Here is a 144,179-nt window from a genome sequence, read left to right as displayed (position 1 = left end):
CCGTTGGAAAAAAACTCGGAAAAAACCCAACCAGGTAATCAGCCCAAGCGGGGACCGAACCCACGCCCGAGCGCCTTAACCGACTGAGCCACGCCGGTGGCTTTAATTGTCGTTATTGAGTATAATTATTTACCACTGCCACCGGGTATTTACCCATTTACAGTGTAAATAAATACATATTTCTTCTTGTAACACGTTTACACTCAGATATATTAGTATGCATTATCTTTACTCAAGAATAGTACGAATATTTTGTTGATCCATAATTTTTCATTTATAATTAAATTATATAATACGAATATACTATAAATCATTGGTTGAGAAGAAACTGCCTACGGAAGGATGCACTGGAAGGAATGGTGAACGGCAGAAGAGTTCGGGGCAAAAAATTATTAGATAATAGATGACATTAAGATATATGGATCATATGCGGAGACTAAGAGGAAGGCAGAAATTAGGAAAGACCGGATAATGCTGGGTTTGCAGTGAAAGGTCTGCCCTTGGGCAGAACACTATGAATGAATGAATTCAGTTCAGTATTTGAGTGTAGATGTTTTTTAACCAGAAATCTGGGTTCTTTATAAATCAGCCGACTTCGTTTCCGGTTGTTATTATTTCAATACCTTTGCCTTGTTAACTACTACCGGTATTCAAAGTGTTTAAGTGTTCGAAAAATGTATCTGCAAAGAAGTCCAGTCTAAGAAGTCAAAGCTCAATAGAAAATATGTTCCCGATGTCTCGTCTCGCAGGTACCAGTGCATTAGAAGATGGGTGGTATCCATGGTTGTAAATAAAATGATCGTTGTTTTCGATTTACAGAGATTTGTATTTTTTTCGAATAGGGCTAAGTACCGGTCGGTAGTGGGTTGGAGGTCGCGAACGATGTTTCGCCCAAAAAATGGGCCGTGCCATCAAAACGTTTTGGAACCACTGCCTTACTGTAGGTTACAGTTTACCTTTTTGCGACTTTGCTAAACATTTCTACTACCAGGATTGTAGAATAACCAAGATCTTTCTCAAGGGCGGTTTTAAATTTATGCTGCACGTTTTCTGAAATTAGTTCTGAAGAAGTTCTGTTAATATTTTCAGATACTTCCGTTACACGTTCCAGAGAATCTGGCATTGAAATATTTGTTGATTCCAGATGACTTCAAAACATTTATGTAAATTATATTTTGTTAAGAGCTGGTCGACTTGGCAGATCTCGATTTGTATGTCTTTAATGAAGTTTCTGAAATGAGGAATTGAAGATTTTGTCATTGAAAAAAATTAAGATTATGTAGCAGAAAATGCTTCTTCACCCTCTCTGTTTGCTGAAAAATTAACATTTGTTCGGATCGAATTTCTTTACTTTTAGAGGACAGAACTAAACTTCTTTCAATCATTTATTATCATATTACCTTGCTCTCTTAAATTGACAGAGTATATTGAGAATTAAATCAATGGCTCTCCCAAAACACGCTATGAAATGTTTCATATAAAACATTTCTATCTCAAAAAGGAAGCAAAAACGAGCAACATTGTATATTTCTTGCCTTATCATTGAAGGTGGTCGTATTGAGCACATGCTTTAACATAACTTTCTCTTCATCCAGTGCATATCGGATATTTTGCTACCCCAGAACATCTCTACTGACGAGACGTAATAAAACCTCATAAATTTCGGAAACGACTGGTTTTCGGACCTATGTTCATTAGGACTTTTGCCTTGCTTTATTATCCTCTACTTACCTCTGCAGTTTGTACCTATAATTATGAAACATCCTGTATATTGTGACACTGTTATGACGACGTCAACTGTGGGGCTGTTTAAATATAATTTCCGTATATTTCTCTATTCTGTTATTCAATAATTTAATGAGAAAATATTTTTTAGTTCCTTCCTGATGACGTCATTTCTCTTTTTGTCCATTAGCCTATTCGCCACTACAGGCCGCAGAAATTTCAGTTCTGCTACCTGATTCGTTTACAATTATTTTTTTTTAGTAAACAGGTTTTGCAACCGTAGTAACAACGTAGGAACGACCATCACTTTGTAAAACTTCAATAGGGGGAATCTTTTCGTTTTGCCTTTAATATTATAATAATTATGCCATACGTATTTTGAAACTTGGGAATTTTCTTTTCTAAATTGAATCGGTGAGATCCAAAAGGAAAATATTCCATATTGCACAATTCTGAAAAAAAAAAATTTGGAGGAGAATTGGTATATATTAGAGAAAAAGTCACTATTGGTGGTTTGTAGAACTATTTGAAGTTAATAATATTTTACCCATTCCCATAACAGAATGCTTATTGTTATCTCATAATCAAAACCCAAATTGCATGGAATGTTTTTCTTTTGTATCTCATCGACTTTCATAATAATAATAATAATAATAATAATAATAATAATAATAATAATAATAATAATAATAACAATAATAATACATACTTTCTTACTGTCTTTTATGGAACCCGGAGGTTCATTGCCGCCCTCACATAAGCCCGCCATTGGTCCCTATAATGAGCAAGATTAATCCAGTCTCTACCATCATATCCCACCTCCCTCAAATCCATTTTAATATTATCTTCCCATCTACGTCTCGGCCTCCCCAAAGGTCTTTTTCCCTCCGGCCTCCCAACTAACACTCCATATGCATTTCTGGATTCGCGCATACTTGCTACATGCCCTACCCATCTCAAACGTCTGAATTTAATGTTCCTAATTATGTCAGGTGAAGAATACAATGCGTGCAGTTCTGTGTTGTGTAACTTTGTCCATTCTCCTGTAACTTCATCCCTCTTAGCCCCAAATATTTTCCTAAGAACCTTATTCTCAAACACCCTTAATTTCTGTTCCTCTCTCAAAGTGAGAGTCCAAGTTTCACAACCATACAGAACAACCGGTAATATAACTCTTTTATAAATTCCAAGTTTCAGATTTTTTGACAGCAGACTAGATGACAAAAGCTTCTCAACCGAATAATAACACGCATTTCCCATATTAATTTATTCTGCGTTTAATTTCCTCCCGAGTGTCATTTATATTTGTTACTGTTGCTCCAAGATATTTGATTTTTTTTCACCTCTTCGAAGGACAAATCTCCAATAATAATAATAATAATAATAATAATAATAATAATAATAATAATAAATACATTACATTGTCAATTTTACAACAGCATAGTTACAATATTTACTATATGTCATGGGTTAAGCCGAAGTTGCGCAACCTGACAGGTGTTCAACAAGCAATTCCATGAACTATAATGTGATTTTTAAATTTAAATTTGAATTTTGATATTGTCCGACAGTCTTTGACATGGGCAGGGAGAGAGTTCCAGAGTCGTGGAATGGATACGCTGAAAGATGAGTAGAAGGAGCTTGTGTTAAGGAACAAAGTGACTATCTCAGTTTGAAATGGCCAAAAAGTGGAATGTGTTCTTTTCGCATTTCACCGATTCAATTGTAGTTGAGATTAGAACCTATAATGCAGCCTAAATAGTTAAAAAATATTAACTTTCTCTGTTATCTTTTTATTTAAAGCAGTCTTTCCGCTTATTGGCTGTTTTCTACAAAAAGCTATTAATTATTTTTCAAAATGCAATTATCCTTTATATAACATATCTTCCGATCCTGATAATAGGATATGGTCATCTGCTTACAATGGCATGTGTGTCTTTATTTACACTGCAAGTGGGCAAGCACACAATACAAACAATACACAATAAAATTACAATACTGACTGCCTCCGTGGTCTGTTGGTCAGCATGCTGGCTTCCAGATCAGGAGGTCCCGGGTTCGATTCCCGGACTCGGCTCTCGGTGAATTTTTCTTGAAGAAGAGGAATTCCCTGGGTGTCTAGAGTCTGGAAATTTGTATGAATGTGAGTGTGCCGGGTTAATATTAATTAACCAATCATCACAAATGAAGGGTACACGGAAAAACGAACAATGTCACAATGCTATTAAGGATGATGTCATTATATAATTCACTGTATTACGAAAAACTTTATTGTTATTTTTACCAAAAGTGGTAAAGGAGAATTAAAACCACGAATACACTCATCATTTCCTTCAGTTCAAGTAGAAACATCAATAAATTTTGCAGTAATATATTGAAATAGATCACTATCTCACCCTTAATGGAAATGTGACATTGTTCGTCGTGTACCCTAATATAAAAATACATCAGGACTGTCGCTGAGCAGTAACCTGAACACACGTTTCAACGTCACATTGTTGACAAGTAACTCCATGTGTTAGCACAACCATAAAGCATATAATAGATGCTATAGAGTTACCAACAACGAAAAAAAAATACATAATACAATTATACAATACACAACATAATTCTACAATACACAATACAATTATATACACAATACAATTTTACACAATAATTACAATTAATAATAATACATAATACAATCTAATTAATAAGTGAACCTAATTTTACAATACAACCTACATATGTATAGGCCCCTACATAAGTTTCAATAGTCTTTCACTTTACTCTCATCTCACTCACTGTAGTGGCACTATGACGCATTTCACTGACACTTTAGGAGACATTTCACTGACACTCTATAACACATTTCACTGACACTATAGAATACATTTCATTGACACTATAAATTATCACTGATCGAAACTATTCACTGCACTGTAAAACTATAACATCACTGACTCACATTGATAGCTTAAAATTTACTTACTTACTTACTTACTTACAAATGGCTTTTAAGGAACCCGAAGGTTCATTGCCGCCCTCACATAAGCCCGCCAGCGGTCCCTATCCTGTGCAAGATTAATCCAGTCTCTATCATCATACCCCACCTCCCTCAAATCCATTTTAATATTATCCTCCCATCTACGTCTCGGCCTCCCTAAAGGTCTTTTTCCCTCCGGTCTCCCAACTAACACTCTATATGCATTTCTGGATTCGCCCATACGTGCTACATGCCCTGCCCATCTCAAACGTCTGGATTTAATGTTCCTAATTATGTCAGGTGAAGAATACAATGCGTGCAGTTCTGTGTTGTGTAACTTTCTCCATTCTCCTGTAACTTCATCCCGCTTAGCCCCAAATATTTTCCTTAGCACCTTATTCTCAAACACCCTGAACCTATGTTCCTCTCTCAGAGTGAGAGTCCAAGTTTCACAACCATACAGAAGAACCGGTAATATAACTGTTTTATAAATTCTAACTTTCAGATTTTTCAACAGCAGACTGGATGATAAGAGCTTCTCAACCGAATAATAACACGCATTTCCCATATTTATTCTGCGTTTAATTTCCTCCCGAGTGTCATTTATATTTGTTACTGTTGCTCCAAGATATTTGAATTGTTCCACCTCTTCGAAGGATAAATCTCCAATTTTTACATTTCCATTTCGTACAATATTCTGGTCACGAGACATAATCATATACTTTGTCTTTTCGGGATTTACTTTCAAACCGATCGCTCTACTTGCTTCAAGTAAAATTTGATAGCTTAAAATACAAAAATATATAATTAATTCATAGATAGAGTTTGAAGACTGATGTTTCACTTTCACTTGTCTTCGCTGTAACATTATTCTTGCGACATATGCCACCCTTGCCGTCGAATCTGCGTACAAAGCCTGGCAACAGAACCCACAAGCCAGTACGATGGAAGCACTTAGTATTATTGGATGGCTACTATATGACGTCACGGGTGTATTTAGCGCACTGTTACGACTGGATGGCTTTAGATAATACACAGCGACCCCTGCGTGTGCCGGGCAGGTAGATGATAGATATAGTATGCTGTACTCAAGTCGGAACTGTCCCCTCCTGTAATCGCTTTACCTGGTTTGTATCCAATTGCCGTGCAGAATGGAGCGGAGAACAATCCAAGGGATGCTGTAGTTACAGAACAGATGTGGTTGTCTGACAGAAACTCATTTAGTACAGATTTTTATATATACCTACCTCCTTTACGCGATACCCCATGAACTACGTTAAGACGTACTGATCTGACACACGAACTTGCAAACAGAGATATGAGATGACATTAACGTAGGAAAATATACACATACACGTAGGAAAACTAGAATTTGACGTAGGAAAACTAGAATAACATCATTGTATAGAGCACATCTAGGTCAGAAAGCATGGGTAGACATAACGGCTCGGTTAGAAAAACCAGCGTACTATGGTAGGAAATAACATGATTTTAAAATCAAATGTAGGAAACAGAAAACGGATGTAGGTAAATTCTCATTTTTAAATAGAACTATAAATGATTGGAATGACCTACCTGCAGCGGTCTTTGAGGGCTGTCCTTCCTTAAGGAGATTCAAGAATAACTTAAAAAGTTGTGTATAAAGTGCAAATTAAAATTAAGGTGACATGTAACATTTAATTTTTTAAGGTGACATGCATTTATTTAGCCTGACGAGTTACTTCCTTGGTTTGAATTGTAAATTATTTAAAAATAGCGTGTAAGAGGGCCTTAGACTAGAAATGTTTAGCTTAAATGTAGTTCTGTTTATAAGTATGCATAAGGGTGTAATTATTTGACTTATTTGAACTGTTGTATCAGTGAAGCGAGGTGAGTCAGTGAAGTTATGGTTTTACAGTGCAGTGAATAGTTCCGATCAGTGATAATTTATAGCGTCAATGAAATGTGTTCTATAGTGTCAGTGAAATGTGTCCTAAAGTGTCAGTGAAAGGCGTCATAGTGCCACTACAGTGAGTGAGATGAGAGTAAAGTGAAAGACTATTGAAACTTATGTAGGGCCTATACATATGTAGGTTCTATTCTAAATTAGGTTATTTTATGTTTTATTATTAATTGTAATTATTGTGTTAAATTTTTATTGTGTATTCTTATTGTATTGTGCATATAATTGTATTGTGTATTGTATAATTTTATTGTGTATTGTTTATATTGTGTATACGACTGCCACCGGGTGCTTGCACACTTGCAGTGTAAATAATCAATCCCTAGCGTGAAGAATGAGGTAAACTGAGTTCCTGATAAAAATTGTGCATAGGTAAACTGAGTCCTTGCCAAAAATGATGTATGGGTAAACTCAGTCACGGGTAATTTCGTCACGACAAAATCGTACAATTAGTACAACTAGTAGTTGGTTGGTATTGTTGAACATTTTGTCTAGTGTTGTGGGATTTAATCGATTAATCGATGAATTTCTGTTGTAAGATAATCGATCAAAAATATTTAATCGAATAATCGAGTCGATTAAAATTAATCAGTTGTAGTTGATATTAATTATTATTTTGTTAATATGAACTCATACTAAAAATTCCGACAATATCGCTCTCTCGGAAATTGCTTACTTAAAAGCACAATAGTACTGTTATTTTCTAACTGTAAACCAGGTAGCGTAGGAAAAATCTTTGCACAAACACTTCAGAAAGAGTTGGAGATATGAGGACAGTGACCTAGTCTACCTCTATTAAAAGTTGAAACACAATGCGAAACCCTTATTACGTTTTATGGTTTTCCAAGAAAACTTGCACCTTGTTGTCAGCTCATCTTCCTAGCATACGAAATACATACTTTTCTGGGATTCGTCCCCCTCATTCCTTATAAAATAGCCATGTCTACTCTGTGTGCAAGTGAGAGCGTAACTATCTTCTTCTCTTTCTAAAATCTGGTAATTCGATTACAATAGAGGCCAGTCTTCTGTTTCAACCGCTGTACTTTTGCAGGTACTTGCAGTTTCTGTACTGAGTTTATATATCAAGGTTGTGTGTTTAGAGTGATAAAGAAAAAAATCAGTTTTCTGTGGTCTGTGAAAAGTGTAAACTCCATTATGTCATATGAGAAATGAGAGGTAAATTCGACACATATTGACAAATTAAATTATAAGCCTCATAATAAATATGTAAGTAATTAAAAAAGTTGTTTTGTAGTATAACAATACAATATATACATATATACAACATTTAACACTTATGCTTATCACCGAAATCAATTTAAATTTAACAATAATTGTATATTACAGTATATTAAAACATTTTTTCAACTGGATTAAAACTCGTTTAATATATCGATTAATCGATTAAATTCAAATAGTTAATCGATTAAATATTTCGATCGGTCGACAGCACTAATTTTGTCACATTTTATGGTTAAAACACTTTGTGTATAAACATTTTCCCACTTTACTTTAAGACCGTTTTGGAAACTGTCAAACTCTAAACATTATCTTAAGTTATAGAAAGGAACTTTAAAGAAACTGATTTGATTAATTGTAATCATGTGACATCTTAATTCGCTGTGTCATTTCTTTCCCTTTAAACCCCTTCATTCTCTTCGATTGCTGTTTTATTTGTAATCCTCCTTGCCAACAGTTTTACCTTCTACAAAGGTCTATTCACTCATTTTATAAATTGCTTTATTTTAAAATAATGCAATTTAATGTACTTTTAGGAAGTTGCAACTCGACTAAATCAAAGTGTTACTAATTTTACTCTTTTATCTTTTTCTTGTCTTTAATTTTGATTTTTTTAGTGTTGTATCATCTCATCTATTAAAAAGACAAATGGTATTTTACCTCGCTCTCTTACTTTATTTTTTATCAGTTTCATAATCCAATGTATACTGCAACTTAGATTCAAGCACCCTACTTCGTATCCCAGTCGATCCACAGGACTTGGAGCGTCTTCAAACTTCTTGATTGTGAAAGCTCTCGCAGGATTTCACTTTGAAGATGGTTTCAGATATCACATTGACATCAACAGCTAATGCAAAACTTAAACACTAGACTGGTAAAGGATCTTCGTTGCTTAAAGCAACAGAAACAAGGTATCATAACGTATTACAGCAACAATTGGGATCCGTCTCGTTTTATATTATTGAAGTACCATTTCAGTTACTATGAAAACCTTTTCGGAAGAATAATATATTTTCCCCCCCACCCCCAATGCGACCAGATTGTCATTTAACATTTCTGGTCTCTCCAGGCAGTGACTTATTTGTAACCCACTTCTGAGGTTGAGGTGCCTGGAAGGCGAAGTTACGCTGCCCCGATGATATGATGATAGGATGATTATGAAGCGCCAGGAGAGGTCTTAAACCTAAGCCTAACCCAATTTCCAGACTATGGACGAACGCAGGAACTTTCCCCTTTAATGAAAAATGTCTGCGTTGTGACTGGGAATCGAACCCGGGACCTCATGAATTGTAGTCAGAAGCTCTGATCACTACCCCATGAGTCTGCTCTGGAAGAATAATACGTGGTACAGTCATTAAGTTCTGACACTGACGCCTGAAGGGTAGGCACCCACAAGAATCTGGATGTCTCAGAAGATGCCGCGTGATACGGCGTACACTTAAACAGATCGACATCCTCCCTCAATATAGTCGCCGTTGGCCGCTATGCACGTCTGCCAACGTTGGTGTAGCTGCTGGAAGCACCGCTGAAAGATGTTGGCAGGAAGATGCCGTACGGCTTCTCTTGTGGCAGTCATGACCTTTTCGGCCGCATAAAAATTACGCCCTCCTAGGATTGATTTCATTAGGGGAAAGAGAAAAAAATCGCATGGTGCGAGATCAGGTGAGTACGGAGGGTGTGGCAAAACAGCGACCTGTTGCCTTGCAAGTTCCTCTTGGACAAGGATGGAGCGATGTGCAGGGGCGTTGTCGTGTAGCAACAGCCAATTCTTCCTATGCCAAAGCTCAGGACGCTTACGACGAATTGAATTGCTTAAACGGCCAAGAATCTCTTTGTAGAGGATCTTGTCTACAGTTGCACCTTGTGGGATGAATTCTATGTGAACAATTCCATTTGAATAAAAAAAAAACTGTTAAAGCATCATCTTGCCTTTTGACCTGTCTTGTTGCGGATTTTTCTGTCGTGGAAATAATGGCGTTTTCCAGGTGGCGGATTGTCGCTTCAGTTACGGAAACACCATGTTTCGTCTCCAGTTATGATCGGTTATAGCAGTTTCGCCTAATTTCTGACAGAACGTGACGTTTGCCCGTTGCTCAAACTGCAACATACTCGAGTTCCGACGCGCGCATTCAAATCACCGTCACAACAAAGACCGTAGTTCTGCTTACAGTGCATGCACTCAACTGTCTCTTGTTGGATCGAGAGACTAACTGACAAGGTATCATACCATGGCGCCACCTATGCGCTATAGTGCACCACAACGCCACTATGCGCTCAGTATTAGAACTTAATGACTGTACCACGTATAAATATATTATTATTATTATTATTATTATTATTATTATTATTATTATTAATAAATTTTTTGTTTGTTATGTTTTACAGTATAGAAGCTAGATCTCATAGACTTTAATGTCTTTTTAATTAATTATTTGACAGGAAAGAGTATTTTTTTTATTTGAGTTCCGTCAAAGGGAGTAACATTGGCCCATTAAGGGTAACTTTCCCCCAAAAAAGAGAAGATATATATTAATTTTTATATCTTCCACAAAACGTGCTATGTCTTCGTAGTTTAAATTGTACTATGTAAATAGCAACTTCATACAGTAAAACAGTTTAACCAGGTTCTTTCAGAACTTACCTATAGGCAGGAGCACTATTTTAAGTGAATCACGTGTTTGGTAGTGTGAAAAATATTCTGGAAACTTTTATATGGTGAAACGGTATTTTAAACAGCAAGAATTTGGCATATAGGCCTACCAAAAAAGTTGGTAAATATGATTTACAAAGTAATTTAAAGTTGAAATTTAATACATTATTTGCCATATTGATTATGTTTTGAAAAATAAGAAAGACTGAAGATATAGATGTATTATAGATTTATTTTATTAATTTGTCCTACAGAATAATATCTGTGATATTGATAATTAATATTTGAGGAGAAAAATTCGCTGCGGTGCCGGGGATCGAGCCCGGGTCCTTGGTTCTACGTACCAAGCGTTCTGACCACTGAGCTACGCCGAATTCAATCCACAGCACCGGACCGAACCCTCCTCCTTCAATGCTTCCCTTTGTGGCCTGACTCCAAGTTAGGCATATGTGTTGACGTATATGTGCAATGTCAACTGCCATTATACTAGGAGCGCACTCAGCTGAGTGACTTGTTTGGCCGGGATTCCGCAGTACGTGCACAGTAATCTGTACAAATATATGCACTATGCGAGTATTATAGATTTATTTTATTAATTTGTCCTACAGAATAATATCTGTAATATTGACAATTACTATTTGAGGAGAAAAATTCGCTCCGACGCCGGGGATCGAACCCGGGTCCTTGGTTCTGCGTACCAAGCGCTCTGACCACTGAGCTACCACAAAGGGAAACATTGAAGGAGGAGGGTTCGGTCCGGTGCTGTGGATTGAATTCGGCGTAGCTCAGTGGTCAGAGCGCTTGGTACGTAGAACCAAGGACCCGGTTTCGATCCCCGGCGCCGGAGCGAATTTTTCTCCTCAAATATTAATTGACATATAGATGTGCGAGAAACTAGAACATATGCAATTAGTCACAGGAGAAATGAAACCAATGCTTAGATGACCTCAGGAATGGTGTGAAAACACAGAGGGCAGCTACATGTTATGGTTTTCCACATAGTACTTAAAAAAAAAAAATTCAAAGACAACCTCAATGTAAAACCAGGTCGGCCAACAATGTTCACAAATGAAGAGGATGTATTTGCAAAACATTTCGAAAAGATGGCAGAATTTGGATTTTCAATGGGCGAACAAGATCTACGAATGACAATAAATAGCTTTCTTGACAAAACAGGACGTACAGTGACTAATTTCTAAAATAATATGCCTGGTTGCAACGTCGTCCTAACCTGACATTCAGATTATGGAGCAATATTAAAGGAATCCTGCAACTAAAAAATTTTCAATGAATATACTAATACTAGTGGCTTGGGCAGCAAATGCTGCTGCAAACTAAGTTCGTTAGACGTTCAAATAAAATTTTTCAGGTTTATTTTCAATTAAGAATACTTGACATTTTGATAGTTATTTGCATCCATAATAATGAAACATACTCCCTCTGAATGGATTTTTTAGGCCACATACTTTTTTTTAACCTATCCACCTTTAGTTTTGAGTTTCAACGCGGGAACGCTAGTATCAATGTCAGGACGATAGCAATATCTGTTTCAGGTCATTGTGGATTGTAGACGAAAGTTTAAAAAAATGTGAGGTTTGCTAAGTTTTCGAACAATAGCATTTTCCTGTATGTAGAACTTGAAATATAGAGCGTAAAATCATTTTATCCTACTAAGAGATCATGCTGAAATGATCTGGAGACTACAAAATTTTCTAGGCCTTATATTTTATTAGTAAGTAATACCTTTTGGTTTTTTTCTTAGGAACTGTATTTTTTGTGCTCTCAAGAGCCAATACTGAAGACAATGACACATATCAATATCTACACTACACCGCCATTAAGTATATGAAAAAGACCCAACCCCACTTGATTAAGAACTATAAAAATATTTGATTTTTTAAAACAATATTATTATCTTACGTAAGTTTTGTAGTTATATATAGCCGCCACTCTGTAAATTATAGAAATGAAGATCTAAATTAAGATATTCTCTACATTTACTTACATAACCTCAAAACGTTTCACTTTCATGTCATCAATATAGGATTAATATTATTTATAATTAATGGAAAATAGACGCATCATGACATTAACCATAATAATATGTAATTTCTAAAATGGTAATAATGTCATCAAACCACCTCAAGTTTCGTAGATTTGAATATCCAATACACAGTTGTACTCACAAAATTATACACTGCAGAATGAGACCTCTAAATTATTTTTAATAACAAATTGAATTTGAGCTCTAAATATGTCGGCAATCTTGCCTTCGTGTAATAGCCTATTGTTTATTGTAGTGTGTGTTTTGTTTTGTTCTGAAATTCAATCAAGTCGGCCGTGATTCAATAAAATTAGTTCTCAAAACTGACAACAGATGGATTTTGGAAAATAGGAAAATTATGTAGGAAAATTGACATATCACAGAAAACTACTATTTTTCCGAAAAACATTGAATGCCAGGCATGAAAATGAGGGGTCACTTATTAAAATCCATTCAGCCGTTTTCCCGTAATTTCCATTACCAGTTCAAATTATATATATATATATATATATATATATATATATATAATATATAATATAAAATACATAATTTCCAGTATATGGCCTTCAATTTGTATTTTTTTTTCTAATTAAATTGTGTTTAATTAAATTGTCATGTATCATTTGAGTGCACTTCATCATATCAGTTGGGTAAACCAGCACTCGTTTTGGGGTTACAGTGGCCCAAGATGATCTTAAATATAGGGGAGACTGTTGTACCTTTAAACACTTTTCACATTTTATTTTTTTTTAATTTCGGGAAATGAAAATTTTTAAATGAAAAAATGCTTGAAATAATCATTGAAAATTTCTTTACAACTTCCTGTATGTGTTTTCCTGTTTTACAGATCTATTAAGGATGGAAAAAATAAAATGAAGGGATATGTAATGTGTTGGAAGGTACAACAGGTCCATGTACCTTGGAACATACCCTCTTGTAAGTTGAAACACAAGAAATATATGTGGGAATGTAGCTGTAAAAACTGACAATCATATTTAAAATGTATTTGCCATCATAAACCAGAGCAGATTTATCTGATTCAGATTTTATTTCCTGGAGGAGCAATAACTGCTTGAACAGCTTTCTTCAAGGCATCTGGATCAATTGAGGGTGTCTTAACTCCAGACTTACTTCGTGACATAATCTTAAAATAAAAGAAAAACAAAAACCGATAGTATCGTGTACTTTGGAACATGTTCCATGTTACAATATGTTTTGTGTTCAAAGGTACAAGAGGGTGCACTTTTAAACAAATATGGCTCCCAAAACTAGAGATTCGAATAAATCATGACAATTAAAATATGTTATTACTCACCAGATGAGAGGGAACACACCATACTTGAAAGATATTAACAAATACAATCTGGTTTTGTGTTAGAAAACATATATCAATGAACGAAATGTTTACTTTTGGTACTAAAAAATTTCTTTTGTCCACTCAACTCATACTTTGCAATAAATCAAACTGAAACTACGACCAGAGCTACTTAGCGGCTTTCTCTATAATCTACTTCAGTTTGAGTCCTCTAGGTGGTAGCAAAAATTAAAAAACAAAAAATGTTCAAAGGTACACTATGCTAAAGGTACTACAGTCTCCCCTAGTGTAGACCTATTATGCAACTTCGAGAGTTGGAGCAAAGTTACCCCATGTCGAGGTAACGTTGGCCCTACATTAAAACAATTGTGAACTCAGATAAATATAAAGCAACACGTTTTCAATGCTTTAATTAACAAATACCTCAATTACAGAAGTTTACTTTTAGCATGATAAAAAAATTGAGGCAATATGACCTCAGCTGACGGTTCTAATTTATACACTTGAGCTTTGTAATGTCTGATTTCTAGGCGCGTACATTGCAGGTAAGTTGCTGGATAGATGCGTGGAAGAAATTATTGTTCCAGCATAGCAAATTGCACACATGAAGCGTCCAGCAATAAGCTGTACTAGTTTATCTGTGAAATGGCTGCCGCAGGTAGGCATATTATACAATTTGGAAACTTCATCTCTCATATCGGTCGTTCATTTTCCAAGTGCCGTTAGCGGTCTACAGAACAAACTGTGAGTTCAGTGGCAAACTGAGTTTGACGTATACAGAGAGAGTGTGAGACACGTCCTGTGTGTTCTAGAAAGATTACTAAACTATGTTAGTACGTTTGAATTAAAATTCGTATATAAATTAGATGATTTAAAGCACATGCATGGGTCATTCAATAATTAGTGGCAACAATGTTTGTAAGTGGCGCTCTCAGCGCTAAATGATGCAAGCTGATAACAGTGAGAAAGAAGAGCATCTGATGTGTGTTATCTGTGAGTTTGAAGACAATAATCTCATATATAAGATATTTGTAGTGAGTTTAATTTGTAGACTTTTATCTGTAGTGCACTAAAATGTTCAGCTAATACGAACAAAGATGCTTCATTAAAATTCAGATTGCAAGAGGCAAGAATGCTCGACAATGCCATACAGCATTACTGGAGGCTTGTGGTAGAGAGACTTCACCATACCGTACAGTGGCTAGGTGGGCGCATGCATTTCGCAACGGGAGGGAAAATGTTCATAAAAAACGTGGCGCTGTCAGAACGAAATCGGCAAGCAATGACGTGCATGTGAACGCTGTAAGAGCACTGCTGGAAGAACACCGTTGTTGGACTTGTATTGAACTACCAAGGGAAATTGGAATTGCTCCTGGTACGATTCTTCACATACTTAAGAAGAAGTTAAAGATGAGGAAAATCTGCGCTCGGTAGATTTCACACAATCTTAAAGAGGAAAACATGTGGCAGAGAATAGAAACAGCGAGATTGCACTTAGAACGCTATGGACGTGAAGGCGAGCGTTTCTTTCGATGTATCATAACTTCAGATGAAACCTAGGCTCGATCTACGAACCAAAATTGAAGAGACAATCAAATGAGTTTCGGCACAATCATTCTCCACGGCCAAAAAAGTATCGGCAAGAACATGTTCATTGTTGCTCATGAATTTTGTTGGTGTCCTTGTCCCTCATTCAGTTCCTTGCGGGAAATCATGTGAATGAATCATTTTACAGTTACTTCTTGCATAGAATTCAGTTCCATGACAAGTCACTCGCTTCCCTAGCACACTCACTCAAATAATAGTGGCCGCACATAAGCTGTGTACTCCTTTGTGTAGCGTACGAATTCACCTCTGCCTGTATTTTTGCCGCGGACTGTCCAGGATAGCTCATTACAACACGCTGTCTTTGTTCTTCGTCACAGAAGTAGGCCGGTGGATCATACAATCACCGTCGGCAATTGATTTCCGTTCGATTGTTGATGGATGCCCAGACGTCCAATTTGGACGATCCTTCCTGCTCATTAGCAGCTCCTGTTATCCTGCAACCACTGTCTCCGCTTTGCAGGCCTTATTATGGTCGCAATCAACATTTACATATCAAAAGTTCATACAGTGTCATCGCCGGTCACTTGTTTTCTGTGTAGTAACCCTCATTTGCATCTCTGACGTGAGGTTTAGTGACAATATGAGTTGCTACCGGCCCGGATGGGGGAAAGGGTATGACAAAAAGCGAAGTACTACAGTATCTATCTATCTATCTATCTATCTATCTATCTATCTATCTATCTATCTATCTATCTATCTATCTATCTATCTATCTATCTATCTATCTATCTATCTATCTATCTATCTATCTATCTATCTATCTATCTATCTATCTATCTATCTATCTATCTATCTATCTATCTATCTATCTATCTATCTATCTATCTATCTATCTATCTATCTATCTATCTATCTATCTATCTATCTATCTATCTATCTATCTATCTATCTATCTATCTATCTATCTATCTATCTATCTATCTATCTATCTATCTATCTATCTATCTATCTATCTATCTATCTATCTATCTATCTATCTATCTATCTATCTATCTATCTATCTATCTATCTATCTATCTATCTATCTATCTATCTATCTATCTATCTATCTATCTATCTATCTATCTATCTATCTATCTATCTATCTATCTATCTATCTATCTATCTATCTATCTATCTATCTATCTATCTATCTATCTATCTATCTATCTATCTATCTACCTACCTACCTATCTATCTACCTACCTACCTACCTACCTACCTACCTACCTATATCTATCTATCTATCTATCTATCTATCTATCTATCTATCTATCTATCTATCTATCTATCTATCTATCTATCTATCTATCTATCTATCTATCTATCTATCTATCTATCTATCTATCTATCTATCTATCTATCTATCTATCTATCTATCTATCTATCTATCTATCTATCTATCTATCTATCTATCTATCTATCTATCTATCTATCTATCTATCTATCTATCTATCTATCTATCTATCTATCTATCTATCTATCTATATCTATCTATCTATCTATCTATCTATCTATCTATCTATCTATCTATCTATCTATCTATCTATCTATCTATCTATCTATCTATCTATCTATCTATCTATCTATCTATCTATCTATCTATCTATCTATCTATCTATCTACCTATCTATCTATCTATCTACCTACCTACCTACCTGTTTGTCTGTCTGTCTGTCTGCCAACCCACCTACCCACCCACCCACCCACCCACTTATCTACCTACATACCTACCTCTCTCTCTCTCTCTCTCTCTCTCCGTCTGCCTAGCTGTCAGAAGTATCATGTCTTTAATTGGCTAGTGTTCTGAAACTAAAAATGTGTTGTTAATTGCTTTGTACAGATTTTGTTTTTCAATTTTTAACAAAAAATTACGTCATTCTTACGCACTTGTCACAAAAATTGTTACAAATCATACGACTTTAGGAACTTGATTCTTTTCAGTTTAATTATGCATGTTATGTTGGCTACCGTCTTGAAGAATTTACAAGAGTGGCGTGATTTGTAACAATTGGTGTGATAAATGCGTAATAAAATGTAATTTTGTAGTTAAAAATCGAAAAAAAAAAAATCTGTATGAAGAAACCGTAGAATTCACAACACATTTTTAGCTTTAGAATACTAGCTAATTAAAGAAATGATACTCCTGAATAGTTCTGTAGTGCTGGGGAAAAGAGGCATAATTAAAAAGTGTTAATTTTACAGGAGAAGGAAAAAACTGTCTTCACACTGGTTTACGTCGATTTGATTTTCTTCTGTATTAATTATTGTAATGGGAGAAATACTTGTGTCTCTTTTCCTAAGCGAGCAGATGTTCCTTAAGTTGTCAATAAACTAATCAAAAATTTTGTGGAAACTGACTTATGCCACTTTTCCAAAGCATTGCATAGTTCATTCTTTATCTGTAATATTCTTTTACCCTTAAAACTAAATAATATTGGTATTTTACAAACGACTTCAAATTAGTGTAATTCTGAAAATATTGAGATTAGGACAAATGTTTATATGACTTTTTTGTTCAGAATGTCTTCGGAAATAAGCTCCGTAAGGAACGGTAAATCCTCGTGAATCAAGCTGTATACAGAGTGTTTCCGAGGTGGTCTTACAAAATTTCAGGGATGATGGCGAAGGGCGCATGTATCAATTTGAGATAAGGAACCCTGGTCCGGAAATGACCTAGTCGAAAGTTACAAGCAAAAATAGTTGTGTGGAAATGAAATAATTTTATTCTTCTGTACACCTTATTTATGTGTATTTATCTGTACATCTTACACATACTGTATTCATCTGATTTGTTTACGTTGTCTACTTACAGTATTCCATTCAGTGCGCTGTCTGAGGGGTGGGGACAGGAAACTACACTAAAGCAATGCAGATAGCGTAATGTGTAACGGACATGGTCGGTCCTGATATGCACGTCTGTAGACAGCAGTGTATGTGCACAAGTTGCAGTGTCCAGTCGATCAGTCCTAGTGAAATGCAGGAGTACACGAGAGCGGGATAAGCAGACCTGATTTTCGAATACGGATGAGCCAATGCGAACAGTAGACAAGCTCACAAATTGTATCGGGACAAGTACCCACGTAGGAGACACCCGGCCCATACCATCTTTCCACGACTGTTCCAAAAGTTATGGGAAGGAGGGCACATGGTGCCAAATTACAATTCCATTTGCACAGAACTATTTTTGCTTATAACTTTCGACTCAGTCATTCCCGGACCATGGTTCCTTATCTCAAATTGATATATGTGCCCTTCGCCATCATCCCTGAAAGTTTGTAACACCACCTCGGAAACATCCTGTATAACTCACAACGATGAACCGATGAACAATGTGGTGTTGTGTAGTACGGAAATCAATTTCTCCTCCTGGATTCATTCGTAGAGATCTGGTGACCGTTAATTATCGGTCTCATTCGGTCATTTCTAGTCTAGGTTAATTTTCGATGCTGAATAACATTTTGAGTTGAAAGCGTGGCTAAACAAAATATTCCTTCTAGGCACTTATCTAAACCAGTGATGTCAAAGCAAGCGCATTTTTCTCGCCTTGACGTCGTGCGCGGGCATTAAGCGCTAGGTATGCTAGGAGGAATAAGCAGCCTGTTGGATTAAGAAGACAGTGGTGCACAAACTTCAAACGGAACGTGAAATTTTATGTCGTTATTTTTATATGGCTTCTTTATGTTTGTTATTTTCTATATTGTCTGTAAAAAAAAGTACTAACACCTATTTCTTAGCCTAATATTGCAATTGTGTTTTGAACGTTAATAACATAATAAAGAGTAAAGAAGGAATATTCACACAAATTCCATAATAACTACAACTATACTGTACTAAGTCAATTAAACACATCATTCATAAAGAAAGTGTTATTCCAAAGAAAGACACTGAATATGACATGATAAGTTGAAATTGATATTAATGGTATCTTTAGCCTTATAAAAGTAATAAAAACAATTTTATAGTACAAAGCAAAGTTGCCTAGGTATATGTTTTAACTGTAACTAATATTACATAATAAAACTCTTATCGCATTATGCTTTTAGGTGATATTGGTGCGCAACTTTCTATTATCAGAATATTAAATTATCTCGAAATCTGCTGAAGCTATAGAACTGACGTTTTACCAACACATAGGCACATATCTTTTGTTTGTGATGTAACAGTATTTGCTTTGTTAATTCATTTCCTTACAAACATTTTCCATGCGAATATTTTCAAACATTTTAATACACTATCTCCAGTAATACGTATTTACGATATATTAAATTTACGAAAACATTGTTTCAGTACCTGTAAGACTACTAAATAAACATATGTGAAAATTTCACTTTTCTGTAAAAAAAAAAGTTGAGAAAATATTCCTTTTGAATAAAAAAGCAACCTTGTGAAAAATGAGCATTAAAACTAAAACTTACATTCATATAATGCACTTATACTTCTCAGATAAATCTAGAAGTTAACATGGATACAGTTTTAATAACTTCTCTTGCCTTTATCTATTGAATCAGTGCTGGCCATCCCTGTATATAGCTCGACCAAGCGGCATATACTACCTCTTTCGTCTGTCTCTTTCCTTTCCGCTGTAAAGCGCTCAGGCTCTCCTGGGCTCTAAAGCGCGCGCTTGCTCCTATGGGCATCAGTTGACATCATTGTGTAAACAAACTTTTGTGCATCCATTCTTTTATCTCCATTCATTCTTCATTTTTCATTGATTCGTTAATTTCTCCTTGCCTCTGTTACGTATGAGAGGCCAGGAAAAACCGCACTGGCTGTACAATTCATTAAGATTCCGTCCCACTTTTGCACGATATCAACACCGCTCTAAACCCTAAGCAGCGCACACTAATCATAATCCCAACCAGAGCATCTGGGAACAATGATAACCTGAGAGCGCGCTGCTCCCTTAATCCGTTTCTTCCTCTACACGTCGTATTGGAGATGATGGAACTAAGCTGTAGGCATGTACCAGTCTAATGAAGATTAACGTGTAATTAGGCAGAGAGGAATGGTCGAGCTGAATATCACTGCTATTGGCTGGATGGATTCTACCAACATAGACAATATTACACTTTAGTGGATTCAATTTTAACCTCAGAATGAGCCACGTACTCATCCCTTCCCTCCGACCCAACACTATAATTCTACACCCACCCTATCTCGTGTTCCATCCCATTCAACCCCTTGTCAAGGGAATCCCTTGTCATCTGAATACTCCGATGGCAAAGTTATGATTGCTTCACCGTTGATCAATACTCCAATTACTGCAGTTATTAGACCTGGACGTGACGATATTATAAGGCGTTTTTTGTTCTCCCATGTAAGTAGATTGAAATGACATGAAACCTGCTTGTAATTCCTTATTAAGTACTTTAAAATGCCACATGTTGTACTTTAGGGCGAGGGGAAAATTGTATTGTGATAATGAGATTATATTGGAATTAAATTGGTAGGAGGACCTAAATTGTTTGGATTCTACTCTCTTCTATCCGGCAGAATAGGCTAGAGGTTTTCGTTTTCCACTGACTTCTAAAGTAGTCAGAAACGTGGCAGAGCTCCTGTAACAGTTTTAGTGCAACTTCAGAAAACTTCCATACACTGCGCGGGATTCGAAGTCACGATCATGGTTTTCGTGAGACGTTAAAGTTGTGCGACAATTAGAATAACATTTTGAATCTTGCGTACACTACTTTTAACACTTGAATTTAAGTAATTGATTAACTAGCGGACTTACTCATGTTAATTATGTCAGTTTGTGCGGCTTACAGCTGTTTCGGTGCTTCATCACACCATCCTCAGAGTCTACTAGAACAATAACAATACGAAATATACAAACACACTAAAAACCAAAAGCTCAACACATTAGAACAATACGAAATATAAAAACACACTAAAACACCAAAAACTCAACACACTAGAACAATACGAAATGTACAAACACACTAAAAACCAAAACTCAACACACTAGAACAATACGAAATATACAAACACACTAAAACACCAAAAACTCAACACACTAGAACAATACGAAATGTACAAACACACTAAAAACCAAAACTCAACACACTAGAACAATACGAAATATAAAAACACACTAAAACACCAAAAACTCAACACACTAGAACAATACGAAATATACAAACACACTAAAAACCAAAAACTCAACACACTAGAACAATACGAAATATAAAAACACACTAAAACACCAAAAACTCAACACACTAGAACAATACGAAATATAAAAACACACTAAAAACCAAAAACTCAACACACTAGAACAATACGAAATATACAAACACACTAAAACACCAAAAACTCAACACACTAGAACAATACGAAATATACAAACACACTAAAAACCAAAAACTCAACACACTAGAAAAATACGAAATATACAAACACACTAAAAACCAAAGACTCAACACACTAGAACAATACGAAATATACAAACACACTAAAACACCAAAAACTCAACACACTAGAACAATACGAAATATACAAACACACTAAAACACCAAAAACTCAACACACTAGAACAATACGAAATATACATACATACTAAAACACCAAAAACTCAACACACTAGAACAATACGAAATATACAAACACACTAAAACACCAAAAACTCAACACACTAGAACAATACGAAATATACAAACACACTATAAACCAAAGACTCAACACACTAGAACAATACGAAATATACAAACACACTAAAACACCAAAAACTCAACACACTAGAACAATACGAAATATACAAACACACTAAAACACCAAAAACTCAACACACTAGAACAATACGAAATATACAAACACACTAAAACACCAAAAACTCAACACACTAGAACAATACGAAATATACAAACACACTAAAACACCAAAAACTCAACACACTAGAACAATACGAAATATACAAACACACTAAAAAGCAAAAACTAAACACACTAGAACAATACGAAATATAAAAACACACTAAAACACCAAAAACTCAACACACTAGAACAATACGAAATACACAAACACACTAAAACACCAAAAACTCAACACACTAGAACAATACGAAATATACAAACACACTAAAAACCAAAAACTCAACACACTAGAACAATACGAAATATACAAACACACTAAAAACCAAAAACTCAACACACTAGAACAATACGAAATATACAAACACACTAAAAACCAAAAACTCAACACACTAGAACAATACGAAATATACAAACACACTAAAAACCAAAAACTCAACACACTAGAACAATACGAAATATACAAACACACTAAAAACCAAAAACTCAACACACTAGAACAATACGAAATATACAAACACACTAAAAACCAAAAACTCAACACACTAGAACAATACGAAATATACAAACACACTAAAAACCAAAAACTCAACACACTAGAACAATAAGAAATATACAAACACACTAAAACACCAAAAACTCAACACACTAGAACAATACGAAATATACAAACACACTAAAACACCAAAAACTCAACACACTAGAAAAATACGAAATATACAAACACACTAAAACATCAAAAACTCAACACACTAGAACAATACGAAATATACAAACATACTAAAATACCAAAACCTCAACACACTAGAACAATACGAAATATACAAACATACTAAAACACCAAAAACGCAACACACTAGAACAATACGAAATGTACAAACACAATAAAACACCAAAAACGCAACACACTAGAACAATACCAAATATACAAACACACTAAAACACACCCCGATCAAATTCTCAACACACAGATCAATTTCAGCACACACACACTATTTGACTCCACCTTTCAACAATCAAACGCACCCACATAACAGGCAGAAAAGTTCGAGATGACGCCGAGATCTAGTAGGCTCTGAGGATGGTGTGAAGAAGCACCGAAACAGCTGTAAACCGCACAAACTTACATAATTAACACGAGTAAGTTCGCTAGTTAATCAATTACTCAAAATAACAGATAATCTACTACAAGATATTGTTTCCTGCACCATAAATATTATAATATCTGCCGAAGGATAGATCCTCGTTAATTGATCGAGCAGTAGATCAGTAGATCTTTTATAGCTAGGCTGTAACTAGGGACCGTACTAGATTTTTCGACAGCAGACGGGATGATAAAAGCTTCTCAACCGTATAATAACAGGCATTTCCCATATTTATTCTGTGTTTAATTTCCTCCCGAATATCATTTATACTTGATAATATTGCTCCAAGATATTTGAACTTCTCCATCTCTTCAAAAGATAAATTTCCAATTTTTATATTTCCATTTCGAACAATATTCTCGTCACGAGACATAATCACATACTTCGTCTTTTCGGGATTTACTTCCAAACCTATCTCTGTACTTGCTTCCAGTAAAATTCCAGCGTTTTCCCTAATCGTTTGTTGATTTTCTCCTAACATATTCACGTCATCCGCATAGACAAGCAGCTGATGTAACCCTTTCAATTCCAAACCCTCTCTGTTATCCTGGACTTTGCTAATGGCATACTCTAGAACAAAGTTAAAAAGTAAAGGTGATAGTGCATGTCCTTGCTTTAGCCCACAGTGAATTGGAAACCATCTGACAGAAACTGACCTATAATATAGGAACTACGTACATCTGCAACTGCCTGCGGGAAGAAAACCGTTCCGGTGAATATCACTGTTTTGAAGGCCATAACTCGGAAACCAAGTATTTCCGGAGATATGTAATAATGAACTTTTTGTAGCTTATCTACATATAGGAAATATTTCAAATTATTCCCTCTATTTTTAAACACCCTGTATATGGGCTTCTAACCTCAAGAATTAAATTTGGAAATATTCTGTAGCCTGTGTATGACGGAATAAAAAAATATGCAAGGGTTGTATTTTGATAAATGCAAAAAAGACATGTTTTTTATTACTCATTATTTTGACTCAATCATGATTCTTTATTCATCTTAATTAACCATAGAGATAGTCCACACCTGTTGAGTAACGGTTAGCGGGTCTGGCCGCGAAACCAGGTGACCCGGGTTCGATTCCCAGTCGGGATAAGTTACCTGGTTGAGGTTTTTTCCGGGGTTTTCCCTCAACCCAATATATGAGCATATGCTGGGTAACTTTCGGTGTTGGGTCCCGGACTCATTTCACCGGCATTATCACCATCTCATTCAGACGCTAAATAACCTAGATGTTGATAAAGCGTCGTAAAATAACCATAGATATTTCTAAAAACCTTTCTTAAAAAAACTCGGAGTTGTGATAGGTATCTTAATGTAGCCGTAATTGAAGCTTTACAAAACCTAAGTTTGACTTGTTATGTCAGAAATCTAGGCTTCAATATTCACTCATTCCACCTAGCTGTTTATTTGCTACATAAATATGTATTAACATCATAATTATGTTAATGAGAGGAATGTGGACCAAGATACGACAAAAGTTCACAAAAAAGTTAAAAGTTGTGAGGTTAATAATAATAATAATAATAATAATAATAATAATAATAATAAGGTGCCCCCCATTGAGGTTAGCCCTTACGGACTCAGTATGTCCTCAAAAATATTATTATACAAATGTAAACATAGATATTAAACTTTAAAGGAGGGAAACAAAGAAAAGGGCCAAGACAAATTGCTATTAATGTGGTACCATGTGATTAATTAGGATTTGGCATTTTTTTTGACACAATTATCACAATGTCATCCCTCAGAGATGTTGGCAGAGCAAACTGCCGTCGAAATTCTTCGAAAAAAGCTGGTATAGTACCTCGAGCACCTATGAGCAAGCCGAATACCTCAACGTGAATTAAGGCATATTTCAGCTTGAAATAGTTGACTGTAGGCTCATAGATCGACTTCTTCTCAAGGTGGACCTCGGCTGACTGATGACATTCTACTTCAAAACGTATCGTGGGGTCCACAATGATGCCCTGTTTAGTGTCAGCATTGTACGCTAAAATATCTACCCGTCTCGTTCACCAATTTTCAGCTAGACAGGAGATTTCTTCTTCTACTATCCAGCCCTTATTTCTTAATACTTAAACACCATCAGTCTTACTAATAAACCGTGTATAGTTTTTATACGAGACTTATGCAGAGTTGAGACAGAAAACGTTACTAATAAACCTTGAATAATCTATGGACGTATAAACAGGCTGTAACTATACAATGGGAATTGCTTTGCAGTAGTTATATACTCGAAACCCCTTGTTTAAGCGTTGTATATAGAGAAAAAATGGCCGCCCCTCTAACAGCTGTTCGTATCGACTGTCATTTTATGATGATGGTTGCCTAGTAACCAAAGAAGAACAAACCAAAGAGCTCAGAATAATTAGAATAATATTACTGTAGCTTGTACTCTTTGACCAAAATATAGTATGGTAATCGATTAGAGCCAGTTGTACTATCGATACTTAACACGCCACACTAGAGCGCTCTACCGGATGAAATAGAGAGCCTCAGATATTCTATTATCTTTCGTAACGGAGTAATGACGAAACTATGACGTAGCTGTGTAACATTTATACTGTTATACACGACGTATGTAGTGATTATTAGTAAGGAATTTACATACGACGTATAAATGAGCTACTCTTTATATAAGTATAAGACAGTTAAACGTCTGTATATAGAGTTTTTATTAGTAAGACCGCATAAATTTAACAACCTTCTGGTATTTGATGTACAGTTCTTTCAGTAAAAACCGTGAACTCTCATTGAGAGGACAACTCTTTCATTTTTCTCATTAGATATTTGGACGCAAATTCTAATTCGCTTGATATATAACGACATGTAATTTCTTAAAATGTTTGTATGTGCGTGGTACACTACTTGGTTTCTCTTTATGAGGTGGCGAAAGAACTACCGCTACGAGTCGCAGTACAAAGTGCCTCTCCTGCACTGAGAGGAATAAAAAGAAAGATCTTTCGTTTTACTTTTATTAAGTTCTGTCTTGGTACAACATCCAGCAAGCCAGCGGGCAACGATATTGCAGTTTCAGGTGGAGGAAAATAAAAGCAATATGAAAATCCAGCAGCCATTGAGGAGTTTGTCATCGGCAGAGACGATGGTCTGATGCCAGAGTAAACAGAGATACAGGGTGTCTAACTAAATCGTACCCAAAAGACATCCTACAGCCTATTATTTAACTAAGACAGTGGACAAAAGTGTGATGTTCTGTGCAGAGGAACAAGTGTATGTTCTTCACAGGAACATTATTTTATTAATTCGATGCATAAGAACAGGGACATTACTTTATTTTTACTTCAGTTTTTATTGTACCTGAGTTTTTTAATGTCCTTCACTCCCACCCCCTCTACTAGTAAACTTCCAACCGTTCTATACACAGAACCAAGCTTATACAGTCAAAGTCGCCTTACGGTCATAGTAAACACACAATACTGAGTTAGTATAGTACGTTCCAGAAATATATTCGCGTTTCCCGGTGACGAAAGAGATTTCAATATTGAACCATATTTTCGCACAGGTACTGTCGTCCGTTTGCCTACGTCGCATCTCAGTTTCTCCCACCCGCTTCTGCTCGCCCCTCTGTAAAGGCTACTGGCTGAGCTGTCTTAGCTCTTTCCTGAAAGCATTAATTTCTGTTAGGAATTGGACGTCTACGTAGTATTATACAATTGTTTAAAATAACTTAAATAAAAGGGCCTCGTTAAATAATTAACTGTCATGTGATTTCCCTCCTTTCTACGACCCTGCGACAAAACCACTTGGGTCTTGGACGGAAAGTAGATAGCATAGTAATTTCATCTTTTGGGATCGAGCAGAAGTGAAGATTGAATTTACAGTAGGTAAGGTACTCTTTTATAGAGTAGGTACAGAATTATTTCAACATGAGTTACTAGTACGAAGAACGAAACTGGTAATTGGGATTAGGTACAATAGTCTATAGTGCGATAATATGCACATTAGAACTGAAGCCTCTATCGAAATGAACGGCCACCATTTTCAAAAATGTGTTTAAATATCCATATTATGATTATTTTTCAATTTAACTTCTTTCTCTATATTGTACGCTGTGTTGTAGACAGTATAATATACACTGCATAATGAATACGTCCACATGGACAGCTCAGTTCGTGAGTAAAAACACTTATTGTTAATACTGTACTGTATTTTGATTAAACAAAAACCTAATGAAAATGATCAAACTCAAAAGCGCAATATTTCCTAGTTTACGTAAATGGATGAACAACTTTTCTTCCCTCCTATATCTAGTAAAGTGATTTGTTTGTATATTATGTCAATATCATCGAACTCCAGTCGAGGAAGGAGGTAACAAACGGCGTTGATCCAGAGGTATAGGCAAGTTAATATTAAAAATGTTAGTAAAAATAAAATGATGTCCCTGTATATGTTACAAATGAGCCCTACAGCAACTTAATGTCTGTTCGTCTGTCATATGAAGCATTGTTTTTTTTTACAAAACCTGTTAAGTAGGTATCTTCGTCCAACGATATTTCTTTGTGTATTGTTTTAACGTTAATAAACTTCTAAACTTGATATCATAAGTCATTTTGACTGCCTCCGTGATCTGTTGGTCAGTATGATGGCTTCCAGATCTGGAGGTCCCGGGTCCGATTCCCGGACTCGCTCTCGGTGAATTTTTCTTGAAGGAGAAAAATTATCTGGGTGTTTAGAGTCTGTAAATTTGTATGATTGTGAGTGTGTCGGGTTAATATTAATTAGCCAATCTTCAAGAAATATAAAATTCAATATATCAGGACTGTCGCTGTTCAGTAACCTGAACACAAGTTTCAATCTCACATTGTTGACAAGTAACTCCATTAGTTAACACAACCATAAACCACTAATAGATCCTATAGAGTTAAGAACTGAGATAAAAAGTAATTTGTTGACAAGTTAGGCCCTCCGGACGTCACCGAAATTCATCGCAAGAATTAAATATCAGTTTTAGCAGGGATTTGTACCCGACCAGAGACCTGAAAATCTCAATTAGCCTACCCTCCCCTTCAATGTTTTGGTAATAGACGATAATGAAGAAAGAAATACAACCGGTTAAACATTAGCAGTCTTACTAATAAACCGTGTATAGTTTTTATATTAGACTAATGCAGAATTGAGACAGAAAACTTTACTAATAAACCATGCAGAAGCGATGGACCTATAAACAGCCTATAACTATACAATGGGAATTGCTTTGCTGTAGTTATATACACGAAACCCCTTGTTTAAGCATTGTATATAGAGAAAAAATGGCCGCCCCTCTAACAGCTGTTCCTATCGACTGTCATTTTATGATGATGGTTGCCTAGTGACCAAAGAAGAACAAACCAAAGAGCACAGAATAATTAGAATAATATTACTGTAGCTTGTACTCTTTGACAAAAATATAGTATGGTAATCGATTAGAGCCAGTTGTACTATCGATACTTAACACGCCACACTAGAGCACTCTACCGGATGCAGTAGAGAATCTCAGACATTCTATTATCTTTCATAACGAAGTAATGACGAAACTATGACGTAGCTGTGTAACAGTTGTACTGTTATACGCAAGGTATTTAGTGATTATTAGTAAGGAATTTACACACGACGTATAAATGAGCTACTCATTGTATAAGTATAAGACAGTTAAACGTCTGTATATAGAGTTTTTATTAGTAAGACCGTTAAACTAGGAACTGTTTATTAACAGAATAAACGACGACTAATGCTTACGAAATTAGACACTGTTGACCAACATAACTTACAACTGAATCTTATTTCAGAGTGAGAATAACTTAAGTAGTATTATAATTTATATGCTGCAGAAAATAAAAAAATGAAGCTGTTAATTTTGCATTTGAAAATAAAGTAATTTATCCAATAACTATGGAAGAACTTAAGCTATAATCAAAAGTAATGAAAACAAAAAAAAAAAATCCTTTGAATCAGACAGCCATAATAATAAATTATTTAAATATACACCATTAAGTTTGCTTAACAATTTTCTCTAGTTCCTAAATATGTCCTGGACTTAGCACACATTCCTGACAAATGAATATTGGTGTTGTCCCTATATATAGAAAACAATATGGACGAACCTATGCATTATCCTATTAAATACGTAATATAATTATATATCAAAATTATCAGTAGACATGTGACCACAATATTAGGAACTCTCTTATTTTCAGAACATTGTGTATAGTTTTTTGCATTGATTGCATATTAACTACACTTCATATAATTGAAGAAAACATAGCAAATATAATATTCCTATATTTATGACGTTTGTATTATATTTTAAAAGCCATTTCACATTTCCAGTATAGGGCAGCTAAATTTGTTAAAGGTAAAAGAGAAGATGGAAACGATACGATAAAAGAACTTAAATCGGAAACTTTGAAAACCAGACGTAGGAAAACTAGAATAACATCATTGTATAGAGCACATGTAGGTCAGAAAGCATGGGTAGACATAACGGCTCGGTTAGAAAAGCCAACGTACTATGGTAGGAACGATCACGATTTCAAAATCAAATGTAGGAAACAGAAAACGGATGTAGGTAAATTCTCAGTTTTAGATAGAACTATAAATGATTGGAATGACCTACCTGCAGCGGTCTTTGAGGGCTGTCCTTCCTTAAGGAGATTCAAGGATAATTTAAAAAGTTGTGTATAAAGTGCAAATTAAAATTAAGGTGACATTTAACATTTAATTTTTTAAGGTGACATGTATTTATTTAGCCTGACGAGTTACTTCCTTGGTTTGAATTGTAAATTATTTAAAAATAGCGTGTAAGAGGGCCTTAGACTAGAAATGTTTAGTTTAAATGTAGTTCTGTTTATAAGTACAGTACGCATAAGGGTGTAATTATTTGACTTATTTGAACTGTTGTATCAGTGAAGCGAGGTGAGTCAGTGGAGTTATGGTTTTACAGTGCAGTGAATAGTTCCGATCAGTGATAATTTATAGCGTCAATAAAATGTGTTCTATAGTGTCAGTGAAATGTGTCATAGTGCCACTACAGTGAGTGAGATGAGAGTAAAGTGAAAGACTATTGAAACTTATGTAGGGCCTATACATATTTATGTAGGGTGTATTGTAAAATTAGGTATTTTATTTATGTTTTATTATTATTGCGTTAAATTATATTGTGTGTTCTTATTGTATTGTGTATAAAATTGTATTGTGTATTGTAAATTTATTGTATATTTCTTATCATTTTATTGTGTATTGTTTACATTTTGTATACCACTGCCACCGGGTGCTTGCCCACTTGCAGTGTATATAAATACATACATACATACATACATACATACATACATACATACATACATACATACATACATATTAGATGAACAAAGTCTAGTGATAACCAGTCAGTAGGTGTGCATTCATTAAAGATAAACAATATCATCCGTTATATCTATTAACCCTTAAATTCACAATGTATCTTATAGGATGGAACAGATTAATAGGCTATAATGCCATAATTTTAATAGAACAATAAAAAAAATTGTAGGAAAATTAAATTTAACCGAAATTTCACAACACTATAATATTGTACAAGTTATCTTCCAAGATTTTATTTTATAATTATTGATAATCAGTTGTGCTTAATTATTACATTTTATTTTTAATACAATACTCATATTTAATTAATTATATTTTTATTTGCTATTAATTTCAGGATCCTCGTGGTCATCCTTAATTAAGGCGGGACGATTTATTTCTCTGTAAAATATGGATATTGCTATAGTTGTTTTCTTTACAGTCCGACACGGTTTAATAAACTAGTGTGAGGAATGAAGTTTTGCCAATTTAAGGGTTAAGGGATTTATAGATAGATATTCAGTTGCCTTTTAGTTATTGAATTAGCCACGAATGTGAACTGTGTAGTCCTAATACAGGTCAATATGTGGGTTTTGGAATGAGTGACAACTTAAATAACACGAGGTATAAGATATCTACTATGTTTGATTACTTATATCTAGACCAGCGAATAGGGATTATAAAGAATGAACACTGAGCGAATTTTCCTGTGTTTTGTTTCTCTGTGCGCCAGCGTTTAGTTCCACTTTAAAGCGCTAGAGGTTAGTGTAATCGAGCAACGCTAAGATAATAATTGAGAATAGAGTTGAGACACAGGATCCAAACATCGCCTACCTTATTGCATAATCCAGTAACGCTTTGCTTCAAATAAATTCAAGTTAACAGCTTTTCCTTATTTCTCAGTGACAAACTAGTTGCAATAATACTATTTTATATTTCAGACATAATAAATTATATTATAAAATAATATCATACATTATAAAATTAAGTATCGAATTCGTTTAATATTTGTATATAATATAATATAGGTATATGGTTTTACTTCTCTTAAGAGTTTTGTTTTTCCATTTTCAGCGCTATCAAATCATTACATATTTTAATTGTTGTTGGGGTCAACGTCTCAACTCTCATTATAAAGGAACTCTAGAGTCTAGACATTACAGTTAGTGACGGATTTATTGTTTTATGGATCCAATTTATTTTATTTGAGTACATAATGTACCTAGATGTATTAATTATATGTGTTATATTTCCGCTGTGTCGACTGCTAGCTGGTGTGATGTCAGCGCCAACTCTAGGGAGAAAGCAGAATCTGACGCTCTAGCTGGCTTGAAGGCCATTGAAATCGGTCCGGCTACATCAAAGGTACCGACGCGAAGTGTCCATTCTTTATAATCCCTATTCGCTGTCTAGACGATGTTGTTAGAAGATGGCAAATAATAAATTGTAGACAAATTTAATTTGAAACATACTTCTAAGCACATTCTTTTATTCCAGACGATCGAGTCATTTTCTCGGACTTTGCAGAAAATTTACAGAGAGTAAGTAATGTTCTATCTGAATAAAAGAGCCAAAGAATAAAATTGCTATTTAAAAATGAAAACTCTACCATTTGATTTTAAAGGAACACCACCTTGGAGCAAAAACTATATAGGGCAGTATAATACCAGATCAGGTTTATAGTTCCTGTTATTTATGTTGTCATGTTACTTACGACCGACAAAAGGATCAAGAAACAGTACTCTGAATTCCTGTAGCTACTTGCAACGATGGAATGTACGTACTGAGGAATGTAATAAAAGAGACAACATTGAAATTCTACAAAATAATGGTCATTCTCTTATTACTGTTTGCATCAGAAAACTGGATACTGACAAAGCTATGTCGCAGCAGAATGTATATGGACGAAATGAAATTTAAATTGGCAGCTCCTAGTTCAAAAGATCGTGAAAGGAATTCTGACACCAGCTCAAAGCTACTAGTATAGAGTGTAACTGAAATACTGGCACATACAGACAATTGAATAACCATGTATCTATTGCGAATAGAAACAAACCGAATTCCACTACAAACATATATATATATATATATATATATATATATATATATATATATATTTGAACTGGTAATGGAAATTGCGGGAAAACGGCTGACCGGATTTTAATGAATGACCCGTCATTTTGAAGCTTGACATCCAAGGATTTTCAGAAAAATAGTAACATTCAGCGAAGCGATCATTTTCTTACATAATTTTCCTATTTTCCAAAATTCATCTTTCGTGAGTTTTCAGAACTAATTGCATATCAGAATAAAACAAAACACACTACAATAAACAATAGGCTATTACACGAAGGCCATGACCTGCAGGATTGCTGACATATTTAGAGTTCAAATTCAATTGGTTATTAAAAACTTCAAGACTTACTAAAAGAACTTACAGGTCTGATTCTGCGATGTGTAATTTTCTTAGTACAGCTGTGTATTGGATACTAAAATCTACAAAACGTGAGGTGGTTTGATGACATTATTAGCATTAGAAATGAAGTATATAGTTAATGCCATGATGTTACTATTTTTCATTAATTATACATATTAATGTTATATTGATGATATGGGAGTGAAACGTTTTGGGGTTATGTAAGAAGACGTAGAGAATATTTTATATTATATATATATATATATATATATATATATATATATATATATATAAACAAAACTTGCGTAAGATAATATTGTTATTAAAAATCAAATATTGTTATAGTTATTAATAAAATGGGGTTGGGTCTTTTTCATATATTTAATGGCGGTGTTGTGTAGATACTTATATACGTCATTCTCTTCAGTATTGGCTCGAGAAGGCGCAAAAATTACAGTTCCTAAGGAAACGCCAAAAGGTATTACCTACTGATAAAATAAGAGGCCTACAAAATTTTGTAGTCTCCAGACCATTTCAGCAAGATCTCTTAACATGAAAAATGATTTTATCCTCTACATGCAGCAGCTATACCAAGATGCTATGTCTATTGTTCGAAATCATAGCAAACCTGATATTTTTTTTAACTTTCACCTACAATCCACAATAGATTTTGCTTTACTCCCACATGAAAATCCCACTGATCGTCCTGACATTGTTACTTGGGTGTTCGCGTTGAAACTCAAAAACTGAAGGTGGATAGGTTCAAGAAAAGGTATTTAGCATAAAAAAACCATTCAGAGGTTTCACTATTATGAAGCAAATAACTTGCAAAATGTATGGTATTCTTCATTGAAAATAAATCTGGACAATTTTTATTTGAACTCCTTATGGACTTAGTTTGCAGCATTTGCTGCACAAGCCACTAGTACATTTATATTATTGACAGAAGATATACAGAACAGATACAGGAAAACCTAGAGATGGCCAGATTGCCTAATTGAAGAAGTACGAGGGTGTTTTGAAAAGTTCATTCATTCATAGTGTTCTGCCCAAAGGCAGGTCTTCCACTGCAAACCCAGCTTTTTCCAATCACTCCTATTTCCTGTCTTCCTCTTTGTCTCCGCATATGATCCATATATCTTAATGTCGTCTATCATCTAATTCATGTTCGCAGTATTTCTTGTGAAAGATAAATGCGGTAGCTTCCCGTTGCTTTCCGCACACCATTCTCTCTTTCGCATCTTAAAAGATCCCAGGGGGCCCCAGCGTGGAGGTGGGGAGAGTAGATTTGACTAATCAGGCTCTCCGGACTTCATTGAAATTCCCCAAAGGTTAAATATCAGTTCTATTAAGGTTTTTGACCCGATCAGAGACCGGGAAATCCCAATTAGCCTTTGCTCCCTTTTGAAAAATAATGCCTCCTAATTTTTTGTGTTATTGTTAACAAATTTCGTATATCAGTTATAATACATTTTACTCAGTTAACTTTCCTGCTTCTCTAACCTCTGCCGTTAGAGAGCTCTGAATTAATTACGAAAATTTTGTACATGATAAGACTAGTTTCACTGTCTTTGATCATCCTCCATATAGTCCCGATCTGGCGTCATCACATTTTTATTTGTTCCCAAAACTTAAAGAACACTTGAGAAGATTGAACCTTGATTCTGGCGATGCAGTGCAGACACATGGTTTCACTATCTTTGGTCGTCCTCCATACAGTCTCGATCTGGCGTCATCAGATTTTCATCGTTCCCAAAACTTAAAGAACACTTGAGAGAATTGAATCTTGAATCTGACGATGTAGTGCAGACACTTGGTTTCACTGTCTTTGATCATCCTCCATACAGTCTCGATCTGGCGTCATTAGATTTTCATCGTTCCCAAAACTTAAAGAACACTTGAGAGGATTGAATCTTGAATCTGACGATGCAGTGCAGACACTTGGTTTCACTGTCTTTGATCATTCTCCACACAGTCTTGATCTGGTGCCATCAAATTTTCATCTGTTCCCAAAACTTAAAGAACACTTGAAAGAACCGTTCCTTGATTCTGATGATGCAGTGCAGACAGAATTGAGGCTGTGATTCTGTCGCTAAAGTGAAATATTCTATAGTGACGGTGTCTCCTGTTGGGAGATGACTATGTGGAGAAATAATTATACAGGGTGATTCAAAACCTCTCCAACAAACTCTGAAGGGTGATAGATCTAACAATAAGGAACCTTTTTTGTTAAACAACCTATGTCTTTTGATGCGATCGTTTCGAAGTTACCGTTGAAAATGTTTTTGCGCGTTCGTACGTCAATCTATATTGAGATATTTGTAAGAGACGTGAAGGTTGTTGTTGTTTGTTTACGTTTAATGTTCAATACCTTTTTCCTTTCAGTTCAGTCTAATCATCAATTGAGAATGGATGTCTACACTTTTCCCGAGTTAAGGCTGGTTCACAACAGACCGGGAACGGAAACGACAACGAGAACGAGAACGGAAATAATGTTAAAATAAATTTATTTAAATGTAAGCATTCACAATAGTTAATTGTGAATGCTCACAATATATTTTAACAATATTTCCGTTCTCGTTCTCGTTGTCGTTTCCGTTCCCGGTTTATTGTGAATCAGCCTTTAGCCGACATGGTAATGTGTTATGGGGAGCTCGCGGAAACGGAAGAAGAGCTCTCCACATGTACCAACAACAGTTTCAAAACAGAAATCACCCTCACCACACAATGTTTGCTCGACTTTATCAGCGCCTTCTCGACGATGGATCTCTTCGCCCGGCACATTGGTGGAACACCGCGTAGACATCCGTTCTCAATTGATGATTACACTGAACTGAAAGCAAAGGTATTCAACATTAAACGTAAGCAAACAACAACAACACTTCTCGTCTCTTACAAACATCTCAACAAACAGGGGTGCACACATTCGCATACATTGACGTACCCTCGCGCAAAAAACATTTTCAACGGTAACTTCGAAACGACGCGTCAAAAGACATAGGTTGTTAGATCTATCACCCCTCAGAGTTTGTCGCAGAGGTTTTGAATCACCCTGTATACAGTACATATCGACATAAAGTTGTAGGAAATTACCACGTTTTGTTTTACTCAAATAACTACAGCCATTTTAAAACAAAAAGTTAGGAGACAAAACGTTTCAAAACAATCTCGTATATCAGTATGTGGTTTATTTTTAGATCCTGAATCTACTACTGAAATAGTGATCATATTTAAGGTACACTTCGTATATTCAGAAACTGTTTTTAAGTTATTGTTTAATATAGGCAATTATTATACCCTAAAGTAGATGTTAATAAATTATTGTCCACACCTGTGGAGTAACGGTCAGCGCGTCTGGCCGCAAAACCAGGTGGCCTGGGTTCGATTCCCGGTCGGGGCAAGTTACCCGGTTGAGGTTTTTTCCGAGGTTTTCCCTCAATCCAATACGAGCAAATGTTGGGTAACTTTCGGTGCTGGACCCCGGACTCATTTCACCGGCATTATCACCTTCATGTCATTCAGACGCTAAATAACCTAGATGTTGATACAGCGTCGTAAAATAACCAAATAAAAAATATAAAAAAATAATTTATGAATCATCATATTTAAACGTCAGAAGGAAATGAATAAAATCTTCAAAAATAATTAAAATCGCTTTTTGCATTACATACATAATTTCTTGAAGTCACAATTAAATTTCCTACATTTACAGGACTCGCTATAGCACTCATTTCAATCTCTAAGTCAAAACTTACATAATTTCCCTTCCATTCTACAATCGCTTTCAGATGGGACTTTTTAGAGAGATATATGCAGATCTCATTAAACAGTCTTCATTTCGCTGTAACACTATAGAGAATTAAATTAAAAATAAACGCACTCATAAAAAGAAAATAATTGCAAATGAAGCAAGAATCCATATTTTTTGCGTTGGGAAGTGTGGCACGACGCTTTAATTAAAATTACCATTACCAACACAATACTGGTGACCCAGTTGCTGTAGGGCTCGGATTGACTGTAGAACAGACAGTCCTTATATTTCCTTTTACAGACGATTAATCATAACAGTCCGTATTTCATGTACTGTACGTAGCATTTATGTCACAGACAACTCTAGCCTCATCTATGCAGTGTTTCATATTTGATAGGGCAGTGAATAATATCTATCCGCACGAGTTTATACATACAAATCTATGAGAGGAGTAATAAACATCAGAAAAATTAGGACCTAATTACGCCAGCGAGAGTACAACGCATGGTGCAACTTACCTCAAAAGGGAAAAGACGTTATTCTGTACGGTGAATTCACTCCCTCTAACAAATGGATAACTAAGCCCGATGGAATGACTAGCGGCGAATGGAAGGAGGCTATCAAGATGACTGTCAACGTAAGCGCTGTAAGAGCCATACCCGGCAGGACAACCACTGCAGGCGATGCCTCAGTGAGATAGAAACCCTTGGACATGTCCTGGGAGCCTGCCCTTATGGCGAAAAATTGCGTATACATAGGCACCATGCAATTAGAACTAAACCGGCCGATGCCCTTAGAAAACTAAAATACACCGTCTATGAAGAAGTCCACGGAACTGCCGACAATGGCAGTAACAGACGAATTGGCATAATCGCCATTAGCGAATCCCTGTCTCAGGGTATGATAATCGACCCCACCATCAGGTTTGAAACGTATCAAAACAGCCCGAAGACGTACATGAGGAGAAACGAGCAATCTACGTTTCAACCATCCCGTATTATAAAGATAAATACCAACTTCGCGATATCAGTGTTACGGGATTGATGTTTGGAGCAAGAGGAACGATACCTAACTTCTCTTCTCAATTTATTCTGTAAGACCCTAGGACTGCACAAATCGTTTCTGAATGAACTGCCCCTCCTCATAATTAGAGAGTCAGCCAAACTTTTACGGAACCACCTATATGGACTCTAATTCAGTACTGAAAAAACTGACGCACCATTATCATTTTTTTTCGTCTTCTTATTAGATTTCATTGCTTCTTTACTTGTAACATCTATTTGATCTTATATTGTTTTGTATGCTTTGTCTAATGGCATCCTCTAATTTGAAGATGCTCTAGTAAATAAATAAATAAATGAATGAATGAATGAAGGAAGGAAGAAAGGAAGGAAGAAAGGAAGAAAGGAAGAAAGGAAGAAAGAAAGGAAGGAAGAAAGGAAGAAAGGAAGAAAGGAAGGGAGAAAGGGAGAAAGGGAGAAAGGGAGAAAGGGAGAAAGGGAGAAAGGGAGAAATAAATAGAGAAATAGATAGAGAAATAGAGAAAGAAATAGAGAAATAGAGAAAGAAATAGAGAAATAGAGAAAGAAATAGAGAAATAGAGAAAGAAATAGAGAAATAAATAGAGAAATAGAGAAATAAATAGAGAAATAAATATTTATATATTTTTTCAAGTGTTAAGTTTCAGATAGAAATATACAGAGCGAATCCTAAGTAATGCCTGTATTTCAAGGGGTTATTCTGTGAGATATTTCAAACAAAAAAAAGTTTAATACAGTTTTGCTCGTTAACGCTTCCTTTTCGAGATAAAAATTGTTTCATGTGCAACATTACATAGCGTGTTATGGTAAAGCCATCGAATGTTTTCCCATTATGCTCAGTCAATTTAAGGGAAAGTGTATTATGATAATAAATTATTAAAAGAATTTCAGTTTTGTCCTTTAAATATGCAAAAATTTTATTCGAACAAATGTAACATTAATAAACGCCAAGTCGTCCCTGCAGGTCTTGCACAGCCAAACAAGTGAGCAGCGAGGTAAAAGACATGTAGTCACCAGATCCGCCATTCATGTATTTCACCATAAAATCTGCACCATAAACCGGTTCCACCAGCCTAATCAAGACTGTATTTGCATACAGTGTAAGCAGTAACGCTACCATCTAGCAGTCGCTTTCAGGAATGTTTGTCCAAACATTTTCGTCCAATACATTTCGTCCAAATTTCTATGACCAACACATTTAAGTCCAGTGGAATAAATCCATAGCATTTTCATCCAAGAGTAAATTTCGTCCAGAAACTTTTTAGTCCACAAAAAGTTAGTCCAATACACATATTGTCTAATCGTGATTGATTTTGGATATTCAGATACTAGAAGCACATTTTAAACAGATGCCAACAATAATGTAGAAGTCAATAGTGGACAGGTGATGCTAGGAAAGTGCATGTATTAGTTTTATTTAAAATTATCAAGTATAGATCCCAAAGTAATTAATTCAAAAAGGAAAAACCACCGCTCATAAAAGACTGCTACTGTTATCAACACCACTCTTAGGCCTATAATAAGAATCGAACCAGGATATATTGGCGATGTGAGAATCGGAAAACCTGTAATGAAACTACAAAGCAACTCGCAGAATCCCGAAGATGGAAATTACAGAAGGAAATTACACTTTCTAAGAAATAGATGCAATGAATGCATGATCTTTGTTCTTTGAAATAACTCAAATATCATTTTTTATTTCAATGATTCTTTTCTTGTAATAAAATAAACACAGCTATGAAAATTTCAAGTAAATAAATTTGGACTAAATCAGGTTAGGACAAAATATATACTGGACGAAATTTCACAGATACTAAAATGACATTGACGAAAGATTTGTGGACAAAATTTGATGTAGGACAAACATATAACTGGACAAACGTAAAATTAGGACCAAATTACGAATGGACGAAAACGTAATGGTCTAATATTCTGCTAACCTAGCAGTTCACACCTGTGAAGTAACGGCTAGCGCGTCTGGCCGCGAAACCAGGTGGCCCGGGTTCGAATCCGGTCGGGGCAAGTTACTTGGTTGAGGTTTTTCCGGGGTTTTCCCTCAACCCAATATGAGCAAATGCTGGGTAACTTTCGGTGTTGGACTCCGGACTCATTTCACCGGCATTATCACCTTCGTTTCATTCAGACGCTAAATAACCTGAGATGCTGGTACAGCGTCGTAAAATAACCAAAAAAAGTAAGCAAGAAAACATACTCTTTCACAAATTTTAGGAAACACCTCCCAATATAACGATGAGATATCGTAAATAACTAAATGAGCGAGACACCGTTATTGTTAATCTGTATTATTATTATTATTATTATTATTATTATTATTATTATTACTACTATTACTATTATATCAATAAATAAATAAATTATTATTATCATTATTATCCTTATCCTTATTATTATTATTATTATTATTATTATTATTATTATTATTATTACTATTACTATTATTATTATTATTATTATTATTATTATTAATAGATACTCGCTCACAGCACCATATCACACTCTCCATTCCTAAACACAGAACATCCTTCTACTCTTCATCTTTCACGGTTTCTGCAGCTCACCTCTGGAACTTTCTACCACAACATGTCAGACACTGTCGGACATTGTCTAGTTTCAAAAATAAATTAAAATTGCACATTTTCAATTCAGATTCCTTTCAGTTATAAGCTCTTTTCTCTGCGATAGTTTTGTAAAAAAATATAGGCTATATATATTTCTTTCCTTTCTTTCCCCTTTTTGTTCTCCTTATCAGCCGATGAATTTATTATCATAGCCTTTTTATTGTAAATTTTATTTAATATTCGTATTTCTTTTTTATTATTATTTTATTACATTGCATTTTGTTATATTCTACCTTACGTTTTCCATATTAACCATTTGTACTAAATGAGTTGCTTTTACTATATTCCAACGTATTTTACTTTCTTTTTTCTATTATTGTATTATTTTGATGTTTTTTTTTAATAATCTATTGATCGATCAGCGCATTTCGCGCTATACAGATCATTTCTAAATAAAATATAAATACAATACATGACACTGAATTGAGGGCAGCCTAGATTGGACTCCTCAATGAACAAAAATAATTGTTAATAAATAATTATTTACATAGGTTGGTGTGATGATAAATTTTGATTATAATATGAGGTCCGTTGGAAGTCGGCTCTTGATTCTGGTGGGAAATGTGGACTTCCTTCCGAGAGAGTAGTGGATGGCGCCTGGAACATTTTCTAGGTTGTTATAGAACTTCTTAGCGTGTGAATGAATACACTGTTTGATTGTGTCAATACCAGTTTCTCTGTGTAGTTCGCTGTTACGGACAAACCAAGGAGAATTGAGTGAAATTCGTAGGACTTTATTTTGAAATGACTGGATGTGTTTAATTTCACTTATTGCAGCTCCTCCCCAGACAGGACAGGCGTAAAGCAGTAGAGGTCGTAATAGAGATGTGTAAAGTAGCATGCGATTTTGTAGCTTTAGAGATTATTTCTTGTTGAGGAGCGGATATAATTTACCGAGTCTTGAGTAGCCCAATTTAAGTTTGTTGTTGATGTGATGTTTCCATGATGTATGTATGTAAGTAAGTAAGTATGTATGTATGTATGTATGTATGTATATATGTATGTATGTATGTATGTACGAGGCGCATCCAGAAAGTAAGTTTCCCGATTTTTTTCCCTTGAAAGTAAACGTAATTAGCCGTGTCAATTGCGCATGCGTAACAGATCTATGACGTATCAATCATGTGCCAGCCAGACAGGTCCCGCCTGGTGCCAGTAGCGTGGGAGCAGTGATCCGAAATGGAAGCTCTTATTCCTTCTCCCGCCGCCTGCGAGGTTCGGTCGGTGATAAAGTTCTTTAATGCACAACACAAAATGCAACGTTTAGGAGCAGAACTGGCATTTCTGCAACGGTATCACGATGACGGCGACAAGTTCCTCGAGAAGATCGTCACGGGCGATGAGATTTGGATTTCGCACTTCACCCCGGAAACCAAGCACCAGTCAATGCATTGGCGGCATAGTGGATCTCCGGTCAGGACGAAATTCAAACAGACGCTGTCGGTACGGAAAGTGATGTGCACGATGTTCTGGGACAGGAAGGGCATTCTGCTCATTGACTTCCTTCCAAGAGGTGAAACAGTGAACGCTGACCGTTACAGTGAAACACTGCGAAATTGCGACGTGCCATTCAAAACAAGAGGCGTGGAATGCTTACTGCAGGTGTTGTGCTCCTCCATGACAATGCTCGTCCACATACGGCTCGGCGCACAGCAGCTGTTTTGACGGAATTTGGCTGGGAGTTGTTTGATCAGCCACCCTACAGTCCTGATCTTGCTCCCAGCGATTTTCACGTTTTCTTGCACCTCAAGAAATTCCTGTCCTCCGGTGAGCGTTTTGGCAACGACGAAGAGCTGAAGACGTCTGTCACACGCTGGTTCCATTCACAGGCGACAGAGTTCTGCGACAGAGCGATACAAAAGTTCATTCCACGATACGACAAGTGTCTCAATTCTGATGGTGGCTATGTTGAAAAATAACTGAAACATTGCTGTACCTGTTGCCAATAAATGTTTTCCTGAAAGTGTGTGTTCTTTTTTTTAAAAAAATAGGGAAACTTACTTTCTGGATGCGCCTCGTATGTATGTATGTATGTATGTATTCACACTGCAGTGGGTATATACCCGGTGGCAGTGGTAACTAATTACACTCAATAATGACAATAATAAACTTATTAATTAAAAATACATTTAATAATAGTACTAATAATTAATACTAACAATAATTAATAATAACAACAACAACAACAACAACAACAGGGAATATACTAAATTAAATGAAACGATCACTTAAAATAACATTTGAAATAAATCTAATTTTTATCTTAAAACTAAGATCGAACTAAAACCCACGAGTGTGATATGTTCATATCTGCACAAGTACCTTTCAAATTACACTCATTTCGCTGTCAACTCACTCACTGCAATGGAACTACGGCACATTTCACTGATTCTATCCTGATTTCACTAACACTTCAAAAACATTTCACTGTTCAAATACTTTGCACTGCCACTATAAACTATAAAGCTTCACTGACAGGAACACGTTTCACTTACACAGCACACTTCACTGACACAACATAATTCTTCACTGATACAACACATCAATAACAACATATCATTTACACCCTTTAAATGCTGTGTATAATTACCCTCTATTAGTGAAATCCTTAAGCCTATTTTTAAATACATTTTTGGTTGTTGGTAAAGCCTTTAGTAAGTCTGCAGGTAAAGCATTCCAGTCCCTGATAGTACGATTGAGAAAAGAAAACTTTCCAGTGACCGTCCTCTGCGACGACGATCTAAGTGCGTTTAGTGTCGATTTTATTATGTTATTATTATTATTATTATTATTATTATTATTATTATTATTATTATTCTTTTGTAATATGTTAGTATTCTGTTCTTTAACTTTTTGTTAAATTTTAATTGCTTGTATACTTTGTGACCTGGTAGAGTGTAAGAGAAGGCCCTATGGCCTTAACTCTGCCAGTATAAATAAAGAATTATTGTTATTATTATTATTATTATTATTATTATTATTGTTACTACTACTATTATTATAGTAGGTACATGCCATTGTGATTTCACTCTCTTTGGTGATATCTAATATTAGTTGGTAGCACTGAAGAGATGATGGCCAAATTAGCCTTTTAGGAACTACTCCTACGTGATTCTCAATATAGAACTGAGCCAGCGTCACTCTGAATTACTTGGTCGAATTAAAAGGCAGCTCGCTGTACGTCACGTGGAGGCGAATCGACAGTGTTACAGAATAATATGATTAATAAAGAAATAATAATGGAATGACGACATTACTCCGTCTAAAGCTACACCAATACCGTATTCATCCATCATCAGTTACACTTGGAATCCATAGGAATTAATGTCGGATTTTAAACTCGAAAAACCGTCTCATACCATTTCGACTAACGAAGGATGAATTATATATGTCGGACATCGGTAATCAACTGGCGCACGAAGATGATGATGATGATGATGATGATGATGATGATGATGATAATAACAATAATAATAATTCTTTATTTATACTGGCAGAGTTAAGGCCATAGGGCCTTCTCTTACACTCTACCAGGTCACAAAGTAACAAAGCAATTAAAATTTAACAAAAAGTTAAAGAACACAATACTAACATATTACAAATAATAATAATAATAATAATAATAATAATAATAATAATAATAATAATAACAATAATAATTCTTTATTTATACTGCCAGAGTTAAGGCCATAGGGCCCTCTCTTACACTCTACCAGGTTGCAAAGTAGGCCATTACAAGCAGTTAAAATTTAACAAAAAGTTAAAGAACAGAATTCTAACATATTACAAATAATAATAATAATAATAATAATAATAATAATAATAATAATAATAATAACAATAATAATTCTTTATTTATACTGCCAGAGTTAAGGCCATAGGGCCCTCTCTTACACTCTACCAGGTTGCAAAGTATACAAGCAATTAAAATTTAACCAAAAGTTAAAGAACAGAATTCTGACATATTACAAATAATAATAATAATAATAATAATAATAATAATAATAATAATAATAATAATAATAATAATAATAGTAATAACAATAATAATAATTCTTTATTTATACTGGCAGAGTTAAGGCCATAGGGCCTTCTCTTACACTCTACCAGGTTACAAAGTATACAAGCAATTAAAATTTAACAAAAAGTTAAATAACAGAATACTAACATATTACAAATAATAATAATAATAATAATAATAATAATAATAATAATAATAATAATAATAATAATAATAGCATAAGAAAATCGACACTAGCAACATGAAAATAATACCATAATAGAAAAAAAGAAAGTAAAATACATTGGAATATAGTGAAAGCAATTCATTTTGTACAAATGCTTAATATGGAAAAACGTAAGGAAAAATATATTAAAATGGAATATAATAAAATAATAATAAAAACGAAAAGAAATACGAACATTAAATAAAATCCACAATAAAAAGGCTATGATAATTAGGGTTAGGCTTATATAAGAAACTGCAATGAACGAATAGTTTCCAGCTCCTGCAATGAGAACTGAATTTTGAACCAATGTTTTCTGTAATGCGTATAGGCCTAGCTTCACTACGATAGCACAGTCAATCTCTTAAATTAAAAATGGTTTGTGATTCATCCTCTTGAAGCTTCTGTACGCGGGTTCGTGCCCCCTGCATCCGACATGTTCGAGTTTAATTCCAACTGTAGTAACAAAGGATGAAACGGACCTCAACATAATGAAAGTCTCCCCATTTTATAGCAAAAAAAGGATAGAGAGAAGATTGCATTTCTAGGTTGCCCGGCAACAAGTTGAGGGATGGAGATATCTCTTATTGCTTACTTGTTGTTTGTTGTTGTTGTTGTCGTGGATTTGCTAAACCTAAATTAGTTACAGTAGAAGGCTTAAAGAAAGTAAGGGTTATTTGCTTTTTTACGTAACCAGCAAGTCTCACAAAATAAAGGACTTTTATTCTCTGAAGTAATCAAGACTGTTCGAATCATACAGCGGTATACGATATTCTTTTACTAGCAATAACTATTTCATCATCGTCAACATTTATATTATTATTTGCTATCAAGGAATACATTCTTTGACAAACTTTTATTATTTCTTTCTTAGGAATAAATTTGAATTTATTATTATTATTATTATTATTATTATTATTATTATTATTATTATTGTCCCATATTATGAGCTGCTTGTCTATGCGGATGACGTGAATATGTTAGGAGAAAATCCACAAACGATTAGGAAAAATACGGGAATTTTACTTGCAGGAAGTAAAGACTTAGGTTTGGAAGTAAATCCCGAAAAGACAAACTATAGGATTATGTCTCGTGACGAGAATATTGTAAGAAATGGAAATATAAAAATTGGAAATTTATCTTTTTAGAGGTGGAGAAGTTCAAATATCTTGGAGCAACAGTAACAAATATAAATGATACTCGGGAGGAAATTAAACACAGAATAAATATGGGAAATGCCTGTTATTATTCAGTTGAAAAACTTTTATCATTCAGTCTGCTGTCAAAAAATGTGAAAGTTATAATTTATAAAACAGTTATATTACCGGTTGTTCTTTATGGTTGTGAAACTTGGATTCTCACTTTGAGAGAGGAACATAGATTAAGGGTGTTTGAGAATAAGGTGCTTAGGAAAAGTATTTTGGACTAAGAGGGATGAAGTTACAGGAGAATGGAGAAAGTTACACAACGCAGAACTGCACGCATTGTATTCTTCACCTGACATAATTAGGAACATTAAATCCAGACGTTTGAGATGGGCAGGGCATGCAGCACGTATGGGCGAATCCAGAAATGCATATAGAGTGTTAGTTGGGAGGCCGGAGGGAAAAGACCTTTAGGGAGGTCGAGACGTAGATGGGAAGATAATATTGAAATGGATTTGAGGGAGGTGGGATATGATGGTAGAGACTGGATTAATCTTGCTCAGGATAGGGACCAATGGCGGGCTTATGTGAGGACGGCAATAAATCTCCGGGTTCCTTAAAAGCCAGTATGTAAGTAAGTAAGTAAATAAGTAAGTAATAGAGAGACTACTACACCAGCTAGACGTACCAGATAACTTTATTTTATTCTTGAGAAATACAGTGTATCTCTGTAAATTCACTTTTTTTTTTTCGTAGCTTACAGCAAATAAAAGTTGCTTTGTAGAGTTGGGTTCGATCTGGGGACTTAGAAATGCGAGTCAGGTGCTCCTATCTCTAAACTACCCACGCTCTCAATTTCTTGTAAAATAAGGGAGACACAATAATGAAATCCTGCGAGGTGGTTGTCGTACCACCTCTTCTTCAGATCAGAAGTAATATCGTAGTAGAATAGAAACGAATGAAATGAGATTTCTCAGGACTGACAAGAAATGAAGATGTTGCAGTGTACATACAGACACATCGCAATGCAACAACGTTAAATATTTAAGTGCTTTCAAACATTAAAACAGAGTTATTACGAAGGGAACGAAATGATGATCAAATTTTATTCTTCTTTACTTCGATTGTAAAAGAGATGGTTCGCTTAGTTCATAAAGTGTAAAAGACAAAGAATTTTGCTTTGTAGTTTTATTTTCCTTTCATTTCAGTTTTTAATATGAATCCTTTGAGATTTAGAATTATAACCTTCACAGACATACCAGTCTGACCTATGAATCGTGTTTTCTCTTCAGGTTGATTCAAGTCTTTTCATTTCTTGGAAGTTATTTCTCTTAGATCTTCTCTTAGATTAGTATGTCATTACTAGGTCTTGTGAAATAGTATTATGCGTTACAAGAGTTCGTGTATCGTACATTATTTTGTGCGAAGATCGTTTATTACATACCTGAAAGACGAATTTCTAATTAGTTGCAAATGAAATCTCAATGTTAGTTTCTGTTTAATGACGGCCACTTCGGAAAACCAAAATATCTTTCTTCAACATTGTTGCTATAAAATGTTTTCTGTGTTTACTATACTCCAGCAGGCCGTGATATACGTCTGTCTCCCCCCCCCCCCAGTCTATAAATGCGAACTTAAAACAAACGGTAAGGTTATGTAATGATTTATTTTACATTTTAATATTTTAACAATTTTATTTATATAACATATTGCAGTAATAACATCCGCATCTGGAATCTTGTTGATTTTTTCACGGCTTCCTTAATGTTACTTGTATCAGGAATGCAATAAGTTTCGTGGAGTAGTAGACTTTACTTAATTTTTGCAAATATTTAAAAACAATAATTAACATTGCAATTTAGGTGAAATTGCAGTGGTAAGTTTCCAATTTGTAATTATTACTATGTTAAACGTCTCTGGGTTATTTTACGACGCTGTATCAACATCTATGTTATTTAGCGTCTGAATGATATGAAGGTGATAATGCCGGTGAAATGAGTCCGGGGTCCAGCACCGAAAGTTACCCAGCATTTGCTCATATTGGGTTGAGGGAAAACCCCGGAAAAACCTCAACCAGGTAACTTGCCCCGACCGGGATTCGAACCCGGGCTACCTGGTTTCGCAGCCAGACGCGCTGACCGTTACTCCACAGGTGTGGACTTATTACTATGTTAAACGTCTCTAAAAATAATATGTTAAAAGCCTAAAGCAGTAAAATGAATGTCGCGCTTAAGCGGTAAGAAGAGGGAAATTGTTATATGTGTTACGTTGGGAATACTGAATGTGGTATTTCACACTTACCGCGTATTGGTTCTGTGCGGAAAACAAGCAAATACGCACGATCTCGCACAAAATATTTTGCTATAAAACATTTGTCTTTGAAGTTGCTAGGCGACGGACGATTTATTTATATAAAATGCTACTGTTTTTTTAAAATACATTTCAAGAAGTACAGGGTGTTCACATGAAACCTTTACAACTTCAGATGTGAATAACAAATTATTGAGACACGATAGCAATAAAAATATCATTATTTTTGTAATGTGCCTTAATAGCAAAAGAACGTTGTTTACCCTTCCAAAGATCCATTATAAACAAATGCTATCGAATGAATAATATGTTATTGCATGTAACAACAAAGCCGAAAAGACACGAATCTGAAAATCACCCGCTTCACTGGTTCACTTTGGTATATTATTATAATACCTATAAAAGAAAATTAAATTTCACTTATCATTCTTGGTATTTTCTCTCTGGGTCAGTGTTGCCAGTTCAGTGGTTTTCCGCTTGATCTAACGTTTTTTAGTGCTAGTTTTGTGGGTAAAATTTATGAAATGTGTATTTTTCATATAGGGATTTACATCGAAAATATAGCTATACTAGTGGCTTGTGCAGCAAATGCTGCAAACTGTTCATTAGATGTTGAAATAAACATTTTTCTTTTTTTTTTTTTCAATGAAGAATACCAGACATTTTGAAAGTTATTTGCTTCTATAATAATGAAAGATACTCTCTCTCGAGCCAATACTGAAGACAACCATGCATATAAATATCTACACCACACCGCCATTAAATATATGAAAAAGACCCAACCCCACATGATTAATAACTATAAAAATATTTGATTTTTAATAATATTATTATCTTACGTAAGTTTTATAGCTTTCAGTAACATATACTATATATAATATGTAGCCGCCACTCAGTAAAATATAGAAATCAAAATCTAATTTAAGTTAATCTCTACATCTACTTGTATAACCCCAAAACGTTTCACTTTCATATCATCTATAGCATTAATATGTATAATTAATGAAAAATAGTCACATCATGGCATTAACTACAATAATATTTCATTTCTAATGGTAATAATGTCATCAAACCACCTCACGTTTTGTAGCTTTTAATATCCAATACACAGCTATACTCAGAAAATTACATAGCACAGAATCGATCCTGTAAATTATTTTTAGTAAGTTAAGTTTTTAATAATCAATTTAATTTAAGCTCTAAATATGTCACCATTCTTGCAGATCATGGCCTTCGTGTAATATTGTTTACTGTAGTGTGTGTTTTGTTTTATTCTGAAATGCAATTAGCTAGTTCCCAAAACTGACGGCAGATGGAAAATAGGAAGATTATGTTGAAAAATTGAGATTTCACTGACAACTACTATTTTTCTGAAAAGCTTTGAGGTCCAAGCTTCAAAATGAGGGGTCATTTATTGAAATCCGTCCAGCCGTTTTCCCGTAATTTCCTTTACCAGTTCAAATCTATACTAATAATAAATCTGAAGCCAAAATTTTTCTGGTAATTTTCGATTTTCCAAAAAATAATTGGTGTTAACATGTATAATTAACCATCCTGAAACCGAAAATCGCATTTTTGAAATTTTTGTTTCTATGTCTGTCTGTCTGTATGTTTGTTACCTTTTCACGCGATAATGGCTGAACCGATTTATATGAAAAGTGGTATATAAATTAAGTTCGTTGTAACTTAGATTTTAGGCTATATGGCTTTCAAAATACTTTATTTAAAAGGGGGGTTATAAGGGGCCTGAATTAAATAAATCGGAATATCTCGCTTATTATTGATTTTTGTGAAAAATGGTACATAACAAAAGTTTCTTTAAAAATGATGTCCGATAAGTTTTATTCTTTACGAAAGTTTGATAGGACTGATATTTAATGAGATAAATGAGTTTTCAAATCATAATAACGCCATCTAAGACGGTGCAATGAATTAAGAACAAATCACTTCGTCTATAAGGGGCCTTGGACAAAAACAATCGAAAGCTATTAAACATAGCCTACAGAGAATGTTTCTGTGTTTGCATGAAGTAATATCAGAAGCTAAATTAACCGATTTGTATAATTAATTATTATTTCACCATTGGAAAGTGTAGTTTCTCTAGATGGACATAATGCTATAATGTTATTACAGTAACGTCTGAGTAAATCGAGGACAGGTAAGATTAAAATAGCTTCTTATGCACAGAAAATTTGATAAGCTATTTTATACATTCGTTTTCTGTATTTCTTAAAATAATATTTATGTATACGCATTTTAATCTCAGAGAATTAACGAACAACGAGAGTGTATTGATTTAGTATGCAGTAATAGTACGTTAGCTTAGCAATCCATTATTTTATAATTCAAATTTTAACTATGCTCAATTGAATCGTGTTAAAATACATAAAATATATATGCAATAAATGCAATGCAAAAAAAAATTGGGTAATAAGCGAAGCAGATTATCTCGCGCTGTTGTAAAAGTTGTTCCCTGGATCAAACATCGTATTTTAATTATGTAATTACTTTATATTTATTTCTAACAGGTGCAGCGGAGCGCACGGGTACGGCTAGTGATATTATTTTTTAATTTTAATTTAATAATTTTAATAATAATTTATTTAATCTGACAGGATTAAGGCCATAAGGCCTTCTCTTCCATCCTACCAGATAGCGAATATAAATACAAAACGAAATACAAACACTGATGAAAATGATACAAATTAAGTTAAAGCCCTATAGAGGGTCAACAGAGTCAAAAGTACATTATAGAGCTCTCTTCGAGCTAATACAACAAAGAGAAAGAAAACAGAGATAGCAATGATGATATTGATAACTGACAATAATAATAATAATAATAATAATAATAATAATAGTAGTAGTAGTAGTAGCAGGAGCAGGAGCAGTAGGAGCAGGAGCAGTAGGAGTAGGAGTAGGAGCAGTAGGAGCAGGAGCAGTAGGAGTAGGAGTAGGAGCAGGAGGAGTAGGAGTAGGAGTAGGAGTAGGAGCAGTTGGAGTAGGAGTAGGAGCAGTAGCAGTAGGAGTAGGAGTAGGAGCAGTAGGAGTAGGAGTAGGAGCAGGAGGAGTAGGAGTAGGAGCAGTAGCAGTAGGAGTAGGAGTAGGAGCAGGAGGAGTAGGAGTAGGAGTAGGAGTAGGAGCAGTAGGAGTAGGAGTAGGAGCAGTAGCAGTAGGAGCAGGAGGAGTAGGAGTAGGAGTAGGAGTAGCAGTAGGAGTAGGAGCAGTAGCAGTAGGAGTAGGAGTAGGAGCAGTAGGAGTAGGAGTAGTAGCAATAGGAGTAGGAGTAGTAGCAGTAGGAATAGTAGCAGTAGCAGTAGGAGTAGTAGCAGTAGCAGTAGGAGTAGTAGCAGTAGCAGTAGGAGTAGTAGCAGTAGGAGTACTAGTAGTAGCAGTAGGAGTAGTAGCAGTAGGAGTACTAGTAGTAGCAGTAGGAGTAGTAGCAGTAGCAGTAGGAGTAGTAGCAGTAGGAGTACTAGTAGTAGCAGTAGGAGTAGTAGTAGTAGCAGTAGGAGTAGCAGTAGCAGCAGCAATAATAATAAAAATAATAAATACATTACATATTAATTTTCAATTTTACAACAGCATAGTTAAAATATTTACTATATGTCATGGGTTAAGCCGAAGTTGCGCAACCTGACAGGTGTTCAACAAGCAATTCCACGAACTAGAATGTGATTTTTTAATTTAAATTTGAATTTTGATATTGTCCGGCAGTCTCTGACATGGTCAGGGAGAGAATTCCAGAGGCGTGGAATAGATATGCTGAAAGATGATGAGTAGAACGATGTTCTGTGCAGAGGAATAGAGAGAAGGTACATGTTCCGGGTTCGAGGTAGTGAAAGGTAAACAAAACGAGATGCTAGGTAAGAGGGTGTGGAGGTGTGGATGATTTTAAATAGTAATAAGAAGAGTTGAAGAATCTTCTTTATATAGATATTTAGCCGTTTTTGCACTGTATCTCATCGGGTTTTTGAGAATCGAATTGCAAACACTGCTCTGGATCTTCTTTAATCTTCTTCACAGCGCATATTTTCCTGACATTTAATTCCTGGCTTTTTGCAGATAAAAATGAATCGATAGACATTAGAATGACGTTTTGAGCCCATTTGTAACTGGCTGTACATGATGACGTGTTCTCTATTGTCAGGTTTGTAGCTGCATTATCGAGATTGTCATCTCGTGATATGATGGTGTCAGTTTTACAGTCATTCCTCTCGCAAATAATAGGATGCATATTTTGATTTCTGGTCGTTGCGTTATGAATCAGTTTGTGGAATTCAGTGGAATTGCTTGCCAATTACAGTGATGGTTTCGTATGGGAGTACTGAATAATTACCAGCTCACAAATCAAAATACACTTCTATTAGTGCCCTTGGTTTTCGGGATGTTCTCGATGAATTATACAAACACTGTGGGGGATGTTTTTTACTCTTGCGTTACATCGATGCGTTTATTCATACAAACGGTTCCAGTAATTGACTTGGTCAGCAGAAGACAGTACAAAACCATATACACCGTGTTCCGCTTATAAGTATAATAAAAGAAATAGTTATAATTTCATAACAATGCATGCAAATGGGTTAAGATTGGTACCATTGTAAAGAGGAAATTGGGAAGTTTTAATCCATTGTTGTTACTTATTTTTAGAAGACTCACGCATGCGCAGATCATTAAATAAGAGAATTCGTATCGTATCTTTAGTCAGTCAGCATGTGGACGCCACAGCAGAAAGCCTTTTGTGTGCTGTCATTAGCAGAACATAGATCCATAATTCGTGTACAGCGCTTGTTTCGCCGTCAGTACAATCTTAGACCGAGGGAAGCTGTACCGACGTACGTCTCAATAATGAAATGGGATAGGCAGCTCAGAGAAACAGGAAGTTTGTTGTCTAATGCAGGTAAACATTCCAAGCGTAAAGTGTCTGCAGTGACTGTCTTTTCAGCAAAGAAATAGGGACCAATGATTCTGTCACGCATGATCCCACACCAAACATTCCATTTAGGGGAATCCCGTTGGTGTTCAATTACGACACTTGGATTTTCCGACCCCCAGATGCGACAATTGTGCCGGTTTACTGCAAACACGTACCTGGATATGTTGCAACTGTATGCTGTGCCACAACTCCCAGATGGAGCAATTTTCCAGCAAGATGGGGCTCCACCACACTTTGCCAACATGGTTCACACATTCTTAGACGAACAATTCCCTGCAAGATGGATCGGAAGAGGATCACCGTACATCACATGGCCTGCCAGATCACCAGATCTAACACCACCTGATTTTTTCCTGTGGGGGTTTGTTAAGGACCAGGTCTACAGGACGCCAGTACGTGATTTGGCAGACTTACAAGAAAGAATTTATGCTGCTGTCAACAATGTTACACCACAGATGCTTCATAACACTTGGGTCGAGGTTGAATACCGGTTGGATATTTCCCGTGCCACCAATGGAAGCCATGTTGAGGTTTATGGAACATAAGGTAACAAAAATTCCCAGTTTTCATTCTTTGTAGCAGTTGGTTTCAACTATATACTTGTATTAATTCAGAAGTTATAGCTATTTCTTTTGTTATACTTATAAGCGGAACACTCTTATTAGTTTAATTTGTGTTGTTGCTGAGGTAATTGAAAGTTTGAGAGTATCTGGCTCAATGGATCTGTGAATCCAAACATCTTTTTATATTGCATGAAGCAATATTCATTTCGATTGTTACAGGGAGTGTAATATTTATGTTATTTATTTTGTAGTTTAGCTCTTCACAGTGTTAAAATTCTACTACTTGTTGCTGCCAATTCAGTGCAACCGAATTAGTTGCCTAGCAAGGGGACGAAAATTTACCTTTCGTCCATACCATATGAAGTTACTCTCAAGACATACAAGAAATTGCATCTTCTTATTGTATCACACATACGAGGATCATACTGAAAGTCATGTTATTATTCGGTTGAGAAGCTTGAACTCTCACTTTGAGAGAGGAACATAGGTCAAGGATGTTTGAGAATAAGGTGCTTAGGAAAATATTTGGGGCTAAGAGGGATGAAGTTACAGGAGAATGCAGAAAGTTACACAACACAGAACTGCACGCATTGTATTCTTCACATGACATAATTAGGAACATTAAATCCAGACCTTTGAGATGGGCAGGGCATGTAGCACGCATGGGCGAATCCAGAAATGCATATAGAGTGTTAGTTGGGATGCCGGAGGGAAAAATACCTTTGGAGAGGCCGAGAGGTAGATGGGAAGATAATGTTAAAATGGATTTGAGGGAGGTGGGATATGATGATAGAGACTGGATTAATCTTGCTCAGGATAGGGACCAATGGCGTGCTTATGTGAGGGCGGCAATGAACCTCCGGGTTCCTTAAAAGCCAGTAAGTATCTTCAATTTAGTTCGTTTAACGTATATAAGCATATCGTATTTTTAATTTTCCCTTTAGAATTCTAAATATTTTAAAATTTTGTATTTATAACGTGACATAGGCATCATTATTGTGTGCTCGAGGTTGCGGGTTCGATCCCGGCCCAGGTCGATGGCATTTAAGTGTGCTTAAATGCGACAGGCTCATGTCAGGAATTTACTGGCATGTAAAAGAACTCCTGCGGAACAATAATAATAATAATAATAATAATAATAATAATAATAATTCATCACCATCATTATTATTTTTTGTGTTCTGTAGAATATTGTATTGAAATGGAAGAGTAGAAATGTCTTTATCTTTTCAGTTTACTTACTTACAAATAGCTTTTAAGGAACCCGGAGGTTCATTGCCGCCCTCACATAAGCCCACCATCGGTCCCTATCATGTGCAAGATTGATCCAGTCTCTATCATCATATCCTACGTCCCTCAAATGCATTTTAATATTATCTACGTCTCGGCCTCCCCAAAGGTATGTTTCCTTCTGGTCTCCCAACTAACACTCTATATGAATTTCTGGATTATCTTTTCAGTTTAGCTTGAAATAAGCATATCTTGGCTGCGGTTTCTGAACATTTAATTAAAATTAGGTTTTGGAGTTTATTTTAAATTTTTCAAGATTGTATTTAACGTGAAATGAGCAGTATTCATTCTTCGCTCTGTAACACAGTTTAAACACAGAAATTAAATGGTATATTATCTATATTTTTCTTACCAGTTTAAAAACAATGTACTTGGCAATGACGTTCAACTTCCCTGTTCATAACAAAGCCAGGTGAAGGGGTTGTTCAGAGTAACACATCCTTGTGTGCACTCCCTGCTGATTACACAACGTTGCACGATCCTGTAATTCATGTATTTTAAAATGCACATTTTTGTGGAAAACTATTAAAAATACAGCAAAATTTTATTTGACTTCTTGTTGCACTTTACTAAAGGAATCAACCACCAGAATTAATGACATTACTTACGGATCACCCTGTATATACGGTACGGAGTTTTGAAGGATACGCTTAGTAATTTAAGAAGTCATATGATGGGGACTTCAACCATGTAATAAGACCTGCTTCATTTCAGAGAATGACTTGGAAAGAGGCAAACTTCATGGATGAAGTACTCAGTGTTCCAGGACATTGCTTGCTAGCAATGGACCGTGTTTATGGCTTAACAGCTCGTTCTACCTGGGCATACCAGCTAACATACTACCTACATGTATGAATATGGATATGACCTGAAAAGAAACTAACTTAAAAACAAAACAGACGCAGTGCGAGCTGTGGAAAGTACCTGGTGTCGGTTATGTGCGGTTTTTTAATGTTTGTTGGCTGTGTTACGAAGTTTTAGTGGCCATATTATGACCTACCTCGAGATACGCTGGGAGATATCCAAGACCAAAAAGGAAATGAAATTATAGCAGATAAAAATTCGTGTTTCTTTTATCAAAAAGTGTAGATAGGAGCATAATGTACATTTTTTTACATTAAAAAGTAAATTTCTGAAATCTGTGTTCATCGTGCAACGCAATTTGTGTTGCTCTTACTGCCCTTCCTGGAGCAATCTGAGTCCAGATAATATGTCCGATTTAAATGAATAAAAGACTGGTATTAGTAGTCATTTTGTATAAAGTTACGAACATTAAAATTGAGTGCGAAGAGACTAGTCTCCTAGAAAATTGCTTATACCAGCATGTACTGTCTGTATTAATAGAAACAAATGGAAAATTATTGTTTTATCCAACGATGACTAATTTTCTTTTCCTATTCCCCAACATTGTAACACTTCGAAATCATTTCTACAATTTTATTCTCCCTTTATTTCTTTCTTCTTATTATTTTCATTCACTTCACGGATTAGAATTAATGCCTGTTCCAACTTCACAGTTATAACACTTTTCTTCTCGTCTTTCTTCCCATCATTCTTGCCTTTTTTCTCACATATGCCCTTCTGTCTCTTCTTTTCTCTCATTTTATTTTATTTCTTCTCTTTAGCCTTTCTTTCTTTCTTTCTTTCTTTCTTTCTTTCTTTCTTTCTTTAACTCTTATATTTAATGTTCATCTTATTTCTTCTCCTTTTTTATTATCCAATTTAATAAACCCTATTTCACCCTGAGGTATATTAGGGTTATAGTTGACATCAAAGTACATATTTTACAACCAATAAACAATAGTAAAGTTATAATATAAAATAGTGGCCACAATTACAATTCACATGAATTATGTAGAAGAATGCACCTTAATGAAAGAATGGATCCTGTTAAAGATTAATGAGATGTTTGAGGAATAATCAATGGAAAAGACATACATACATAATAATAATAATAATAATAATAATAATAATAATAATAATAATAATAATAATAATAATAATAATGTTTTATTTTCGCTGGCAGAGTTAAGGCCATAAGGCCTTCTCTTCCACTCAACCAGCCTTAATCAATACAATACATAAATTTAAATTACAAATATTTACTCTACACTTAAAAGGTTCTCCAGCAATACTCTTCACTACACATTCATTTAAATTTAGATAAATCTATAAGGTAAAGTAGTAACTTAATTTATGAGCTAATTTAATTCAATGAATTATAATTAATTTAATATTTGAAATAGCTAGTAAAATGATGAAAATTTAATTTAATATAACCTTACTAGGACTATGTTACAGGGAGAATACATATATTTCTATTTCTATAATGAGAATATTAATGTAATTGCCATTAGAGGTTTTGTAAATCTATTTAGAGAAATTAATGATAATAATAATAAGAATGGACAGATGTTAGTTTCATTATAAGTAACACATATTAATCAGCAATTCATCTGTTAAGTAAGAATTTATGTAATTTTGACCTAAATGAAGTTATTGTCCAACAACCCCTTATATCACTCGGAAGCGAGTTCCATACATACATACATACAATGGCTTTTAAGGAACCCGAAGGTTCATTGTCGCCCTCACATAAGCCCGCCATCGGTCCCTATCCTGTGCAAGATTAATCCAGTCCCTATCATCATATCCCACCTCCCTCAAATCCATTTTAATATTATCCTCCCGTCTACGTCTTGGCCTCCCCAAAGGTCTTTTTCCCTCCGGTCTCCCAACTAACACTCTATATGCATTCCTGGATTCACCCATACGTGCTACATGCCCTGCCCATCGCAAACGTCTGGATTTAATGTTCCTAATTATGTCAGGTGAAGAATACAATGCATGCAGTTCTGCGTTGTGTAACTTTCTCCATACAAGATATACAAGAATGTCTAACCGTTTCAGGGTAAATACACGACCTAAAAAGATAATCAATAGTAGATTAATATAACAAAGTTTGACTTTCACTTTCAAATTAATACTTAATTCATGAACAATGGAACAGTTAAGAGTAATAAAGGGATATTACAAGCAATGATTTACGGTCACAAGTTACATACGTGATTCAGGAACACTTACAATAATTAAAATAATAACACAAGTATTGACTTACAACTAACGAATAACGAAATTCTTGAAGGGCAATATATAATAGTAGGGGCAATAGAAAAGATTTAAACACAAATGTAAACAGTAAAGGAATAGTAGAAATTAAAGCAATAGGTAAGAACAAAGAGATACTAATAACAATACATTGACTGTAGTTACAGATTAAACACATTATTTTAAAAACAAACACGCAAAGGATCAATAGCTATTTTCAGGCATTATATACATTGACCATGACTTTAATTCACATCTTCTTGACGTTACTTCGTATATTATTTTGTGTTTCAATCTATTTCAATTTATTTTTCACTGTAACAACAAAAATATGTTTCATAAAGCCTCAAGGCATTTCTCTATATTTACTGTATCACGGTACTCTTTGTCAATGACACCTGTAATAATTATAGGAAGAAATATATATATATATATATATATATATATATATATATATATATAAAAATAAAATAGCTATGAAACACATTATTTTAGAAGCAATAAATAGGTATACTAAGAGATGACTTAAAATTTACGAATTAAATACATTATTTAGTAACAACAATTTCTTCTCCTTTCTACTTTTCTCTGCCTTCCTTTTTGTTTTCCTACCACTTCTCATTACTTCCTGGGCACGTATATCTGTACTCTCAATGTTTGTGTCTGCATATTTGCTTAAGCTTGGTTACTTCTCCTCTTCTTGCATTCTTTACACTATACTCTTGCTTCCTTTCAATTTAGTGGGTGAATTCCGTGTTAACGACCCCGTTTACGTTGGGGAGAAAGGAAGACTATCGTCCTCAGGGGATGTCAGAGGGATGGTTGTATTGTAGACAGTAAGCTAAGTAGATATTTCTACATTGGAGTCTCACGCCGCTAGGGTCCACAAGATCACAGATCAAGATAGGCTGTTATTAAATGTTTGTGTGAGATGCAAATACCTCATGAGTTTGATGTAGTAATTAATAGTTACTAGGCAACCAATGAAGAAAATAAACTGTCTTCCGGATTTCACACAAAAGAAACTCGTTCATAATACCAAGAAGTAAGATATCTGAAGTCATTTGTAAATTGTACTGTTTAAATGGATAGAAGTAGATTACCCGCGTGGTCTAGCGGTAGCGTGCAGCAGTCATGCTTTCATGTCTGTGTTCATTACCACTTAGATTGACTACCTGCCAGGTTGAATTTTTACGAGATTTTTCTTAACTGTAATTCGAATATCAAATAATCTCATGGCGGGTCCCATTACTCAGTGCTATACGAGATCAGTCCTGTGGTCAGTTTTCAGGTGGAGTTGTGACTACGAATTTTCTGGGATATGGTTGATTTCCACCTACAGATATCAAAGGTAGTGATGGAAATAACATTTTCCTTCCCATTTTGCAGTTTTAGAATTGTCCGTAACTAAGTTATGTATATTACTTTCAGAACTGTAGTTTTAAGCATCAAATGTATATTTAAAGTAATATTCAAACTTATTCCGTAAAATACAAATATACAGGGTGTTTAAAAATAATTTAATATTTTAATATTTCGAGAGTGGTGGTATTCATCAAAACAAGACAAGAAAGTCTAATAAACACGAGTCCTAAAATTAATATCTTCTGAGATGAATAAGTTACTTGTTTATCAACGTCATAGGAGATGATAAATGTGATTTCCATTCATTGTGACGCATCCTTCTGTCCTACGTCTTAGGGAATCACACTTGTTAGACTTTTGTTTACTGCATTTCCGATACGATACTATATAGAGTGATTCACGAGGATTTACCGTCGCTTACGATGCTTATTTCCGAAGACATTCTGAGCAAAAAATGTCATAAAACATGTATCCTAATCTCAATATTTTCATAATTACACTAATATGAAGTTGTTAGTAAAATAACATTATTCTTGAGTTTTAGGGTCAAAAAATATTACAGATAAAGAATGAATTATCCAGGAGTATCATTTCTTTAATTAGATAGTATTCTGAAGCTAGAAATGTGTTGTGAATTCCAAACTTGCTTCGTACAGATTTTTTTTTTCGATTTTTAACTACAAAATTACTTTTTTCTTACGCATTTATCAAAAATGAAACAGAGAGAAAGACAGTCTGTTAGCTTTCCCAATAACAGGACTGCCTCATTGGACAAAGCATAACAAACACACAGAGTGAAAACAAAAACAGACCACAAAAGAGAAATGTGGGGAACGAACAAAAAAAGAGGACATTAAGTACAGATAATAGCGTACACATAACAGGCCTAAACATAGTAAACAAATAGATTAGACGTTCAAACAAAAGTTCTTCCTTCTTAGGAAACAAAGCACAGGTGTTTTTTTTTTAAATGGCAAGTGATCCTCTTATAGCGGCAAGGGAAACATCACGAATGAAGTCGTTGTTCAGCTGGAACTTCTTGCAGACACTGGCAAAGAGGCGAGGTATTGTGCCCCTAGCGCCAACCATTAGCCCAACAACTTCAATGGAGATGAGGTGATATTTCTCCAAATAGAATGGAACTGTGGGCTCATAAATTCTGCATTTTTATGCGTGGACTTCAGCGGGCTGTTGTTCCTGTGCCTAGAACCTGACTGTCGGGTCGATAATGTAGGCGGATGTAAAGCCTGGTGGAATGGCAAGCATGTCAATTCGCCGACAGGATCCCTCTTGAGAGATGCCATGGTCTTCTTCGTGCACAGTAAGACCTTTCTTCCTCAAGGCTTCGGCAATCGTGGACCTGATTCTGTGATGTCTAGAGTTCCGCAGTGTCTCGCTGAAAGGACAGGCACCCAAAACGTGGCCAAGAGTTTCAATCTCACTGACGCAACGACGACAGTGGTTTCCATCACGGGACCTTCCTGGTATAGCACGCAGCGGACAAACATTAGCTGTCATTTTAAGAGCTTGTCTCCATTCACTGCTAGTGAGGCGATCAGGTTGTCGGATCCATTTATTGGCGGGAGTGAACTCCTTATAGAGGACGAAGCCATTCCCTTTCACACCACTCTTTTAAATTCTTTAAGACTGTACATTGAGATGTATAATTTAACTGTAAAGAATCAAGTTCCTATAGTCGTATGATTTGTAACAATATATATGAGATCAGTGGCGAGTTTTGTGTAGAATTTAAACTTTCAAATAATAATGGAAGGAAAAAAAAAAAATAAAACAAGTAAAAAGTGAGAGAAATAGAGGAAAACATAAACTTAAGAATTACGGAGAGGAAAAGAACGAATTAAATCCCGTCCCTCTAGGAGGAAGACAGATTTTCACTTCTGTGATGACGGAGATAGAACCCGTACCCACAGCGTCTGCATTCGCAAACTGTACCGTCATTCAAAGCTGATGGCTCTGTATTTCTATCAAGCTTATAACTACTGAAATATTCAGTAGAAGATTATGTCACAGCTCGCCGAGTACATCTGTGTTATAATTGATACTATCGCTTAACAGCTCAAGTGACCATTATTCCACGCCTTTACGACCGACGCTGCAGAAGTCTTGTCATCGTACGGGTGCGACCATTGTTCTGTCTACCCCAGTGACCTACAGGCGTTAATTTTCAATAAAACACAACACAAAACCTTGTGAAATATATATATACTATAATTTGGTTTAGAGTTCGCAGGAAGGATATAAAAATACATAGAGAATGGATGCGGCACTGGAGATAGAGACCGTGTTCTGAATTTATTACATTTCTTCAGAAAGCATAGGTAGACATAACGGCTCGGTTAGAAAAGCCAACGTACTATGGTAGGAACAATCATGTTTTTAAAATCAAATGTAGGAAACAGAAAATGGATGTAGGTAAATTCTCATTTTTAAATAGAACTATAAATGATTGGAATGACCTACCTGCAGCGGTCTTTGAGGGCTGTCCTTCCTTAAGGAGATTCAAGAATAATTTAAAAAGTTGTATATAAAGTGAAAATTAAAATTAAGGTGACATTCAACATTTAAATTTTTAAGGTGACATGTATTTATCTAGGCTGACGAGTTTACTTCCTTGGTTTGAATTGTAAATTATTTAAAACTAGCGTGTAAGAGGGCCTTAGACTAGAAATGTTTAGCTTAAATGTAGTTTTGTTTATAAGTATGCATAAGGATATAATTATTTGACTTATTTGAACTGTTGTATCAGTGAAGCGAGGTGAGTCAGTGAAGTTATGGTTTTACAGTGCAGTGAATAGTTCCGATCAGTGAAAATTTATAGCGTCAATGAAATGTGTTCTATAGTGTCAGTGAAATGAGCTACAGAGTGTCAGTGAAACATGTGCTAAAGTGTCAGTGAAATGCGTCATAGTGCCACTACAGGGAATGAGATGAGAGTAAAGTGAAAGACAATTGAAACTTATGTAGGACCTATAGATAATTATGTAGATTGTATTGTAAAATTAGGTATTTTAGTTTATGTTTTATTATTATTGTGTTAAATTGTATTGTGTATTATTATTGTCTTGTGTGTAAAATTGTATATGTGTTGTAAAACTGTATTGTGTATTGTAAATTTTATTGTGTATTGGTTATCATTTTATTGTGTATTGTTAATATCGTATATACCACTGCCACCAGGTGTTTGCCCACTTGCAGTGTAATATATATATATATATATATATATATATATATATATATATATATATATATATATATATAATGGCTTTATATAACCTGGCAGAGTTAAGGCCGTAAGGCCTTCTCTTACACTCAACCAGGATTAAAACTTGCTTACATATTAAGAATAATAATAATAATAATAATAATAATAATAATAATAATAATAATAATAATAATAATAATAATAATAATAATAATGTTTTATTTTCGCTGGCAGAGTTAAGGCCATAAGGCCTTCTCTTCCACTCAACCAGCCTTAATCAATACAATACATATTTATATTTAAAATATTTACACTACACTTAAAAGGTTCTCCAACAATATTCTTCAGTTTTAACGACTACTAGACTACATATTTATTTAAATTTGGATAAACCTATAAGGTGAAGTAGTAACTTAATTTATGAGCTAATTTAATTCAATCAATTATAATTAATTTAATATTTGAGATAGCTAGTTGAGATAGCTGCATAGTTGAACATAAAACTGGATCGGAATTAAGTAATTACATATTGATACAATTTAGGTATATATTGAGATCAAAAAAGGTAGTTACATGAAATTTACCTCATAAAATAAATATAAACATAGTGGAATACATATTAATATTGTTAGAATCAAATACAAATCACATAAAAACAGAAGCCGATAATTCAAAAAAAAAAAAAAAAAAAGATGTACACATTAAAAATAAAAATAAACACATTAGTATACATATTAGTAATATATTACAATTAAGTAGGATTTACATAATTAAACCAGAAACCGACAATTGAATAGAATGTACACAAAAAATAGATTAATAATAAAAAACAACACAGTGGGATACATATTGTCGTTAAGTGATAAACAAACACGATTTAGATAATAAAAATAACAATATACATATATATATATATATATATATATATATATATATATATGTATATATATATATATATATCTTCTGATGATGATGGTGATGTGTTCTGCATATGTGGAAATGTTTTGTAGTTTTGTTATGGCTGTGATTTGTTCTTTGTAACGTGTTTGAAATGATCTGCCTGTCTGTCCTATGTAGAAATTGTTGCAGGTGTTGAATTTGAGTTTGTATACGCCTGTGTGGTTGTATTTGTTTGTTTGTGTTGTTCCACACTTCCACATATGCAGAACACAGTATCACAAATGCTAACCACACCTACAGAGACATAAACACAGACATGGAAATTCTACATATTCAACCAAAAAGCCAAAAACTAAACACACTAGAACAATACGAAATATATAGACACACAAAAACACATCCAAATGAAATTTTCAACACACAACTCAATTTCAGAACACACACACTCTTTGATTCCACATTACACTACACAAACACACCCCACAGAAAACATAAAAAAGGCGCCAAGAACGGCACCAACCAGTTCTGAAGATGGCCATAACAGGCTGAAACATGTTAACCAGGTACAGTAAAATTTAACACGAGAAAGACCTATAATACATATTCTGTGAAAAAGGTTTAATGTAATTTTTATCGTTTTTGTTGCCTTGTCGACATAAAAATTGTTTTATATGAAACATTTTATACCGTGATTTGGGAAAGCCATTGAATTAATTCCCAATATGCTCAGTCAGTTTAAGAGAGCAGTGTATTATGATAGTAAATGATTGAAAGAATTTCAGTTTTGTCCTTTAAATGTGCAGAATTTGATCCGAACAAATGTAACTTTTCGTTTTGCAAAGGAATTTCACAAAGTTCGGGAACATAACAATAAGCTGTAATGTTTTTTTGGATAGATGATGAAGAAATTTAATCTGTACGATACACATAAAACAAACAATTAGAAATTACGTGACACATTTATAACATTTTTTTTCTTACGAGAAACTTTCATCACATATCCTTTATCTGATCCTAAATGTTACAAAACCACTGAATAAATCATAGCCAGAGTTACGGGCCAAGATTATACAACTCAATTTTGATAATAAATTCTGACCTAGGTTATTTTGAGTTTAATAAATTTAAGAAATAAATTAAGCAAATTATTTAGTCCCCTTTTCCTTTTTTTCTTTTTCTCAATTTCAATATACTATTTAAGCTTATTCATTCTAACTCATATTCCGTTCTTGACTTGATTCTCTATTTTTATCTATAGTAATATCACGAGATGTCTGAGATTCCCCGATAAATCCACGAGCGAACGAGTGCATTTATCTGTAGTAATCTCAGACCTCGAGTGACATTTATTAGGACTATTTCGTGAATAAAATAAAAATTTAAATAATATATCCCTAAAATTTGATCACAAAATGTTAATAATTGTATATTAACGAATACTTAACTTATTCAGACATTGTGAAGTTGAAATACTCGTAGATGAATATCGATTATTGCAATAAAGAAATTCGATGTTATTATTAGACATCGGATTTTTAGGCACTAAAAATTGCAGTTTTAGGCGCCTAAAATAAGCTCAAAATTTGTAAAATTAGGCTCTATTTTAATGAAAATAGGCATTTTAGGCACTTCAAGGTATCATACTTATTTCTTTCACTGAAATTTTTAGTTATACACTAAAATACGCACAAAAAAGTATGTTTAAACATTAAAAAAGAATACTATATTATATTTATAAACAGAGCTGCATAAATTTAATATATTGAAACTAATGAAATAATGATTATTGATATCAAGATTACTCATTTTAAGTTATTGAAATTCAGTTCCATGCTCAGACTTTATTATAATTATCTGCACAGTACACCACCAGAATTTTTTCTAAATTCTCCACAGTTAACCTTTGCCTTTTGTCACTGAGAATCATTTTGAAAGCAGAAAAACTTCTTTCAACCGAAACTGATGTGAGAGGCGCAAATTTTAAATTAGGTACAATAGAAACATCAATACTTACTGGAACATTTACACTTTCCCCCGATATCACTCTTGATACTTTTTCCAACAATGAAAATCCTACATTCTTATTTAATACGTTGTCCCACTTATTTTTAACTTTTTTCCCAGTTTCGCTCAAAGCAGAATGTATGTTCACTTGAGCTTCCTTTACTATTGCTATTTGGCTACAAAGAGATTGTTTTTCACGTTCTAATTGTTCAATGCTTGCAGGTATGAAAGAAAAGTTTGATGTTATGTAGGCAATATCGTTTTTCACTCGTGAGTCATTCAGACAATCTTTCACTGCTTTCACACACGCTGCACTATCAGTTTCAGGTAATTTATCAATAACTGTGACCACTTCTTTAAAATACTTAGAATAATACACCACTGACTGAATACAGGTTCCCCATCGTGTAACAACCGGCTGAGGTGTGAGTGGGATATCTGGAAAGTTCTCTCTGAATATTGAAATCCTGGATGGGGCTTTACAAAAACATTTTTTTTTGTGTTAGAAATAAACGAATTGACAAGAGGAAATTCATTCCGGATTGTTTCAGAAACCCTGTGAAGGCCATGTGCTAGACAGGTTACATGCGTGAGGTTAGGATAAAATGTTTTAAGAAGTGGAGCTGCAGCAACCATGTATGAGGCAGCATCAGTACAAAACAACAGAACTTTAGAATCGTCTATATTACCTGAGTATAAAGACTGTAGGCCTTTATTTACAAAATAAGCAATGGCTTGGCTATTCACTTTCGAAAGTTCCTTAACACATACGAGGTGTGGAATCGAAGGTCCATCAGGACTAAGTTTTCCTACTACCATATTTGCTATATACCTATTCATAGGATCTGAGGTTTCATCCACAGAGACCCATATGTAAGAATCACCTATATCCTCCCGAATGGAAGCTAAAGTTTCATTGTATATTCTGTCTAAGTAATTTTTTCTTAGGGTCGACTCAGATGGGATATTTTGTTTGCAGTATTTTTGTAAAAACTGTCTTAAAACCGGATATTCAATTGCATTCCAGGGAATGTTAGCAGCAACAAACGCTCTGGTTAAATCAGCATAGAAATTGCTGCTGAGATTGGATGAAGTAGGCTGTGTTAGTAAAGTTTGTTGCAGTTGATTTTTCTGCTGAGCTTTAGCCTTATGAGCCGCTCCTTGCACATGCTGCTTTAGGTGGCACTTCTTTTCTTGCGAAATCTAAAAATGTAAAGTAAACTGAATTAAAATAAAATCCTAATTGTTGTATTGCCATATTTCTATCACAAAGTTAGTGGGTTCGAACAATCAAAATTTTAATGACCTGCGAATACTTTAACTATCGGAATTTAAAAGGTTAAAGTGTAGTGGTCTTAAAAAGAATTATACCTCAGGATAGCTCAGTCAATGTATAAATATTATAGGCCTACTCATTAAAATTAATAGAATTTATATATTTCAACTATTGTTACATACCTGCTTGCTACAAATCTTGCAGAATATTATTTTTCCATCATAAGTGAATTCTGAATATTCTGTGAGCCATTGCCGGATCAATGTAGATTTTGCACTTATATTTTTCGGTATTATCGCGTTAAACTTCACAGGAAAACGTCCTACCGCTCAAAACTTCTCAACACAAATAAGGTGAGGGAAAGAGCAACTGTTAACGAGCATTCAAATGAACCGTTGTTATTGAGATTCAATTGGACAAAAATACAAAGTTCCACTTATTGTTGCATTTCCTGGTAGTGTTAACACTAGGAGGGCCATTCTTTTAAATATTTTGTATCGGTTTACCCTACTAATTCGCAGTTTTACGACTTTTCATAAATATTTCAAAAACACTCTTTCTCCAAAAATTGTGATTTTATGACACTCTGAAGGGCAATACAGCTAATCGGTTTCAGACCGAAAACAGTCATTTTTATAGTATAGTATATCTCTGAATCGGTAGCAGCACATGTTGTAATTGTTGCCTGCTTCAAAACTAAGGTTGGTTCTTTGTCGGCATTTATGCCTCCAAACATGTTAAATTCGGTGAAATCTATTGCGAGTATCGTGAGATTCAAAACATTTTGTTTCCTTTATCAATGGTTTCATGGCCGGTGTGAAGCAAACTTTCCACTTTTTAAATGCCTTAAATTTCGCAGTGAATGCATGTATAAATTATAAAAAGTAAGAGTAAAATGCGAAACTTTACAGTGAGTTAGGCATTTTTAGGCGAATATTAACAAATTAGGCTCTAATAACCGTTTTAGGGCATTTTAGGGCACTATAAAACTCTTTGAATACCTTTCAATTTCCATGAAACACAAATATTAATAATTATTTTCACTTTTCTCCTAAAGAAACAAAATAGGCATTTGCCCTAGAATCCGATGTCTGGTTATTATTCAGTAATGCCAATTGCGAAAACCGAAATACAGGTTTAACATTGTTAATTACATGTACCGCACTTTTCTCTTATTATTATAACAAATACATTTTCATTATCTGCTGAAATCATAATTTAATTTAACTGTAACAGTGGGGACAGCTATATACCAAAGCTTATGTATTCACAGCGAGACATGTTGCTACACAGTGAAGCCATCTCTGTATAGATAGGCCTAATTAAAACACGAATTCTATTACGCCATACGAAAGGCAGTTTGATCAAAGACATTACTATGCAAGGTCATTGGGTTTGATATGTGATGATGTTACATAAATTTCAACCTCTATTAATTGTTTAATTTCAATACAAATGTTATAGGCTACAATTTTATAGGTTACGTTAGGCCTACTTGTGGAAGCAGCACCAATGTCAGCTGTGCCTTGTTTCGACCGTTACTTACAATGAGTGCTAAACGAAAGCATTTTTTATAGCTCGACAAACGCATTCTCGCTGTAGTGTGTAACGGAACTAAAGCTGCATCTACACAGTTCAATATTCCAATCGCGTATGCGTGCAATCTGGGAAGAATAGAATCAAGTTTAAAAGGTACGTTTAATTAAGATGCATAAGGATTTTGTGTCTAAAATGGTGCGCCGTTTTGAACGTGGTCTTCACTGCGTAAATATATTAATTAATATTAAATATCAATCTTGCATTCATTGCTTTAAAGTTGAAAGAAAAGTTTAACCGTGTAGTTGCATCTTAATGTATTCATGATCATCAATTTACGGGGAAACAGTTGGCGACAACGACTAAAAAAAGAACGACCATGCGATAAATTGATAGCGATAAATCTAGCTGCAGAAGTTATCGCAAAGTCTGACTGTGATTGGTTGGAATTCAAATTTTCATTACACTTCATTGGTCGAAAATGGAATGACGTCATGTAAACGAAATAGTCTAGGAAATCTCAGACCTCTAGTGACATTTATTAGGACTATTTCGTGAATAAAATAAACATGTAAAAAATATATCTCTCAAAGTCGCTTATAAATTGTTAATAATTGTATACTTATGAATACTTAACCTATTTAGACATTGTGAAGTTGAAATAGATGAATAACGATTACTGCAATAAAGAAATTGAATGTTATTCAGTAATGCCAATTGAGAAAAGCGAAATATAGGTTTAAAAATGTTAATGACATGTACTGCACTTTTCTCTTGTTATTATACCAAATACATTTTCATTATCTGCTGAAATAATAATTTAATTGAAACATTTTATAATATAATTACAAATAACCTGATTAATACATTAATTAAATGAACAATTGTTATGAAGTAGTGTCATTTTCTTTAGATACAATGGACATGGAATTAGAAGATGAAGATGTAGATGTGGAAGTAGGATTTCGCACTTTATTTAGTACAATGGATTCATGCTCATCGATTTACGGGGAAATAATTGGCGACATTGACTAAACAAAAGAACAACCATGCGATAAATTGATAGTGATAAATTGAGCTGCAAAAATTATTGCAATGTATGACTTTGATTGGTTGGATGTCAAAATTTCATTACATTTCATTGGTCGAAAATGAAATAATGTCGCATGAACGAAATAGTCTTCGTAATTATCCCTGTTTTTTAATAATTCTATTGGTTTATTACTTTTATTGAATTTTCGTTATGTTCTTTAGTGCAAAATAGTTGTTTCTGGGAACCGCCCCAGGACACGAGCTTGCTCAAACGGGTATGCTATGTAAATAATATGTATTTATTTTATATTTTATGTAGGAATGAATAATAAATAAATTATAAAATTCAGTCATTCTTCCTTTATGCGTGTAGTTTGCAATTAGGCTTATGTCTATGTTCAATTATTTTTGCTTTTAATTACAAAACAGGTCTACGTAGTGTTTTTTTCTTAGCTATTAATTCATTTGTTTGTCCACAAGTTTGTATACTGGATTTATATCGAAAAAAATTGTTCTGCATTTAATTCTCTTTCTTCTTTTGTCTTCAGTTAAAATTCCGAATTGAAAAGTGTACGACATTATTGCCGTACTGTATGCAATACAATTTCAGTATTTATAGACCCCTTCAATGTCGGAGACCGATTTTCCAGGTAGTACTCGTATTTTAAGAGGAGAGGATGGTATTTTTTTTAACTTTTTTCATATTTGGTGTAAAATATTAATGTTTTGTATGTAAAGAGCTCATAGCTGTGGAAACTCAACCAAATAAAAATATTTTGAACAAGAAAATTATTTGGGGGCCCAAATTTGAAAGAAAATATACGCAATGCAGGATTATACTAAAACCAATATATCTAAACCGTTTTTAAAGATAGTTTCAAACAGTTTTTTGCAATGTACTTGCAAAAGCATGTTCTACAAATTGTCTGTAACAGAATTTTGATATTAGTCCCTACGTTTGTAAAATAAACAATTAAAATTTAATAACAGTTTTCTGATTTCCTTTCTTGCAAACAAACGGACGTATTTTTAAAATGAAATCAATTAACAAAATTCTGTTACAGAGAAAAGTTTCCTAATAGTCTAAGGAATATGTGTTCTAAATTTCATGCATGTATCTTTAATAGTTCAGAAATTATATCCATTTTTGTCTGGCAATGTAGCAAGAAAAATGAAGTTACTGGAAACCGATAAAAGCGGGCGTGTGATTTAAAAATCCATAGCGCAGGAAGTTTAAAAATGACGTCTCAACATCCGATAAGGGCACAAATACCCACAAAATGTTATGCAATGCATTCCACACATATCAAAGTGTATTTTAAAGATTTTTTTTTTAATTTAATTTACCGGTACCGGAAACAACAATAAAAGTGGGCGAGTGATTTAAAAATCCATAACGCAGAAAGTTTAAAAATGGCGACTCAACATCCGATAAGGGCACAAATACCCACAAAATGTTATGCTATGCATTCCACACATATCACAGAGTATTTTAAAGATTTTTTTTTTAATTTACTCTATTTTTCACCAAAAAATACCATCCTCTCCCCTTAAAATAGTAGAATGTCAGTTTTATTAAGAAATCACAGCTGCTATATAATATAAGATCAGTTAGGCCCTACAAGTTGTACGTATACCCTCATTGCTTATACTCATTCGATCGTTACATAGCGACAGTATGACGTCGGTTCCTTTATAGTGTTCATTTGTTTATGAAACAAAGTCGTGAGCCAATGCATTAAAAATTTGTTGCTGCCAGTCCTGTAATTGAGCCCGCAAGTCATGGATCGCCAGGCTGTTAACGAAGTTTTAATGGACGGATCGCGTGAAATTCCTTATACGAAATTTTGACACCGGCAACACTTTGATGAAAATAGGAAGAGCCACGAAAACACAGCGAAGTGTACAGATCGAAGGAAGCGAGCTCACGCCAGGGAACTCCAAAGACTGAGCTGCAGTTGCTCTTCGTGAGAGCAATTCACTGAAGTCTGCAGACATGTAAATTACTTAATTATATTTCAACAGTTTTTATATATTTATTAACATTACAATTGGGTATACACTCGGTGCCAGTTACATATTTTATACAATAATAACATTATAATAATTGCAGTAATAAATTTACAATAATTATTGTGATAAAATCAATAAAATAAACGTAAATTTAAATCCAACTATGAATAAATAGATGCAATAAACCTAGGACTATAAATAAGAACTATGCTATAATAACGCCTACAATAAGCAAAAATAAACCTAACTTATAAGTACTTCTATTAAACCCAACTATTACCAAGTTAAGTAATTACAAGTCACCTTAATTAATTACATATCAACTTAATTGCATATCAACAATTAATTACATGTAAACTTAATTACATATCAACAATTAATTACATGTAAACTTAATTACATATCAACAATTAATTACATATAAACTTAATTACATGTCAACAATTAATTACATATAAACTTAATTACATATCAACAATTAATTACATATAAACTTAATTACATATCAACAATTAATTACATATAAACTTAATTAATTACATGACACAACTTAGATAATTACACTGCACTTACAATTAAATTTTCAGTCTTATCTTCTCAACCTTTCCTTAAATGTATTGATTTTGAGAGGACCAGCCTGAAAGATTGCCGCAGGTAAGCTGTTCCAGTCTACTGTTGTGCGGTTAACAAAGGAAAATTTTGCCACGTCCGTTCTTTGTTTTCTACATTTAAACTTCCTAATATGATTAGCCCTGCCTAAGTATGATGGTGTTGCTAATCTAGTTTTGATGTCGGTCCATGCTTTGTGTCCCATTTGTGCCTTAAACAATGCGGTCAGTCTGGTTTTATATCTATATATGTATCTGTAGTATCAGGAAATGAAACTAAAATATATTATGGACTTCAAGAAAATCCATTGAAATTTGTGGATTTTGTCTCCAGTTGAAGGCCTTGTTACACAAAACAATAAATAACAGTGATTAAAAAAATAAATAAATAATAGCAAGATAACTGAAGAGAATCAGTAAATGGAAAGTACTCGAGTAATAATTAATTAGTGCTATGGGAGTAAGTAAAAATAATGAAAAGCCAGCGATTTGGATTCTACGTTTCGGAAATTAGAAACAACTCGAACATAAGCAAGCAAAATATCCTAAAATGAGTTAGTGAAACAAGTAATAAGAAATTATTACACATAAATAACTGTTATATAAACAACTCCGTAAGAGCTACAATATTTTCTAGTATAGTACATACAAGCCATTCGTTATTTCATCAAAGCAATTGCATGAATGCGCCGTGGTTTATAGTAAGACCCTTATGGTGGGGTTAAATGAACTAGATAACAACGCCATAGCTATATTCACTATGTACAGCCTATCCAAAAGAAAAACTATCTTTGATACAAAACCTGACCTAAGTGCTCAGGACGAAAGGGAAGAAATGGCTATTTACTTTCAATGTTTTGTTGGGTATAGAAGCTGTTATTTCACAATTAATACAAAAACGTGGCCTATCCTTATTCTTCCTTTAAATAATATAAACTGCCTCGTATTCAGCGTATTCCGAATCTCACCGGTCCGGTGGCATCAATGACGTCACGTTGCAGCGAAATAAGGAACAAAACTGCTGGAAGGATCGATGCTGTCATGGCGACTGTACAAGTTGTTGTCTGTGCTACGCTAGCAAAATTTTTGCGAAATTTTCTTACTCCCATCTCGTTCAAAGAAAAGATAGCATAAACAATTTATTTCTTGAACCAGTAGTAATAACTGGTCCGTTGACATGTTCGCTCATAAGCCATTAACATATTGTTTTTACGTTGTGCTCATTACAAATAATGCAGCAGAACACACCGCCATGACACAACAATGCACGATGTTATTCGTTTGCTAATTCCCGCCCTATACAAGAACCAATCAGATTCACTGTTGGCGGCTGATGGAGACTGCCACCACCTCTGCAAGCTGATGAAACCGGTGCGACACCGGTGGAGCATCAGTGACGTCATCGGTGGAATTCGGAACACCGTGATGCCATCGGATTGCTCACCGGTGAGATTCGGAATACGCTCATTATAATTTGAAATTGTTCATAAAAGCTATCTGTACTATTGACAAACGAAAGTTTGTTGTGGCAACTTGGCAACTAGCCGAGATATTTTATTTAATATATTGTGTCAATTTTTATTTGCATGTAGGGCTCCATATCGCGAACAGGGGCGTGTGAATGTCAAAATTCATTTTAAATCAGTAAGTTGCAAATCAGTTGTAAGTTTCAATGGTTGTGAAACTTGGACTCTCACTTTGAGAGAGGAACATAGGTTAAGGGTGTTTGAGAATAAGGTGCTTAGGAAAATATTTGGGGCTAAGAGGGATGAAGTTACAGGAGAATGGAGAAAGTTACACAACACAGAACTGCACGCATTGTATTCTCCACCTGACATAATTAGGAACATTAAATCCAGACGTTTGAGATGGGCAGGACATGTAGCACGTATGGGCGAATCCATAAATGCATATAGAGTGTTAGTTGGGAGGCCGGAGGGAAAAAGACCTTTAGGGAGGCCGAGACGTAGATGGGAAGATAATATTAAAATGGATTTGAGGGAGGTGGGATATGATGATAGAGAATGGATTAATCTTGCTCAGGATAGGGACCAATGGCGGGCTTATGTGAGGGCGGCAATGAACCTCTGCGTTCCTTAAAAGCCAATAAGTAAGTAAGTAAGTAAGTTACAACATAGCAGATGGAAGTAGAGTTAGTCGAACACGTATGTGGGGTATATTTATGTTAAGAGTGTGTCTTTTTTTTTTTTCTTTTTTTCTTGTTAGGAGGCAGGGAGGGAACATCCCATGCACTGCGACCTGAGGTCTATTGTACACCCTCTGTATGGAATGAGTTGCTTGCCCACCGATCCTCTACGCGCACCGATCTAACCACTTGACCACCTTAACGACCGATCCTTACAGCCAACACAGTCCATGTACCACTCCTACATCGAAAACCCTCCAAGGCTCCCTTAACGGTCCGAGGTGGAAGTCCTTCCCCGAGAAGGTCTGCCCCGGGTTCCGTTGCAGAAGCTATCCATCACCGCATGAATACAGTCCACGGAGGCCGGTCGAGAGAGCCAGCAGCTTCGGAGGGCCGCCTGTAGAGCGATCTGAAAATCAGTAGAAGTAACGGGATGATGAATGAAAGGATGATAGGGGAGGAAAGGAAGTGGCGAAGTTCCAATCGCCTGATAAAGTTACCTGATATTCATCCACAGGAGTGAGGGGGAAAAACCCCGATAAACCTCACTCAGGCAACACGTCCCGACCGGGAATCGAACCCGGAGTTAGACACAGCGGTGGACAAGAGCGTGTTTTACGTTGGATGGAAGGTTTTTCCAATGGAACAAATAATATTTGAAGTACGAGGCGCATCCAGAAAGTAAGTTTCCCGATTTTTTCCCCTTGAAAGTAAACGTAATTAGCCGTGTCAATTGCGCATGCGTAACAGATCTATGACGTATCAATCATGTGCCAGCCGGACAGGTCCCGCCTGGTGCCAGTAGCGTGGCAGCAGTGGTCAGAAATGGAAGCTCTTATTCCTTCTCCCGCCGCCTGCGAGGTTCGGTCGGTGATAAAGTTCTTTAATGCACAAAGTATTGCGCCAATTGAAATTCATCGGCAGCTCTGTCAGGTCTATGGGCCGAACATCATGAGTAAGCAGATGGTGCGTCGCTGGTGTAGGCAGTTTTCCGAAGGTCGTCAAAGTGTCCATGATGAAGAGCGCAGTGGGCGACCGTCCCTCATCAATGATGGATCGTGTTGAGCTGGTGCGGCAGTGCATCATGGAGAACCGTCGCTTCACGATTACGGAGCTGAGCAGCCATTTTCCGCAGATATCGCGATCCTTGTTGCATGAGATTGTCACTAAGCACCTGCTGTTCAAAAAAGTGTGTGCCAGGTGGGTGCCGAAAAACCTGACACCCGAACACAAAATGCAACGTTTAGGAGCAGCACTGACATTTCTGCAACGGTATCACGATGACGGCGACGAGTTCCTCGACAGGATCGTCACGGGCGATGAGACTTGGATTTCGCACTTCACCCCGGAAACCAAGCAGCAGGACGAAATTCAAACAGACGCTGTCGGTACGGAAAGTGATATGCACGGTGTTCTGGGACAGGAAGGGCATTCTGCTCATTGACTTCCTTCCAAGAGATGAAACAGTGAACGCTGACCGTTACTGTGAAACACTGCGAAAATTGCGACGTGCCATTCAAAACAAGAGGCGTGGAATGCTTACTGCAGGTGTTGTGCTCCTCCATGACAATGCTCGTCCACATACGGCTCGGCGCACAGCAGCTGTTTTGACGGAATTTGGCTGGGAGTTGTTTGATCAACCACCCTACAGTCCTGATCTTGCTCCCAGCGATTTTCACGATTTCTTGCACCTCAAGAAATTCCTGTCCTCCGGTGAGCGTTTTGGCAACGACGAAGAGCTGAAGACGTCTGTCACACGCTGGTTCCATTCACAGGCGGCAGAGTTCTACGACAGACGGATACAAAAGTTGATGCCACGATACGACAAGTGTCTCAATTCTGATGGTGGCTATGTTGAAGAATAGCTGAAACACTGCTGTACCTGTTGCCAATAAATGTTTTCCTGAAAGTGTGTGTTCTTTTAAAAAAATAGGAAAACTTACTTTCTGGATGCGCCTCGTACTACTTCTGCACATTGAAGGAACGCTTGTGAAGAGGCTTATCTTCGGATTTGAGTTTTATCTGTTATCTTGCTATTTCAACGCTTATCAAATAATGTTACCTAAATACATATAATTTTCTATTAGACCTATGCTACTAATTTCTGTTAGAGTAAACAAGATTAAAATAGTTTTAAGTCTGATAGAAGTAACAGGGCATACACATTAAACTAAAGCCATTTTATGTGGGTGTTTTATGGTGGCCATAGCAACTAAGAAGGTCTAGTTTAATGAGTCTATTCCACACTGGCCACAGCGTCTGCGAGCAGATGGGAAGGAGCAGAAATGGGAATGGAATGGGAGAATGCTAAGACTAGCTGAAGAAGCTATGAAAACTCCTCTCTGCCGAAGTAACTTGCTATTTACTTGCTAAAGATCTCCGAACTTCAGCCTTCTACAATTAAAGTCTTTATTCTTTAATTGAGGAGTAATCTATGGATAATAGGAGATGATATAAGCAAGTTTGAGACTCGAGATGTGGGATTCTGTTGGAGGAAATGTCTTTTATCTTGAAATTAAATAAAGGGAAGTTAATTCAGTACTCTTACTTGAAGCTGAGCTTTTCTGAGCTTCATAACATCTTTAAAAGTTGGTTTAGTTTTCAAAAGGGACAGATGAACTCAGTGAGTTGGCTATTTTACTGTTTTTCACCAAAGGGAACAGGCGTTAAAATCATAGGTAGATTTTATTAAATGTGTGGTGGATAATTAGTTGTGGAACAGGTTTTGTCTATTAACGTCTGTTACCCTGCAAGAAACTTACTGTCATGTATCATTATGATGTACCGAAGTACATATGATATTTCCGTGCAGATATTCTGCGTCATCATATGATGAAAGATGAGTTGAACGGAGAAAAATTCTCTTCGGCACCGGGATTTGAACCCGGGTTTTCAGCTCTAAGTGCTGACGCTCTATCCACTAAGCCACACCGGATTCCCATCCCGATGTCGGATCGAATCCTCTCCGTCTTAAGACGGCGCTTATTCCGTCGGATCCCGGCCACTTAGTCACTCATAACAAGTGCACCTCTTCACATGTATGGACATTGTGCCACTGCCATTTATCTATGACGCAGTGCATGAGGATAGGCCACTAGATGGAACCCAAGAGGTGGAACTTAAACTGAGAGGATTCGGAATATGTATAGTAAGACTTTCCTGTGTTAAATTTCAACGTACCTCGTTTACATGTTTCGACCTATTTATAGGTCATCTTCAGAACTGGTCATTGTTGGTCTTGGCGCCACTTGTTCTGTTTCCTGTGAGGGTGTGTTCCTGTGGTATAGTGTAGAGTCAAAGAGTCTGTGTGTTTTTAAGTTGAGTTGTGTGTTGAGAATTTCGTTGGGGTGTGTGTTCGTGTGTCTGTATATTTCATATTGTTCTAATGTGTTGAGTTTCTGGCTTTTTGGTTGGATGTGCAGTATTTCCATGTCTGTGTTGATGTCTCTGTGGGTGTGGTTAGCATTTGTGATGTGTTCTGCATATGTGGAGGTGTTTTGTAATTTTGTTATGGCTGTGATGTGTTCTTTGTAACGTGTTTGAAATGGTCTGCCTGTCTGTCCTATGTAGATTTTTTATTTTTTTTTATTTGGGTTATTTTACGACGCTGTATCAACATCTAGGTTATTTAGCGTCTGAATAATATGAAGGTGATAACGCCGGTGAAATGAGTCCGGGGTCCAGCACCGAAAGTTACCCAGCATTTGCTCGTATTGAGTTGAGGGAAAACCCCGGAAAAAACCTCAACCAGGTAACTTGCCCCGACCGAGATTCGAACCCGGGCCACCTGGTTTCGCGGCCAGACGCGCTGACCGTTACTCTACAGGTGTGGACTCCTATGTAGAAGTTGTTCCAGGTGTTACATTTGAGTTTGTATACAACTGTGTGGTTGTATTTGTTTGTTTGTGTTGTTGAAATGTTTTTGTAGAGTGTTATTTGTTCTGTATGCGATGTTGTAATTTAATTTCTTGAATGAAGTTGCAGTCTTGTGTGTGTTTTTGTTTTCGTATGTTAGTGTGATGTATTTTTTGTGTTCTTGTGTTTGTGTTATATTCTTCTGTTTTTTATGATTATGTTTTGTCTTACGTATTATGTTGTCTATTATTTTAGGGTTGTATCCGTTTTCTTGTGCTATGTATTTGATTGTGTTTAGCTCTTCGTTGTAATCCTGTTGGTTCATTGGTATGTTGAGTAGTCTGTGTACCATTGTTCGGAATGCAGCTTGTTTGTGTTGTGTGTATGGTTGGATGTGTTGTGTATGTGTGTTGTTGTTGTTGTGGGTTTTCTGTATACTTTGAATGTGTGTTTGTTGTCTACTTTTGTTATTGTGATGTCTAGAAAATTTGAGAGGATTCGATCCGATATCGGGATGGGAATCCGGTGTGGCTTAGTGGATAGAGCATCAGCACGTACAGCTGAAAACCCGGGTTCAAATCTCGGTGGCGGAGAGAATTTTTCTCCGTTACTGTCATAGTCTAAGTTTAGCTTTCATTAAAAGGAAAGAGTACTGTCATCGTTTTTATAAAACTTTACTATGACTTCTTATAGACATTCCTTAGTAATATCAACCCCATTACAGGCCAGATCGGCCCAGTACGGATGTCAGTCCTAAATGTCCATCTCCTTTACCCACAAGACAATACAATGCTCCTGGTAATCATTTCTGGTAGACGCTTGGTAGACCCCAGAGCCAAAGTGCTACTAGAAGGGTTAGATCAATGGAGAAAATCATCACTTTGTTGGGAATCGAATCTGCGGCGTTAGACATTATATGCGTCCGCTATTGATACATTCTAGCATTCTTTTAACAGGAACAGAAATAAAGTTAAACTCTTCAATTTCATAATGCATATGTACTCCTCTCTTTTATGGCAGAATGCAGCTTAGGAATATAAAATAAATGGCTCGTTCGTTATTTCAAACTACTTTACTTAAGTTTGGAAATATTTTATGCCATATAGTAATTACATATGCTTTTCTGCAAATATTTTCAAATTTCATGTTTGAATTATAGTCTTCTTAGTCGCAGGTTAATTACTGTGGTGTATATTCGCTATCTGATATTATGATCTGATGCCATCTACGAATAAAAAAATTTCTGTGTACTCTTAGTGTTCCATTCTTTCTTAATGTTTGGAATGCTTTGTCAGTCAGGGAACCTCCTAATGGAAGAAGCTGAAAGCTTATTAAAGTTTTCTAAATAAGCGAATGTCCCGCGCCGTGGCGTCGTGGTCTAAGGCATCCTGCCTAGGACTCGCGTTACGGAATGCGCGCTGGTTCGAGTCCTCGTGGGAGAAGAAATTTTCTCATGAAATTTCGGCCAGCGTATGGGACCGGTGCCCACCCAGCATCGTGATGCACTTGGGAAGCTACGATAGGTAGCGAAATCCGGTTGCGAATCCCAGCTATAACGGCTGGGAGGATCATCGTGGTAACCACACGATACCTCCATTCTGGTTGGATAATCGTCCACCTATGCTTCGGCATGTGGGCGTGAGGCCAGCAGCCGGCTGGTCGGTCTAGGCCCTTCACGGGCTGTAGCGCCACGGAATATTATTATTATAAATAAGCGAATAATAGTACATTATGCAACAAGCCTATAATGGTAGTAATTAACCCAGATAAGACTGTCGTCCTATATATAGGACACCGGACGTTTCACACAAATATGTTAATAACAATGACTATGACAGACTAAATATAAGAAAAAAAAATGGAAGCAATTTATAACACATAAGGATTATGGTATCATGATTGCCGACTATGAAAATCTTACACAGCAATGTTAAAAAAATAAAACGTTCCGTCCTATATATAGGACGTCAGTCTTATCTGGGTTAAGACGCGATATGTTTCTTTATAAAACGAGCGCAAGCGAGTTTCATAATTTTCATACGAGCGTCTTAATTACCGTTATAGGCAAGTTTCATACGACTTTTTATGCTCGACCGTATTTCTAACTTGAAATTATTCATAACTATTCATGTTATTCTTATCTGACTGAGGAGCGGAACTGACCTTGTGCAATATCTCGTAAATTGTGAGATGTGCGCATACACAAAGTATTTATTTTTTCCCAGAAAGAAATGTCATTGACCTTGATATAATCTAGAGAGTAAAATAAACATTAATTTTGATATAACCTTGAAATTGATTTAGACATTGAAAAACGAGATGACAAATTGAATTTATTTGAATATTATTTACAATTAACCCTAAATATTATAGTAACAGAACATAACCTTCTGCGACAGTATTGGATTTCCAACCTCCGTGACGTTTCGCTAGTTGTCTTTCGATTGCATATCCGAGAATAATCGATACTTGCGCTTTCATATTGCTACAATGGTGTTTTCTGATTGGTGGAACACCTGAACTTTAACCCGTAAGCACACGCGCTGGGGTAAAAAATACCCAGGCGTTATTTTATTTGTTGGCAACAATGTCCATCAAATTTAAATTCATCCCGCGTTTTCACTATCTTTCTTTCAGATCTTTGTGCATTGTTGTACGTATGATTGAGTTAGTTTTCTTGTGGCTGCACATGTTTACACGTGTTTATATAAAGACCGGGTAAGAAATACCCCGCGCGTGTGCTTAGGAAGAAGTAGTAGCGAATAATTTTGATAGTGTTCCATTTGTATTTTACATCTCAAAATGGACTTAGAGTCTAGACAAAGTCGTCAAATAGTAGGCTGGCTGGATGAAGAGGACAAACAAGAAATTATTCAAGGTGAATCGGAAGATGAAGATGATCATATTTCGAAAAGTGAACATAATACTGATACAGAACAGGAACAGGAAGCAGAGAGTAGTGATGACGACTGTGACGACAACGCTCCACTATCTCAGTTTACTACTTACAAAGGTAAAGACGGGACTTCTTTGGGGAAGAATGTACCACCTCGAAATGTTAAGACCAGAGCGTGCAATGTAGTTACTCACCTTCCCGGCTGTAAGGGACAAGCTCGCCAAGCAAAGTTACCACTAGAAACCTGGTCGTGTCTAATAGATGATAACATCATAGATGATATTGTCAAGTACACAAATATTTACATCAGATCTATCCAGAACAACTTCGTTCGCGAACGACATGCTTTGATAACTGATCAGACTGAGATAAAAGCACTTTTTGGTCTGTTATATTTTGCTGGTGCACTGAGGTCAGCTAAAGTCAACGCTAAAGATTTGTGGACAACTGATGGAACAGGAATTCCTTTGTTTCGAGCAACAAAGGGAATAAACAGATTCTTCTTTCTTTTGCGGACCAATCATCCGCCGATCATTTCTGAAGGAACTGGCTCATGGATTGGTGAAAAATCATTTGGCTCATCGGTTGACATTGAAGAATTGCCTTTGGAAATCAGATCCACTATTCGAAGAATGAATGGTGTGTAGGAACTAACCCAACCAACACAGAAACGAATGAATATTGCCTCAAGTCGATGTGAGGTATGTCCTAGGAAGAAGGATCGTAAAACTACTACTTCATGCCATAGGTGCAACAAGATGGTTTGTAAGGTACATTCGGTGCCTATTTGTGAGGAATGTGCTGATACCGGAAGTGGCGATAGTGAGTGAGTGGATGAGTGACGCCTATAAATACTTTTTCTTTTATTTTTACATTTGTGTTAGCACTGAGATAAAAATTATAATATTGTGGTGTTTTTCTGTGGAAGACTTTCACTCAAAGTTAGTATTCATATAGTTAATTGTTAAATTAAAAAAAGTATTCAAATTACTTAAAATGTTCCTAACAATTATAAAATTATAGCATTTCAGTATTAATTATGTTTTGTTCTTAATAGCACTTTATTTATTTTGGGGTAAAAAATACCCAACGCGTGTGCTACCGCTATAAAATAATGTGCGTGTGCTGGCGGGTTAATGAATAGGTGTACTTTAATGAGGTCCATTAAAGGGCTGCTACCAGGTGTGTAATTACTACATTTCGGCATGGTCGAGCATAAAATATATTATTATTACAATAGTAACAGTACCACTGAGACGATGAAAACTCACACAGATTATAATACAAATATATGAAAATATAATTATTGAAAGGTACATAGAATAAGAAATAATAATAATAATAATAATAATAATAATAGTAATAATGATAATAATATAACTTGGACTCTCACTTTGAGAGAGGAACAGAGATTGAGGGTGTTTGAGAATAAGGTTCTTAGGAAAATATTTGGGGCTAAGAGGGATGAAGTTACAGGAGAATGGAGAAAGTTACGCAACGCAGAGCTGCACGCATTGTATTCTTCACCTGACATAATTAGGAACATTAAATCCAGACGTTTGAGATGGGCAGGGCATGTAGCACGTATGGGCGAATCCAGAAATGCATATAGAGTGTTAGTTGGGAGGTCGGAGGGAAATAGTCCTTTGGGGGGTGCCGAGACGTAGATGGGAGGATAATATTAAAATGGATTTGAGGGAGGTGGGATATGATGTAGAGACTGGATTAATCTTGCTCAGGATAGGGACCGATTGCGGGCTTATGTGAGGGCGCAATGAACCTCAGGGTTCCTTAAAAGCCAGTAAGTAAGTAATAATAATATATAATATATAATAATCACTCTAGCACCCTCAGAAAGAGTAAGTTACATACTCGTGCTCAAGGGGCATTCCACATAATTTTAAGACATTTTATTAAATGACAGAATAAAAATTAAAAAAAGAAAAAGTAAAACACATATAGGTATCACAATAATTATTGGAACTTTAAATTTTCTCTCTGAACAGTATTTTTATATATATTTTTTAAAATAAGGATCTTTAGTAAAATGTATGTTTGGAAATTTAGCTATTATCTTGTTATGAAGCCTTGGACCGAAGTTGCTACTATGATTATAAGCTACAGTTGTAGTACATTTAGATTCTGCCAAACATAGTTTTCTGATCTTTTGGTTTTATGTGAATACAAATTAAATATATCGGTTTTATGTACAAAATTCAATAAGACAGTGTTATAAATTTTAAAGATATTAGATACTCTAAATTCTGAAGGATAATCAAGACATTTATTAAGACATTTTTATTATTATTTTCTATAGCAGATTTATTGGCATGAGAAAGGTACTATAAGCACTACCCCATCCTATAATACCGTATTGTACTATAGCTTGTGCTTATGCTAGGTAAGTCAGTCGTAAAGTATAGAGAGTCAAGTAATTTCGTAGGATAAGAAAATAGTGAATAATTTTTCTTAATCTGTTGCACAGAAAAAGAAGATGTTTATCCCACGTAAGTGTTGATCTATTATTATTGCGAGACATTTGAGGAGTCAAATTCAGATTATTAGAATAGCAATTGGATGTGTGAATTTTTAAATACAAGAGCGAATCAGGAGATTTCTTACGAACAGATTTTAAAGAAAATTGTATAACCGTAGTTTTAGAATGATTTAAGACAATTAGGTTGGAATCAAACCAATTTTTAATAAATTGTTAATAAATAAGAAATAAAAGTAGCCTAATTCGCTAAATATATCCTAACTTTTAAGATAGATATGAAGCCAGGACACTTTCAATCTTTGCAGCATGTAAGATAATTCAATTCTATACTCTTCTGTTTCACGTTAAGAAAGCTAGAACTCGACCCTCTACTTATATTTCGCCCCATCTGTTGAAAGCAATGAAGTTATTGTTTTTACTTCCTCTTTGCCTGACTTCTATACACCTATATTTTCGTGCTCTCGTAGTTTTTAAGTGTTGTTTATTGCTGTTCTGCTTTTTTGCTTCTTTTGTCTTTTTTTCTTTTTTTTTCAAGCTACCAGCGATATCCTAGGATAAATCCCACAATCTTTCCTTTTGTTACGACGGGTACATTACGTTCATAAAGAAACATCTGACGGTTGCGAATGTGAATCTCTTTTATTGTTGTGTTTCTCCCATTGAACGCTAGGTGGATGTTGTTCACTTGGTTGCATTCCATAAGCTCGAATTTGTTCTCTTGTATTGGCTTACTTAGTCCCTATCCATAATGTCCGTTCTCTTTTTTTGTTATGGACTAAAATTTAGTGTTAATGCATTTAGTTTTCAATTATGAAGCATATTTGCTTTCCGTGTAAACGATTGTTATTTGTTTCTTTGGTTAATTTTGTGTTTATTTTTCTCTTTCAAAATTACTTGATGAATTTACACTATTTAAAAAAGTGTAGACTATAATTATTATAGCCTATAAGTGTGAGCCATTAGATTTTATTTTACTTTTGCAGGGATAGCAGAAAGGAAAACAAGAAAAAGTCTTGTTTATTAATATTCGTCAACGAACATTTCTCTCGTAAGTCTATATACATCCGTAACAATAACATTTTATACAAAGATGTATAACTCTCACTGATAATATTTTGATATCTTACTAGGAATTTCACCGAGATCACCTATCAGGTCTACTATTGGAATTTATATTATTTTTCTTTGTGCTACATACATTCAACTAGAAATGGGCGATAGTCACTTACGATAGTATCGATAATACAGGGACATCATTTTATTTTTACTTCAATTTTTATTGTACCTGAGTTTTTGAATGTACTTCACTCCCACCCCTTCTACTAAGGAAGTTCCAACTCCACACAGAACCAAGACCGCAGATAGTAAGCAGTACGTTCCAGAAATATGTTCGCGTTTTCCAGTGACGAAAGAGCTTTCAATATTGAATCATATTTTCGCACAGGTACTGTCCGTTTGCCTACGTCGCATCCCGATTTCCCCCACCTGCTTCTGCTCGCCCCTCTGTAAAAGCTGGGCTGTCTTAGCTCTTTTCTGAAAACATTAATTTCTCTTAGGAATTGGACGTTTACGTAATATTATACAGCTGTTTAATTTAACTTAAATAAAAGGGCCTCGTTAAGTAATTAACTGTCACGTGATTTCCTCCTTTTCTACAATCCTGCGGCATAACCACTTGGACGGACAGTAGATAGCATGTCTGAGTAATTTTATATTTTCGGGTCGGGCAGAAGTGAAGATTGAATTCACAGTATGTAGAGTAGGTACAGAATTATTTCAACATGAGTTACTAGTACGAAGGACGGAACTGGCAATTGGAATTAGATGCAATAGTCTATAGTGCGATAATATGCACAAAAGAACTGAAGCCTGTATTGAAATGAATGGCCACCATTTTCAAAATTGTGTTTAAATATTCATATTATGATTATTTTTCAATTTAACTTCTTTCTCTATATTGTACTCTAATGTGCTGTAGACAGTATACACTGCATAATGAATACGTTCGCATGGATAACTCACTTCGTGAGTAAAAACACTTATTCTTAATACAGTACTGTACTTTGATTAAAGAAAAACCTAATGAAAATTATCAAACTCAAAATCGCGATATTTCCTAGTTTACGTAAATGGATGAACTACTTTTCTTCCATCCTTGGACGGACAGTAGATAGCATGTCTGAGTAATTTTATATTTTCGGGTCGGGCAGAAGTGAAGATTGAATTCACAGTATGTAGAGTAGGTACAGAATTATTTCAACATGAGTTACTAGTACGAAGGACGAAACTGGCAATTGGAATTAGATGCAATAGTCTATAGTGCGATAATATGCACAAAAGAACTGAAGCCTGTATCGAAATGAACGGCCACCATTTTCAAAATTGTGTTTAAATATTCATATTATGATTATTTTTCAATTTAACTTCTTTCTCTATATTGTACTCTAATGTGCTGTAGACAGTATACACTGCATAATGAATACGTTCGCATGGATAACTCACTTCGTGAGTAAAAACACTTGTTCTTAATACAGTACTGTACTTTGATTAAAGAAAAACCTAATGGAAATTATCAAACTCAAAATCGCGATATTTCCTAGTTTACGTAAATGGATGAACTACTTCTCTTCCATCCTATACCTAGTAGAGTGATTTGTGTTTTACGCCAGTAACATCGAACTCCAGTCTTAGAGGGGGGAGCAAGCGGTGTTTCCGGTTCTCTAAAGGTATAGACAGTTTAATATTAAAAATGTTAGTAAAAATGAAATGATGTCCCTGTACTATCGACTGTTGTTCCTACTATAGATAGTCCTACCGATTGTTATAGGCCCTAATCAAAACTATCTATACTATCGATAGTCATTACAAATATTTTGTTAATTACTTATAAACTGAATATATATCTCTGAATTATGTCTAAACATGTACTGAACTATCAATTTAATAATATATACTGAATTGAATCTGAATTACATACCAATAACACACAATATTATGATCTACCCTTAAAGTCCCAACATTAGCCATCATTATAATGTTTTTTTAAACATGTGACCATTGCTCCAAGGTTAAGTCTCCCATTAAAATAAGCATTCCCACTTTGTTGGGATGTAGACTGTTTGGCCTTTAATTAATTAAGTTTTCAATTTTGGATAACAGTCTTTCCGAGGGAACTTAAGACCCCAGTGAATACAGATATTTTCTGACCACATTACTTAGTTGTGGGTGAATGGTGTACTGTACAATAAAAGGGACGGATAAGGGGAAACAAAATACTGGATTTGCTTAGTTAAATATGAAAAATAATGAGTGCGTGTCTGAAATTTGTGTAGTAGTTATATAGGGATTTAATGTAACAATTGTAGTAGGCCTACTTGATAGTAAGGTTGGGTTTTAAAATTATAATTGAGGATAACTATCTTCCATAATTTGGTAGATTAATGGAGGTCATGAAAACTGGTTTCAGCCAAACAGAAAGAGACAATCCAATGTATCACCTCTCATTATAAATTGACTGTATTCTTTCCGGAACTACTCTGCCATCTATGCGAGATATCAAAAACGTTTTTATTCTACTGATGATTGCAAAGTGAAGAACCGTGTGAGTCGTTCGTTTAGGATTCAAAAGAATACTTGGAATCATAGACTGGGGTGAGTTCTGAACAAACCGTGAATAAATCGTTACAAACGATTCGTAATGTCTGATAGAATCGCTGAAAAAGAATCGTGTTGCCGATCTTCCCATTTTTCGATAACATCTATAGTCGCCAGAACTATAGATAGTATTGGAAAGGATTTGACTATCGATAGTTTCGATAGTTGAAGTCATAACTATCGATAGTACTATCGACTATTGCCCATCACTACATTCAACTTCATTCACGAACTCTGCATATTACATATTGCAGAAAGCATGGAATATTACACCAAACATTATTTTAAGTTTTACCATAAAATGAAAGATGTTGAATATAAATCAAGTAATGTTATACCAGTGGTTTAGGAAGCAAATATTCAGGTATATAGTGTCTGAAAAATAACGTTTTAAGTTACACTTTATATTAATATTTACAAATTTTAATTCCGCATTGCCAACCGGAGCAGCTCAGTCGGGTGAGGCGCTTGTCTGCCGATCCGGAGTTCGAATCCCGCTTGGGTTATTACCTGATTGGACTTTTTTTACCGAAGCTTACCCCAACCGTAAGGCGAATGTCAGGTAATCTATGGCGAATCCTCAGCCTCATTTTGTCAAATATCTCGCTATCACCAATCCCATCGACGCTAAATACCCTAGTAGTTGTTACAACGTCGTTAAATAACCAAGCAAAAACAAGTAGTACGTATTAAAATTTTAATGTATTAAAAGGAACATGTTTTCAGATTCTGTCAAATATAAACCGAAAAGTCCACACCTGTGGAGTAATGGTCAGCGCGTCTGCCGTCCAAACCAGGTGGCCCGGGTTCGATTCCCGGTCGGGACAAGTGACCTGGTTGAGGTTTTTTCCGGGGTTTTCCCTCAACCCAATATGAGCAAATGCTGGGTAACTTTTGGTGCTGGACCTCGGACTGATTTCACCGGCATTATCACCTTCATCTCATTCAGACGCTAAATAACCTAAGATGTTGATGAAGCGTCGTAAAATAACCTACTACTATAAACCGAAACGTTTTCAGTTTAATATATGCATAATTTTCAATGTTTACTTAGCAATTTTTAATCAGATTGCAACGTAAATAGAACACGTTGCGATCTTTACGAAAGAGAATCGAAATGAGATCATTAACAGGGAAATAATATTCAGTCTATCGCGGAAACTATAACTAGTCATTGTTTTCTTCACAGTCTCGTGACTAATTTGTTGCATTTCGTGGCTATTTCTTTTCTATTGATCGTCCATAGAAATAAGTCCAACGAATTAGGTCGGGTGATCTGGCCGGCCGCTCACTATGTCCTCTTCTTCCGAGTCATTTACCAGGAAACTTTTTTAAATTTTCTCCGTTCTGTTTTTCTGTAATAAAAATTCGTTAATGTCATTGAAGACATCTGTTGTTTATAAAATGTACGCTGCATATTTTGAAGTAAATATTTCAGCCTTTTTTAAGCATATTTTCTTGCATATTTCTGGTATAGAAGGTTGCATAAACTTCTCAGCCCGAGTTATTGTCTATTATAACAAATGATTTATCCAGTTTAATGTAATGATGTATTGCAAGAAGCTATGTTGCTCTAAATGGAGGAATCTTGTAGTGGAGCAGTGGTTACCATGGGTACTGCAGTAAATCATTATAGGCAGACGTAATGGAGGTGTCTCCGTTGTGTTCAATATGGTTATCTCTCATGTTATACACTTTGATACTGCAACAAGAGGCTTAGTCGATGTTTGTCTTCGTAATCGGAAGGCATGGGGCTCGATTACCATAGTAGGTTATCAAGTTTGAGTACTTTTTCTCAATTATTTCATAGAAATCGCAGAGGAGTAATTATTTCAAATAGGTTACAATGTACGCCTACCTAAATAAATAGATAATAGTTGATAAATGCCTCAGGAAGGTGAGGTTCGATAAACCTCCACTTGTAAATTCATTTATACTGCCAAAAGAAGAATGGTTAGTGTAGGCGAGCACCGAATGGGTTCTTCATGAAACAGTAATCTTTGTTATTGATGTGATATGAAATTTACAGAAATATTATTTTGATTTCCTCTGTCAGGTAGACAAAATGATGTTGAATACATGCGAAAATTGCAATTGTGGAGTGTATCCTTAGCACAGGTGAGTAGAACGAATAGAAGCGCGACGATATAAAGGGGATCAAAATCTCAAGAAATAAAGACATCCAGACAGTTAATTTTTGCAGACGATCAAGTATTAATCGTAGATTCCGAAGACACTTATAAAAATGTGTATACAAATTAGGCCTACAATTAATTATTGCCAAATACAGTTGAAAAAACTCTAGTAACAAAACAAAAAGAATGGCCTTCAAAAGAAGTCACAAGAAAAATTATAATAACAATGTAATACTCTATAATATATAAATACTTCCAGTTACTTTGGATGTTCAATTTCTCATCAAAACGAAACAGAAATTAATAGCAAAACTATGAAATGTCTTAAAACAAATGGTATAATAATTAATGGTCCTTAAAACTGGCAAGTTCAGAAACACAATAGATTAAATTTTGAAAATATGAATACTATTGTATGGATATGAGATCTGAGTCATTAAAAAATGAGTCCTGTATTACTACAGCAGAGATGAAATTCCTGAGATGAACAGAAAAATACACATGACAAGACTATAAAACAAACGAAGATATATGGTCGAACTTAAAGTAAAACCTGACCTTGAAAAAATTCACCAGTACACGAATAAATTAAGACTATGTACAGGTTTGAATAATAATAATAATAATAATAATAATAATAATAACACCTACTTAGTGGCTTTTAAGAAACCCGGAGGTTCATTGCCGCCCTCACATAAGCCCGCCATTGGTCCCTTTCCTGAGCAAGATTAATCCAGTCTCTATCATCATATCCCACCTCCCTCAAATCCATTTTAATATTATCTTCCCATCTACGTCTCGGCCTCCCTAAAGGTCTTTTTCCCTCCGGCCTCCCAACTAACACTCTATATGCATTTCTGGATTCGCCCATACGTGCTACATGCCCTGCCCATCTCAAACGTCTGGATTTAATGTTCCTAATTATGTCAGGTGAAGAATACAATGCGTGCAGTTCTGTGTTGTGTAACTTTCTCCATTCTCCTGTAACTTCATCCCTCTTAGCCCCAAATATTTTCCTAAGCATCTTATTCTCAAACACCCTTAACCTATGTTCCTCTCCCAAAGTGAGAGTCCAAGTTTCACAACCATAAAGAACAACCGGTAATACAATTGTTTTATAAATTCTAACTTTCATATATTTTGACAGCAGACTGGATGATAAAAGCTTCTCAACCGAATAATAACAGGCATTTCCCATATTTATTCTGTGTTTAATTTCCTCCCGAGTATCATTTATATTTGTTACTGTTGCTCCAAGATATTTGAACTTCTCCACCTCTTCAAAAGATAAATTTCCAATTTTTATATTTCCATTTCGTACAATATTCTGGTCACTAGACATAATCATATACTTTGTCTTTTCGGGATTTACTTCCAAACCTTACTTGCTTCCAGTAAAATAATAATAATAATAATAATAATAATAATAATAATAATAATAATCCGTGGCGCTACAGCCCACGAAGGGCCAAGACCGACCAGCCGGCTGCTGGCCTCACGGCCACATGCTGAAGCAGAGGTGGACGATCATCCAACCAGAATGGAGGTATCGTGTGGTTAGCACGATGAGCACCCATCCGTTATAGCTGGTTTGTGTAACCGGATTTCGCTACCTATCGTAGCTCCCCAAGTGCATCACGATGCTGGGTGGGCACCGTCCCATACACTGGCCGAATTTTCATGAGAAAATTTCTTCCCTCATGAGGACTCTAACCAGCGAGCATTCCGTAACGCGAGTCCTAGACAGGATGCCTTAGACCACGACGCCACGGCGCGGGACTACATGTTTTGAATAATGACAAGAAATATGTTAGGGTCTACCAAATTTAATTTAAAGTATCAACCAACAGAGAAACTGAACCAAGATGGCCCTCTTATTAGGTGAATTCTGCGTAGACAATGAGACCGGAACAGACCACTAAGCCTGAAATCCTTGATTTTTTTATGATGAGGAAGATGATAACTATGATGATCTTTAAATTGTAATATGTATGTTATTAAATTATGACATCCACGGATTTTCAACGTTACAAATTAGTGTCTTAAATGGCACTGTTATAAAGAAACATCGCTGTTTTAGCTGTTCTACATTTCTTTCTTTCTTTTTTCTCTCTTTCTTTCTTTTTTCTTTTCTTTCTTGTTTTTCTTTCTTTCTTTCTTTCTTTTTTCTTTCTTTCTTCTTTCTTTCTTTCTTTCTTTTTCTTTCTTTCTTTTTTCCTTTTTTCTTTCTTCTTTCTTTCTTTCTTTCTTTCTTTTTTCTTTCTTTCTTCCTTTTTTCTTTCTTTTTTTCTTTCTTTCTTTCTTTTTCTTTCTTTCTTCTTTCTTTCTTTTTTCTTTCTTTCTTTATTTCTTTTTTCTTTCTATCTTTTTTCTTTCTTTTTTCTTTCTTTCTTTTTTCTTTCTTTCTTTCTTTCTTTTTCCTTTCTTTCTTTCTTTCTTCTTTCTTTCTTTCTTTCTTTTTCCTTTCTTTCTTCTTTCTTTCTTTCTTTTTTCTTTCTTTCTCTCTTTCTTTCTTTTTTCTTTCTTTCTTTCATTCTTTCTTCTTTCTTTTTTCTTTTTTCTTTCTTTCTTTTTCCTTTCTTTCTTCTTTCTTTCTTTTTTCATTCTTTCTTTCTTTTTCCTTTCTTTCTTTCTTTCCTTTTTCTTTCTTTCTTTTTTTTTCCTTTCTTTCTTTCTTTCTTTTTTCTTTCTTTCTTTCTTTTTTCTTTCTTTCTTTCTTTTTCCTTTCTTTCTTTCTTTTTCCTTTCTTTCTTTCTTTCTTTTTCTTTCTTTCTTTCTTTTTCCTTTCTTTCTTTTTCCTTTCTTTCTTTCTTTTTCCTTTCTTTCTCTCTTTCTTTCTTTCTTTCTTTCTTTCTTTCTTTCTTTCTTTCTTTCTTTCTGACATTTTCTTTCATTTCATGTAAAATATCGACACAATGAATTACCTCATGTACTTCAGGTTTTCCATGTAAAGAGCATATGATATTATAATTTAATTACTGAATTAATATAAAATTTATTTAATATAAGCGCAGACATGTATATAAAATAATTGATTATAGTTTAAATTCAACAAATTAGTAGCTTCTGTTTGTAAACGGGCGTGAATACTAGACTTTAAACGGATTCATGAAACAAATTATAATAATTACTTCCCAATAACTAATATTGTTCTGAATAATGTTGTTTCAAGCTCTCATTTCACCACAATAAATTGAACGGTTCAGAACCATAGTGGGCCAAGCGCCAATTACTAAAACCGTACAAAACAACGGTTAAAAAGAACTGATCAACAGTAATCTCACTAGAGGTTTTGATTTATCTAGAGAAAATCAAAACTCGAGTGGGATTTAATTGACTATTACACGATTAGAAGAAAGTATATAAAGATTAGAAGTAACGAAATACTCCAATACAATAAAATATTAATTGACTTACGAAAATACAACTGTCTTCAAATTATTATTGTACCATCTCAACATTACGCTAGATGGCAGTAGTGTGTTGTGATTAGCTGTTTTCTTGTTATCAGTTGCGCCAACTATGGAGTCTTCATTGAAGTGTGTGGACGGTTACTAGTCAAGAAGGCTTTGTTGGTTCAGTTTAATTTTTATTAAAACATTTGCATTCCACTTCAGTCATCCCAATCCCAATAATCAACGTCACTTGACACATGATTTTCATTAAATCTTAATATTAAACAATCTCTGATACGTGACTATCCATAATATCATATAGCAGAAGCTATAACAAACATAACCTAAATAATATAAACGAGTGTTAGAAAGTTTTAATTAGGGATGATGAAACAAACAAGAAACGTTTTAATTAACGATGCTGAAATAAAAAATAAACATGAATAGTTTTAAAAGAAACAATTATTGAAAGTACAATTTTCAAATTTGAATGTTTTAGTGATTGGTGGTTCAGTTGATGTTATATTGGACGTGTGCGTGAAAGAACTAAACTCGTTGATGTACATGGTATATCCCTCAACTTATTCAGGATTTCCGAATGGTGCTCTTCATATATGACCAGTGATCTTTATTAATTCTTGTTCTTGAATGCCAATGCGAATCATATTTGAAAGTGCTGTGCATCGACTGGAGTGGTTTGTAATTTTCTGTTTTTTGACGTCCAGACCAGTGCAGTTTGAAATGTTGGCAAAGAAAGAAACAAATGCTAGGGCAGTGATAAAAAATAAACAAATGCTAGGGACGCGATAAAATTAAACAAAGGCTAGCGACGCGATAAAATTGTACGATAAGCAGCCATGATTGGTTGAAAGACGTCCTTCCGTATCGTTTTATTGGTCAAAAGTAGTGTGACGTAGTAAAAGTGTAATAGTCACCATAATTCAATGGAAACATATGGCAAGTAATATAAAGTATACACATTCAAACTAAATTATATGTCAGTCTTCATTAAACTATGGTATTCACATAACTAACCCTTGCTTTCTCCGTTTTTAATAAATGGCGCTTGGCCTACTATGACTGTGAACCCTTCAATTACACATTAAGTAATAGTACATTATGCAACGAGCCTATAATGATAGTAATTAAGAATCGAGTATGGATATTTATGAAACGAGCGCAAGAGAGTTTCATAATTTTCATACGAGCTTCCTAATTACCATTATAGGCGAGTTTCATACGACTTATTATGCTCGACCATATTTCTAACTTGAAATTACCGGTATTCAGATGTATACATTTTATTTGTAACTGACAAGATCGGAAGTGACCTTGTTCTAGGTCGTGAATTGTGAGATGTGCGCAGACGCGAAAGTATTGATTTTTTTCCGAGGAACAATAATGTCATTGACCTTGTAGTCCCGTTAAACTTGATGATATTATAATATTATAACCTTGATTATTGAATTCGACATTGAATAACGAGATGACAAATTGAATTTATTTCAATATTATTTATAATTAACGCTAATTATTATAGTAATAGAACATAACTTTCTGCGACAGTATTGGATTTCCAGCCTCCGTGACTTTTCGCTAATTCTCTTTCGATTGCATATCCGAGAATAATCGATACTTGCAGTTTTATAACGGTACAAAGCTGACTTGTCATTGGCTGAACACATGTAAGCTGAGTTATCATTGGCTGAAGGCCTGTACTTTAATGAGTAGGTGTACTTTAATGACATGCATTAAAGGACTGCTACCAGATGTATAATTAGTACATTTCGGCATGGTCGAGGATAAATACTTTTAAGAAGCACGCTTTTGAAAGAGGCACTATTTCTTTGGTACGCTAAAAGAAGTAGTCAACTATAATTTATCAAAAAGTGGTTAAACCGATTGCGACGAAAGATTAGCTCTTTACCTTAGTTCAGTGTTGTGATACCTTTAGGAATTAAATATTTCAGTGAATCCTTTTAATGTGGAATCCATACGTGACAGGATGAGAGAGGGAAGATGGGGTAGAATGCCCTGGGTGGTGGTACCAATGTCTGGATATAAACCGTTCCACAAGGGGGGGGGAGGGAAAAAGCTTGAGCAAATATTTGAGCCTCACAAAAGGGAAATAGTGAACGGATGATATACAGTACCAAGAAGAACTGGGAGTTCGGAAGGGGGTAGGGGGGGTTGAGTTTGGGGAAGAAACGCCTTAGGATGGATAGGAAGTACGAGGGAAGATCTGGTATGGGGCGCCGGATTGTAAAAATATTATGGGGACGCGACTTTTTCTTTTCTTTTTACAAGATGTTAATACAGTGTTGTAAAAGTATTATGAAATTTGGAATAGACCAAGGATCTCCACACAAAATTAATATTCATGATGTCTCCTAACACAATAGCTTTTGCAGTGTCCTCTGTTAGAATTTTAGTTCGCGATGGCAGATATTTCAAGTGATGACTCCATTAACTTCGTATCTCAAAACTGTTATTCGAGAATAAGCTGATTCAGCAGCACTTTCATAAAAATACAAATAGCAAGGAAATAATTAAATAAGCAACGTAACATAATAGTTCATTATGCAACGAGCCTATAATGATAGTAATTAAGAAGCGAGTATGGATGTTTATGTAACGAGCGCAAGCGAGTTTCATAAGTTTCATATGAGCTTCTTAATTACCATTATAGGCGAGTTTCATACGACTTTTTATGCTCGACCATATTTCTAACTTTAAATTATTCAGATGTATACATTTTATTTGTATCTGACAAGATCGGAAGTGACCTTGTTCTAGGTCGTGAATTGTGAGATGTGCGTAGACGCGAAAGTATTGTTTTTTTCCGAGGAACAATAATGTCATTGACCTTGATGTAATCCCGTTAAACTTGATATAACCTTTATTATTGAATTCGACATTGAAAAACGAGATGACAAATTGAATTTATTTGAATATTATTTATAATTAACGCTAATTATTATAGTAACAGAACATAACCTTCTGCGACAGTATTGGATTTCCAGCCTCCGTGACTTTTCGCTAATTCTCTTTCGATTGCATATCCGAGAATAATCGATACTTGCGGTTTTATAACGATACAAAGCTGACTTGTCATTGGCTGAACACCTGTAAGCTGTGTTGTCATTGGCTGAACACCAGTACTTTAATGAGTAGGTGTACTTTAATGACATGCATTACAGGACTGCTACCAGGTATATAATTACATTTCGGCATGGTCGAGCATAAAATTAGTAACTTTCACTGTAGAAAGAAACACTGTGACATGCAAAGAAATCATTCAAAACATTGAGGTTTCTAACTAGACTGAGGGTGATAAAAAAGATTTTGGATTTTGTTTTCGAAAGAAATATGTGTATATATGTATGTATGTATGTATTCACACTGCAGTGGGTATATACCCGGTGGCAGTGGTAACTAATTACACTCAATAATGACAATAATAAACACAATTAATAAAAAATACAATATCTAATAATACTAATAATTAATAGTAACAATAATTAATAATAATAATAATAATAATAATAATAATAATAATAATAATAATAATAATAACAAGGAACATCCTAAATTAAAAGAAGCACGATCTCTTAAAATAACATTTAAAGTAAATCTAATTTGTATCTTAAACCTAAGTTCGAACTAAAACCCACGAGTATGATATGTTCATACCTGCGCAAGTACCTTTCAACATTACACTCATTTCGCTGTTAACTCACTAACTGCACTGGAACTACTACACATTTCACTGATTCTATCCTGATTTCACTAAATTTTCAAAAACATTTCACTGTTCAAATACTTTGCACTGCCACTATAAACTATAAAGCTTCACTGACACAACACACTTCAGTGATACAACTATAAATTCCATGTCGTTGGTTATGGTAGATAAAAGTACCGGTCATCTGTTCCTATTCGCAAGAAAATTCCCTTCTTTTATGGAAATATATATCTGGTAGTCAACGACTGGATAGGAATTATTGCAGGTGTTATCGGAGGCCAACTTTGTATTATATCACAGAGGGCTCTGGAAGGGAATAAAGATACAGCAATAGGCTTTAAAGTTATTAATGTATCCTTGACATTAAAACCTGAAAGTATTAAGTGAATCTGTTTCAAAACATTGCTGAGATTCAATTTTAAGAATGTTGAAAAGAAAAAGTAGACTAACATATCTGGAAATTCAAAAGATTTTAATCAACAAAAAAGTTCAGAGTTTAAAAAAATTTAAATAATGTAACAGTGTGCATACTTTTGGTAAAGTCAAATCGGACTTTTTATCTGACAGTTGATTAGTCTTTTCTTGAGTCTAGAATGTCCGTAACCTGCATTCTAGACGTCACACAGTGTGCAAATTTCCCAATCTAGGTGGACAAAAATCTAATCTCGACTTCTTTAGTTAGGCATAGAATTCATGTTCTTTAACATTTGGGGAATGTTATGAGAAATAGTTTTTCCCGTTTTAACAGCAGCAAGTTATTTTTAAATAGTCTCAACAATGAGTTCTTTCTAACACACCTCGCTCCTGTTCAGTCATAGACAGAGAGGCTCACTATGTGGATGAAAAAGATCTAATTGTTAGTGATTTATTGTGTTGTGAGACATGGAATCTGTTCAGATAGGTGCGTTCTTATTAATGTGGCTTCAATTTCATCTTTGTAAAGTATATTTCTGCTTATAGTAGCGTTTAAATATTGCAGTTGAAAAAAAATGTTTTTAAAGTTCTCCAAATTATTTTTAGTAGGTTATTTTACGACGCTTTATCAACATCTCAGGTTATTTAGCGTCTGAATGAGATGAAGGTGATAATGCCGGTGAAATGAGTCCGGGGTCCAGCAGCGAAAGTTATCCAACATTTGCTCATATTGGATTAAGGGAAAACCCCGGATAAAACCTCAACCAGGTAACTTGTCCCGACTGGGAATCGAACCCTGGCCACCTGGTTTCGCGGCCAGACGCGCTAACAGTTATTTTACAGGTGTGGACGACTTGTTTAGTTAGGCACAGATGAATATGAATTCATGTTCTTTAACATTTGAAGAATGTTGTGAGTAATAGCTTTTAATGTTTTATCAACAGTTATCTCACTAGAAGTTTTGATTTATCTAGAGAAAATCAAAACTCGAGTGGGATTTAATTGACTATTACACGATTAGAAGAAAGTATATAAAGATTAGAAGTAACGAAGTACTCCAATACAATAAAATATTAATTGACTTACGAAAATACAACTGTCTTCAAATGTATTATTGTACCATCTCAACATTACAAATATTACGCTAGATGCATGCTAGATGACAGTAGTGAGCAATGCCTTCTCGTCGAGAAGTTCTCGATCTATTATACACGATGACAATGTTACTAGTGAAGAAGGCTTTGTTGATTCAGTTTCATTTTTATTAAAATGCAACATTCCACTTCAATTATCCGAATCCCAGTAATCAACGTCACTTGATAAATGATTTTCAATAAATCTTAATATTAAACAATCTCTGATACGTGACTATCCATAATATCATATAGCAGAAGCTATAACATAACCTAACTAATATACTGTACACAAGTGTTAAAAAGTTTTAATTAACGACGATGACATAAAAAATAAACATGAATAATTTTAAAAGGAATAATTATTGAATGTACAATTTTCAAATTTGAATGTGGTTGGTGGTTCAATTGATGTTATATTGGACGTGTGCGTAATAGAAGTGGAACTCGTTGATTTAGGCCTACATGGTGTATTCAACTTATTCAGGATATCCGAATGATGCTCTTCATTTATTTGTAAATCGGATTTCAGAAGATGCATAGGTATGATCAGTGATTTTTATTAATTCTTGTTCTTGAATGCCAATGCGAGTCATATTTGAAACTACTGTGCATCGACTGGAGTGGTTTGTAATTTTATATATATTTTTTTTGACGTCCAGACCAGCGCAGTTTCAAATGTTGGCAAAGAAAGAAACAAATGCTAGGGACGAGATAAAATTAAACAAATGCTAGGGACGCGATAAAATTAAACAAATGCTAGGGACGCGGTAAAATTGTGCGATAAGCAGCCATGATTGGTTGAAATACGTCCTTTCGTACCGTTTTATTGGTCAAAAGTAGTAAGACGTTTTAAGAGTGTAATAGTCAGCAGCAAGCTATTTTTAGAATGGTCTCAACAATGAGTACCTTGTAACACATCTCCCTCCGGTTTAGTCTAGACAGAGAGGGTTAATATTTTGTTGAAAAAGATCCAATTGTTAGTGATTTATTGTGTTGTGAAACATGGAATCTGTTCAGATAGGTGTGTTCTTACTAATCCAACTTCATTTTGATCTTTGTAAAGTATTTTTCTTCTTATAGTAACGTTTAAATAATACAATTGAAAAAAAAATGTTTTTAAAGTTCTCCAAATTAATGTAATGTTAGTTTTAACATAACCGGTCATATCCGGTTACAACAATTCTTTTACCATTTAATACAGCATCATTTAGAGTGTTGTATCCTTGTTCTAAAGTTTGCGAGTTCTTGTGCATTTATCAGTAATTAATTTTTTCAGTGGGGGGGGGGGCACACGGTAACGTGGCGGCAACTGTTCCATGTTTGGCTTAACAACAGAAAAAAATCATGGACTGAGGAAGTTTTTAATTACTGTGTGAGAGTTTTAGGCCTGCAAAATAATTATTAACATGACATTGAACATAAGGTTAAAAATACATTGGATTGGACACATTTTTATCTAACCTTAACAAACGCAAAGTGTATCAGAACGCAAATCTAATAGCTGGACAAAATTAATAACTTCTATGCATTCTAACGGATTGTACCTGTAATTCCTGTACATAGTTTCATAAAAATCTGTTAGATAGGAGGGAAGTTATGAATTTTGTCTAAAACCACCCCTTATAAAGGGATAGTTCCTCTTACGCAAACGTAATCAGAGTTTGTACACACAAAACATGTGGTACCTAAAAGGTCTGTACAAAATTTCGTAACAATCCGATAGAATGCAGAGAAGTTATTAATTTTGTCTAAGATCACCCCTTATAAAGGGATAGTCCTCCTTACACAAACTAATCAGACTTTGTACACACAAAACATGTGGTACCTATAAGGTCTGTACAAAATTTCGTAACAATCCGATAGAATGCAGAGAAGTTATTAATTTTGTCTAAGAACCCCCCTTATAAAGGGATAGTCCTTCTTACACAAACGTAATCAGACTTTGTACACACAAAACATGTGGTATCTATAAGGTCTGTACAAAATTTCGTAACAATCCGATAGAATGCAGAGAAGTTATTAATTTTGTCTAAGATCACCCCTTATAAAGGGATAGTCCTCCTTACACAAACGTAATCAGACTTTGTACACACAAAATATGTGGTACCTGTAAGGTCTGTACAAAATTTCGTAACAATCCGATAGAATCCAGAGAAGTTATTAATTTTGTCTAAGATCACCCCTTATAAAGGGATAGTCCTTATACAAACGTAATCAGACTTTGTACACACAAAACATGTGGTACCTATAAGGTCTGTACAAAATTTCGTAACAGTCCGATAGAATGCAGAGAAGTTATTAATTTTGTCTAAGATCACCCCTTATAAAGGGATAGTCCTCCTTACACAAACGTAATCAGAGTTTTTACACACAAAACATGTGGTACCTATAAGGTCTGTACAAAATTTCGTAACAGTCCGATAGAATGCAGAGAAGTTATTAATTTTGTCTAAGATCACCCGTTATAAAGGGATAGTCCTTCTTACACAAACGTAATTAGGCTTTGTACACACAAAACATGTGGTACCTATAAGGTCTGTACAAAATTTCGTAGCAATCCGATAGAATGCAGAGAAGTTATTAATTTTGTCTAAGATCACCCCTTATAAAGGGATAGTCCTTCTTACACAAACGTAATTAGACTATGTACACACAAAACATGTGGTACCTATAAGGTCTGTACAAAATTTCGTAACAATCCGATAGAATGCAGAGAAGTTATTAATTTTGGCCAGATAGATTTGCGTTTTTGCACACTATGCGTCGAGTAGACTCTTCTTAAGGCAACATAGATATATTATGAAAAACGGACAGACATCCGTGTCCTGAAGGACTCAAACCGAGAACAGTGACTTCTTATTGGCGTTAAAGCTGCATTATTTAGCAGTTACGTATATTGGCACGTAAGATAACTAAATTACAATAAAATATAGTGTATACAGTAAATGAAATAAACAATCCCTCAGAATTCTGAAATTAGTTCTGCAATCAGATTTTAGCTGCTTGTTCTTCATAACTGTGTATGCTGAGTCGTTGGTTTAAACTGTCGGTACACGTAATTGCATTACCTCACCATCAATGTCACTATTATCGCCAATAAATCAATCAATAAATTGGTTTATTACATAATTGATTACAGATTGCCTCATTGAACCATCTTAATTACACGAGTTTCTCATTAAACTCAATTAATCTCTTTGAATTATGCATAGCGCTATTCATTTTGTATAGAGCTAAGATGTATAAAAACCTCGCAAGTTTCCGATAAAATCGACTAGATGAGAGAGAAAATTAACACCATGAAAAATATATTTATATTGAGTTTTGCCGAACTTGTATCTGACTCCATGTAGTAAACAAAACTGAGGGTTTAAATAAGTGGAAACATTGAAATGCCTGTGACTTCAGTGCCAGACGAGCTGGGCTCGATTCCCCGTCAGGTCTGGCTGAAATTTGTGGTGGACAAGACTGACGTTACAGAGGGTATTTCTCGGGGGTACTCTCTTTTCCCACTTTCATTCTCTTAAAAGTCTCCATTTTCTCTTTATTTCATATATCATCTGTAACAATCTCGGGGAACTATTAATAATGGAATTCCTCAAGGGTCAATATTAGGTCCCCTACTTTTTCTAGCGTTCATAAATGATCTTACCCCCCTAATATAAGATGTAGGTCACCCCATATTACTTGCAGATGATACAAATGATGTAATTACAGCCAATAACTCAACAGAGGCAAGTCTTCTCAAAATATGTGATTGGTTCTCAGTCAATAAATTTGTATTAAATTGTAAACAAACTAACACAATTCAATTTAAATCCTACCAAAATTCAACCTCGCAAATTTCAAGCTCAATAATTAACAACAGATCCATAATAGAAACAACAACAACCTAATTTCTTGGCTTACAAATCGATAATATGTTAAATTATAAAAATCGTATTAAAGAAATTATCCTCAAACTATATCCAGCATGTTTTGCTATTATATCTATGCAAAAGATAGTAAATATCATTACATTAAAAACAATATACTTTGCATAATTCCACTCTGAAATTAGTTTTGGAATAACATTATAGGAAAATTCTACAAATAGTAACAGTATATTCCTACTACAAAAAAGAGTAATATTAGGATAATAGTAGGCGCCAAATCTAGGGAATCGTGTAGCACCATTTAAAAAAAAACTACAAATGAATGGGTTATTTATGAAAGGGCCTAAGTCGCTAATTTTGTGAAATTGAGTTTGTAATGTAATAACTGCTCTTTGGGTGTAGATACATCGATTTAGATATGAATAGGACTAAGTTTCACATTCTATAATGCTTAGTAGAATTTATGATACAATTTTTATTTCAGCCTTAATTTCAAAATTTCGGCCAGTAAGCAGTTTTTCTTAAATTGCTAACAAGTTAGTATTTAAGACTTAGGCCCTTTCATAAATAACCCATTCAAATAATGCCCATAGCTTGTCAATATATTTTTTTCATTAATAAATTTTCTCGTATGTAAACGTGAAAACTTTTTAATTAATTAAACAGTTCATAGCATAAATACACGTCAAAAATGACTTTTATAGTCCATCGGAATGTCTATCGTGCTATCAAAAAGGACTGCGTTATATGATAGAAAAAAATGTAATAGCCCCCCTATGGATATAAAAAATCAAACTCTAACATAAGATTATTTAGAGCTAAATTATAGAAGTACCTAATTTCTCACGCCTTCTATTCTGTAAGTGAATTCTTGATATTCAACAACGCTACATGAATATTTGTCTTGTATTAAGTATTGATACTAAATCTTTGTGTTGTAGTAGTAGACTATATCGTAAAACTCTTCCTTATACATATATATTTGAACTAGTCTGTGACTATAATTAAGACATTGTAATACTATTAAGATTTTTTGACACGTTCCATATTCTAGCTGTGAAGCGATGTACGAATACTATGGAGCGAAAAAATTTATACATTATATAACCTTGTGATGTGAAATAACAGAAAATTTTTCTGCATTAATTGATAAGTTGTTGACTGAAATTATAAAACATTTTTTTTTTTATGAAAATAGCCTGTATGAGGAAGGCTCATTTTCATTAAATTAATTCTTGGGCTATTTAAACTCCAGACTTTTCTGTACTAAGTAATCAGCAAAACATATTATTGCAAACCACAAATAGCAAAACTGAATATCAAAGTCATAAATTGCTTAATTCTCAAGGGCTTTTTTCACTCACTTTCACTTTCACAATTTTTGCAAAATTCTAAGGAGGAGAACAAAAATTGCTTGCACTATAAATAAGGATTATAGGTAGATTTAAATAATTCACAAAAATTATAAATCCATGTCATAATGTACTTGAAATATTAATCTAAAATTATCTAAAATCTTGCTTCTTCAGTTCAACGATTACATATATTACACAAATTAAATCATTACTGCGAAAATTCACTTTCCTTCTTCTATGTTTCAGTCCGAGATAATTATTTGACTCTAGGACAAACACTGAAACCAGTCAATGCCAAGAAAAACAAAATATTTTTGCCAAAATTTGAAAGAAAATATGTTTTGTAGCGTAATTTATATCAGAAACTAGCTTCTAAAACGTAAATTCTCGAAAATTTAAATTGTATCATTTCTATACTGGATGTTAAGACACTTTTGCTGTAAGCGTTGGCAGACTTTCTAAATCTGGCTGGTAACATGCAACACGAAGGCCATGAGAGAGTGATGCCAAGAGCGTATAAGGATCCCTTATCGCATTGTTTTATTAACTGAGACAGCGAGACCCAATTGAAATAGCAGTTTGACTTGGATTTCTTCAGTCGCGGAGTATCTTATGACAGCCAGTTCTCTCTCTGGTATTTTCTAGCAGCCCTTATTGACAACTTTCGAGAAGTGGAATCTTTCCCCGGAGATAGAGTTTCGTGTGCTTGTGTTATTATGGTGCAAGCAGTCGGTATATTGGTTTCTGGAACGGATTGCAGAAATCTCATTCTACAGCAAGATATCTTTTTCAAGGATCGAGTTCTCTTTGAAATTACATTATGCTTATTATCGTCTCTCTTTGATTTTAATGTAGATGGATGTCTTAGTTACACCGAAGACGATTTTCTCTTCTTGTGGAATATTCTTGGTTTGTTTTCCATCTCGTTCTCCTTCAGGTTTGCTAGGTGATATTCACAAAAAGAAGACAGATAATTTTCGATTGGATATGTTGTCATTACCACATAATAAATTGTGTATAAAATTTATATGTAGTAATTGCACGAGTCCTGTTCCGTCTTATTGATGTTTTATAGTAATTATTACAAAACACAGCAACAGTATTGCCAATAGTTGTTTGTATAATCCCGCTAGATGGCTTTCGAAAACCCGCGATTTTCTAACAAATATCTCTGGATTTTAATATATACTTATTATTCAGTAATAATAATAATAATAATAATAATAATAATAATAATAATAATAATGGTCAAGATAGAGGATCCACCCACCAATGTAACGAATATTGCACATTTTTATCATTCCCGATGTGGCAATTTTGAACACTTTTATCACAGACACAACATATTCAAATTCTTATTGCACTACATATGTTACTGTTAAAACTCAAAATTCGACAAAACCAGTTTCAACTAGTAAAACGTAGTTTTAAAATATAGACAGATAGAAAGCGAATTTTCGTAAGATCTAGAATCAGTGACAGGTTAGGTTTGGTTTGTTTAGATTTTTTTTAGGCTTTTACCAAACAAAAACCTAAACAAACCAAACCTAAATTGACGTTGATTCTACATCATATGAAAACTCAATTTCTGTCTCTCTTTATTTGATTAAACTAGTTTTTACTAGTTGAAATTGGTTTTGACGGATTTCGGGTTTTAACGGTAACATATAATATGGAATTATCACTTCATTAACACTTCCATTATTTCACAAAAAACACACTGAACAAATTAAATGTCATTATGAAAGCCGCTTATAATGCTAATATGAATTTCATTTCAGAAACTTAAAGATTAAAAACCGCTAGTATTCCCGCTAAGCGTAATATAATTTTAGCCGCGCGATGGTTATCCAAAAAAGCTAGATTTAGCGGGAAAACACTGCACAGCAATAAGACATTATGTTTCCTTGTAATGAAATTAAAAAACAAATGCTATCTATCACGGCATACTGAATACTATTGCCAACTACTCAGAGCGCAAATACGAAACAACAATACTTAACCTCAAAAGTAAGATAAGCTGAAATATTACATTGACAGAATGAAAACACGAAATGTTTTTTACAGACATTTATTTATTACTTATAGTTACAGTTATTGAAAACGCAATTTTATAAAACTTCTTATTAAGAAACATAACTGTGATTGGTTGGTTTTAAGGCGGTTCTGAAATGTTATTGGCCAATATCGCTAATTAATCTTATAAGTTTAACAGTCAAAATTAGTACACCTGTAATGATAGTATAATTGTAAATGTTTTTGCATTATATTTTTTATTTTGTGTTAGCTGTTGTAAACGTTCTTGTTTTGTTTGAATGAACGTTATTATTTTTTTTTTTTTTCGCTGTATGTATACATATTTCTGGTGGAAGGGAAGGCCTGATGGTCATAACACAACCAAAATAAATAACTTCATTATTATTATTATTATTATTATTATTATTATTATTATTATTATTATTATTATTATTATTGTTGTTGTTGTTGTTAATGTTGAACTTTGTCTTTCTGAAATCTAAAATGTTTAATCAGATTAGAATATATCATATTTTATATATGCACGAATTTCTGCCTCTTCCTGTCCTGAAACACATAATTTATACCTTACGTTTTTTCAATGATTCCACATGTTCTTATGCTTGCCAAAAAGAAGATCGAAGTCTTAATTTCAGGGAGTTATTCTTTGAGGTATTTGAAACGGAAAATTTGAATACAATTTTTTCTCGTTTTTGCTTCCTTTTCGGGATAAAAATTGTTTTTCATTAAATATTTCATAGCGTATTTTTGGAAAACTATTGATTTAATTCCCAAAATGCTCAGTCAATTCAAGACAACAGTGTATTATGATAATACATTATAGAAAGAATTTTAGTTTTGTCTTTTAAATGTGCATAAATTTAATGCGAAGAAATGTTACATTTTAAAATTCCATTTTAGAACGAAAAGTTACATTTGTTCGGATGAAATTTCTGAACATTTAAAGAAGAAAAATAAATTTTTTAATCATTTATTATCATAATACACTGCTCCTTAAATTGACTGAGCATAGAATATTGGGAATTAAATAAATAGTTTTCCCAAAACACGCTATGAAATGTTTCATGTAAAACAATTTTTATCTTGAAAAGAAAGAAAACAAACGAGAAAAATTGTATTACACTTTTTTGTTTGAAATATCTCGAAGAATAACCCCTCAAATAATGACATTACTTAAGTTTCACTCTTTATACTGGATCTCCTCTAAAAAGTGTCTTTCGTCCTCGGAATAAATCAATGCCATCAAGATGTCTTGCAACGTCATCGCAGTGAGATCTGTCCTTGGCAGAACCTTCAGTACTACCCGTTGTCGCCATCCCGGCTGCAGCGAGACTGAAACACTTGGCCACGTGCTGGGGTTCTGTAAGAAGGGAGAGCTACTGCGTAACAACAGACACCATCGTGCCCTTACAGCAATTGGCAACCTGCTAAGAAACAGAGGATGGGAAGTACATGAGGAGATTCATTGTGTGTCTGGAGATGATTCTCATAGAAGAGTCGATATAATTGCCATCAATAGAAGAACCCAGAAAGCGATGGTCTTAGATCCTACGATTTGCTTTGAACGAGACACGAATCAAGCACTGCAGATAAATGATGACAAGCGAGCTAAATATGTGCCTTGTCTTCCATACCTCAGTGAAAAATATGGAATTTCGCTTTACAACTGGGATGTTGCAGGCATACTATTTGGAGCGAGGGGTTGTTTACCAAAATTTACATGTAATATCCTTAAATCCTTTAAAATTCCCTTTTATGAGGTTCAGAAGATCGTAATGGAAATTCTGAAGGCCTCTCTTCAAATTCTACACTATCATCTATATGTTAACACGTAAATTTTTGTTTTAATGTACAAATCGAATCATTATTTTGCTCGTTTCATTTCCCTTTATCTTTTATGTTTGTTAATTCCGGATCCCAGTTGTCAACCTCACTTGAGGACGGATGATTTGAAATAAATCCTAGTAGTAATCATTCCTATTCGCTGATGACATAGCCTATAGGCTACAAAAGTCTCCCAGTACTAATAAAATAAAATTTAGTATTGTACTAATGTATAGAAATAAAAGTAATTGTTATGAGATACTGTAACAAATAAAAATTTTTAATCTAAAATGAAATAATAGTTATTTATGGTCCTTGTGAGGTAAGTGCATCTTTATTGCATTACACGAGTGCAATAAAGATCACGCTCACAAGTACCATACGTAATTTTATCCATGACCATAACGAAAAATTATGTTTTATAAAAGAAAATATGTTGAAAATAAGTCCTCATGTAATCATATACCATGGCATGGATTTTAGAATCAATACGTTACTAGGTAGGTCATGATGTAGGAGGCCATGATTAGTAAAGAATGGTATCTAAGGCGTTGGATAAATAAGAAATTATAATTAATTATATAATTTTAATATATATTTTTTTAATTTTAAACTTGTATTTTTGTCTTTTTGAAGTTTCAGGGATTATTTAGAAGTGTTCACGGGACTATTGTGATTAAAATAATTTCACATTTTACTTCTGTAAACTTAAGAGGAATGTTGAAACTTAACTAATTATCGTGTCTGTTTAGCTCAGTTGGCTAACGCTTGTTGTTTTAAAATCCTATAAACCCAACTTCGCAGGTTCAAGTCTCCTCGCATCCCAAAAGGTAAATTATTACAAAATTTTAAAAAGATGCATATTAGATGTGGATGTAATGTACAAATTACGACGTAGCAGATAGAGAAAAGAGAAGGAGATTGAGTGTATGTATATTTAAGAAATGGTAATAAAGAAGTAGAGGTAGTGACATCTAGTAACTAGTATATTAACTTCTTGAGTAATAGTTGAATGGAAAAGTATACGTGTGTACCCGGGTACTAGGAGAATACTAATGAACTGTGAGCTAAAGTTCAAACTGTGAGGTAAAGTCTTTATCTCACTAGTGAAATAAAGTAATGTTGAATAAAAGCCTACTTTACAAACGCAAAAGTATTTAGTAAAGGCATGTTTTTCGTTATGGTCATGGATAAACTAATTTTTAGATGAAGTATAATGCTGAGAAACTCCTTGTGTGAATAATAAAACCTCCGGGTATTTACAATAATTTTAAATTCAAATATCAGAGCAACTATGTGCTAGGTATGAATTCTTTGCTGCAGTGTGTATTGAAAATCTTTGAAACAGCAACAAACAATTTGTTTTGAGCAGCCAAAAACAGTTTGCCGCAGTGTGTTCCTTCCCTTAATATTGATAGCGTTTAGTTGAAGTTATTTTATGAAATGACTTGATAGGAGACGCCAGGTGCAGATGTATCCTGAAATGGCACATACATGGGTAGATATGTGTTTTGGAATTACTCCATTTCAGTTAACGCAAAGATGGATTAATGTTCTGAAATTACCTTATGTGAGCCGCCGTTTAGATAGAGTTAGGTTCTGAAATTTCCACAGTTGTGGAGTTTGTGTATGTTTCCTTGGTGATAATCAAGTCACCTGGTCTAATATAACGCTGGCTTGATTAAGGTGCGTGTATGTAAGGAGCTGGAAATGTTGTATTAATCGATCAAGTACGGCCCTCGCTCTCCCTTGTAGTGCTTTATAGACCGATAACATAATCAGACAGACAAGAGGAAATTGCTGGACCCTCTCCAAGTGCAAGGATAGGAGGGGATGAACCTGCTCTGTAATCAGAAGCCACCGATTCCAGTCATAACTACTGTAACAGCGATAAAGTTTAATGTTATTCACTTTTTCACTTACCTCCCTTTCAGACTAAAAGTAAATAAAGAAATATGTACATAGATAAGTAAATAAGTGAATAATTAAGTAAATAATAAATATGTGAATAATTAAATAAGCAAATAAATGAATAAGGAAATAAATAAATACATTCATAGATAAATAAATAAGTGAATAAGTAAATAAATAAATAAGTAAATAAGTGAATAACTAAGTAAATAAATGAATAAGTGGATAAGTTAATAAATGATAGATAAATAAATAAATAAAATATAAGTAAATAAATAAGTGAATAAGTTAATAATTGACTAATAAATATATAAGTGAATAAGTAAGTAAATAAGTAAGTAAATAAATGAATAAATAAGTGACTAAGTAAGTAAATAAATGAATAAGTTCATAAATGACTAATAAATAAATAAATACGTGAATAAGTAAGTAAATAAATAAATATATAAATAAGTGATTACGTAAGTAAATAAATGAATAAGTGAATAAGTTAACAAATGACTAATAAATAAATAAGTGAATAAATAATTAAACAAATCAATAACTGAATAAGTAAGTAAATTAAATGAAAAAGTAATAAGTTAATAAAAGACTAATAAATAAATAAGTGAATAAATAAGTAAATAAATCAATAAGTGAATAAGTAAATAACTGAATAAGTGTATAAGTTAATAAATGAGTAATAAATAAATAAGTGAATAAATAATTAAACAAATCAATAACTGAATAAGTAAGTAAATAAATGAAAAAGTAATAAGTTAACAAATGACTAATAAATAAATAAGTGAATAAGTAAGTAAATAAATAAATAAGTGATTAAGTAAGTAAATAAATGATAAGGGAATGAGTTAATAAATGACTAATAAATAAATAAGTGAATAAATAATTAAACAAATCAATAACTGAATAAGTAAGTAAATAAATGAAAACGTAATAAGTTAATAAATGACTAATAAATAAATAAGTGAATAAATAAGTAAATAAATCAATAAGTAAGTAAATGAATAAGTGAATAAGTTAATAAATGATTAATAAATAAATAAGTAAATAAATAATTAAATCAAATAAGTTATTAAGTAAGTAAATAAATCAATAAGTGAATAAGTTAATAAATGACTAATAAATAAATAAGTGAATAAGTATGTATATAAATAAGTGATTAAGTAAGTAAATAAATTAATAAGTGAATAAGTTAATAAATGACTATTAAATAAATAAGCGAATAAATAAGTAAATAAATCAATAGGTGTATAAGTAAATGAATGAATAAGTGAATAAGTTAATAAATGACTAATAAATAAATAAGTGAATAAGTATATAAATAAGTGATTAAGTAAGTAAATAAATGAATAAGTGAATAAGTTAATAAAAGACTAATAAATAAATAAGTGAATAAATAAGTAAATAAATCAATAAGTGAATAAGTAAATAAATGAATAAGTTAATAAATGACTAATAAATAATTAAGTGAATAAGTAAATAAATAAGTAAATAAATAAATAATTGATGAAGTAAGTAAATAAATGAATATGTGAATAAGTTAATAAATAAATAAGTGAATAAATAATTAAGCAAATCAATAAGTGAATAAGTAAGTAAATAAATGAAAAAGTAATACGTTAATAAATGACTAATAAATAAATGACTAAGTAAGTAAATAAATAAATAGGCCTAAGTGAATAAGTTAATAAATGATTAATAAGGATGACAAAGGCTGATATGATGATGGATACGAAGACTGTAACAGTGGTGGTGGTAGTGGTGGTGGTAGTGGTGGTGGACGAGGATGACGACGATGATCGTAGGTTCGAATCTGATATAAGGAGTGGATGTTTGTTTGTTGTCGGTGTGATATCTCATATTGTTTAAGGGAAATAATGGATTACGCTGATCCCAAGTTATGAAGTTCCACCATACATTTAGATCCGAACATATAACTGTAATATGCCAGGATAGAATAGTAACTCACAAAACAGAATGTTTAACTATTACCAAGGGATTTTAAATTTCATTGTCATTTTTTACGAGTAAAATCATCTTTATGAACCCTTTCCTAAGGACATTTTGAATCCAATTGACCATGTTCTGTAACAACATAATCATAATCCACCCCCATTTATTGTGTTGAATGACTTTTGCGACTAAAATTTCGGTTGTAGAATTTTTTCTGCCAGAATTCTATTTGCCCGACCCAGTCCAACCCCCTCGACTTAATCATCCCGAGTGTGTCGCTGTCACCACCACATGCAACCCCTTCAGGTTGAGGATGGGATAGACGGCTTCTATACACAGAGGGTGCGTTGAATAAGCAGCCCTTTAGAGGTTGTCCGCCTGCTTGGAGGGCTAACAATTCATCTCCACCCCCACCAAAATCTTATCATTTACTAAGTTATATATTGTATTGGGGGATGATTCGTTTTGCCTTTTTATGACTCTATGCATTAATTCCCATGCAGTTTCTTTCCAGTATATTAATACGTACCATTATATGGTAATATTAATTTTATTTTGTGTTAGGATTTAATGCTTTCAATTTAAGAAAAAATTGCTTGAAGTATTTTATTCTGATAACTAAAAAACCTACATCAACACATAAACAAAATACACCCAAAACTACACTATACATTAGAAATTGAAAACAACAAATCCATAAATTTTCTAGACATCACAATAACAAAAGTCGACAACAAACACACATTCAAAGTATACAGAAAACCCACAACAACAACAACACACATACACAACACATCCAACCATACACAAAACACAAACAAGCTGCATTCCGAACAATGGTACGCAGACTACTCAACATACCAATGAACCAACAGGATTACAACGAAGAACTAAACACAATCAAATACATAGCACAAGAAAACGGATACAACCCCAACATAATAGACAACATAATACGTAAGACAAAACATAACCACAAAAAACAGAAGAATACAGCACAAACAGAAGAACACAAAAATGCATCACACTAACATACGAAAACAAAAACACACATAAAATTGCAACCTCATTCAAGAAATTAAACTACAACATCGCATACAGAACAAATAACACTCTACAAAAACATCTCAACACACAAACAACACAAACAAACAAATACAACCACACAGGCGTATACAAACTCAAATGTAACACCTGCAACAACTTCTACATAGGACAAACAGGCAGATCATTTCAAACACGTTACAAAGAACACATCACAGCCATAACAAAATTACAAAACACCTCCACATATGCAGAACACATCACAAATGCCAACCACAACTATAGAGACATCAACACAGACATGGAAATACTACACATCCAACCAAAAAGCCAGAAACTCAACACACTAGAACAATATGAAATATACAGACACACGAAAACACACCCCAACGATATTCTCAACACACAACTCAATTTCAAAACACATACAATCTTTGACTCTACACTACGAACGCACCCACACAGGAAACAAGAGGCGCCAAGACCAACAACGACCAGTTCTGAAGATGACCGAAAATAGGTCGAAACATGTTGTATTGTATTGTATTGTATTTATTAACATTCCATGTTATTCATACATGCTTACAGCTAGAATATGGAACAAGTCAATAAACTTAATACTATTATAAAATCTTAATTTATAGTCACAGTCTAGATGAAATATATACAGACGAGATTTACAATATAGTCTATTAGTACAACACATAGTTTTAGTATCAATTTCATGAAGTGTTATTGAATGTTATGAATTCACCTACAGAATAGAAGGCGTGAGAAATTAGGTACTTCTTTAATTTGGCCCTAAATAATTTTATGTTTTGAGTTTCATTTTTTATATCAATAGGGAGGCTATTAAAAATGTTTACTGCCATATAACGCACTCCTTTTTTGATAGCATGATAGACTTGCCGATGGAGTATGAAAGTCATTTTTTTGACGTGTATTTATGCTATGAACTGTTGAATTAGTTACAAAGTTTTCACGATTACATACGAGGAAGACTATTAATGAAAAGATATACTGACAAGCCATGGGCATTATTTGTAGTTTTTTTTAAATAGTCCTACACGATTCCCTAGATTTGGCACCTATCATTATTCTAATTACTCTTTTTTGTAATAGAAATATACTGTTACTATCTGTGGAATTTCCCCAGAATATTATTCCAAAACTCATTACCGAGTGGAAGTATGCAAAGTATATTGTTTTTAAGGTATTGATATTTACTATCTTTTGCATAGATCTAATAGCAAAACAAGCTGAATTTAGTTTGGGGGTAATTTCTTTAATATGATTTTTCCAATTTAACACATTATCGATTTTTAAGCCAAGAAATTTGGTTGTTGTTGTTTCTAATAGGGATCTATTGTTAACTATTGCGCTAGAAATTTGCGACGTTGAATTTGGACAGGATTTAAATTGAATTATGTTAGTTTTGTTACAATTTAATACTAATTTATTGACTGAGAACCAGTCACATATTTTGAAGAGAATTTCCTCTGTTGGAGATTGGAATGTGTTGGAGTTATTGGCTGTAATTACTATACTTGTGTCATCTGCAAATAATATGGGATGACCTACATCTTTTATAAGGGGGAGCAAGATTATTTATAAACACTAGAAAAAGTAGGGGACCTGATATTGATCCTTGAGGAATTCCATTATTAATAGTTCCCCATGTCGATGCAGATTTCATAGTTGTATTGATTTCAACGTTCTGTTTCCTATCTATGAGATATGAGTGAAACCATTGGTGTGCAACACCTTTAATTCCATAATAATCTAATTTATCTAGCAGCATTGTTAACAAGGTACGTTAAAATTTAACACAAGAAAGTTCTTATCATGCATATTCCGAAGTGATACAGTATTAAAAGATGTGTAATCAAGATGTATAAAAAATATACTTCTTAAAAATTGTACAAGGAGAGATATATTAACATCGGAAACCTGCATTACAACCTACATATTTTCCAATATTGTCCCCTGTGTTCAAGATTGTGACTTGCTTAATGATGCTGATGCTGCTTATTAAATTTCACATCGCAAAGTACTTAGTTACTCGGAAACTTTACTGTGGATGTTTCAACTCTTACACAGAGCGTTCAGATCTAAAACATGAGTATCAGCTTATCGATCATTATCGATCCGTAAAGTCTAGCGTATTTTTGCTCAAATAACCTAACTTTGATTAATACTAGCATGCACACATTATTATGGACTTTTATTTCGTAACGAGTTTAGCCTATGTTATAGGAGTTCTTCAAATTTGTGTCAGTCTGCATTGACAAATTCCCCGACATCTCTTGGTGGAATTTATTGACTCGCAAAAGTTCTAGACTACGCAGCACTTGCAATCATTCTACTTTTATTGTCTCTAAGTTAGTCTATAAGGTGAAGGTTATTCCTGACTAGACTATTTTAGGGCTTTTTTTAGTGTGTAGAAAACAATTTCATCAAAAGATGTCGGGAACGTGTATATGCAGATGGGTAAACTTTGAATAACAGCTAACACAAGTTAGTATTAATTGTGACATACAGTATAATTGTATACGTGCTATTATATTTAAAGTTATATGAGTAAAAATATGTAGGAGATTATGTTTATGCCTGCCATGCAAGCATGTCTGATGCGCGTTGTCCGGGCCGGAGGCTGAACTCCCTGTGCCAATAGATATGTTCACAGTAGTTTCAATTTATTTTACATATAATATCAAATGGAAAATATTTACTAGTAAATAGTTATTTTTGTACAAAAAGACGGTTATACCAGATCGTAAATACCAGATCACTTATCTATGGCGCTTTAAGTATACCTCTTCATAGAACATCTTGCTATTCATCATCTTTTACAGTATCCACCCCGCGACAATGGAATTTATTAGGGGCTGCAAGACAATAAACACTTTTAAGAACAGCTTAAAAGATAAACTTCTTAGCATTTCACTCCAATCATACTGATTGAAACTATCACTAACTACATTGTTACTGCTTTCCTTAGACATCATCCTGATAGTGCTGTATTTTCAAAATTGTCTCGTAATAATCTCTTTCTATTATCTAACATTATTTGAAATATATTAACATTCTATGTATTTTAGCTTAATTCTGCTACACAGTTTATTTCAGTGTTTAATTAATAGTTCGTAGTATTTTGTTGTTTAATTCGTAAATAAATCTTGTATACATGTAACTCTTATCTAAATCAAATTGTTGAATTTTTGTAAGTTCATACATATGTATGTACGGTATATTTTTTGCTGGTTGAGTGGAAGAGAAGGCCTTAAGGCCTTAACTCTGCCAGCTAAAATAAACCATTATTATTATTATTATTATTATTATTATTATTATTATTATTATTATTATTATTTCACTGAAAATTATTATTATTATTATTATTATTATTATTATTATTATTATTATTATTATTATTATTTCACTGAAAATTATTATATGTATCATTTCCAGAATTAATAATAATAATATTAATAATAATAATAATCATTATCATCGTCATCATCCTTGCATGTATTGGCCTAGTGGCCCGTTACGGTCTCTTGCCAACGCTTGAACGGTCTGCCCAAGGATCTCTTGCCCACAGGATGGTAATTTAAAATTCGGTGTGGAATTCTAGAACGAGGCATTCTGATGACATGTGATATCCAGTTTTGTCTGTATTTCTGTAGGTATTCCGTAATCTAATAATAATAATAATAATAATAATAATAATAATAATGTTTATTGCCATAAAAATATAACACAATGAAATCGTGAATGTACGAGTACAAAATTATAACAGTCTCCTGAAAGAGTGATCTAATGCTCAAGGGAGGAAATTTACTTTAGATATCTTTTTTTTTTTTTGTACTTGATTATTTTAACGAAACATGAAGAGGAAAATGCTGAACATCACTTTCAGACACAGACTACGTAACCAAGGTAACTGATAAGAGCACCATAAGATCTGAATTTAGATTGCCACAGCATGCATACATAAGTGTTCTAGCCAAAGGCAGGTCTTTCATTGCAAACCCAGCATTCTCCAATCTCTCCTATTTTCTGCCTTCCTCTTAGTTTCCGCATATGACCCATATATCTTAATGTCATCTATCGTCTGATATCGTCCACACCTGTGGAGTAACGGTCAGCGCGTCTGGCCGCGAAACCAGGTGGCCCGGATTCGAATCCCGGTCGGGGCAAGTTACCTGGTTGAAGTTTTTTTCCGTGGTTTTCTCTCAACCCAATGCGAGCAAATGCTGGGTAACTTTCGGTGCTGGACCTCGGATTAATTTCACCGGCTTTATCACCTTCATTTCATTCAGACGCTAAATAATCTAGATGTTCATACAGCGTCATAAAATAACCCAATAAAATAAAAAATCAAAATCATCTGATATCTTCTTCTGCCCCAAACTTTTCTTCCGTTCACTATCCGACGATATGATCACATATCACCGTCCTTCGCAAGTCTTTCGTGGCTCCGACTTAAAGAACGCAGAACTTTACACTCTTTGTCTTTACTCTTTCGAATTCTGCACACCTCAACACCAAATTACCTTTCGTCTCGTTTCTCTTATCTATACTCTAACCACGACGTAAATACCAGATCACTTATCTGTGGCACGCTAAGTATACCTCTTCATAGAACATCTTGTTATTCATCATCTTTTACAGTATCCACCTCGCTTCAATGGAATTCCTTGTCACAAAGTATTAGGGGCTGCAAGACAATAAACACCTTTAAAAGCAGCTTAAAAGACAACCTTATTAGCATTTCACTCCAATCATACTGATTTAAACTATCACTGACTACATTGTTACTCCTTCCTTCAGACATGCATCCTGATAGTGCTGTATTTTCAAAATTGTCTCATAATAATCTCTTTCTATTATCTAATATTATTTGAAATCTATTAACATTCTATGTATTTTAGCTTAATTCTGCTACACAGTTTATTTCAGTGTCTAATTAATAGTTCATAGTATTTTGTTGTTTAATTCGTATATAACTCTTGTATACATGTAACTCTCACTTAATCAAATTGTTGAATTTTTTGTAAGTTCTTGCATATGTATATACACTTTTTGCTGGTTGAGTGGAAGAGAAGGCCTTACGGCCTTAACTCTGCCAGCTAAAATAAATTATTATTATTATTATTATTATTATTATTATTATTATTATTATTATTATTATTATTATTATTATTATTATTATTCCTTCAGTAGGCAGTTTCTTCTCAGCCAGTGACCCAACCAATTTCTTTCTCTCTTTCTGGTCAGTTTTAGCATGGCAATAGATATCTAAATAAAGAAGGATGATTATTGTAACGGCTTCTAATTTTTATCTTCAAAGTTAAAATACAGGCTAACTTCTTAGCACAAAGACACTGGAGCAGGGGTGGAATGAAAATGACAGTGAAATTTGAAGCAGGTCGAGAAACCCAGCTTTTACAGTCGCTTTTTCACCAGATATTAAAGATACGCCCGGAATCCAACCCCAAGCTCTTGGCGAGCAACCCTTATCTAAATGACTGAGCTAGGGTTAGGACAATTTCCATTGTTGTATAAACAGGACGGAGCGCGATGCTAATCTCTGCTCTCTTCCTCCTGTGGAGATACCTATAAAAACATGGGAGTTCTACCTCCTTGTTCCCCATACGCCTTAATGGCATGTATAGGGGAAAGTTTCATAAGGATTTGGGTAATGGTGGTGGAGTACACGTCCCCAGGGATTAGCGTGGTGGGACGCCACCCTCACCCTTGTAATGCTATTTAGAGTGTAACAATGGAACAGAGCGCCGTCCTGCTGAGTTTACTGCAACTTGTACTAATTACATTTTGCACGTGTCAGTCAATGAACCAGGTGCCTTATCCCGCTCGTGATCAGCAGGCGACGACGGAACTTGCCTTCAGGCTCTCTACACGAAAATGTAATCCTGGAACTCGTGTATTTTATTCTATAATAGACCTATATGTTGTCCACTAAACCTAAACAATTGTGACCGAATTTAATAACAGCTGAAAAAAGTGCAGTACATAAAAAATATTTGGAGTAAATAATTGTCTGAATTCTAATACAGAAAATGAACAAACCTTCGTTTTAAACCCACGTGTTATTGTTCGGCTAGCCTGCGTGTCAATGTGGCACTGTTTTTTATCAAGGACAGCAGCAGTGAAGTCAGAAACTTGAAAGTTGCATGTTGTTTGCGTTGGTGCCAACTTCTGACAAATCCTGTGACATTTGTTTTCGTCACATATCAAATTATTATTATTATTATTATTATTATTATTATTATTATTATTATTATTATTATTATTATTATTATTATTATTATCTTGGTGTCCTACTTGATTCAAAATTATATTTCCATGATCATGTGCAATATATTTATACCCATTCGTTAAGAATGCTTGGTCTAATTAGGTCTATAACTTATTCTTTTTCCACTCCTAAGTGTTTATTAATTTTATACTATACGTTGGTTAGATCCAAGCTTGAATATGCATCTGTTGTATGGGACTCCATTACTTCCACTGACTCGGCTAAATTGGAGAATATCCAAAGAAAATTTATTTCCTTGTGTTCTTATAGATTTTTACCAAATTCCGATTATAACTATGAGATTAAATGCAATTATTTCAATTGCGGTAGTTTGTTCACCAGACGTCAGGATCTTGATTATTTATATTTTGCAAAGTCATTAAGGGTGATATTGATTGTGAATCTTTCATAAGCAATATCAGTCTTCGTATTCCTGCTAATGGTTTAAGATTTCATAAATTGTTTTATAATAAGAATCCTAAATCTCTCTCTCCGGTCTGCAGATGCATTAAATATGCTAATTTGCATGGATTGAACTTGGATCCATTTAATGTGTAGTATATCTTTGAGTTTTAACTCACTGATCTAATTTTAATAATTATTTCTCCATATATTTCTTGCATTTGGTCTATTGATTCATGTAGACCATTCCATTATTTCAATTCTCATTGTACTAATTTTATAATTTTATAATTATTATTTGATCAATGATTGATGTAGACCATTATATTGTTTGTATTTCATCTCATTGCCATTTTCTATCATTCATTCTCATCATCATTTGTTGTTTTGTTCTGTTTTGTATCGTGCAAAACTGGAATTGGCCTTGTGCTGTTGTTTTTGCACGTTAATATTCTAAATAAATAAATAAAAATAAATAAATTATTATTATTATTATTATTATTATTATTATTATTATTATTATTATTATTATTATTATTATGTCTCGTGACGAGAATATTGTACGAAATGGAAATATAAAAATTGGAAATTTATCTTTTGAAGAGGTGGAGAAGTTCAAATATCTTGGAGCAACAGTAACAAATATAAATGATACTCGGGAGGAAATTAAACACAGGATAAATATGGGAAATGCGTATTATTATTCGGTTGAGAAGCTTTTATCATCCAGTCTGCTGTCAAAAAATCTGAAAGTTAGAATTTATAAAACAGTTATATTACCGGTTGTTCTGTATGGTTGTGAAACTTGGACTCTCACTTTGAGAGAGGGACATAGGTTAAGGGTGTTTGAGAATAAGATGCTTAGGAAAATATTTGGGGCTGAGAGAGATGAAGTTACAGGAGAATGGAGAAAGTTACACAACGCAGAACTGCACGCATTGTATTCTTCACCTGACATAATTAGGAACATTAGATCCAGACGTTTGAGATGGGAAGGGCATGTAGCACGTATGGGCGAATACAGAAATGCATATTAGAGTGTTAGTTGGGAGGCCTGAGAGGAAAAAGACCTTTAGGGAGGCCGAGACATAGATGGGAAGATAATATTAAAATGGATTTGAGGGAGGTGGGATATGATGATAGAGACTGGATTAATCTTGCTGAGGATAGGGACCAATGGCGGGCTTATGTGAGGGCGACAATGAACCTCCGGGTTCCTTAAAAGCCAGTAAGTAAGTATTATTATTATTATTAGTATTAGTATTACTATTGTTTATTATAATTATAATCATCATTATCTTCACTATCACTGAATCTTCAGATTTACAATATAAACATAATATACCACTACGTCTATAATAAATTTCTCTACCACAATAGGAGAAAGATAGGACGATAAATAGGCGGAAAAGGAAAGGATCAATAAATACGAAGAAGGAAATAAAGAAAAGCCAAAGAAAGTATAAGCGCGAATAATAATAAGGCGAATGAAGGATAAATAAAAGAGGTGTAAGAAAAGACATTGTAAAAGAAATAGGACATAAATGAGATGGAGATAAGGACAAAAAAGGAGGCTAAAACAAAACAAAAATAAGGTGGTAAAAAGAGACAAAAAGATGTAGAATATGAAAGAAGAATGAAGAGTAACAGAGTGGTAAATAAGAAAAAAAGATAAGGATAAAGAAGTCAAGGGGTAAATGAAAAATGAAAAGTACAAGAGGACGAAAATCAAGGTGAAATACAATATATGGCAGAAATTGAGAGGAAAAAGGGGACGAAAATTGAGATAAAAAGGGCGGAATAAGAGAGGAGAAAGAGAGCAAAAGTGAGAAAGAAAATGAAAGAGGACAAAGTAACAGAGAAAGAATTAAAGAGGAAATAGAGGACGAAAATTGAGACATCTAAGAAGGTGAAGATGGTAAGAAGGAAGAGGGAGAAAGAAAAAAGACTAAAAAAGAAAGAAGAAGAAAAATTATGGTGATGATAGTTACTGATGCTTGTCTATCTGATTGAGCTACAACTGTTTTTCTTTTATAAAATATTAAGATCTATGCAGTTAGATATTAATTTTCTTCGTCTTGTGGTGAATAATATTTAAAAACTATTAAGATCTTGTAGCTAGATATCATTAGGTTTTTCTCGTTTTCTCTGCATTCTCCCGATCGATGGAATGATGTAAACTATCAGATCAGCAGTGAAAAGCGCCTTATCTTGCAAGTTCCCAGTCGGACCGGCTCCCAGTCCTCGGCCTGGTATATGTTCCCATTTTCGTCCAGGAACTGCCAGGTGCTAAACAAAGCTTTCAATTCCCCAACTTGTATCAGCAAGAGGGGTGGGCTTAAACAGCGCGGTGGTTTGGACTTATCTGCCCTGTTCCAATCCATTGGAGGCTAAAGGGTTATCTGACTGGCCCTCAGCTTCCTCTTCTTTTGCCATCCCTTGCTAAGTCGGCACCAAGTTGTGCTGTGCGGGCGAAAGTTCAGGCCGACAACAGGTTTGTTATGTCTAAACAGTTGACCGCACGGTTGCTGTCCTGAGTCAGTTCAGGCCGAGTCGCTTTACACCAAAGAAAGGCCTCGAGTATGTCTGAGCCTCTGTACTACCTAATTTTCGAGAGGTAGCTGTATGTAAGTCAAAATTTAATTAAAAATAATTTATTTCAAGCTGGGGTGATTCGTCCGGTAGCTGATCATGCGATTTTCTCATAATTCAGCTCAAGCCTAGAAGACTAGAAGTTTTCTACGTCTGTACTCCCACATTTGCAAGTGGTAGATTGATAGTTAAATTTTAATGAAAATTATTTATTTTCAACCGAGTTAGTTTGTCGGTAGAGGAAGTAATCTACTGAAAAAGGCCGGGTTAAAGCCTATGTGATAGAATAATGCGAGAAGTTTCACCAATATAGCTTTGCAATATTGTTGATATTTCCAATTACAAATCTAGTTCAATTTTTGGATAGAGAAGTTCAGCATTTAGGCTACAATATAGTTTTGTAAATTGTTGATATTTCCAATTACAAATCTAGTTCAATTTTTGGATAGAGAAGTTCAGCATTTAAGCTACAATATAGTTTTGTAAATTGTTGATATTTCCAATTACAAATCTAGTTCAATTTTTGGATAGAGAAGTTCAGCATTTAAGCTACAATATAGTTTTGTAAATTGTTGATATTTCCAATTACAAATCTAGTTCAGTTTTTGGATAGAGAAGTTCAGCATTTAAGCTACAATATAGTTTTGAAAATTGTCGATATTTCCAATTACAAATCTAGTTCAATTTTTGGATAGAGAAGTTCAGCATTTAAGCTACAATATAGTTTTGTAAATTGTTGATATTTCCAATTACAAATCTAGTTCAATTTTTGGATAGAGAAGTTCAACATTTAAGCTACAATATAGTTTTGTAAATTGTTGATATTTCCAATTACAAATCTAGTTCAATTTTTGGATAGAGAAGTTCAGCATTTAAGCTACAATATAGTTTTGTAAATTGTTGATATTTCCAATTACAAATCTACATTAATTTTTGGATAGAGAAGTTCAGCATTTAAGCTACACTATAGTTTTGTAAATTGTCGATATTTCCAATTACAAATCTAGTTCAATTTTTGAATAGAGAAGTTCAGGATTTAAGCTACAATATAATTTTGTAAATTGCTGATACTTCCAATTACAAATCTAGTTCAATTTTTGGATAGAGAAGTTCAACATTTAAGCTACAATATAGTTTTGTAAATTGTTGATATTTCCTATTACAAATATGGTTCAATTTTCGAATAGAGAGACATGCAGCATTTAGGCTACAATATAGTTTTGCGATATTGTTGATATTTCCAATTACAAATCTAGTTCAATTTTCGGATGCAGCATTTAGGCTACAATATAGTTTTGCAATATTGTTGATATTTCCAATTACAAATCCATAGTTACAAATCTGGTTCAGTTTTCGGATAGAGAGATGCAGAATTTAGGCTAAAATATAGTTTTGCAATATTGTTGACATTTCCAATTACAAATCCATAGTTACAAATGTGGTTCAATTTTTGGATAGAGATATGCAGCATTTATGTTACAATATAGTTTTGCGATATTACAAATCTACAAATTACAAATCTAGTTCAATTTTCGGATGCAGCATTTAGGCTACAATATAGTTTTGCAATATTGTTGATATCTCCAATTACAAACCCATAATTACAAATGTGGTTCAATTTTTGGATAGAGATATGCAGCATTTATGTTACAATATAGTTTTGCGATATTACAAATCTACAAATTACAAATCTAGTTCAATTTTCGGATGCAGCATTTAGGCTACAATATAGTTTTGCGATATTGTTGATATTTCCAATTATAAATCTAGTTCAATTTTCGGATGCAGCATTTAGGCTACAATATAGTTTTGCAATATTGTTGATATTTCCAATTACAAATCCATAGTTACAAGACTGGTTCAGTTTTCGGATAGAGAGATGCAGCATTTAGGCTAAAATATAGTTTTGCAATATTGTTGACATTTCCAATTACAAATCCATAGTTACAAATGTGGTTCAATTTTTGGATAGAGATATGCAGCATTTATGTTACAATATAGTTTTGCGATATTACAAATCTACAAATTACAAATCTAGTTCAATTTTCGGATGCAGCATTTAGGCTACAATATAGTTTTGCAATATTGTTGATATCTCCAATTACAAACCCATAATTACAAATGTGGTTCAATTTTTGGATAGAGATATGCAGCATTTATGTTACAATATAGTTTTGCGATATTACAAATCTACAAATTACAAATCTAGTTCAATTTTCGGATGCAGCATTTAGGCTACAATATAGTTTTGCAATATTGTTGATATCTCCAATTACAAACCCATAATTACAAATGTGGTTCAATTTTTGGATAGAGATATGCAGCATTTATGTTACAATATAGTTTTGCGATATTACAAATCTACAAATTACAAATCTAGTTCAATTTTCGGATGCAGCATTTAGGCTACAATATAGTTTTGCAATATTGTTGATATTTCCAATTACAAACCCATAATTACAAATGTGGTTCAATTTTTGGATAGAGATATGCAGCATTTATGTTACAATATAGTTTTGCGATATTACAAATCTACAAATTACAAATCTAGTTCAATTTTCGGATGCAGCATTTAGGCTACAATATAGTTTTGCAATATTGTTGATATTTCCAATTACAAACCCATAATTACAAATGTGGTTCAATTTTTGGATAGAGATATGCAGCATTTATGTTACAATATAGTTTTGCGATATTACAAATCTACAAATTACAAATCTAGTTCAATTTTCGGATGCAGCATTTAGGCTACAATATAGTTTTGCAATATTGTTGATATCTCCAATTACAAACCCATAGTTACAAATGTGGTTCAATTTTTGGATAGATATATGCAGCATTTATTTTACAATATAGTTTTGCGATATTGTTGATATTTCCAATTACAAATCTAGTTCAATTTACTGATAGAGAGGCACAAAAAAATTTTTAAGTGCACGTTATTCCACCACTGAAAGGAAGGACTTGCTAGAACACGAAACCCACAGGTATCATTTCAATCGTAGCAACGAAATTAAAACCAAGAAGTACAATATTGTCGTTGCCTCCAGCGTGAAATTTCAGTGGATCATGATGTGTGACGAACTTTGATGTGCATGCATCAATTAACACAAATTCTAAAAGCCTCATATGCATGAAATTGATCATACAGAGATCCATGTGCAAGAAATGATGAGAAGAATGAAACGAAGGGCCGAAGAAAATGTAAACCAGCCTCCTTCCGCTATATTCCGGGAAGAAATTACAAGAAATTCAACGAATCAAGAAGTTCTAATGAATCTTCCGGAACAAAATGCAAAATTACGCATTATTTGCCGGATTTAGATTTAGAACAACCACTTTCCAATTCTATGTTGGGTCCGTTAGCTCTAGCTATTGGATTGTAAGAATCGTTTTATTTATCATCACCTATGTTGGGTCCGTTAGCTATAGTTAATGGATTATAAGCAGGCTTCGAGCCTTCGGACCCAATAGAGCAGTTCAGTGGGAAATCCGCATAACGGCGTACAGAGTATAGTGGTAAAGCGTAGGCTACAGTGGGTGGGGGTACTGTAGAATGAATGTCAACAAGTACGCAAAAAAAAAAAAAAAGTTCTAGATTTGAAGGTTCTGACGAATAATTTGGTTTTCATACAAATCTATTTTAAAACTGTGTCTGAAACTATTACACGGATAGAAAAGTCAAAGCAAGAGGTGCCGGAAGCGTTCAAATTAATTGAGGAAATGACATAGAATTAATGAGACACCAAGTACACCGGTTACTGAACGTGTAAAACAGAAGTGGAAATCAATTTTATGTAAAAATAACGGTTAGCCTATGGAACATTGTGTAATGTAAATATTGCAAATTAGTAGACATAGAGTCACCCGAGAATAATGGAATGTCTCTTAGAGACTTCCATGATGTTAGGTTTTTCGTTTTGCTCCTATCACGTCATGCGACGTAGAGCGCAGCTTTTCACAGTACAAACTGTGTTTGGCAGATAACCGAAAAAGATTTACGTTTGAGACACTGAATATGTATCTTGTAGTACATTGCAATTCGGTACTGTAACTGCAATTTATAAATACGATCAATAGGATAGATGAAGATATTAAAATTGATACATGTTTATTTCCACCATTAACACTGTGTATAATTAAACACTACTGCTTATAAAAGACAGGAGAATAAATGCTTTTCATATTCTCTTGACATTGTCATTGTGTAATGTATATTTACTTTCAGAATGTACATATGTGTGTGTTTCCCCATACTACCGTACTCTACTCTAAATAGCAACGTTGTTACCTCAACACATCTCTATCTTTCACTACCTGCAGCGAGTCAACAACCTATAGTACATTCACAGTAAACTTATTGTATCGGGTCCAAAGTCTCGAAGCCTGATTATAAGAAAGATTTTATTTATTATCATCACCTATCTATACCTTGTATTGCATAATTTCTTGGGTTCATTAGCTGTGGCTAGTGCATTGTAAGAAATGTTTTATTTATTATCATCACCTTTGTTGGGTCCGTTAGCTCTAGCTAAGTGAATTGTAAGAAACATTTTATTTACTGCCACCACCTATCTATACTTCGGATCGCATACTTTATTGGGTCCGTTAGCTTCTAGCTAGTGAATTGTTAGAAACGTTTTATTTATTATCATCACCTATGTTGGGTCCGTTAGCTATAGTTAGTGGATTACAATAAATATTTTATTTATTGCCATCAATTATGTTGGATCCTTTAGCTCTAGCGAGTAGATTGTAAGAAACATTTTATTTATTATCATCACCTATCTATCCCAAAAACTTCATTAGTTCTGAAAATTTAGAGTCTGTAATAATTCTTAAGAGACGGCTGATAGTTCCAAATTATTCATTGCAACTAATAAACATGAAAGTCTAAAAATTTCAATTGTTTTCTTTTTTCTCTGTTACAGGTAAGGTACCTGAAATTGTCGCTTCTTTTTGTCGGTGGTCATTGGCGATATTACACGTAAGTATCATCTTATAATCAAGTACGTCTTTTGAAGGTAGATATGTAGTTTTAACGCTAGTTCAATATTTTAGGCACATAAGGCACAGTAGATAATTTTAAATAATGTGTAAACTAAACTCTGTTCCATATTTCTTTTAATTCCTATTTTCTGCTGTTTACTTAATGACACTGTATCAATTTATAACGCTGTTATCTAGTGTCGGTTCATTTGGTGAGAGCGAGATGGTAGTTGGCGAGATGAATTCAAGAATCTGCCACGGGATTACCTGCTATTTGCGCTATTGCTCTGAAAAAATCTCAGAAATAAACAACCAGGTCATGAGTTCTAGCAGGGTTCGAATCCAAGCCCTAGAGTAACCCCACCGCACGAGTGAAACCCTCGAACTCCTAAACTGCACCATGGCACGCCATGGTCCTTTTTGTTGCAGTCGATTGTGGTTTGTTTCTGTCCCTTATCTTTCTATCAATATTGTTTTTTGGTTACTCTTTGATAGAATATAGAGTAGCTCGAGATTAACGACATACCATGACGGTCATTTCTTGGATTGTTTATGTTACGTTTCTGATTTTTCTCTCAGAAGATTGCTGTGTGATTATTCTTTGATAAGACATTCCACAAAAAGATACAATCAATCAACAAACAAACAAAAACAAATACCTCGCGTCATAGACATTTCTATTAGTGTTGTTTGATGATTGATCATATTTTTTCTACAATAGTGCGCTAAGTTGAATTTTGCCCTCTGTTATTAGTGCTTAAATTGAACTTTTAAAAGATTAGTGCGTGAAAAAGTAAGTAATCACTTTAGATACTGCTACTTATTTTATGCACTGCCAAAGAAAATGTAATATTCAATGTACAAACTTCATTCAGTAAGAAATTAATACATTACCTCGATCTTTCATTACTTAAGGGAAGACTCCACTGAAAAACATGAACATTTTTCCAATTTTTTTCAGCTATTTCACTATTACTTACTTACTTACAAATGGCTTTTAAGGAACCCGAAGGTTCATTGCCGCCCTCACATAAGCCCGCCAGCGGTCCCTATCCTGTGCAAGATTAATCCAGTCTCTGTCATCATACCCCACCTCCCTCAAATCCATTTTAATATTATCCTCCCATCTACGTCTCGGCCTCCCTAAAGGTCTTTTTCCCTCCGGTCTCCCAACTAACACTCTATATGCATTTCTGGATTCGCCCATACGTGCTACATGCCCTGCCCATCTCAAACGTCTCGATTTTATGTTCCTAATTATGTCAGGTGAAGAATACAATGCGTGCAGTTCTGTGTTTTGTAACTTTCTCCATTCTCCTGTAACTTCATCCCGCTTAGCCCCAAATATTTTCCTTAGCACCTTATTCTCGAACACCCTTAACCTATGTTCCTCTCTCAGAGTGAGAGTCCAAGTTTCACAACCATACAGAAGAACCGGTAATATAACTGTTTTATAAAATCTAACTTTCAGATTTTTGGACAGCAGACTGGATGATAAGAGCTTCTCAACCGAATAATAACACGCATTTCCCATATTTATTCTGCGTTTAATTTCCTCCCGAGTGTCATTTATATTTGTTACTGTTGCTCCAAGATATTTGAATTTTTCCACCTCTTCGAAGGATAAATCTCCAATTTTTATATTTCCATTTCGTACAATATTCTGGTCACGAGTCATAATCATATACCTTGTCTTTTCGGGATTTACTTCCAAACCGATCGCTCTACTTGCTTCAAGTAAAATTTCCGTGTTTTCCCTAATCGTTTGTGTATTTTCTCCTAACATATTCACGTCATCCGCATAGACAAGAAGCTGATGTAACCCGTTCAATTCCAAACCCTGCCTGTTATCCTGAACTTTCCTAATGGCATATTCTAGAGCGAAGTTAAAAAGTAAAGGTAATAGTGCATCTCCCTGCTTTAGCCCGCAGTGAATTGGAAAAGCATCAGATAGAAACTGACCTATACGGACTCTGCTGAATGTTTCACTGAGACACATTTTAATTAATCGAACTAGTTTCTTGGGAATACCAAATTCAATAAGAATATCATATAATACTTCCCTCTTAACCGAGTCATAAGCCTTTTTGAAATCTATGAATAACTGATGTACTGTACCCTTATACTCCCATTTTTTCTCCATTATCTGTCGAGCTATTTCACTATTTCTTAAGAAAAATATTAATAAAATAAACTAGCAGCATTTCTTACAAAATAAGTGTATAGAAACATGCAGCTACCTCGTAAATGCTTGGGTAAAAATTTCATCCAGATTGATTAATATTTGGCATAAGAAAGTTGGTGTTGAATCAACAAAAATGAACACAGAAAAATAGATTTGAAAATAAAATGAATATTTATGTAAATTAATATTCCCCTCCGCTACATTCATCTAGTAACTTCAGGGAGCCAACAAAAAGTTACTAGATTTTTAATCAGAAATTTTAAAAATGAATTCTTCGATGAAAAATAATTTTGACAGCTCTTTAAATTCCACGCCCCCTTCCAGCCTTAATTTAAAAAAGTGTAAACATACGAGTATTTGTAATGAGAATTGAGCTGAATCCATTTGGGGTATGAAAATATAAATTCTGAATAAGTGAAATAGCTAAAAAAATATTACATGTAACACAAATAAGTAACAAATTTAACATTTAACATTTATATCTACATTTTAGCCCTTATTATTCTGAAGTTACATGCAGTACGGTACTCATTGCAACAAGATTTATCATTCAACTGTTTCTAACCGCCTTGTTGATGACCGGTTTAGACGGCCATGAAATCGTGAACATGAATAAAATAGGCTGTCGTTCCAAGAATACTTCTTAATGGTTCTGAGTTTAGATGGCCATGACATTGTGATCTTATAACCTCTCCAACTTTAAGTATTTATTTAATATAAATTTGTGCTAACGTAGAAAAAGCATTGTATGATACACATTCGTAAAGTCATCTCGTTTCACAAACTTTACACTCGTGTCAAGAAGAGAATCTTTACGAACTTGTTTTATATAAACTATAATGTTTCTGCTTTTCTTTACTAAATTATTTAGTGGTCATTCTTTGACAAACATGAATTTCTTCAAAACACAATTTCTAATAAATTAAATATTTTATATAATTTCAAGGAAAAAATTCTTCCGGGTCCGAGTATCGATCCCGGGAGCTTTTGGCTGACCGAGCCAACGCTCTACCGATTAAGCTACCCAGGAACTTCACCCGACGCTGTCTCAATTTTTCCCTTTTATTCACATACCTCGATTGGGCTAAGACGCCAGAAACTCACATCGAGTGCACACAAACCCTGTGTGACTTGAAATTGTGGTTTTGTGCTAAAGGGAAAAATTGAGACGGTGTCTGGTGAAGTTTCTGGGTAGCTCAGTCGGTAGAGCATGGGCGCGTTCAGCCAAAAGTCTCGGAATCGATACCCGGCCCGAAAAATTTTTCCCTTGAAATTATTCAAGTCTACTTCACTGGGAGCTTTACCTGAAAGCTACATTTGCATATATATTATTTTATTTGATTCTACAATATTTTTCTACCAAAATAGCTTCATTGATATTCTTCTAAGCTATTGAATTCCTCGAAAGAATAGTACATCATACTGTTTTCTGTTTATTTTTTTAAGGTTCTTACTTTTTTATTTTTGTCTAGAAATAGGCTATATGATATCTGATTATTTTTTATGAAACGTTTGAAGTTCTTCAATACAATCTTTGTTAAAAAGCATTGAAAAGCATCCGTTTTGTTTCTGTTATCATAGGCCTACTACGTGAATCTATTTTTATTTTTAACATTTTAAAATTCATTTTCGTTTGTTTGGCTCAAATTTCTGCACATTTAAAGGACAAAACTACAATTTTTTCGGTCATTTATTATCATAATACACTGCTCTCTTAAATTGACTGAGCGTATTGGGGATTAAATCCATGGCTTTCCCAAAACACGCTATGAAATGTTTCATATAAAACAATTTCTATCTCAAAAAGAGAGAAAATCGAGCAAAATTGTATTAAACTTTTTTTGTTTGTAATATCTCAAAGAATAGCCCCCTGAAATTAATGGCATTACTTAGGCTCATCCTGTATAGTCAGAGGTATTCATTCTGCCGAAGGAAATGAAAACATACGTGATATTTAATAGAACTATTTCGCGAGTATAAGAATAAATAAATAAATAATAGAAAATAAAAAATAATTAAGGTAATGAATGAATGAATAAATAAATAAATAAATCAGTAAATAAATAAATACGTAAATAAATCAAAACGTAATAAATAATGCTTACCGTTTACTTTCATAGTATTAAATACGACTAGAACCATCTGATGTAAACTACTCTTAATTAAAGATGAATTAATTTTATTATAAGTGCTATTAAATTTAAAACGATGCTAATTTACTTAATGTAGAATTTTAGAAGTGACATTCTGTAGAAGTAAATTTATTGCGAATACTTTATGCTTGGAAAATAAACAAATAAATAAATAAATAAATAATAGAAAATAATAAATAAATAACTAAATAAATACAGTAAATAAATAAATAAATCAGTAAATAAATAAATACGTAAATAAATCAAAACGTAATAAATAATGCTTACCATTTACTTTCATAGTATTAAATACGACTAGAACCATCTGATGTAAACTACTCTTAATTAAACATGAATTAATTTTATTATAAGTGCTATTAAATTTAAAACGATGCTAATTTACTTCCTGTGGAATTTTAGAAGTGACATTCTGTAGAAGTAAATTTATTGCGAATACTTTATGCTTAAGAAATTCATGTTGATTGGAACAATGTGGAAACAATTGAAAGTCATCATCACGAGAATGACAATACGAAATCGACAATATTTCCTTGATAAATCGCTCGGATTTGTTGAAATTAAACTGATTGTTACACTCCATTGGCGAATTGGTACATACGCGAAATAATCTTTCAAATACTGTCTTAGTACTGAATCAATATTACAGTTTTCCACTACTTTTACGATCTCATTTTTTGTAGCCTTAAACACCGAAATCTCAGTTGTTTTCATGTTATCTTTCATGAAGGCCTAATATTTACACGCGGCCTATTCTTTTATTTTTTACAAAGAAATTTTAAATCTGTTTATGCTCTCCTCCTGATTTTAACCATAAGAGTACAGCTTCGTGATTATTCTTTGACAACTTATTTCCATGTGTTTGTTCTTCGGTGTTTGTACTGTGCCACAAAGAAGCAGAGAACGTGTCTGTGGCTAGGATCTCTGGATGTTTGCCGTGCGGTCCTTGCTGTTTTGTAAGGATCTGCTGAGCCCGTGTCAATCTCATCGCTAAGCCGGCAATCAGACTTTGGTCTTATTGGAAACTCACAGCTCCCACAATGAGATATTTTATCTGTTAATTGGAAAACTTGCTTCCCTCTAACATCAACTTACGTCGAAAAAATTGTACGTTGAAAATGTTTATTTCATGGGAAGGGATGAAAGTAAAATACCAGACTAAGCTAGGAATTTTGAAGTGGAATTTCTTTGGGCATTAGAGATTTGAAATGTAATAAGTCTGAGAACAATGCCCTATTCAGATCATTCCGTCAGCTGTCGACTTCTTAAAACAGGCAGCTGACTTCGATTCTGGTCAGCTCTACTATAGTCCCGTCGCTCTAATTTCCGGCAGCCAATCACGTTGCAGGTCGGCTACATTTAAAAGTGTGCGTCTTGTGATTCGCTTATGAAGACGTTATTTATTTCTTAAGGCTCGATAAATACTTAATATAATCGCCCGCCATTTTGGCTCTTATGTTGGCGTTCGCAGAAAGCACACGAAGACGTTATTTGCCGCTCAATTATTTGCTGAATTACAGTGCTTTTCATTTATTATCATAGGAACTACAACGTGATAATGTTTAACGGTGTGGCAAATAGATTCCTCGTATGGTAGCTCGGCAACGAAAGAACAAAAATGGCGAACGATACTACCTACCTAGACTTTATAGAGCCTTCACTTCCTAAGACGTAAACAAAGAGGAGGAGTCACGCTGGAAATAACAGCGTCACGACTATAACAAGGAGAGGACACGCTCTGTATATCACCGAATGGAATAAGATTGTGTGAGATCAAAGTACAAGACGTACTGTTTAAAGTCATACATAGTATGGGTGGCCAATGACCCCTCGTTTTGAAAATATTGGCTATTATTTGTGACATACTTCCGTTAGGTGCCTAATAAGGAAGCGTTAGACTGTATAACAGCGTAGCCCATATGGTTGGATGCTGAGTTGATATCCAGGCAACCTCAGTTCGAATCTTAACTGGTCTTATTTTTTTTTCTTTTAATAATGATTAGTATTGTGATCACAGTTATCTATTTACATATATCATACTTCTCATGTAGTAATCTCTTCATCATGTTTTAAACAAATTATAATTAGCTAACATTGTATTGTAAAGGATAACAATGAAATATTGCTCATGTAGGCAGGTAAGATGTGTCACTGGTGTCTGTTCTGTTTCTGTAGGAGCTATTCCACTTCATTGTGTCCCGATTCATTATGATAAATGTCATAAAGCACACAAAACATACATATTTCCTGCACCATACATAGCAAATGAAAGAAGGTTGTCCACAGTCACACACATTTCTCCGCACTTCTGCTGCTAAACAGCCATCCTTTACATTCACAAACACTTCTCGTTCGTTTATTAATTTTGATGCATACCACGCATATTTCAACATGGCATTGAATATGGGAGCTGACAACTTAAAGTGGATAAAAAAATAAAAAATAAATAATAATAATAATAATAATAATAATAATAATAATAATAATCATAATAATATCAAACTTTAAACAATGAGAAGGCATTAGGATTCGAACTCAAGTTGCCTTGATAACAACTTAGCATCCAACCATATGAGCTACGCCGTTATACACACCTAACGGAAGTATGTCATAAACAATAGCCAATATTTTCAAAACGAGAGGTCATTGGCCACCCATACCAGGTATGACTTTAAACAATACGTCGTAAGGCTCATTCACAATGAAAATTAAACATAACGTAAGCGTTAACTTAAGAATATAAACGTTACGGTACAATCAAGAAGTCATAACATCATTCACGATGGGAACATAAACATAACCGCAAACATATCTGGTAACCATGGAAACAAAACAACGACGCCATTTCGTCATATTCTGCCGTATACTTCAGCGCTCCATGATTGTGTTCTGTTTGCAAATCACGTAAGCATAAGCATGAAAGTTTGGAGTTTGTAAACTTTCATGTTAACGTCTTACGGTAATGTTTATGTCAATGCTTATGTTAATCATTGTGAATGATCCCATTTGGTAGCATGGGCGCAAACTTCTGTGTTTATGTTACGGTTATGTTTAATTTTCATTGTGAATGGGCCTTTATACTTTCATCTCATACAATCTTATTTAATTCTGTGATATACAGAGCGTATCCTCTCCTTGTAAGATAATTGTAGGAAATATGCAAGTGTTAAAAGTGGGGTCATTCCATACAAAATTTTAAAAATATGCCAGCGATGTCATGAATTTTGTTTTGGACTTTTAATATAATAATGTTATTATGAAAATAAATTAAAGTAAAAAACTTTTAGGTCTTCGAACTTTTGCCTTGACTCAGAGCATTGGCAGGAGTTCTTCAATTTAATTTTTTTTCTGCCGCTGGCTTCATTTAAGATTCTGACGTAAAGGTTCGGAATTTGGACAGTTTCCATGGTCAGCTCGTGTGTGCTGTCCTGTGTAACAGGTCTTCAAACGCCAACGACGTCGTACCTAATTCCCAACATCGTTGATAATCTCTGTCTATTACCCAACAATATGGGCTTTGTTTACATTGCATTATGTGGGGGAATACGCCCCTCAGCCATTGGCCTCTGTCCAAGTAGTTCAGCGTTAAAGTGAAGCCTTACAAAGTCGCTTCGTCATCTGATGCTTCTTAACAAATTGAATGACAATTTTTAAGGTTAAACAGACTGTTTGGCAAGTTTTATAACAGCACTTCGATTCATCCTGCTAATTTACAATTCAAATTCAAATTCAAACTTATTCAAAATTTACCTTTTAAATGATACATATGAATAGATACCAGAAATGAGCATATGCTCGTGCTCGGGTACAGTCCAGTAGTCTACATAAATTTTACAGATATCAATAATAATGTTGATGATAGAAATAATAGTAACAATGATAATAGTAATAATAATTTATTTATTTATTTATTTAATGTGCTGTACAACAGCCAGTGGCCAATTACAGTTCAGCACAAATATAACAAAAAACATAAAACAAAAATAATTATTACACATAAATATAATTATAATTAATTACAATAATGACGATGAATGGATAACTAAGAATACTATGAGACAATGTTAAATGAGTATAATGCCTAAAATAATACATAAATGATAAATCGTTGCCAAGAGCAAACAAAGTCTATACATTGAAGGGATCGAATTCGCAGCCATGCATGTTGGCATTTTTAATGCATCTGGAGACTGGTGAAAGAAATTTCGAATTTCTAATATAGAAAAGTTTGTGGGCTCTCATATCTTTTGTTGGAATACGTAAGGTAATATTGTTTAAGAAAGAATCACAGGATATATCACCTTTGAGGACTTTACAAAAGAATAGATAATCTAGCTCATGGCGTCTAGCATATAGATTTTGACAATGAAAATATTCACATTTTCTCTCATAACTATACCCGGAATTAATGGGCAGAAATCTGAATGAACATAAATATATAAATTTTCTTTGTATATTTTCTAATTTAGCCGAGTCCGTAGTTGTAATCGAGTTCCAAACTACAGATGCATATTCGAGTTTCGATCGCACCAATGTATAGTATAGCATTAAAATATAAAATAATAATAATAATAATAATAATAATAATTTATTTATTTATTTATTTATTTATTTATTTATTTATTTATTTAGAATATTAATGTGCGAAACAACAGCACAAGGCCAATTACAGTTTAGCACGATACAGAACAAAACAAAACAACAAATGATGATGAGAATGAATTATAGAAAATGGCAATGAGATGAAAATACAATCAATATAATAGTCTACATTACTCAATTGACCAAAATGCAACAAAATAAATAGCACAAATAATAATTATTAAAATGAGTTCAGTGAGATAATTAAAATAATGGCAATTAAATAAAATGTATTACAAATGAATTAATGAAATCATATAAATGAAGACAGGAATCATATAATTAATATTGTAAAGTTATGCAAATGACGAGAATAGTATGATACATATCTAAAAATGGCATAAATAATAAACCTGACATAAAACTCGAAAAGTATTACTACACATTAAATGGATCCAAGTTCAATCCATGCAAATTAGCATGTTTAATACATCTGCAGACCGGAGACAGAGATTTAGAATTCCTGTTATAAAACATTTTATGAAATCTTAAACCATTAGCAGGAATACGAAGACTGATATTGCTTATGAAGGATTCACAATCAATATCACCCTTAATGACTTTGCAAAAAAATAAATAATCAAGATCCTGACGTCTGGTAAACAAACTACCGCAATTGAAATATTCGCAATTAGTCTCATAGTTATAATCGGAATTTGGTAAAAATCTATAAGAACACAAGGAAATAAATTTTCTTTGAATATTCTCCAATTTAGCCGAGTCAGTGGAAGTAAAGCTTGGATCTAACCAATGTATAGTATAAAATTAATAAACACATAGGAGTAGAATAATAATAATAATAATAATAATAATAATAATAATAATAATAATAATAATAATAATAATAAAACAAAAATATTTGCAATAATAAAATAAATACTAACACGGATAAAATAAAATATAAAACCACTTAGCGAGAGTTGATACAACTTAAATACGCATATAATAACAGAAAAAAAAATGACGAACTCGAAAATCAACAGAAAAGTTCGTTGTATCGCAGACGACAGCAACCGCCGTATTGACATTGTGTTATGCATTATTGGTAGTAGGGGGGAGCTGAAGGTCTACGTAACTGCCGTTCTGTTCGAATCTTCTCATATAATCATGGGAAGTTAATGCTGCAAAAACAAAAGTCTACGAGTCAAACTGTTCATTATTACCAGGATAAATACAAATAATACTGAAATATATTAATCAAGTTTCAGTTATAGATCTCCCCTTTTGTGCAAAAGGTATCAAAATATTTTTTGAATGGCGAGGAAAATATAAATTTCAAGAACTCTCTAGTGACAGAGGTAGTGAAAAGTACAATCAAATGTATCTGTGGCGATGCTAAGAAATCATTTATTGGAGATATACGCTGTTATTAATTAAGAAAATGGTCTATATATATATTGCAATGTTTTATCTTATAGGCTACATGCATCAGATAAATACAATAAATATTAGTAACATATAATGCTAGTAACACTTAAAATAATAATAAAATTTATCAAATATCATACAAACATTTTCACTTTATTTTTAAACTTAAGAATGTGTAGATTGCTTAGGTCTGGATTATTTTTCAATACTGAATTGTATAGTCTTGGTCCATAATTCCTACTGTGTCTTAATCCAGCCGTAGTGTGGCATTTAGGTTCTGCCAAAAGAGTTGGGACATTTCTTCTGGTGTTATGTTTATGTTTTTCAGTTAAATCAGGGGCGTATTTTGCGGGCTACCGGGGCTACCGGCGGTAGCCCAAGGAAATAACAAAAGAAAAAGTTTATAATATAACATAATGTAATAATTTTGTATTATTAGTTTTACCATAGTAATTAAAATTAAAGTAATTGTTAGATATATTTTGTGTAATAATAGGGTCAGCGGTAGCCCAAACCCTTTAACCAGTATACGCCACTGTCAGTTATAAAATTCATTCGATTTTTAAGTTTCCCTGTATTCATATGGCCGTATCATCATTTTATTTTCACCTAATTTCCTCCATATATGAATAGGTATGATAAATAAATTAGCCTAATTATTAAATAGACCAGATTTTCTCTTATCTCCTTGTACTTTTTTATATAGCTTCATCAGTTTAGGCCTACATGAAACCACATTCTGTCATGTTTTTAATGTGCATTCAACACGAAGATACATATTAAATGTCTTCCTATTAAGCACAAAGTGCAGTACTATAAGTTGTCTACTCGTTTACAGATTTCCACACATCCCACAATATGCAGTTTTCCAATTAATTATGTAAATATACCATTTGTGACTATTTTTCCTTGAACATACAATTATTCAACTATTTTGAAAGGAATTTTGGACTATTTTCTAATTTAATTCTTTTTAAAAGTCTGCTTGCACTCATTAATTATATTAATTATATTACTAACTATTTTATTTTACAAAATGTGTATTTAGATATTGCAAAAGAAATCTAAACCTGATGATGCCATTAAATGTTTATACTATGTTAATAAAACAATACGTTTTTCATACCTCTATGTCATAACTAGAGAGCGGAATTTTAGGCGCCTAAAATAGGCTCTTAATAGTACATTATGCAACGAGCCTATAATGGTAGTAATTAAGACGCGAGTATGTTTGTTTATGAAACGAGCGCAAGCTCGTTTCATAATTTTCATACGAGCGTCTTAATTACCATTATAGTCAAGTTTCATACGACTTTTTATGCTCGACCATATTTCTAACTTGAAATTATTCATAAGTATTCATGTTATGGTTATCTATGTGAGGAGCGGAACTGACCTTCTAAATTGTGAGATGTGCGCAGACGCGAAAGTATTGATTTTTTTCCGAGGAACGAATGTCATTGACCTTGATATATTCTAGAGAATAACATGAACATTAATCTTGATATAACCTGGAAATTGATTTAGAATTGAAAAACGAGATGAAAAATTGAATTTATTTGAATATTATTTACAATTAACGCTAATTATTATAGTAACAGAACATAACCTTCTGCGACAGTATTGGATTTCCAGCCTCCGTGACTTTTCGCTAATTGTCTTTCGATTGCATATCCGAGAATAATCGATACTTGCGCTTTCATATTGCTACAATGGTGTTTTCTCATTGGTGGAACACCTGAACTTCAATGAATAGGTGTACTTTAATGAGGTCCATTAAAGGGTTGCTACCAGGTGTATAATTATTACATTTCGGCATGGTCGAGCATAAAATAAATAAATACTTCGTTGCTAGGGAACGCAGATGAGCGATAATTTCAGCATTGTTTGTTTTGGCGCATACCGTACTTTGGAAAGCAATCTTTCCCCTTCCAGAACTCCTTGTTGAATTCTGCAGCTTGATATAGGCTACTCCTTGTCCATCTCTCTTCTTCTCTTTGTGTATTACATTACATAAAGTTTTTTTTTGTTGCTTTTTCAGTGTGTTTAAATTGCATTATAAATCCTTTCTTCCGGTGTACCGACAAGTGAAAAAAGCGAAGACCTTTTCAACCTAAGATGTTACATGTTGTATGAGAGGTGATACTACAGGGCCCTAGCGGAGTGATTCGTCTTTTAGGCAGCAGACTGCGCTGGCGTAAAGACAGTTTTACGTAAAAGCGGCATTACAACACAACACTATTTTGAAGAATTATTTATTTAAAAATTTCAAAACATATACCGGTAATTACCTTGTTTTATTTATATCCTTGCAAGTTTCGAACCTAGCACTTCTTCTATCGTTTACTGTTAACCGCTGAATTTTGTCTGTGATACGCAGTACAGATTTTTTTCCCCCATTTATTTCTGTGAGGACTTGTCGCTGTTTTGTTGGTAGCACTGCCCACAGGCACACAATTGTGGTGAAACTAATTTGGATTTATACACTGCAAATTGGGTCTGTAGCACTCCTCTTGACTCATTCCTCCTTTTCGTGTTGCCATCCTCGAAACTGATGTGCTGTATTCTAAACTCTTCTCTTCTAGCGAACAAAGGTGTAAGGGAAAGGGGTTTATAAAGTAGGAGGAAATCTTATTACACCTACAGAAATAAATAGCGTGATTTAAATTAATCATACTTCTTCCTTACAAACATCACAGAATTGGTCTGCAACGAATAGTATTAAGAAAAGTTGTGTAAATAATTTGGACAAGTTATAATATACAGGATTTGAAAATAAATGTACTGTAAGTTATTCACAGGGCTCTATTGCTTATCGTCTTTATAAATTAGATACTGAATCTATTATATTATCAATAAACGTCAACCCTTTGCCTCACAGAATTGATTGGCACATGAATGTGCTGTATATTTTGATGCATGACAGGAGTGATTAATGAAAAAATGAATGACTGGGTGAAGGTAAACGATAAGATTGCTGCAGAATAAAGTGGGAGTAAGGAGATAAATACTTGGGAGACCTGGTTATTTATTTATTTGTTTATTTATTCGTTATGCATTCATTATTTCTTCCTTCTTTTCTTGCTTTCTTTCTTTCTTTCTACCTCCTTTTTTCCTTCGTTCCTTTCTTCCTTCCTATCTCCTTTTTCTTTCTTTCTTCCTACCTTTTTTTCTTTCTTTTTTCCTACCTCCTTTTTTTCTTTCTTTTTTCCTACCTTCTTATTTCTTTCTTTCTTCCTACCTCCTTGCTTCCTTCCTTTCTTTCTTCCTACCTCTTTTTTATTTCTTTTTTCCTACTTCCTTCTTTCTTTCTTTCTTTCTTCCTACCTCCTTTTTTCTTTCTTTCTTTCTTTCTTCCTAACTCCCTTTTTCCTTCGTTCCTTTCTTTCTTCCTATCTCCTTTTTCTTTTTAGCTTCGTACCCCTTTTTTATTTCTTTTTCCCTACTTCCTTTTCTCTTTCTTTCTTCCTACCTCTTTTTTCTTTCTTTCTTCCTACCTTCTTTTTTCTTTCTTTCTTTCTTTCTTCCTACCTCCTTTTTTCCTTCGTTCCTTTCTTTCTTCCTATCTCCTTTTTCTTTCTTTCTTCGTACCTCTTTTTTATTTCTTTTTTCCTACTTCTTTCTTTCTTTGTTCCTACCTCTTTTTTTCTTTCTTTCTTCCTACCTCCTTTTTTCTTTCTTTCTTCCTACCTCCTTTTTTCTTTCTTTCTTCCTACCTCCTTTCTTCCTTCCTTTCTTTCTTTCTTTCTTCCTATCTCCTTTTTCTTTCCTTCTTCGTACCTCTTTTTTATTTCTTTTTTCCTACTTCCTTTTTTCTTTCTTTCTTCCTACCTCCTTTCTTCCTTCCTTCCTTTCTTTCTTTCTTTCTTCCTATCTCCTTTTTCTTTCCTTCTTCGTACCTCTTTTTTATTTCTTTTTTCCTACTTCCTTTTTTCTTTCTTTCTTCATACCTCCTTTTTTCTTTCTTTCTTCCTACCTCCTTTCTTCCTTCCTTTCTTTCTTTCTTTCTTTCTTCCTATCTCCTTTTTCTTTCTTTCTTCGTACCTCTTTTTTATTTCTTTTTCCCTACTTCCTTTTTTATTTTTTTCTTCCTACCTCTTTTTTTCTTTCTTTCTTCCTACCTCCTTTTTTCCTTCGTTCTTTTCTTTCTTCCTATCTCCTTTTTCTTTCTTTCTTCGTACCTCTTTTTTATTTCTTTTTTCCTATTTCTTTCTTTCTTTGTTCCTACCTCTTTTTTACTTTCTTTCTTCCTACCTCCTTTTTTTCTTTCTTTCTTCCTTCCTCCTTTTTTCTTTCTTTCTTCCTACCTCCTTTTTTCTTTCTTTCTTCCTACCTCCTTCCTTCCTTTCTTTCTTTCTTTCTTTCTATCTCCTTTTTCTTTCCTTCTTCATACCTCTTTTTTATTTCGTTTTTCCTACTTCCTTTTTTCTTTCTTTCTTCCTACCTCCTTTTTTCTTTCTTTCCTACTACCTCCTTTCTTCCTTCCTTTCTTTCTTTCTTTCTTTCTTCCTATCCTTTTTCTTTCTTTCTTTCTTCGTACCTCTTTTTTATTTCTTTTTTCCTACTTCTTTTTTTCTTTCGTTCTTCCTACCTCTTTTTTTCTTTCTTTCTTCCTACCTCCTTTTTTTCTTTCTTTCTTCCTACCTCCTTTTTCTTTCTTTCTTCCTACCTCCTTTCTTTCTTTCTTCCTACCTCCTTTCTTTCTTTCTTTCTTTCTTTCTTTCTTCCCACCTCTTTTACTTCCTTCCTTCTTTTCTTTCTTTCTTCCCACCTTTTTTCCTTCATTCCTTTCTTTCTTTCCTTCTTTCTTTCTTTTTTCTTTCCTTTCTTCATTTCGTTCGTTCATTTATTTGTTTATTTACTTATGTGTTTATTTATTCATTTATTAATTCTTTCTTTCTCCTTTCCTTTCTTTCTTTCTTTCTTTCATTCTTCCTTTCTTCCATCTTTTCTTTCTTTCGTTTATTTGTTTATTTGGTTTTTTATGTATTTATTTATTTTATTTATGTACTTATTTATTCATTTATTTAATGAGTGGATGGATGTATGAATGACTGAATGAAAGAGTTATTAGACAAGTGTAGGTCTATAGCCTAAGTGGGAAACATTTGAGACTTTATTTGACGTCTTACGCTTCAATGGAATGATACTATTCTATGATTAGAAATATAGCTGATAGATAAAATTGATGTAGGTAAACGGATGAATGGTTCGTTGGAAATTTGGAATGCTGGAGAGCAAAATAAAAACATTTCTAGTCCACGATCCAGACTTCCAGTCTGCTTTGAAACAAATTCACAATTTTTTGTAGTAGCCATTCCTTTTCCACGTACCACTATCCAGCCATTAGTTAGATGTAAACTGTGATTTCAGCTGGGATGCTTGACTGTGAAATGCGTTGTGACTTGTGTAAGAGATGCTCACTAGTAAGTCAGACACCTAAACACAATTTGATTACGTACCAACTAGTATGTACTCGTATGAAACTGTGCTGTGCTTAATTGCTAAGACCATTGGTGTAATATTACCAGAACTGTATAAAGAAGGAACATTCATAAACAGTCTGCTTTCGGTATACCAAAGTAAAGGATATAATAATTCAATTTAAATACCTGCTGTAAAGAGTAACAAAAACTTTATGTAGTGTAATACACAGAGAGGGAAAGAGAGATTGGTGAGAGCTGCAGAATTTATTTATTTATTTAATAATAACATATACATAAAAACGTTACATTAAAATATCCCGAAAGAGCAAAGCTCGTGTTCGGGGACAGTTCCGTTACATAGATACACATACTTTGTAGACAAAATACTGAAGAAAAAAGCTCGCATAAAGATGATAATAAAATTAGTAAATAATAATACTAGTAATAACTGAGTGAAAAAAGAGACGATGTTGAGATTGATGGATTAATATTAAATTATTATTAGTAGTATAGTTAGTGCAGATCATGTTGATATAGCAACCGAGATAAAATAGAAAAATACACTTAGGATAGAAAAAAAAACTTGTTTTACAATACATGGTACGTAATATAATACTGGGAAGTCTGTCATATATATTTTTTAATTCTGGATCTGAAAATTTCATTGCTTAAAGTAGTCAATTCGGATGAAATTTTATTATCGAATTATACTGAAGCAGTAGTTCAGTGTACTTGAGATTGTAAGAATGTTTGGGATTTGAAATGAAATGTTGATATTTGTTTTCGTTTCTGTCTTTATATTCCCCGCATTTAAATTTAATAAGGAGGAACCTTCATGTTAGCTACTTCTTAATTGCTTCCTCATTTCATGAAGCCAGTCTCGAGACAACAATGAAATTAATACTCGAAACGGATCCACTGTTGCCAACGTGTCTCCCTACAATGTCGCTAACTTTTCAGCAAAATGTAGCTAAATATCTACAAAACTTATTTAAAAATCACCAAAAATGTCGCTAAAAATTAATAACAAATATCAGTAAATAAAAATAAGAAAAACGTACCTATGTAGACAAAAATATCATCTCCTTCTGTGGTGTCTGGTTTATTGTTGACGGCTGTGATGTTGAGGTGTAAGGTGTGGGAACAGCTGATTGTGAATACACTGCACTTGATCCGGTCATTGACACTACACTTTCTGGTAAATTGTAAGTGTGGAAATTTTCACCTAAACATTTCAGGGAATTCTAATGTGTAAAATAGATGTCACTGTTTTCATGTTCATCTTATTATTTAATTTAGATTTTACATTGTTAAGCTGCCTAAAGAGTTTTTGCACTTCAGCGTTTGAATGTGAGAGTGAAAGGATCTTCATTGCAAAATTTGCGATATGCTTTTGTATTATCTGAATCTACGGGACATAGGCATCTATATTCCATACTTTTTAAAGTAGGCAGTGTTGTTAGTATGTAGGCTTTCCCATGATCAAATGATTTAGTATACTCTCGCACTAACGCTTTTTAATAAAAATATACGTTACAAGAGCGGTATGTTGACGTTTTCATGGTCGAGGAAAAGATTGAAAAAGCGAAACGTAGTTGATCTTTTTTAATTTCCGAGAACATGAACACAAACATACCGCTCGTGTATCGTACATTATTTTGTGCGAAAATCGTTTATTACATACCTGAAAGACGAATTTCTAATTAGTTGCAATGAAATCTCCATGTTGGTTTCTGTTTAATGACGGCAACTTCGGAAAACCAAAATATCTTTCTTCAACATTGTTGCTATAAAATGTTTTCTGTGTTTACTATACTCCAACCGGCCGTGATATACTTCTGTCTCCCCCCCAGTCAATAAATGCGAACTTAAAACAAACGGTAAGGTTATGTAATGATTTATTTTTCATTTTAATATTTTAACAATATTATTTATATAACATATTGCAGTAATAACATCGGCATCTGGAATCTTGTTGATTTTTTCACGGCTTCCTTAATGTTACTTATATCAGGAATGCAATAAGTTTCGTGGAGTAGTAGACTTTACTTAATTTTTGCAAATATTTAAAAACAATAATTAACATTGC

The sequence above is a fragment of the Periplaneta americana genome, chromosome 5, assembly GCF_040183065.1.
Source record: "Periplaneta americana isolate PAMFEO1 chromosome 5, P.americana_PAMFEO1_priV1, whole genome shotgun sequence".
Lineage (NCBI taxonomy): Eukaryota > Metazoa > Arthropoda > Insecta > Blattodea > Blattidae > Periplaneta > Periplaneta americana.
This window is presented reverse-complemented; position numbering follows the sequence as displayed.